This window comes from Labrus mixtus, chromosome 6 (assembly GCF_963584025.1).
Source record: "Labrus mixtus chromosome 6, fLabMix1.1, whole genome shotgun sequence".
NCBI classification, from domain to species: domain Eukaryota; kingdom Metazoa; phylum Chordata; class Actinopteri; order Labriformes; family Labridae; genus Labrus; species Labrus mixtus.
In genome coordinates this window covers 22,060,436-22,192,138 of record NC_083617.1, presented here as the reverse complement: position 1 = coordinate 22,192,138, position 131,703 = coordinate 22,060,436, and the positions used below count along the sequence as shown (strand labels likewise).

Sequence of the window (131,703 nt, the reverse complement as noted above, 5' to 3'; positions counted from 1 at the left end):
TATAAAGATTGATACATATTACTCATTGTCATTGAGATTGCTTCTAGCTAATAAATGTGACGATTTAGTTTCAGAACATTTTTTATGTTTAAGTGTCACAAAAGAACTCAAGTTTAGCATTCATGTAAAAAAAAGTCTGTTTTATATCACACTAAAATTACATTTTTTGCTGATTCCAATGCATCACATAAAAAAACAAGAAAAAGTTGTTTTTTTTATAACAACTTGTGTTTATACACTGATTCTTTCATGAATACCTACTAACTTAATGATGATGGTCTCAATATTAATGATGATGATGATGGTTGTGACGATTGTTTTTGTTTGATAACGATGACTTATAAGATGGTTTCTATACTGATTACAGCTCTCAAGAACTGCCGTCAATGTTGTGCTTTGCCTCTGGTCACTTCCTGTCAGCACCTGTGTGTCCAATCGGACTCAAAGCTGATCGTTTGCTCTTACTGACATTGTTCCCTTTTTTTCTAGATCCTTGCTTGTGTTGTACTTACTCTCTGATGTACGTCGCTTTGGATAAAAGCATCTGCTAAGTGAATTGTAGAATTGTAGACATTGTAGAATTGTAGTTTTGTCAATTATTTTGAATTTCACATCAATGTGGGCAGGACAGATAGCTGTAACATGTATATAAACACTACACTTTTTTCTTGTTACAGTGTTAAAGTTTGTTATAAAAGACTAATTCAGGTCATTTATGGATGGTTTAAACAAGAAGTGTTGCCCTGTGTTAGTCATAAGAATCATGTTTTTCTTCACTGCAGTGTCCACTAGATGGCAGTAGAGAGCAGGTAAATTAACAAGTGTTTCCCTTTTATCACCGCTCCATACTCTGTCAGACCTGAGAGTTTAATCCCTGCTAGACTTGATATATCTTTATTGACTGTGACCTGCTCTGTCAGTATGCATTATTATAATTTGCTTTCAAAACTGATACATCATATATTATATTCATGTCACACCCTTCACTCTAAAGAAGTGTATACCTTTAGGATTTTTAAAAGTGGTATTTTTTTAAGCCAAGTATCAATCCAGGAAAAACACTAAGTGTTGTTGTGTTTTGTTTTCATAACTGTCGCCTTGCCTTGGGAATTGCTTTTACATAAAATTAATACTGAACAGTAAATATGTTCAGCAACAAATGAAAAAGAACATTTCTGTTAATGAGCAAATGTGTTTAATACACATACTTGAAATGCTGCAAAAAATGTGATACTGACTATATCCGTAAAATGTTCAAAAATAACATTTTTATTTCATTTATTTTATTTGAAAAAAAAGATTTTTTGTTAGCATTTAACCAGAATTACAATCATAACCATATCAAGGAACTTAATAATTGGTTTTAATACAGCAATTGAAATTGTTTTAATAAACATTGATTTGGGTAATTGTGTAACTCTACATAGCTCAAATACGATACAAAATGTAAAAGAAATGGAACTTCCAAATTATATATTTTTTTTGTTAATCAGGTAATTTGTTCACTCCTCCTTCCATCACCTCTTCATAGAAACTCCTAAAGCACACTCTGACATTTAAAAATATCTAAAAATAAGCAATAAAAAAAGCGCTTACAATTAAAATTGCTCTATGATTTCTCTGGAACATTCTGGCATTAAAAAAAAACAACAACAACAACAGATCCAGTAAGTATTGAATCTCCCATGTTAAGCTGTGCATGTTTTAATTCAAAGAGTCTCCTGCAGGACAAAGAGCAATAATGTTGGTTAGTAAATCATTTTAAAAAAAATTAATTGTTGGTTCAGACCCGGAACACATGGGATTTTTTGTCAACAATAAATATAGACCATTGTGAGCGATGTAAAATGCATGTAATAAAGCTAAAGTGCCATCAGGTCAGATAGTCTCAAATATTGGCTGTATCACCTTTAAACCTCTGGCCTGCCAGAGGACCAGCAGCTCAGAAACACTGAGCTAAATCAGAGCCGTCAGATAGAGTAAACAGGGCCGACAGGGGCCAATCTGTGCCAGATGATGCTGTGAGAGTGTTGGGCTTTTCTCTGTGAAGTGTGTTGGGATTTGGACCTGGGTTAATCCCATGTGAAAACAGCCCAGGGTGCACTCTGCTCTCCTGGGCTCCTGGATAAATAGTGGCCAATTAGAGGTGTCTGGGAGAGGTTTTAGACAGGAGCGGAGCTACAGCCACTGGGAGCCTGAGAGTGCGGTCACGTTTGTGAAAAGTTTCTGTTCTCTTTGGTAAATACTGTTTTTCATAAATTTCATTCAACAACAACCTGCCTTGATGACTGCAAATCAATTTTTATTTCTAGAATACAAAGAACTAAAGACGTCATAAAGTAAAAAATTCAGTTTGCATTTGTGTCTCTTTTAGCTATCAATGTCAAAATGTTTCCATTCTGAATAAACTAACCTCATGCTTCACCTTTGTTCAGGTGTTACTACTGACTGAGGTTGTTGGGACGCATCCAACCAGAGGCATGCAACAAGGTTACTGTGACAATGAGTCTACTGAAGATCACCCTCACACCAATTTGTAATACAATCTGTCCATACACCCGTTGACAAATAAAGATGCACCTCTTGGCGCTTAAGTAACCCCTGGATAGGAGGAGCTGTATCTGTTTTAAATCTGCTTCTGAATATAGTTCCAAACAGATGCTTTTTTTCCCATCAGTTTGACATACAGTATATGTTTGCTAAGATTACAGTGGTAAGCTTTAGCTGAGCTTTTTTTAAACACTCAGACCATATCATTTTGGGGTATCTTTAAAATGAACATGTTCAGTGAGAGCATACAGGCTTAGAGCTTTTACCGACAAGGATGAGAGAAACTATGAAGAGACATTTGCCCCATTTTATGACACTTTTAAGACAAATAAAGTACTGTAACGCCAACACTCTAATTAATATTTAAATGATAAATAAAGATGTTTAAATGAGCCTTAAAGTTAGGCATTATTTATCCCATCAAATGGATTTTGGGGGGTTAATATTAGCACATTATGGTCTTCTGAACTGTGAGATGATAATATTGGAAAATAACATTTTCTCTGTGATTTAAAGGATTGGGTTTCCCAGATGTGAAAATAGAATCCATGCAGTCAGCACTGTGTGCGTCTGCCTGCGTACCTGCAGTATAACCCCGACTCACAGATAGAACTTCAATCCGTGTACGTGGCGTGCATGTTGGAGGACATTATTAGGATGGTGGGGGAGTTCTAAGGCAAACGGGAAATTACATGCAAGACAGCACAAGCTGGAGGGGCTGAGCAAGAGGACAGAAAAGCTCGAGAGGTTGGGTCTGCAGCTTACTGTAGGAATGTTAATCCTCCTAATGTATTACAGTTGGAGGAAGAGCAGGACCACAGGCTGAACTGGGCCTTCAGGGCACGAGCAGGGGGATGGGGGGAAAGATGAGAAGGTGAGAGGAGAGAAGAAAGATGGAGGAAAGAAAAAGACGGACACAATAGGAAGTGTGGTTAGTGATTGTAAGTGTTTGTGTATGTGTGTTTGTTGCTAAAAGCAGAAAGGAAAAAAGTTTTTCTAATTCACATTTTATCTAGCTAATTCAAATTGGAACAGCTAGCCTGTCCACAGTTAGCTAATGGCCTTCCTGATTCCGCCTACAGTCTGCCAAGCCAGGAAGCCAAACAAACCAAACAGACAGAGGGCAGGACGTCATAAATTCAACTGAGATCGTTTGAGAAAACTGTTCATGTTCATGCAATGTATCACAATCAGACTTTCGGAAGTTCGGAATTCATGTAAAAAAATCTTTTATTAAGTTTTGTCAAAATTTTAAATCCAATCAACTCCTCAAAACTACATCAATCACTGATCACCTCGGATATTTATCACAGGAGCTCCGATGCATGTTTCTGCAAGTCAAATGTTAATTTCAGTCTATTTTTTTTTTTTAAAGAAAAATGAAGAAAATAGAACTGGGAAAAAAAACCTTTGCAATTTCTTATTCAAAATTGAAATAAAGACAAAGGTATTCATAAAATATCTATAACACACTGCAATAGTGAGCCATTATTTAAAAAAAAAAGAAGAAAATAAAATGTAAAAGTGACTATCAGAAAGAAACTCATCACAATTAAAATCCTGAATCTTCTTTGAAAGTGACTGTAAGATAACCTTTTTTTATTCCTCTCAGTCGTGATATTTACAGGCCATGCTCTCAGCACATAACCAAATAGTATGATCAGCTCAAATGAACCTTGAAGTAAGACTTCAGGTTATCAATGTGCCAGAAAAGGTTAAGTAAGTTTAACTATATATTTTTAACGGTTTGTTTGAAATGGACATGAAGCAGGTAACACATGTAGGTGTGGAAAAAGACACAAGACTTGTGCTTAACAACAGAGCAAACTGAAAAAATAAAAGATCTCTTCCACCAGAGATCACGTAAATAAATAGATATTTGAATCACTATTCATGTAGTCAATACTTTACAGCTGTGACTTCAAGAGAGGTGGTCGTAGAAGGATCAGTAGCAATCGTTGATGTTGGTTTTAGTCGTGGCAGCAGCACTAATTTCTTTCACTTCTTAAGAAAATGAAATTAGACTAATTTTATGAAGTCAGGAATAAAACATTTACAAAACTGAGCTCAATAATATTTTAGAGGCTCTGCCCCCCAAAAAATCAGACAAATTCAGTTTACCACGTCATTTCTGTTATGTTCTTGATAAGAAAGCAGCTTTGTTCCTCTTCTGAAACCCCAAGCAAGGTGTGTTCCTTACATCCCAACAGGTGCTGCTCTACCTGTCAGCTGCAGAGAGAGGCCATTGTGTGCTGTTCACACCTGCTGAGAGGTGAAGAGGGTTGTGGGTAGAAAAGTCACACTGGTCTGTTTGTTGATACTGTATGTTGGGCCAATAAAGAGAAGCTTGTTGAATCGTACTCTGTGCTTCTTTATACTTGTAAAACATCATACTAATGGGGGAAATACAGCACTGTGTTCTCTGACAGCTATAGTTAGCCTACTGCTTTTGTCCAATAAAAAAGATACACAATACAACTTAACAAGAGTTTCCAATCCTTTTGGCATTGTCAAGTTTAAAACCAAGAAAAGTCTAATTAAATATGCCTGCCAAAAGCAAAACATTGATCATCTCACAGCCTTTGGACAGACCTAGTATGGGAACCCTTGGACTAAAGACCCTATTTGTTTGCTGTTTTTGAATTAACTAAACTAATAGGCCTACATATTTTAGTATAGTCAAATAATTGTGAATGACAAATCAGTCACAGCGGCCATCGTCTGAAGGTTGAGTGCTTTTACTCTTTATACTTTAAACCTATGATGAGAGTTTTAACTGGATCTTCATCTACATGACAAATAGAAACCAGACCGTTAGCACGAGTAGAGTGTTAGCTAGTTAAAGAAAGCAAGAGGACATTTTTTCCTCGGAGAATAATTCACATGGACAGTACAAGGATCAGTAAAGAGACAAAGATCCTAGACTTGCTAACAAACAGTTAAATCAAACAGTTAGCACAGGCAAAGACTGAGTCCATGTTGGTTGGTCAAATGGAGATTTTGAAGAACCAATAATCAACTCTGAAATCGTCCTATTCCTCCCTGATGGATACGATAAGTGAACACAGCAGTGGAAGTTAAACATCCATCCCAGTTGTCTATTTGTCTGCAGGAGTTTATGATCTGTTAGCACTAGCTTACTCTAAAAAGCCATTATTAAGCATCACATACATACTGTAAGTGACATCTTGGGGCATCTTGGCTTATGTTGCATGTGTAAGCTAACTACTTACTATGCTATCTGTAGCAGAGCACTTTGTTACTCATCATTCAGTCATCAGTTAGAATGAATGCTTACAGATGTTAGGATTGACTCTTCTTACCCAGAGTCTCACTCAGATGACTCAAACATGACTTTAGGAGCTGCACAGCATGGACATAGTTTTGTGTATGGAGCTCGGAGAGATGTCAAATTAAAAATCTTCCATACCCATATTCTTGAGAGCTACATTTGTCTAAAAAGGAAAAATGACTTTTACTTGAACTATGTTTAATAATTATGAATTTATTTTTGTTTAATTTGACTCTCAATATTGATATCACACGTCACATCACAAATTTCAAAGGGTCTTTAAATACATTCCGCTGATAAGCTGTATGTATTAGATGATTATTAGTGCACCACTCTGACTTGAAATTGAGTATTTCTACAAAATGTATTTTACTTCAGTAAAATACATATTTCTTCCACAGCTGAGGTTGATGTTAAATAGTGAACTTGTCACTTTGGCTAAATTGTGTTGAGTTCTGCAGGCTTCAGCCACACGGTAGAGAATGCAAATCTTTGCATAGAATTAGTCCCTCTGCTGTCCCACCAGTCTTTCATGTGCCCTGCTACTTACTGTACACCATCTCATTTAACATGAGGGGGGTTTTGACCAAAGCGGCATTAAAACACCTGCAATAGACATCATGTGGCAAAAGATTAATTTCTTCATTTTCTTTTCACATCTTTGAAACTTTTCTCCTAAATCACTGCCTCAATTAACTCCTGAGATCTGATCCCCCTTTAAATAGATTGAGCAAACAGCTCATAAAAAGTATCACCAAAAGTCATTTTGTTTCGTTAATAACTTTGAGAAGCTTGTATCAGCCAGTTCTAATTTTTTTCTAATCCTCTACCAGGAACAAACAGTTAAAAGAGTCTGCAGAACGACTCTGTCTCTCTCTGTTTCCTGCACCACAAATTACCATGAAGGTGTTTTCTGCTTCACTCTTAATTATAGATATATATATATATATCACAGTGCAATTACACTGTACTTCCTCAGATTAGAATGAGACACTCTTTTCATAAAGCAGATTTAAGATCAGCTAAAATCCAGTGACCCTAACAACTACTTTTAAAATACACACATCAACAGCATTTCTAAATCACATTTAATAAAGAACAATCCTGCATGATCACTTTTTGACATTAATCACTCTGACATCCATGTGAATATTTGACCTGTGTTTCAAACTGTGTGTTAACGAAGCTGCTTTGTCACTGTATAATGTTTTTTTAATGAAGCTTTATTTCAGTAGAAGAAGGGTCATCCTGCATGCATTTAAAACATTTTTTTCGAAGGCATTGTAAGTCTTGAGTAAAATGTTAGCAGCCTGATTGTTGTTGTATTAAATAACGTGAAACTGTTATAAAATATGATCCTTAATCTCCCCCCTTCATGTCAGCGGGGTGTATATCAGAGGCTTGAAACAGATGTGAACTGTCTGTCTATAAAAGTGATCCTCGTCCACAGGAAGCAGCAGTGACGGCTTGCAGACGGATCTAGTTGCACCGAAACGTGTCATTGTGAGTTTTGGCTTAGTGCAGCACTGACGTTGTCTGTATCGAGTTCTTACAGACAAATAAAAATTGTGGCATTTGTTCTCTTTTTTTTCTGTGACTTTGAAATGTGTCTGGAGTGAAATGTTCTGCAAGGGAAACGTCTGGACTGCTCTGGGACAGCGGGTGTCTCAGTAAAGCAGGCTTGACTTTAATTCTTGAATTTAACAACGTTTCTTTGATTTAGAGGGTCTGATGAAACACTTCTGCTGTTTATACTGAACTTCATACTATACATGTAAAAAATGGCATTTCATGAGTTGAGAATGGCTTATCATAGGATATACTGTTTTAAACTTTGGGGACTTTTCTATATCATAAAGTTTTGACGATTTAATTCCCTTTAATACATTTAAACCTCATCCACGTTTCAGTTTTTTACATAAAATAGATTTAGTGGAGCCTTGACGTGTCACTTTAATAGTGTTGTTACCCTCTATCTGTTTTTTTTTTTTTTTTAAATTCACAAATTCAATTCGTCAGTGAAAGCAACAATCTCAGGAAGTTATCTTTGCAAAGGTCAAAGTTGTAAGTCAGACTTTTTATTCCATGTAGAGATAGTTGTCTAACCTGCTACTGTAGACCACCAAGAGTCAGCTTTTCCACTTTCTCTAATGAAACAAAATGTTAAAATGTTAAAACGTAAATGCTACAAATCAGTCACCTGCTACTGAAAAAACTCAAAAGTGATTACGCTGTCTGTTCGTCTAGGGCCAATCAAAGTCCCCACCAACTTCACTATTTCCTCCTGTTAGAGTAACATTTGATAAAAACTACTACAAGAAACAACTGAGCTTTTTAAAGGGAAAAAATAATAGATATTTTTTTGAGTTGTTGCAGAGGAAGTCCAAACACTAAACAAAGGTAGGGAAGTTGATTTGGACTGCACTTTAGTGTTTCCTGAAACAGATATATAAAATGTACGACTAATTTCGATGAATTGTTATCCAACAATCTTTCATATATGGCATGTCATTTTTTTTAAGTTGAGAAAAGATAGACGTGCTGTTTATGCTGTTATACATTTGGGCTCAGGTTTACAACTAATTGAATCTTCAAGTGATCAGGAATGTCTGTTGTCAGCCCGTTTTATAGAATTTAATGTATAACTACATTGATTTTCATAGAAAGAGAAGAGGATGTTAGACATTTGAACTTTCAACTAGGGCTGTCAAACAATTACATTGTTTTACTGTGAATAATCACTACATTTCAATAGTTGATCCTGAGTAGTCACATTTGTAATTGCATGTTTGAATTTCTATTATATCGCATTATAAAATAAAAATAGATTTTTATTTTGAATTGTTCTTAAGCTGAGAGTACTTCACTTGCTGTTTGAATTCAACAATGCTTTTATTTTGAAATAAAGTAAGGACCTTCTGGTGGGTCGAAGGTTACAGTATTGACACAGAAAAAGGAACTTGTTAATGATCTAAATCTAAATGAAAACAGCTAAGGAACTGTGAAAAGTGAAATATTTGATGTCATAAGGTGGATATTAATTTTGACTCGTCAGCTGAGCCGTCTGAGAGGGAGCCATTGAAAGATGCATTTAAAGATGCAGCAGTGTCGTTCTTTTCCATCACTGAGACTACAGGGAGACACTAAGGAGGTTTATCCACGGTGCACCAAAAGGGACAAAATAGCATGCAATTAATTGCAAATAAAAAAATGTATGCCATGCCAGAGCTTCAAATGAAACTGAATTAACATTGGACTGTCAGTGTGTCGTCATTCTTGTTATTTGTTCTGTTTGCATTGATTTTCACTTCGGAGAGATTTATGTACTACTTCAGAGGTAACTCTGTGTTCTAAATATTCCATACAATTGAACTTTTTTGCATTCCTTCAGGGTGTTTCCAAATGTTTTTTTTGTTATAATGAATAATAAAGAAAAAACATCCAGGTGATTCATTCATCTTGTTCATTTCAAACCATTGTAACAGTAGCCCTGGTTTCCTGTCCGACCACGTTTTCCTTCTAAACATTCCACCTCTAGTTCCTCTTACTGATATTTTGTCTTCACTCTGCTTTATTCTCCGAGGTAATCGTTAGAACTTCCTCTGCCTCTGTATTTTTTTTTTCCACACCACGCTCTGTGCTCTCTCTTCTCTTGCCGTAGTTTGGGCCTGTGAGTAAACATCAGGGACCCTCTGCTGGAATATTGATTGTGGTGTGTGTTTTGTGGCGGTGAGGAGCACACACTGTGACCGCTTCACATCACTCCACAAAACAGGTTTGCTTCAGGGTCACCAGGAGAATACTGCTGCTGTCAGATCAGAGAGTTCATGTGGATCTTCTCTCTGCCGCTTTTCTCTCATAGAAGTCTGTTTTTAAACACACCCTGTTTTTAATGAAGCCATTCAATCTATCATTGTCAGTCTGAACACATTTGAAATTACACACATTGATATTAATGTCTCCAATTGATGATATATGAGGCAGAACTTTGGATTATTGATGTTTATTTTAAACTACAACTGTCCTAGATATGTGTGGATCCTTTAACTTCGTCCATTACTTTTTTTTTCTATCCAGACATTTTGATCAGACTCCAGACAAACATGAAATAATGTTTTTGTCAAAATAAAAAAATATATATGTTCAGAATGCCACATAAAACTCCTCCAGCTAATATTAAAGAATAATCAAAAAACAGTGTCCAATTGTGATGTTATATGTTATTGCATATACTCTGACAAGTCTGAATTTACAGAGATTAGACTTTACCTGATTTTTTTTTTTAGCATTAATCAGAGGGCTGGTTATGAAATCTCCCAGAGATAATCTAAAAATGCTTGAAAGTGTTGTGAGTTAATAATTCTGTCAATGTTCCACATGTGTCAACACACTAAAGACTCAGACCTGCTTTAATCTGATGTATATTGTTTGGATTTGGTGCACAGCAGCAGGTTTGATACAGGTATTCTTCAGGCCGCTCTGATTATTTGCGCTGGTCCGAGGTTACAGTCTTTCTGAGTTTGTATTTTTGCATGTTAACACGTCAGCTACCACTAATGACAGTTTATATTTACGATATGAAGTCGAGATTTACATCTCTTTTGGAAAACTTTGACGTTTTTTTCACTGAGTTGATTTGGAGAATTTAGTCTTTCTAATGTGGAGACGTCTTTGTAACCCTGCTCTTTCACATGCCTTTGAAAAATATATTATTGTCAACAAATTATAGAAAAATGTGAAATTATTAAATTTGTCTATTTGTTGTTCAAAAGACAAAAGCTTGTCAACAGACCTTTATGTATTTATTAAGATGTTATTTTTCATTCAGATGAAGGAGTTGAAACTTTCATCTCTACATTTTTACACTCTGTCAGAGGAAGATTCAAATCACAGACTCAAAAACATTTATTCCAACATAGTTATAATTTTTGGCAACGCAGTTTACTTATAGTTATTTTAGTAAGTGGACAGACATTGAGTCATAAGATTGTTTGTCAAACCACCAATTTTCCCTGATATGAAAAGTAATTTTGAAACAGTTTTTTTAATAAATTATTTTGTCGAATTATTCTCTCTTGTCTTTTCACTTCAGCTTTAAAACCGTTCCAGTCAGTTGTCTTCCACGAGAACACATTAACAAGGATTAATTTAAATATTTCATGTTGTTTCATTCATTCAGTTAAAGCTGTAATATCTGATGAAGAATATGTGTGGATTTATTGACTGCAGAATTGATGATTTATTAGATCCCCCCCCCCCCCCCCCCCCCCGCCCCTCATGAAAAAACAATTAAAAAAATGCTAAGTGACTAAAAATACGATTTTGTAGAAATCAGTGTAAAGAAAAAAACAACAACAGCGGAAATGTCGGAGCAATAAACAGTTGCAGGGGCTGATGGGGATTGATGGACTGCTAACCCCTCGTTTGGGCTCCGCTGGGACACCTCGCTCCTTGAAGGCTCTTATGTAATCCTGGCGCTGCCTCTGTGAATTCCTGCTGTGTTACTGGATAGCCTGCGGTTAGCGCTCGGAGTGTAGGTCAAACATATCAGAGAGCGGCATCGGGAACATCTATATCTCCCTCCAGCCCACTACTCTCTTTTATCATTGCGCAAGTGTTGCCATGGAAGTGAGTTGAGGTTTCCATGGTGCTGTGCTCATTGTTGTGAGGACATCATGTTTTGGCCTGTGGTACACCAGTGGCTATAGATATAGATAAGTGATACTGAAGGACATGTACCAATCTGCTCAATGTCAAAGGCAATTTGAAGTTCATATAAACGGTTCCTTTAATTGTTTCTTTAATGAGACAAAGCAGGCTACATCGGGAAAAAAAAGCTTGTTTCTTTTTTTTTGTTATGACAACTGCACTCTTACATACATTTTTTTTTTTTACAGTCATGGACTCCCTTTGTATAACAGCACACAAATCTATATAGTCAATGGCTTTTTAGTTTTACTTGAAAAAAAATCTTGCTGATATTCTGTTATATGACTAAATTGTTGTTTTTGTGTTTCACCACTTGAGGTTAATGTGTTCACTCTCCACCCTCCCCTCACCCAAGCAGACCTTTGACATATGACCTTCCATGGGGAGAAGAATTCACCAAAAAGTCTCAAGTTCCTAAAGGATGTGCTCATAGCACATCAACCTAGGGCCTTTTGCTTTTGAAGAACATGCTTTTCTCATCATTAAAGTACGTTTTCATATATTTTTTTGTCACATACAAAACAGAAAAAAGTCCATTATATACATCCTCCATTTCTCCCGCATTGCAACCACAGGTCCGTTTTCCTGCCATAGAAGCAAAGATCACATTTGGTATCATGGGCCAAGATGTTGACCACCAGTCCAGTTGAAGCATCCATGTTTTATTTACCCTTGATTTCTACGTTTACTCTAATCATGCAGTTCAAAAGAAGGAAAAAAAAAGTGGATTATAATCTTTAGAAATCCTTTGAAGCAGTTGGTCAGTTCAGCGACAAAGTCTCACAATCTGGAGAGAATTCCTTTGAAGCACGGTGGTCCATCTGGGCGTGTCTACTTGTTTGTTTGTCAGTTTTAAAGGTTATTCTGAGAGTACCATCAAAACACAATCCGCCAGCCTGCATCACATCTGGCAGTTTACAGATGGAACTGAGGAGATGTTAGCTTGGGTGATAGTGGACTTACAGCTGGTCGGTTGGGTCAGGGGTCCTCGTTGAAGCTGCTCCTTCATACCGGCCGGTCCACAGCATATTGGCAGGGGCTCAGGTTGGACACGGGGTTCTGCACTGCCGGATAAGCGAAGTTGGCGTGCTGCTTGGCCTTGAGCCGCAGACTGGCCAGGCTGGAGTTGCAGGTGTCTCTGTACATATAGGGACTAGCTGTGGTGGCGTAAGGGCATGTGGCCGCTGTAACTGCTACTGAGTTGAGTGCCGACGGGCTGTTGAGGTTGTTGAGGTTGCCCAGGTTGTTGAGCCCTGTAGTTGGAACACCAGCCACCGCTGAGGGCACCATGCTGGAGGCCATGTTCATGGAGGGGATGGAGCTGGGGGGTGAGAACATTGGCTGGGATGACAGGGGACTTACATTCATTGAGTTAAAGAACGGGAAGCTCTTGGCGGAGAGCGGGCTGCTTGCTAGGCTCTTGGTGGCCCAGTTGTTGTAGGAGTAGCCCGTGTACATGTCATCGTAGGGCTGCATGAGTCCGTTGAACTGGGCCCCAAAGCCGTTTTTGCATAACTCTGCCTGCTGGTTCCTCTCCCGCTTTCTCCACTTGGCACGCCGGTTCTTGAACCATACCTAGGAAAGCCAAAAAGAAAAAAAATATTTGAGTCAATAATTTCAAATGTTCTAACAAGCCTTGACTCAGATTACCTGGTCGACCACATATCTTGACTTTTAAATGTGGATACAGGTTATATATATATATATATTTGAACAAAAATGAACGTCCCAGCAATAGTGCAGTGGTGAGTAGTGTAACCATGCAGAGATGATATTGCTGGTATAAGTTGTATTATTTTGTGGAATTGGTGGCTCTTAAGTTGACATTTATTTGTCTTAGGAAAATGTATATACAGGAATATATAAATTCAACAATAACCCTAGCTGTGGTCATGTGGCCACTTCTCATTATTTATTCAATTTTACTGTAACTGTGAGCATCGTAGGGAAGATTGTCTGAGCGACAAAAGTTGTTGATACACATTCGTAACATTAGTTCTAAAGCCTAAGTCAAGATTTTTTTGTGCTTTGTTTTTTTTGTTGTTAAAGTAAATCTAGGAGTGCCCCTTCAAAGAAGACCTGTTTTTTCTAAGTGGTCAGCCATTCAATACACACCAATAACAGCTGATTGGATGCCATGATAGATAAGTCAGATTAGTTTCAAAGTTGACAAACAGCAGTCTGAGTCAGTAAGATATATGAAGCAAAATGTGAACACTTCCTGCTATAAGGGACCTGCATACAGCATGAATTATTTTTGCCCAATTGTCAATTAAAAGGCAAAGAGAGAACATTAAGTTTATTTATAATTCAGATGTCTTTTTTGCCAACAATTATAATATAGTTGCTGAGGCTGTTATTTACCTCTATACACCCCATAACACAAAGTGTCAGAAGTCAACACATTTCTAGTCTTCAACCACTGAGTCAGACTACCCTAACTTCTCTCAAATATTCTCAGTCTGATTGTGTGCAGATGCATCGAGAATTTTCCGAAAGACATACTGATCCCAGAAAGAAAGTTGAAGTGTCTCGTCAAACAGTCATTTTAGGAGAGGCTTATTAAAACTAATCAATGACTTATTTGAAGAGCGAGATCACAATGAAGGAAATGTCAGAGAAAGAAATTTTGCTCATTTGTCGTTCTTCGGTCCTATATTTGGAGGAAATTAATTGGATTAAAGCTTTAGTGGAAAAATCTTTCTAGAGGGTTTTAGAAATTAAAAACATTTCTAACAGTTTTATTTTTTTTACTTTTAAAGGAAGTCTTCTCCAGACGACTCCATGTCATCTGTTTACACTCATGTATTTATTTCACATTAAAACTAATTGGTATCAAATGTTTTTCTATCTATTTCACGCTGATGAATCTTATTGAAGTCCTGCGTTGATACTCAGCCGTCTCTCTGCTCCCTCGCCATGCATGCAGAGTATCATCCAGTCCTCGGTTATTATAGTAACAGAATGCTGTTGACCATTAATATGAGTATAAAGTACATGACTCTGAGTTTTCCATTCCAGTTACAGCAGGGGAAAGTCCACGGCAGACGACAGAAGCTACCCAATCTTTTTCATGACTCTACGGCAATGCTGTATGCAGGTTTGTGGTAAAGGCTAGGGATTATTCAGGTGCTCGTCTGCAGCTCTTTCTTTTTTTTATAAACCAGTAATAGGGTTCACTGATAGCACGAGAGTTTCATCAAATAATATCTTAAAAAGCTCCAACATTAACTGATGTCCGATTATATGAAGTAACCAAAGAGCTCTGATGATGTCTGCTTCAAAGCATGTTGGCCAACATGTGAGAGTAACAATCCTTATATTTTTGTACATTACAGAAAGTATGTGACTTAAAGCTCCAGAGGGGAGTTTTTAGCTGGTTATGAAAAAGACTGAAATTTAAACTGATGCCTGTATATGACCGACAATAAAACTAGACAGTCAGCAACAAGACTGTCCATGTTTTGATGAAGGGAGTGACAAAGGGAGCAGGCTGCTGATACAGCAACAATATATATACAATTTATATACTCCCAGGATGATTCGAATCCCCCCCCATTGCATTTATTTGGTCTTCCTATTGTAACATTAGCATCACACCTTGGTAGTGATATGTCTCTTTTAGTGCTAATAAACTAATGAGAGCATATGAGCAGGCTAAACTATCTGGCGATTGTGGTTAATATAACCTCTGCACTCTGGTAACCTGTAACATGCTAGCCATTTTTACGGCCTAATGGTAAAAGTGTTTCAGTCAAGTCGTGAACAAAATGTTATCAAAGTCGCAAGGAAACTTCACAATAGATCAATTCAATAGATCACACCAAGTGTCCCTATAGAGCCTCAGTGGAGTGTCATCAGTATATTCCATCAGACTATAACTTTGATGATTAACAACACCTCTGTGACAAATCCCATGAATCAATGTGACAGGTGAAGTATTTTGAGCATGAAGGAATCTGGGGTTGGAAAAGGCCACTGATAGACATTAAGTAGGAGACATTGTGCAGACTGTTGTCCTTTCAAAATAACAACCAAGAGTGTGAGCTATGTGACCTTTCAACCAGCCAACATTAATTTGATCCATTGCTTGTCGGGCAGGCCAGCGATTGTATTGTCGTCCATCAGAATGTGTGTCCTCCTGCTCCATATAGATACAATGACTAAACCACTGTGTGTGGGCAACCTCGGCTTCACCCCTGACTTTTACATTTAGTGTGTGAACTTCAGCTACAGTGAAATGGAATACGGCATCATACCTAATACAGAAAACACTGAATTTCTCAATTTTTTTAAAAACATTTCTCCCACATCTGATGGTAAGCTAATTGTGTCCTGTATTTTACTTGTGATTTTATAAAGTTAAAGCCAGTTTTAAAGGCTAGTAAAGACTGATCAGTTTGTTACAGCTACTAAAGGCTTTGATCAAACATGATGAAAAAGGTCAGCCTTAAAACAAAAAGGGTTTCTTATTCCTGCCGCCTCGTAAGTTTCAAAGCAGGGTTTAAAAGAATCAATTCTGATCATTTACAAACACATAGTTGCTTACTTTCATTTCCTTCTTTTTCTTTGAGTTAGCTGCTACTGTAACTGCTGGTGGGTCGCACACATCAACCATCTTCTAAAAAAACCACACCCCTGTCCTGTCACCCTCGCTTATGAAGGCTGTTCAAAAGGGGGTATAGTCTTCCTCAGAGGATGATGCTTCTGAGGCCTTAATCCAACAACATCGTACCTTCTAATGAGAAGATTTCATTAAGCCAAAAGACTGCTCTGCATTAAAAATGCACAGAGAGTTGTATTGATGTGTTTTAGTGAGAGTACTCCAGGGAGTCCAGATGGAGTAACAATTTAATGTGGTCAAAGCTGGATGAAAGATTTTCCAGCTGCGGAGTCAGAGTGATGGCTGTTTTGACTTGATCACAAAATTAAGTTAAGAGTTAAATTACAGGATCCACATGTATTTTTTTTTTTTTTTTTTTGCCTGCTCTGTAACTCTCCATTCTGAATACAATTTCACAACAAGAGAGTACAGGACTTCACGCCTGCAATCAGCTGCTGTAGTCAAAATGAAAACTGTCAGGTGCAGAGCTGTGTGTGTACCCACCCTGACGCGGGCCTCTGTGAGGTTGGTCCACACTGCGATCTCCTCTCTGGTGCTCATGTCGGGGTAGCGGTTTCTCTGGAAGGTGGCCTCCAGCTCCTGGAGCTGCTGGCTGGTGAAGTGAGTCCTCTGCCGCCGCTGCTTCTTCTTCAGAGAGCCGTCCTCAGCGCTCGACTCATCCAGCTGGTTCTGGTGCGATTTCTCTGTGTCTGCAGGCACGGAGGCAGGAAATGTTAGATTAGGGCAATGGGAGGGGCAGCTCAGAAAAACACTTTTTACATAAAACTTTATGACTATAGTATTAAATACTGACAACTCAGCAAACCTCAAACTGTGGATGAAGACAATATAATGTGTGTTAAAGCTCTGGAAAAACTATAATGAAGACCTCCAGTTCAAACCTCCCTCATCATTTCGTTTAAATAGGTCAGAGAATTTATTCAAGTAAACTGTGAATACAAATTGAGAGCAAACTATCGTTTCAATAATATCAAGGTTTATTATTATTTAATCATAAAAACAGTATCAATTTTTAGTATCATCAATGGATAATTTGAAGATGGTTTACTGACACATTGCATAATAATGCAAACATCGTAGGTGTGCTTTCACAATCACAATGCTGTGAATAAGAAGACAACAATAAAATGAACGAGAATGTGAAAAAAGGAAGAAATAAAATAGCAACTGAAGTTAATAAATTCTAGCTAGCGCGGTAATTGAAAATGAGCAAGAAGATTGTTATTGTTTTTTGTACTTGTCAACATTTTAAAGTCAGAGACATTTAGAGATAGTTGATGATGCCGTTACTAACTTGTCTGACATATTGCAGTACACTGAGGGGGCTGGATCAACCCATTATTAGGCAACACGCATGATAAGGACACATTTATGTAGTGTGTAACAGAGAATCACAGACTACACAATATTTCAAAAGACAACACTAGACCCCTCATCAAACCAGAAAAGTCATGTGTTGTGCCTAAGTGATACATACATGATTTTAAAAACGGATCTGCAATTAAGTTGATTGACAAAACGATCGTCACCCAGTAAACCCAGAGACTTCAGATCATAGTTTTGTCGGCCATGCCTCCCTCTCCCAGTGAGGCAGAGCTGTGATCATTGCATAATTAATCCCAAAGCCATTGACTTGTTTGTTAAAGGGAGTCAGCGGTTATTTATCTTCAAAAACAAAAAAATATCCTGATTAAATTAACAATTAGAAGTCCATATCGTCAAATCTGAAAGATAATCTGTATCATATAAGTAACATGTGAGTCAAGTATTTCAAGTAGAGGTGCTCATTATGACTTATTATCATCTTTCATGTCATTTCAATAATTCAGTATTTCAGTGCCTCTCTGGTTAAAGTGGACACATGTTGATAATGTTAGTTTCACGTTTACAAATCATTCCTGAGTTCATCATCACTGTGTTTGATACAGAAACCAATCATTCACAGGCTTACTCTAGTTAGTGTTTTTGTCAACATTTCACTCTGACATGTAGTGGTGTAAAGATAGTATACGATAGAAAATCTATTTTTTTTCTGAACTTCAAGCACAATTTGCCTCTGCATGAAGTCAAAACGTAAACATGTAAAGTTTGTTTTGGATGAACTGCTTAAAGCTTTACAATGACAAAGCAAAGGGGAATCCCTTTATTAACACAGATATCATAGTTAACATGAATAAATAATTCCTTAAACGTTTATTCCTTCAAATGTCTTAAATTTAGGCTCTATTATATATTTGGTTTCCACATGTCCTTCTGTGCTTTGACTATAAGACTGCCCAGGTAGGTTAAAATAAATGTTGTCGATTAAGAGTACATATAACAACTTAATATCATCAGTGTCTTTCCTATAGTCAGTCCCATATTTCATTATAAACGAGCTCCTTCATAGCATACAAAGAGACTTGTACAATTGTTACCGGAGTGTTCAATGGATATTAGGGGAAAACTTCACTCAAACCGAGTAAGGATGCACCTAAAAGCAAATCTGCTTATTTCCCTGTACAGTCTGAATGAATGAAAAGAACTATAAGCACATCCTTTATCAATAAGAAAGAAGTCCATTATTCTGACACTTTCACTCTGCCTCATTGCATCAGCACTATCCAAACTATGCTGAAAGCGATGGATGATAATGTCAGATCAAACACGATGTGAAATCCCTCCGCCCCACAGGACGGGTGTGACGTTGCCAGGAGAGAGCGATTCCAAACACTGCATTACGTTCAAAGATGTGCAGGAGCACTGAGTGATTGCATTTGGCCCCCAGCGCAGCCACTTTAAAGGACCACACATCCATGTTATGTCTGCCAGGGCTCCTCTCACTCCTGCAATTTAAGGACCTCACAGAAAGAAGTGAAATTAGTTGGCCAGCTAATCCTGCGGATCAGGCTTTTGTGACTCGGGCAAGTTGGGCTCTGTTTGGCGAGGGCTTAGCTCTCCGAGCAGCTCCAAATGATCAGCAGGGTTTAAAAAGAGGCTCCGCAGGGCCACCAGCAAAACCAATAAGGGCCAGAGCCAGGCTGTTATCTGGCAGTAAACTGACACTGGGTAAGCTGTCACTTAAGGCCAAAGTCTATCACAATACAGAGGAAAGGGCAGCAACGCGCTGAGCAACAATAGGAGCAATCTGACTGATAATGTGCCGACATGACAGAGCTGTTCCAGGTCAGCTTCTCAGAGGGATTTAACCTGGAAAACAACGGCGATGAGAGGCTTTTAACTAAATCACTTTTCAGCATCTAAAAAAACAACAAAATAATATATTCACAGAACAAGAGCTGCAGTTGTCTTGTACACGTCATTAAAAAGGAATAGTGAGGATGTATGACAAAAGGAGATTTATTTTTTGAGAACAAGCTGTTAAACCAGCTCTCAAGGGTTAAAATCAAAGTCAGCTTTTTACAGGCGCTCTGCCTTTTATTTCAGAGAGAACGCTTTTAATAAAGAGCCACATTGTGGATCATTCAGTGGTGGGTGTGAGGTTTTCCTTTGCCGGAGGCACGGGTGTCAGTCCGGTGTGGTAAGGTGTGGCAGCCAGAAAGTGCTTCAGTACTAATGAGATTCAAAGATGTGCTTTGTTTGTGTTATAAAGAGTGGAAAATGGCAACAATAAGCTGTCATAAAGTAGAGTATAAAAGCAATGATGATCTTGAAAGGGAAATCGCCCTGTGGATAAAAGTGTTCCCTCCATATTGTGTCCCTCTGCTTTTAAAGGGAAAACAGATTCACATAAAGCCTCGACCTCTTTGGAAAAGTCTATTTTTTTAATGCCACAAAGTGATGTCACAATGTGGCTATTTCCTGGAATCCTCTGCGTGTGAAAAAACGGATCAGAAACGTGCAAAGACTGAGCTCAGACATCTCAAAATGCAACCCTGTATGCAGCACTTTTTCAGAGTTTTGATTTCTTTTTTTCCAAGACTGCAGTGATTTCATTTAGGGAGAGAAATGTTAAAGCCTTCAAATACTTTTCAATGTATTGGCCTAAGTAAAATGTAAAAATACAAATCATCTGAAGTTTTATTGAACAAAACATTCAATACAAATCTAAATCATTGGGGATTTATTAATGTGAATCTACTGTATGGATTTGATTATTAAACATGTAAATCAGTTTTATAGTTAGAAATAAATCATAATAATAAGGGCACCATTTGAATGACTAGACATTATAACCAGAACTTCCTGATGTGGTATTCCTTAGATCATGGTTTTACGTTTTAAATCCATCCAATCCATCCAAAAAAATGTTACAGATATATCTGTCATTTATTTATGTTCAAACTGTCTCTGTTTGTTGCTCCTCTTCTGTTTAATCCATCTGACATTAAGACCCAATGAAAAGCAGCAGTACACCTGAAGAAGAGACATGGTTCATAGACAGCACATCATAAATTCTCTGAGACTATATGAGCTACTTGAGTCCCTCTTAAGAAGTCTGCAGCAGCAGGAGGAGGAACATGAAAGCATTTTTAGACCGAAATAGTTTGTGTTTGACAGTTTGTTACGACTGGATTTCTAACCACACACGCTTTAGCAATAAGATTAGGTTACACACACATAAACACACACACCACCAGATAGTCCTGCAGATTGACAGAGAGGTGGAGGGTGTGTTATATTTTATATTAACTAAATGTATATTAGATAATATAATAATCATCCATGAGATCATTATTTCACAGCTTTGCTCATATAGAACCTCAGTATGCGTGATGTAAACAGCATTTAGCCTACATCAGTGTGATTGAGCTGTCCACCAATCAACACTCAGCATTTATGAAGGCTAATTAGAAACGTGTACGTCCTCTTGTTATCACGTGACTTACGTTTCGATAACAGCACTGAATATGATAAAACAACTAAGAATATCCAAACCATGACGACGACAAGGATAAAAACAGTAAGTGGACGTTGAGTCATCACTTTGTTATAGGCCAATTTAAATAACTATTCCTTTTTATTATGTGTTTAGATTAGGTTATATATTGTTGATTAAACGTGGTCAAATTACGATTATCGAATCAATTTGATGGTTTTTTAAAATAATAATTTCTTCAAGAGTGCTGAATGAAGGCTAATAATGTGAGCTGACTCTGCTTGCAGCTCTCAGGAGAAATAAGTTTGTCTCGATTGGAATACATTTTCATATTCAAAGTCAGATGAATGATGTGGTATTAGAGGCCATCAGCTGCGCCTGAGGCAGAGAGGCTGCTGTGTAAAGACAGAAAATAAAGCTCCAATTAAACAGTCCACGTAGCAAAGACGTTTACGAGTGGAATCATGCACATCCCTTTTCAGTTTAAATAATGGAAATGAGCTTAAGCTAAAAAAAAACCGACTGATCGCAGTGTAGTAGGTTGTTTTTTCTTCTTCTTGATTCTAGATGAAACGCAATGCAGTAATACTGTATAAATATACCGACTGCAAAATCTAATATTAAAAGAAAAAATAATTAGTTTGCATATTCATAATTCATTAAAGCTATTGCAAAGAAATTCGCTGCTATTTCGGATTATTATTATTATTAGGGTATTATTATTATTATTATTATTATTATTATTATTATGTAGGCTTCTCGCCTTTATTATAATTATTATGTTTAGTTTAGAAGTTTGTGTTCGTTTACTCCAATGCTGCTCTGTTAATATTAGGCCTACGCAGGCCTAGATATGATGACTCGGGCCTAAAGTTTTCTTTAAAAAAAAAAAAAGTAAACAGTCTATATTATGCACAAAGCCCACGGTGAGGTGGGAACTGACCGCTGGTGTCCTGGCCTTTACATCCCGGCTCGTGCTGCGGGGTCCCGGAGTCAGAGAGCGACAGCGCCGGGCTGCGGGCTTCACTGTCAGTCAGCAGGTTAAAATCCATAACCAGGCTCTGCAAACACACATACATAAACACAACACGTTAGAGGACTCACGTGCTTTGTGGGCAACATCAACAATTACATACTCGCATCGTTATTTCCTGCTGTTTTGGGATCATTTAGGCTATTTGTTTGATCGCCAGTGATCGTGCCTTTAGAGACATTCAGAAAAGTATAAAGGCCTATACACGTTTCTGTTGAAAACCACAACGCTGCACACATGCACTATTGTCTTCTCACTCCGGATCACTCCGCGCCTTCACACACACAACGTGTCCCACAAGACGCTGTTCCTTAACTCACTAAAACCTCTAAACCCTCTAAACCCTCTCACTGTCCCGCTGCTTCAATGAAGACGAGGGTAAGGAAGGGATGACATCGTTGGTAATGCTTTCATTTCAGTCCGCAGAAAGCGTACAAACATGGACTGATGTTTTGTTGCACAGGGTTTGGCCTCTCAGACATCAAGTTAATATTCTGATTCTGTTTGTTGGAACTTTCTTTGCAGCCTCGCAGGAAAAATATGTTGACAATACTCAGGCCTTGGAAGAGTTCTGCAACCTCCAAACAAACAAAAACACAGATTTACTCTTAGGTTGTTGTGTGCTTAAACACAGACATAACACAGGCATATTGTTGAGGATGATGCTAATAACATCTATCAGAAAGTTAAGTGAGCAAAGTGATTCTTTATGGAGTTCTTTTATTTTACAGTTATTAACAGCGTTTCTTAACTTTGTGTTGGAATAAACACACCATTAACCGTTTCTCACTATTTGAATAATTGCTCTACATTTTTCCATGGTTTTGAGTAAAAGAATGCTGACCTTTTGTCCCCCACCAAAATAAGAACAGACCTTGTTTTCCTGCAGATAACTGATTTTTAGATGTAAGTTTCATTTATTGAAATGACGATGCCTTCGTTTGATGTGGCTCCGTGTGTGTATTTGTTTAACTTGGCAGCACATTCTGCTTCTATTTTCTCCTCCATCTTTCCATTCAGCCCAGGTTGTGGTTGTAATCCCGATCCCTTTATACGAGCCTGACATAAGCAGCTATAACAGGACCTGCCCTGAGTTGACTCTATTTTGGGCTACGTGGGGAGAGCAATTGAGTTATTGCTGTAAAATACATGATGACATTTTAGAGGCCAATTCCAGCCGCTGCGATAGAACTGTTGCTCAATGGAGGTCAAAAATAGCTGCTGGTTTATTTATCCGAGGGCAGTTCACACCTTGAATATATTGGGGCGTTCAAACACACACACCTAATACACTCCATCCAAGATGATGTAGTGTTGGGATGATGTATAGCTACTATGCTTTGGAAGTCAAAAAGAAGCGTATCATCTGTAAATATTTAATCAGAAATGCTATTAAATGATGTAGGAAGTAAAGGATGTAACTCCCTTTAAAAATGTATTTAAAAAAAAGTCAGACAAGTTTCAGTATCAAATGTAGGAAACATGTCGACATGGAAGAATAACAGAGTTTAAACAGGCGTTAAGTGAAGGCTCAGCCAACCTAAACTGTGCGTGCGGTTACTGTTTACCCTCCTTTTCTGTTTACCTTTGCTTTTCCCAGAACAGTGGCTGAGTAAAACCCAAAGTTTACAGGTTTAGAGGAGAGTCTTAAGGCAGCTGTGGGCTACAATGACTCCATGTCATCAAAGATTTAAAAAGGCGATAAACCTCATCCCTGAAAATCAAAGAGTGACTCGGAGTCGGGTATTAGGCTCCCTGGCTGCCTGTTTGGACGCAGTGTGCCGTCAGTGTTGTGGTTAGGTAGGGGGGTTGGTTATACTTGGATGCAGCAAACTTCGTTTTTTCAGGGGTAAGACACAATTGTCAACCCGCCCTAACACCCACCCACCAACTCTTTTTGCCTCTAGTGTATGCACCCCCCCCCCCCCCAACAGAGTTTCCCCGTGCCCTGCTTGCCACCATACCAGCCTTTGTGTGCCAGTCACATGTGACTTCTGCCGGGGTTAAATCTGAATCCTGGCAGGGGCGAAGGCAGGGTTCTGAGAATGGAATGGCATCAAACACCCCCCTCTCAATCCCACAGACACACACACACACACACACACACACACACACACACACACACACACACACACACAACACATTGTACAACCGGATTGAACTCTTGAACCAGACTCACTGTCGACATTTCACGTTGCTGAAATGACATTATTTCCCTCTGCGCTCTTTGGACATCAATTTATCCTTAAATTGAATTCTACTCAAATGTCTTTCAATAGCACATTTCATACAGACGTCCATTCAATGTGTTTAACAGAGAGCCCCGAAATTAATCTACCAAAAAACCTCATAGGCTGAAACCTTGAGCAGCACCGGGCTTATTGGTGGGCGTCTATCTGACTGGAATGGATGAGCATTTAAAGACCGTTTCAGCCACTCCAAATATGTTAGAGCTGACAATGGTAAATCCTCTCACTGAAAGTCTTAATGAAAGAAGAAGAGGATCTGTCTTCTTAGAAATAAAATAATTGCAGTTAATAAGTGACATGTTGGTATCCAATCACAGCAGATGAATGTCATCAAAAAATCTGGTTCTGCCTGTCAAAAGGAAAATGTGCCGTGCTCTGTTGCCAAGTGATAGCTCGTTAAAGTTAGCTTTTTCAAAAATATTTTACAAAGATTATAGTCCTGACCCGCTCAATTTGTAAAATATCATGACAGAATTTATTCAGTAAATTTGATCTAAATAGATTCAAAATGTATTGTTTGATTTAGTGACATATATTTGGTTGATTTGTTTCTAAGTGATGTTCTTATGCTAGATATTCAATAATGATCTATTTGTCTACTTTGTCCTCAGGGAGAGCACCAGCTCTGTTTCAGTCTCAAGTTACAGTACAAGTTTGACGTGAACAAATTCAATATAACATATAATCAGGTTAAATGAAGTGAATACATTTGAAGGTTCACTTTCCTGTTTGTGATTTCTTGTCTTTTGTTTTTTTGCTCTTAACTCAAATTCAAAAAGATATTTGTAAGCTTGATTAAAATCTTGTTTCACATCTTGAACACTAAATGAAACTGAAGGCCTCTCGTTGACAAAGTCATACAATGTATTAAAAATATTACATGCCACACAAATTTCTCATTGGAATTGGTCTGACGGAGTTTGTCCTTCTTCACTGTAAAACTTCTCGTAGAAAAAACAGACTTCCACTTTAGAGAAAGCTTCAAACATTAAAAACACAAGAGGATACAAGATGTACATTAACATCTTTCTTTCAGAAAATTAATGAAATTGTAAAACCATATATATCAATATATTAACACACACAAGCTAGAAACAATTCCAACCACTCCATATATTACAATATCCATCACAATATATCCTCTGATACTTGTGTGCAATAACATTCAAAACTTACTTTGTGCAATAACATGTTGAACTTTTATACACTGTGCGCATGACAGTTTATTTTTCTCTATAACTGTGAATGTTCAGACTCCATTTGTTACAACTGCAGCTCTGTTTCGGCTCCTCAAAGATTTAATAGTACATGAAATCTTGTGTACTGTGTGCTCTTTCTGTCTATCCTTGCTCTTTAGTGTAACACTGAACCCATGTCCGTTGTGGGAAAAATAAAGGTTTATCTCATCTTATCCTATTACTTATACCATCCACTTCATTTTTTTTACTTAAAAAAAAAAACAACATATGGAGGCAATTTACTAATTTGCTCTCGAAGCAGCTCCCACCGAGCTGCACTCCTCCTCTGTCAGTGACTACAATGATGTGAACTTGGCACACAAACACTGTAAGTTATTAAAGTTTTCCCTTAAACTCTCCCTGACCCCCACTTAACATTGTGTCAGTGGCTCCGACAAAGCATCATAATGCTGCACTAAAGCCAACCTGCATATTCTGATTAAAGGTTTAGCACCTTATTACCACTGACTCTCTGTGACATCTGAGAGGTGAGTCCACGTTTTCTTCCATCGAACACATCTGCAAACTTATTCCAGCCGCACAAACATCGCCTCAGCGGCCTCCAAAAAGAAAAAATGCTGTCCATTGCACATTTCAGATTTGTCACTGCTAACAAAAGTGCCTTTAGAGAAAGACACTTGCATCTGTTTTTTGTTGAGCATCCGTGAGAATGATCAGAGCTTTTCCCAAAGATTAGGAGACAGGAAAATGGGTATTCTTCTGTCGGCCAGAGGCTCTGGGAAGCAAAAAAAAAAGATGCGAGACAAGAAGGATCAGATCGACTCTCCCAGAAGAGAGATTACCTCAGTAAGCGCGCTCCCTCTGTGTTGGTGCGTCGGATTAATGAGCCTCTGATATGGATTTGTGGGTTAAAGTTGACTTGTGGGTCAGAAAGATCAGTTTTCCCTTCTTCACAGCCGCACAAATATTGTTGCATTTTTTTGCCTCTTTTTGTAGTTGAATGACTAAATAACAGCAAATGTTCTGTCTGTTATTGGATTTCAAAGGGTGCTTTGAAAATCTGACCTATTTATGTACATGTATTTGTTTTTAGTACTGATTTTAAAGCACAGTAAAACTGGAATCCTTGATCTGACGTTTATCACACTTTGTGTTTAAGCCTTTAAATCAACCCTGTACCCTGACAATTCAGCATTTATGATCTGATAGATCAAGATAAAATGCTACTCATCGGGCACACATCAGCAACGGACATATGACCTTTGCTGCTTGACATCTTTAAAGAAAGATTAAAAATGTGTTTTTGCATCATTTTGATTGAGGAAAAAACAGAAGTTTCTCTTATTTTACTAAAAAATGAAGCAGCAAGAAACAAATGACACACACCAGCAAACTGTTGAACTGTTTTGAAGAAGAGATCATAAAGTGTTGGTTAAAAGCAGCGTTACCTGTGTTGGATAAAGCTGTTTTTTTTTAGGGTTTTAAAAGAAAAGACCTCCACAAACAAGTCCCGTGGCTGCTGGATCAGGTCAGTCAGGGTAGTCGCCTGCCTGACAGAGCAACAGCTGTCCCTTTGTGAAGTCTAGTCGCAGCAAGGTTCAGTATTTTGGTCAGAAATATGAATGTGAGCCAGTCCGGGGGGACTTGATCCGCTGTGGCAGTGATGGATGGACATGCAGCCTGGTGTCAATGTGGTGCTGAGAGGCCGGCTGGCTTTGGCAGTGAGGGGCGTGTGGGTGATGCAAGCCAGTCATTTTGTCCAGAACAAGGTGTCAGTAACCCCCCTTCCCCCCACCCCCTCCCATTTTAAATACACATAGAGCAGGGGCGCCACATGATTATATTTCCAAAATCAAGAGCCCTTCTCCCCCCTCCCGGTGAGCTCAATATGACCAACAAGCTAACACCGAGCTAACAAGCATACTTAGAAGACAGGCACATTGATCACAGTAATAATGAAAGAATATCTGTGTTGTGTGCTCCGCAGTAAAGTTTATGAAAATCTAAATAAATAAATAAACTGAAGGGTTAACCCTCCTCTTCCTGTATGGCTCAGACTATTTCCTTGCGCACCTGTGCCACTATAGCAGTCACCTCTGCACCTCCACATCCACCTGACAGGCTGTTCCGCCGCCTCTGTACGCTGAAATAAAGCCTAAAACATCGTTTGGATGGTGTTGCGTGTTTACTTTTTCTGCTGCAGGCCTCCTGTTCAGAAATTGGACGCAAATCAACAGCAAGGCGTGAGTCTCCGGTTTGCATTAGCTGGAGCGCTTTGCATAAGCATGCGCCCGGTGACACGGATCTCATTAAAATATATATATCTGGTGATTATAATATAAAACATAATAATGGAGGCAAAAAAAAAAAAATCCTCTCATTTTTTCGAGAGATTGCGCGGGTCCATCTGGCGGTGCGCGCGGCAGCTTGCTTGCATTTCCACGGACTGCAGGCATTATCCCGGGAATTATTCATAAACGCGTCGAGAATTAATTCCCGGGATTAAGAGTTGATTAAGATGTGTGTCACTTTGCTGTCTGAGAACTTATTAAGGGCCTCCTCGAAGAGGCAGCAGATGGAATTTCAGTCCAATGTTTGTAGATGTTAATTTCTGCCCTCCTATAACAGCCATTTGCATATGATTGAAGAGAGAGGCCGCGCGCTCCTGCAGCACAGTGATTAACAGAGAGAGAGAGAGAGAGAGAGAGAGAGAGAAGTTATTACCACGGACCAAAAAAATACACTGCACTGATTTGACTCTGTCAGCGAAACGGAGGCCTTAATTATTGATAGGAAATTACAAGAATATAAAATAAACAGAACTAGAATCATTCGATCATAATATTTTAGGTTTGTCGATTGTAGGTTAACAATGAAGGGATGAAACACGGCTGAAGCTATGCGCTTTTATTGAGAATGTGAATTAAGTGTTTAAGTGTTTTTCCTTTTCCTTTTATTTATTTATTTATTTTGGCTAGCCTATTTATTTATTGATTTGATGAATGAATTGAACTGACTACTGCTTTAAAAAAATGCATACATTGGGCTGTAACTTCCGGGCTTTGTTAGCCCATATTGTGATTTCACAGGTTGGCTAGTTAAGATCAAATGCAGCTTCCCTTCAGATTCGTATTGAAGTGTATTTGTTTGTTATAAAAATCTAAATCAGATTGTTTTTGTATATTTATATAATAAAATAAAATAAAGTGATGGAACATTTTTCAAATGAAATAAATATTTACATGTGTTTATCTGACTAATAGAGACACTGTGATGCGTTAGTATTTGGCCTCGTAGGCCATGGCCTTCAGTCTCGCCTCTGTTACACTGGGTTTGATAGGCTAATAATTACCAAGAGAGAGATTTACATTGCACCCTGAGGCCAAACGAGAACTTCGATAATACAAATCTTATTTTCATACGTCCTGACCGACGGGACAGATGCAAAAGAGGCCAGCCTTCTTACTGAAGGCCTCCTGAAAAGGGATTTAACCAGGTGATTTGTCAAGAGTTACTCTGCCTTAATTGTTATTTTAAAAGAATAAATAATTAAAGATAGGCACATTGATAAAAACATATCTAAAATAAATTATTTAGTTAGAAAAAAAGCAGCACAGACCTTACAATGTTGAGTTTATTGGTGGTAAAAAAAAAAAAAATCAACCATAAAATGAATAATTACAATTCGCGTCTTGTGGGCCCCAATAGGGGTTTAAAACTCCATTTCTAATTGACAATAGGCTTATTTCTATGCACGTCTATATTTAATTGACAAAAGAAGGAAAATGGATGCTGGGTTAAACAATGAAATTAATTCAGTCTCACGCAAAAAAAAAAAAAACTAAAAAGAAAGAAACATTTAGGCTAAAGAAAATTCCATGGCGAGATTTGCTGTTCGAGGCTCCACAAATATTACATTTTAATTTATTATTTTCTTGTTTGCAAAATATTTATCTTAATATTATTGTCAAAGTCAAGACTGAACAACTGAATACAGGAACATTTGAAGTCCTAATGTTTGTAAAAATAAAAAATAAAAAAAGGGGACGAAAACAATAGCCTATATAGCACAAAGATTAAAGTCATGGATGTGCGATTGCTGAGTGTGTATTTGTGCGTGTCTGTGACCGTGTGTATGGGAGGTTGGAGTTCGGGAAGGGGGGGAGGGGGGGGGGGGTTACTGCTCTGTTTTTCTGTCCGTGGTCTCCTGTGGCCCCGGCAGCCACCTGCCACCTATCAATTTCACTAACATCCCCAAATATTTTGACCTCCCAAATATTTTCACAACGTCCGCCTCTGCAAAGTCTTACAATTCTGGGGGAAACAAACGAACGAACATGCCATTGAGGTCCTTAAACTACAAGAGGAAAACTGATTTTTTTTCTAGGCCTGGAAGCGCAGCTTAACCAAGTTCCTAAATTACTTTTTCCTACCTATATAGCCTAGGCTATATGGTCCCAAATACGGACGCATGGATGATTTATTGATACAGGACGGCTTTGATAACTGATGGTTACCAAATCACGGCATTGTGTTAGGCTACTAAAAAAAAAAAAAGAAACTTAAAAATAAGCAAAGCCAAAATAACACTGCAGAGTCTTTGCTTGAAATATTTTGTTTTTCGATTAAGCAGATGTGTCTTTAAAATGAGTTAAAATAGTCCCATAAAATTGTACTAATGTAATATATATTGTTCTTGAATCGGAGACACCAATTTTGACACACACACACACACACACACACACACACACACACACACACACACACACACACACACACACACACACACACACATTCATAACGTGTCGCATTCAGCATCATGCGTGCTCCATGGACGCACACCCAAAAACAAACTGCTGCTTTTACTTTTTTTTCTGTTTCGAGTCACATCCAGAGCACTTCAATGCTAACAGCTGTACTCCAATTAGTACATAAATAACATGGCGCTGATGGCATAACGAAAAGCTTCTTATTAAACATTAGATTAGCTTTTACACACAATTAAAAGCGCACTGGATGCGCACCCAGACGCACACAAACAAAACAAGAGGAAAGAAAAGAAACAGTGTGGTTATTGGCACTTACATCGAATCCCGGTCTGGTTATATTAATCCGTAGAAAAGGCAAAGAGCTTCACTGCAGGCTGATGGGTAAGTTGGCCTCAGGTTTGCTGGTGACATGGACAAAAAGTTCCCCGGTGTTTCAAAAAGTCAGAAAAAAAGCTTCAGTCAGTTTCCTTTTTTCTCCTCTTCTTCTTCCCTCTGTGCTGTCAGACATGAAGGCTGTCGAGGAGTGAGGCTTGATCCCCACACATAGTATAGGGTTGGAGAGGGGAGGTGCGGGGAGGAGGGGGGGGGGGGGGGGGGGGGGTTGACTTCATGCTAAATATTGTGTGTGACAGGTCCACTGTAGAAAGGACGTCCCCCTATCTCTTTCTCTCTCTCTCTCTCTCTCCCTCTTTTTTTTGCGCGCACATGGGGCACATACCCACGTAGGCTACACACTACTGCAAACACACACTTCCCCAAGTCCCTCCCCCTCCCTCACCTATTGGCTCTCTGTCTACAAATACACTCTCCATCTCTTTCTCCTTGCAGCCTCCTGGACAATTTTTATTTACAAACTCTTGTCGTTAAGCAGGGAAAGGTGGGGACTTTATATTGATAATTCAATCTAAAAATGTATTTTATTTTTGTTTTAGCCTTTTTTATCATTCTTTGATGTTCATGCAAAACCTTAGCCACAATCCAATTGTACAGCCATGGGGTAGATCACTTCCTTTGTTATCAACTGGACCACTTTTGACAGAGCGTTCCAATCGAAGCAACATCAAAAATTTGATAAGGAATCAAAGGGATCCAGAAAAGATACAATTAAAAATATATAGCCTAGCTGTATCTTAGATAACTGAGATTTGAAAGTGGAAGGCTAAATACTATTTAAGGAAGAAAAGGAAACTGTGGGCACTGAATGTAGGCTATCATTTGATTCAGTCAAACTTCAAACTTAAAAAAAACAACACATTTTTTCAAATTGTCACTGGTCTAGATTATGTTTGCATTTCAAATGTAGTTCACGTTTGTGAAGTCTAGCAAAAAAAAACTCCTCGAGTTGCTGTCAGGTCTTTAAAAAAAATCCTAATGGTACCAGCTGGCTGTGTGAAGCCCGGAGCCAGAGATGCTGCTTGTCAACAGGCAAGGAAGGCAAATGCTTGGGGCCTCACACCAGTAGGGCTCGTTGCCTGTTAAGGCCCTGACACGCCATCGTCAGCCGTCGGTCCTAGTTGGACCGCCGGCTAGTGATCGTCGCCGTAATTTTTGCGGTGTGTCCGGCTCCGTCGCTACCCCTCGTCGGCCTTTTTGCGGGCGATTCGACATGTTGAATCGGCGTTGGCCGGCGCGGTTTGGGGTATGAATCACTCTGATTGGCTGCTCAGCTAAACGAAACAGGAGAGCCAGTGCACAAGAAGAAAAACAGAAGCGCCTCCTCTGTGCTTGTTCCACTAATAAAAGACCCAAGGCTGAAAATGCAAATGCCATTTTCAACTTTTATCAGACATTCATCTCGATTAGAAGTACCTATATTATGAGTGGCGAGTGACAGCGGTGAGAAAATTGTCTTCTCATTTCATAACAACGGTTTATTTAAATCGCCATTCTTCCTTGTCCTCTTCCGGTTTTCCCTTTTGGAATGACTATAGAGACAGAGGCAGTATACAGACTACTTCCGCCTGCTGGCATGGAGAGTTATTGCCTCTCACGCATGCGCAGAATTTACGTGGTGATTGGCCGTCGCCTTTAGTCTTTGCGGTGTGTTCTAGTGAAACAAATGGCAAGAAGTGACAAGAGAGGCGACGTGAGGCAACGCCACAGGCAGCCTTCGTCGTGACTAGTTCTTTGCCGTCTGCTTGGTGTGTCAGGGCCATCAGGCGCCAAGAGACTCTAGAATCGCCACTGCCTGGAGCCAAAAATATGAAATTTTGGAAATATTGTTGGTGGTGGGCTGTTTAGTTAGTGAAAGAAACCAAATTTGATGACGTATTCTTCTCCTCATATGAACACAACTTCCGAACTATCCATGCAATCTATCCAGATTGCTTCCACGCAACTCAAAATCGTTATGAAATGTTTTATTCAGTTAAAAAAGGTCTGTGAGCATAATCCAGACACTGTAAATATCTCTACCCAAAACTACAACAGAGATAACTAATTACTACTGTTCTCTCAAGCAGAAGGTCGGGGGTTTGATCCCCAGATCCTACAGCCACATGTCCGATGTGTCCTTGGGCAAGACACTTAACCCCTGAGTTGCTCCTTCTGCTTTGTCGGCGGCGTATGAGTGTGTATGAATGGGATTAGTTATTTCTGATGGTCACTGTACATAGCATCTGCCATCAGTGTGTGAATGGGTTACATGTGTGACATGAAATTTAAAAGTGCTTGGAGTAGTAGTTTCTAGAAGACTAGAAAAGCGCTATACAAGTCCATTTACTATTTACCATCTACTTATATGACTTTCAGAGCAGATTTTCAGATACACCTCCTTCATTCCTCTTCCCTCACTTGGTGGCCCGGCTAATGATTTTAGAGGGAGGCGTTTACTCAGTAAACAACATGTATGAAACATGTTTGAGCCTCTGAGTAAAACAGAGTGTTCCTTCATGTGAACACAATGCCAAAAACAACAAATCCAAAAGGAGTTTGACTTAACGCTCTTTTCAGGGAGTCATTACTCCACAATGTATTTACATACTAGGGTATATTAGATTTTTGCTATCTCTGGTTTCAGAATATCACATGCCTTTAAGGTGTTATTTATATGTATTTGATGATTAACTTCCTGGTGTTCAAGATAAAACATGCAAACTGTCACATTTAAGGGGAAATGTGCACATACCTGTACATTACAAATCTTGCTAGCCTATTTCAAACATTAATTTAAAATTTTCAATCAAGTCAAATTTTTAGCTTTAAAATATTTAGATTTTTTCCCCCTTCCTTTACATGGGAAGATGCCTTTAAAATGTAAAAGATGATGAAGTTCCTTATTATTACCTCCCCAAAGAGGAAGTCTTCTTTTGTAAGGGCATGTTGAGGTGTATGGGGGCAGTTATCGTCCTGCAGGGTCCTGATTCAAAGATAGCTATGAATCACAGTTATTTAAACAGTGTTAACACATTCTTAACACAGCTGTGAGCTTTGAGATATGAAGCCGGTGCATACAGTGTTCATGCTAACGTTTGTCATCTTTCAGTAACCTTTCATGCTAATGTTGGAACTCTGAGGTTTACACAATCAACAGTGGGAGCAGGTTAAGTATGAAAATGACCAAATCTTGCATGCAGGTGTATTTGCTTTTCTGTAACACCTGGTGTGTGAAAGGAGCCCACGCTGCATGCCAGCACTGATAAACTGCTTTTCCAGCATTCTGCAGGTCAGCCCATACTGGATGGTATAGCAATAGGGACAGTGATCTAAAGAATGGGGGGTGAGGACCTATTAGAATTTTATGTTTTAAGGTCTGCACTTAGTGTTTAATAATGTTTTTGATATAAATGCAATGCTGTATCTGTGGGAACTTATTCTATCTATCTATCTAGCAGAAGACCTGTCAGTAATGATAAAGTGGGGACTTAGCATTATTGGACTTGACCTTTGGGTTCCTTAAATGTTGGTTACAGCCTCAGTCAGATTTCAAAGTAAGAGGACTTAATTCAAGGCACTCATTGTTCAAGAAGAAAAGATCCAATGGAACTTTTCCACAGTCAATATTAAAGCAACATTATGTAACTACTTCACCTTTAATAACAGCTTTAAACATATGGTGATATTACCATGACTTGCAACAGGGAGAATGGTTCCTTTTTTACTATTCCAAACCTTGAACGCTTGGTGAGTATGCACATGAACAGGAGACCAGACAAGAATAAAGCCTCATCATGAGCTCATTCTCAAGTTGTCAAATTGTGACGCTTTGTCATGAAACCTCAGTATCTCATACTAGGTGCCCTCGACTTTGTCCCCTTTACCCTAATCCACATCATAATGTTTAAGATACTTCCAACCATGACGTTTTGGATCATTTTAACTCAATTACCTAAAAAAGTAAGACTTTTGTATGTTAACGAGCAAGAAAACACAAGGTACCTTGTGTGTCTATGTAAGACAATGAGAGCCTGACAAAGCATCATTATGTAATGACCTGTGAATATGATGAAATCTCTGTGAATAACACCTGAAAACTTCAGACCCAAATTACAAAACATCAACAAGCAATTCTTGCAAAGTCTTTCAACTGCAGTTTACGGTTATGGTACGGGGGGATTAGCCAGTTTTTCCTACTAACTACTCTCTATGGTACCTTACTGTTTTTAAGTTATTTTATGCATTATGCACTCAGGCCTCAAACACTGCTCTACAATGTCTCAAAGGAATAGATACATTGGATGGACAAGCCTATTCATAACTACTACATATACCAACCAAAAACATATTTGCCAAACATTTGCCACAAAACATATTTTTTTGCTACATGTTATCAATGTGCGTCTTGGAATGTGGAAAATGAGTTTCAGGTACAGTCTGCGCTGACCCTGCTGCCTCAAATCTCATGCAGGATGATCTGTCATTGTCTCTTTTTTAAAAACATTTTTAAAGTAGATTGAAGGTGAAAAAATAACTGTTTCTGCCCTGTGACTCAAGAGTAGTTGATCTGTAATTTCTCTGTGGTTAATGTGTATAACTGTCTCGGCCAGGACACTCTTGTAAAATAGATTCTTAATCTCATTGAGTTCTTCTTTGTTAAATAAATTATACATGAAAAAAAAAAACATTTAGCAATACAAATCATATTGCATTGTGTGAATTAGATTTGTATACGTCTGAAATCCAGAACACTGATCCTCTGTTGTCTTTCAAACAACAGGTCTTATTTGAAACTTACAAGGCAAAGAGGAAAAACAGTATGACTTAGGCATCAATGAAACATAGTACATTCATCTTGAGCCTGACCAAAGGTTCATACTGTTTTTATACTTAAAGGTTTTGTTTAATTTATAATAATTTCCCTGTTCTTTTTCTACTGGTGTTATTGCTCTTGAACACCCTCAAATTCAAGCTTGCATAAAACTTGTCAGTTTAGATGAAATACATGTTTTCATGAGAGATCCAGCTGTTTAATATACAGGAAAACAGAAAAAGGACCTGATATGGATTAAAAAGGATGATTTTGTTTAGAGACATATTCGGTTTCCATAACATCTTCCAATTCCTCTACAAATCAACTGGTGATGATAGATTTGTTTTACGCATGTTATTAGATTGTATGGGATGTTGCAAATGTACAGTACATGAAAGAACTTAGGCAAATGAAAAACAGGGCTGTTATTGCTGCAGTGGTGCAGACATGTGGTATCTGCTACTGTGGAAAATGACATGCGTGTGTTTGCAGATGAAATGTTGCAATTACAAATCTAACAGGTGATCAAACACTTTGCAAAAAGCAAATAAAGGTCTGACACAAGTCAATTCCACAGGCTTTAAACACAGAGAAATACTGTGTAGGTGTAAATCACACAGCCACTTCTGAGTGCACAGAAAGATAAGAGATTGGAAGAGACAGCAAAGCAATGTCAGCTGGATACGATATTTGTTTTGATAAGATTTGATTATAATGGGGCATTCTCTACTTTCAGCCGGGGAGTTCCTTTTTCACCCACTTTTTTCTTTTCACCCAACAAAACAAACATATCCCAAAACAAAACAGGAGAAGCATTATACATTATATTAATGAACATGTAGTGTCGCATACAGCCACAACAGCATTAAACACATGTTAAAAGTAATATCACATACCAAAAATAGCTTTAACAGTCCTTCTTCAAGGACTGATCATCTTTAACGTCAGGGGCTCAATGGACTCCATACTGAAACAAAACACAAGACAAGTGGTTTCTCTAATTTAATTGGATAATGTCTAAAATCCAAAGTAATCTCCAATACTACACTGATAATGTTTATGGGTCTAAATAAAAGCCAACTAAAAATATTAAAAGGGTTTTCCTTACTTTCCCGTTAGGGGTCGTGGGGAGCTGGAGCTGATCCCAGCTGTCATTGCGCAAGAGGCGGGGTACACTCTGGACTGTACGCCAGTCAATCACAGACATATAGAGACAGACAACCAGCCACATTCACATTCACACCTACGGGCCAATTTAGAGTCACCAGATATTAACCTAATGAGCATGTCTTTGGACTTTGGGAGGAGGCTGGAGTACCCGGAGAGAACCCACGCATGCACGGAGAGAACATGCAAACTCCGCACAGAGAGGCCCTGTCTGATGGGAATTCTAACCAGGAACCTCCTCGCTGCAACAGTGCTAACCACAGCACCACCGTGCAGCCCCAGAAAACATGATACCAAGCAATTTATGCTCTGAACAAGCCAAGCAGCTGACACCAAAAAGTTGCTTGTTTTGGATCAATTCCTTTAATATCACAAAATGTGTCTGTTTTGAAGACAAGAATGTTATGATGAGTGACATGGCCACATGAAATAAAAATAATTGCCATCTTGTTTTTGTTTTTTAATAGATCTGGCATTAATATGACCTTATTTGGTCAATAATAATTAATCTGATAAGCTATTACTGTTGCATTTAACTAAAGAACTGAAAGATTAAACTTTGTTCAAAGTCATAAAGATGAAAATGTGGTTGCCATATATTTTCCATATTGTTGTTCTTTTTATTCATTCGTGTTGATGGCTCAAAGTTCAATTTTGACCTTGGGAAAAGTAATTTAATCAAAAAATGTGAACAAGGCAGAACCTCGAGGAAAAGCAGACTGATGTTGAACAGCTGATCTGCTGAAACTGTGCTGGGGTTGAAAAGTGGGACAGAAGGAGATACAAAAAGAAGAATACAGACAAACAGAGTAACAACAACAACAATGAATACAATGTCAGTAATAATGGTAAAAGTGTCTGTAGTATTAGCAGTAACAGCAAAGTGTGATAATAGACATATCAGTCTAATATCAATGTGAGCAACTGTAATGATGATGAAACAGGGAGGAATGATATTATAGAGGTTGAAGTTGAGCAGCTCTAAGATTCACTTTAATATCTTTATTACTGATAATATATATAAGGCTGATATTAATAATTGTAGCTCTTAGATTCACTTAAATACTAAACTTATAATAAGAAATATTATATAAAGCTCATATTTTCCAGAGTTTTAAACCACATCTCAGTTGTAGGCCTACTGAGTGTTTGGGAACATTAGGGCTATATCAGTTTAACATCAAGAACCCTTCACTAAGGACAAGATAAACTCAGAAACAGTCAGGACATTTACAGAAGAGTCTTGATCACAACCTAAACAAGATGACAACCGAGTTATCTCCATGCATTTCCCTCCACTGATAAAGAATCTGTCTGAATCATTATACTGTAGGTGTCAAGATATTGATCTCCACGTGGAATAGGCTATGTCTCTTTATCGCAAGCCATTTTGGATTTAACACTGCTTTCCTCTCAAAGCACCATATTATCAAGTATAAGGACATGTAAAAATAATGTATGGAATGATTTGTTTTAATGATTTATTTTAACTGAGGATTTTTCAGCCCATTTTTGGCTTTATTTCTTCCATTTATTAGAAAAGGAACTTTAAAGAAATGTACATGCGCTATAGTTGAACAGTACGTTTTCACCAGCAGTTTTCACCAGCTAGTTTTTGTTAGAAAAACAAATTGATAAAATTGATAATCGCCTAGCTCTGTATCTTGGATTAGCCTACATATGATTAAAAAGGACTGACCATGATTATTGTGAGTAAGCTACAATAATAGCCTCATACTTTTATTCAACCATTTAAAAAGAACCACTCTAATAAATGATTTTTCAGACAAACACTGATATTAAACCGGTTAAACCCAGTCATAGATTGCTCTTCTCATTGGTGATGCTGGCCGAGCTGCTGTCGTCATCAACACAATGCAACCAACCCTTACTGCACCACTGCTACCTTTGTCCCGCCCCTATTTCTGTGTTACATATGCAATAGTCCTTTATTTAATAAAAAAGTTGCTATTTATTATATAATAAACATAGTGCATATGCTTATAAAGTGGGAACTCTAATAGTTTCATATTTACATGAATTGTAAGACGCCATATCACTATCAAAACGACCCGTTTACCGGCCTGTCAATCAATACTCATGCTCGGTTGAGACTGCAGAGCTTTTCCACGTCAGTGTGTTTACCAAGACCAGACTGACAGCTACAGGAAGGTGTTTCATTTATCCACGTATGGAGCACTTTTTGACGGGTGAATGAACAAGGGGTGTTTGGGTATACAACGTGATCACGCAGTGTAATGTTTGAGGTTATAAGAGTGCCATTTCGACGTGGTGAACTAAACTTTGCTCCTCTTCATTCACTGTTTGGCCGGCTAGCTTGCTAGCTTGCCGAGCGAGGCTAGCATTAGCAACAGCAAGACTCCATCTTTGAAGTGACAGACAAACACACAGGTAAAATACTTTATTTCTACAAACGCTCAAAACTAATTGTATATTATCTTCACTGGGGTCTTACTTTATTATTTCAGGAAACTAAAGCACTAGTTTATTCAGAGAATGGACGCTGACAAGTCGTGTACTAATAGTTAGTTGACACGCTAGCAAGTTGAGCTAGGTAGTTAGCTGTCAGGTTTCTGGGCTTGTAATTGATCTTGTTTATACTACAAACATGTTACCTATTCAGAAAATGTAAAGATAATAACGAATGTATTGGTCCTGCAATATTTAATTGTATTATTATTCGACTAGGGTGACTGTCAGCAGTCAGTAAACACCTCAGTGTGGTGGAGAGTTAGCTTGCTAGCTCTCCTCAGAGTAGTACAAGTTAATCTAATTAGCCAGCTAGCACCTTCACCGACAACCATCTCACTGGCCTTAGCTGTTTGACTGTATTATGTTGAAGTATGGAGGGCTTCACTCCAACAATGCAAGATTCACATTAGACATCTCCAGATTCTTGTCTTTAGTGGGATGTTTTTATATTTCCGGCATACTACTTTATCTTAAAGAAACATCAGTATCAGCTGTCACTCACACCTTAGACACCTTAGAGCAGGGATGGGTCACAGCAAGGGCCACATTCATTTAATTCTCACTGCCAGGGGGCCAAATTGTAGAATACAAAAAATGTTTACAGTCAATGTCTCAAATTTAACTCAACATATACCAGTGATCATATATTATTATGGACATATTTCTGGTTTTCATGATTTCATGGCTGATTTTGTCATGTTTTCTTCATGTTTCCAATTAATTGATGTGTAAAAATTAACCTGAGGGCCACATTGAGAGTTGATGGGGGGCCGCCAGTTGCCCACCCCTGCCTTAGAGCAAAAGAGGAAGCCTTGGATTTTCTCATCAACATCTGGTGAATTGTATCTCTGAAATGGCTATCATTATCACTAGAAATGGATTACAATTCAAAGGCTGTCGTTCAAAAATGTAACCCCCAAAAAGACAGTTTCCTTTAACATTTTTAATGGCTATGAACTTTTCCAAACAGCAGGGAGTCCTTTTGCCCCTGAACACATCTTGAAATGTAGCATAAGATACTGGCACAGAGGGGGGGACAGGTAAATGTTAACAGTTCTACAGTATGATTGATAGAGAGTATTAAGTAGAACAAGTCAGATTGATTAAAATGTATTTGTGGTTGAAGACAATGCTAAGAATGTAAACCATCTAAAGTGAACTTCAGATTTCTACGTTTTCAAAGAATTAAGATGTGTAAACTTCATGTGTATCAAAGAGTTATTTATGTTCCATAGCATTGGTTTTAATGAAGCTTCTGTTTGCTTCTGAGCTTAAGATCTTTGTCGTGACTATTGCAAGTTCACTTTAACTGTCCCTTTTGGTGTCTTTAGGTAACACAGATTTACTTACTGTAAATAGGACTTCCGCTTTCTTCATCTAAAAAAATGCTCTGTGGCTGGAAAGGAGAAATTATAAGCATCCAAAAACTGCAGACTGACTGGCTGTTGTGTTTAATTACATCTGAGATAGACTATTTAATCAATCAATAACAAATAAGAACTGCCTGACATTTATGATATTTATTGACACACAAACTTTATCTACAACCCCTAAGCATTACAGTTACAATATGTTTACATTCACCCTTCTGTTAGGGCTGGACGATACGACCTCAAATCAATATCACGATTAATTGAACATTTTATCAATAATTTCGTTTAGTTTTTTGCCCTCATAGTTCACTGACATGATATTTACTGTAAATATGCTCAACTATTGAAGCTGGGATATTTTTTCTAATGAAAGAGTGCCTATCTGATTAATTATTTTGTGTTCATTAATTGAATATTTCGAACTGAAATCAAAGCATTGCTTGAAATAAAAACAACACATTTTAGTTTTAAAGTACAAATTAACTTCTCTAAAACAGTAAAAAATAAATAACTTGCATTTCTTGCAGTTTATAAGCACATGAACTTTGTTTCTTATATAATAAATGTAGTTTCTCTACAGTTTTTCCACAGTGTTTACATTTGACTTATTTTTGTTCAGTGTCGTCTTCCCTAAAGACAAAATGACAGACTTTGCTTCCATGTCGCGGATTGGACGTGTCGTCAAGTTTCTCTGCCCTGAAAAAAATCGAAATCAACGTGGGCAAGATAACGTCGGTTAGAGGTTCTGAATGTCGGTTTCGATTAATTTTCGATTAATTGCCCAGCACTACCTTTTGTAACACATGGCAATATTTATATGATTGAAAACTTTTACATTTCAGTGTCAAACATAATAAGCAATATATTTTCCAAACAGATATCATCAGTGTTAAAGTCAATGACTGACTAATCAATGACTAATCGCTTAGCCCAATAAGGCACTCTGTTATTTTGTTATAAAAAATATAGGGACAGACGTAAAAGTAAGTTGTGATACTTTTACTCAAGCAAGAGCTATTCAGTTGTCAAATGTGTACCCTCAACTTACCTGCTTTTTCTAAGTCTGCTTTTCCTGCTCTGTGCACAGTGCAGCTGTATTATGTTGGAAGTAATATAATATTGGATTACGGCTCAACATCTTTGATTCAGGTAGTGGTTTAAAAACGTAATCTGTGCATTACTTGTGGAAACCTCCATCCGCTACAAGCTTATTACTCTGTTCATACATCCTAGCGGCTACCTGCCAAACCTTCATCCTTTTATCATTTGGAAAAGTCTGCTTACCATGAATTAAAGAAGTGGACTCAGCCACCCTGTTTCCACACTCAGAAACCTTCTCTTAAGTAAGAGTCTTATCTGGCATGGCTTTGAAGACCCAACGAAAAAGGTTAATCTGACCATTTGGAGGTATACTGCTGGTCAAATATGAACAGCATGTCATTTGGATTCTGTTTGGTTTTCCATATTGACTCTTGGCATTGTCAATGTACACATGGAATTTGATGTTTGGTTCAAACATTTTGTGTTCACTTTAGGTTAGAATCAGTACTTTACACCTTCTGATTTTTTCGTCACATCTTTTGCAGTATTTGAATTTTTTAGAATTTATATATTAGGATATTTTACATAAAAAAGAACGGGTGATTAATTATAGAAAACATTTGCCCTGTCTGGCAGTTGAAGTGACTGCTCAGAAGCCAGTAGTACCTCATTTATAGAGCTAGTATATGGTGATTTATTTTATCTAAATACTGTAGTTTTGGTTCTATGTTTCATTAAGTGTTTTTTGTTTGATCACACTTTCACCTGTTCATGCACCTATTTTTTTTATTTTTATTTTTTAAGATTTATTTTTGGGCTTTTTATGCCTTTAATGGAGAGATAGGACAGTGAATAGAGGTGGAAATCAGGGAGAGCGAGAGGGGATTGACATGCGGGAAAGGAGCCACAGGCTGGATTCGAACCTGGGCCACCGGCGTTGAGGACTACAGCCTCCATACATTGGCCGCGCGCACTAACCACTGCCCCACTGCGCCACCAGCGCCCCATGCACCTATTTTTTAAATTCAAGTCAAACAGTGATTTTTTTTAATATTCAAAGCTCTGTGCTAAAGATCCAGAAGCAACATTTACGGAGGTAATTTTCTTCCTTTTGAGTCTGGTGGTGTGTAGTGTTGTTTTACCTGAACTTCACACTATGAGATATCAAAGGCGTGTGAATGCTTCTGGAGCATCATGCCATTTCATCCAAACCGACTGTGACCTCTGTTAGAGTGTCAGTGTCATCAGAAGCAGCTGTCCTGTCAGCACGAACTGACGAGGAGCTGAAAAGACAGCAGAAGGACAAAATGTCTTCACCAGTCTGACTGATATCGGAATTTACTTTTAGACACAGTTAGCATACAGGGTTTCATGTTTACGTGCAACTGTTGCTTGAGAGACAGGAAGAAGAAGAGGGACATAAAATGAAAACATAAAAAGAAAAACAAATATTATCTTAAAAACTTTTCAAACAGTATGCTTTTTAGTTATGCTTTGACTGCTTTTAATTAAATATTTCCTTTTTAAGATCATTCTACAATGACAATGATATTTTGATTGAAGAACTTTGTAACAATGCATGAATACAAAGGGACTATAAATGACAACACTCGTGTTACAAGGGCTTGGATTGACTTTCTCTTTTCAAATATGAACTATTTTGTTTTCCTTTCAGAGCAGCAGCATGGTGGACAAAAATATCTACATCGTCCAGGGTGAAATAGGTACGGTTGTTGGAGCCATCAAGAGGAACTCCAGATGGAATTCCCACACACCACTGGTAAGTTACACACAACTAGAATGCTTAACCATTTTAATCGAGTTTGGGTTACAGTAGTTTTACTAAAGATGTTAAAACTGACTTAACATATCATTTTAATGAACATGTTCCCTGTCAGATCCAGATGTTATAAACCATACAGTGAGTGATAATAATAAAAAAAGAAACTTCTGTAGAGCACTTGCATATTGAATGCTGGTGTAGGAGGAAGAACATGTATTAGGTTGCATCTTGATGAATTCATTATATTTGTTGAGACAATGTTTACTTCATCGTTTTCTTTCTTTAACTTACTATCCTGCATGCAGTCCTGGTTCAGAAAAAAATACTGAGCATACACTAACACAACTGATGTAATGTCAAGGGTGCAATATAAGAAGGGCCTACATGAAAATGATGTTGTGAACAATGTCAAAAATCCCTCTCTGTCATCCCGTATGACTCACTAGAGATTTGTGATGGTGTAAGTACCTAAAAAGACCTGGCCTTCTACTTTGTAATTTTCCTATCAAGGCAAAGCTGTTAATGCTTTTCTCTATTCATGTTTTTAATCATTGATTTAAAGGGTTTACTAATGACAAACAAAAGAGCAACTACACCACAAAGAAACTGAGGATTACACTGTTTAAAATAAGATGATTATACAGAGAGAAAATTTCAAACTCACTTTGAGTCTGTGGCCTCAATGAGGACTGTAACCTCACATGGGGCGCCTGCTTTACTGACTGAGATAAACCAGTGTCCCAATATATTTAAGAAATTTCAGATTTTATTATTTTGTTCATTCAATCTCATCCTGAAACTGAGAAGTTAGTTATTAAATTAGTTTCTACTTCTCTGAAAGGCAAATGGTGTCCAAGATGTTCGCCAACACTGCCATCGTGTTCTCTTCTCATGTTTTATTTCTCTGCACAGGACGAAGAACAGGACCCATTACTTAACAGCTTTGGCCACCTCAAGGAAATACTCAACAACATTAAAGGTATGTGGGGTCTGTGGTAATGTAGGTAATGTGTAAATTGATGGGATCAACTCTGATGACCGTACCACACAGACAAATTCACTTTTTTTCCAATTGTTTTAACACATACATTTAATAAACCTTTGTGAAGAGATCCAGTCTGCACCATAGCTTCATGGGTTGCATATGTCACATGTTATATGTAGCCTCAAATAAATCTAAAACTGCACAAATTGGCAACATTTTGACCAGAGAGTTTCACCCAAAGGCAGATCACGCAACATGTACACTGCAACAAGGTGAAGTCAAAAGGGTAACTTTTTCATGTATTGGTTCAGTCGCATGTTATGGTTATCTCAGAGATTTTCCATTTTTAAAGAAGCCCTACCAATATCTTTAAAAATTATCTGCAACTGATCATCTACCAGTCCAATTTCTTCCCAAACAAAAGTGCTTAACTTTTAACTTGACTAAAATATAATTTTGGACACTCTTTGGGTCTAAGTCTGAAGATTGGACCAAATTCATGGCAGGCTGTTTGCTGGTGTGTTGATCATTTCGGAAGGCAATATATTTGGTACCTCGGTCTGATCTACTTATGCATAACTGGACTAGGTTTCAGCCTCGTGCTATGAGTGTTAGTGAGGTGAATACATCCAAAGGAAAGAAATTGGATACATTGACTGCTATGCCCTGCTTTTCCATCATCGTTTATCTGAATCCATTAGTACATTTTCAAATTAAGAGACATGACTACAAATGTAAAACTGCATTGCTTAATGCTGTTGGCATTAAAGCTGTTGGCAAGTATTAATCTGTACTTGATGCTTCAACTGGAAAATGACCTCCAAATCAGGGCCTCTTTAACTAAAAGGCCAAAGGTTAAGGATAAACATGGACTTTGTCCAGTCTAATCACACAATCACTTAGTGTGGTGATTGATCATTTGTAAGTCTAAGTGTTTGTAAATGCAGTGGTTCCTTTCTGACAGTGCCCCCCCTTTTTCTTCTGAGAGAAGCCCAAGCTGGCTCTGAGGACAATCCTGCATGTTGTCATGCCTTTGCAATGAAAGTCCTGGCAGCTTTTACAGCGTTACAGCTCCTCTTGTAGAAGTCATAAGCAATGGGAAAGATGCAACACATGGAGCTCCACAGCCTGAGCCCCCACTGCTGCTGCCTTCCTCCAGGGAATGCCTCTGCCACAGTGAGATGGACAGGCGCTGCTGGCTGTGGAGGAATCCACCACACTGGTTAACCCCCCTCTTTGTCTTTTCCTCTCCCTATAACCCCTTTCCCTTCAGCTCTCATATCAACGAAGGCTGTGTTCTCTGCCCCACATAAACCACTTCAATGTATTTGATCATAGTAGAATTGAAACGTTGAATTTAAATAATTTTAGGACATTTGCATAAATCCATGTCCAGGATGTTTAAGAGGCATGTTGTACCCTTAAGCCCAAATCCCCTGTGCACCTAGCCTCTCAAATGGTACATCCATGCCCTGATGAGAGACAAAATGAAGATCAAATAACCACAGTAGCTGAATTCTATGCTTGACAGACTGATCAATTTGTTTTGTTTTGAAAGCAGAGTAACTACCCTAATAGATCTCTAGCTGTGTCTCTCATACAGAAACGCAGCAATATTTTGGTAGGAGATCTTGTGGGTGGGCTCTGTTACTGCTGCTTGGAGCCTTTGCAGCGGCCCAGCTGTCTGCTTAATGAAAGCCCAGTAATTCCATTGACTCTGGTGTGTATCTCCGCTCACTCTAACAACAAAAGCCAACCAGCAGAGGAGATATGAATTGGGTTTCCCAGCCCTCTCTCTCTGGTCTCCCATTTTCTTTTCAGCGTTGTCTGTTGCCCTCACTCTTTGGCTGAGGGTTTCACTGCTCCGGGGGTTCAGTTCTGTTGTTTGTGATTGACAGGACCATGTGCCGTAGAGCTGGGGAGTAATGCAGCTGGAAGTATATCATCTGCAATTTTAGTTGGGTAAATATAGCAGGGAGTCTTGTCAAGCAGGGAGAAAAATTGCTCTGGGAAAGGAAGTGTTGTCTTTTCTATGAAATCAGGAAAAAAAAACGTCTTCAACTCCTGGAAAATGTGGTGCTCTCTCGATGCTTGAACAATGAGAGTACAGTTAGAGAAGCTCGGCCAACGATGGACCATATGTTGTGATGCAGCAGCTCCACCTTGCCCAGTCAGACAGGCCAATCTGCCACAGGAAGCAGGAGACTGTCCTCTGATTTAAGCGAGATGGTTTGGAATCAGCCTGATACCTAATGCTCCATCCCTAACCTCATTAGACCCATATAATTGAGTGCTTTCCACAGCTTTTGGACCAGCATCTGTTTATAATGTATACTGGTTTGCAAAGAAGTATTGTGTTTTATGTCCTACAAAATTTACTTTGTAGAACACATTGGTATTATGTCTATAATTAAAGAAGTTCTGCATTTAAGATTGTGCAGTTCTCAGAAGAATTATGGGAGCATCATTGAGCAATGAGATATTTCAAGTCATTTAAGCCAATATGAGAACACACACACTCCTGAGATTTTGTGGCTCAACCATCAGTTAAGTGTGTAGAGTAAGCTTAAAGATTCATGTCAGGCCCTCAAACCATTTGGAGCAGGATCTTCAGCTTATGCAAGTTTAAGTTCTTGTCATAATTGTTCGGTGCATCTGGCATATTCAACTAGACAAATAGTAGACAAAAAATATGAAAATAAATGTAGAATGTGGTGAGGGGCAGGATGTTAGAATTGGAGGTGTGTCATTTCCATTTTTGTCTATTTATAGTATTGATAAAACACACTTCAGAGGGCCTTGGTTGATAACAGGAAAATGTTCTGTGTTTAAAGCAAAAGAGGTGGGTGCTTTATTTTTCAAAATACAGACTTAAAACCTATGGGTCAGCTTAGCTTCAGCTTTTATCCCTCTGCATAAACAGATATCTGCCTATTTGTGCAATCAACAAATCTGTTAAGATTTGCACACCTCAAACTCTGGAAAGCCTGGTCCAAATATTCATTATCTATCGTGTAACTATCTTCTGGCTACACTAGAAGCACTTAAATATTGGCTGTTGATCGTTTTCAGAGATGGCTGACATATTAACATTTGTTAATTTATTTTAAATGTCTGTACGGCAATGTTTGAGTCCATCAGTTGACGGTAAGAATTCTGGCAAAAGAGCATATTTGTATTGTTTATAGTTAACAAAATAAGACACTTAAATGGGTTGCATTAAAATATAGGACCCTAATTTGAGCTACCAAACCTTGGACACCCATACAATCTTTTATTTTTTTATATACAGGTGCCTTGTTTCTTAAACCAAAATGTTGAGGTTACATATTGTTCAAAAATATGTGTTTGTGTCATAATTGATATTTTGAAATTTTCTTGACATTTTGAGCCTTTATTAATGATTGCTGTGGTAGGATATTACTTAATCAGTGATAGTTGGTGAACAGTCAGAACAGAGAAGTAGCCTTTATGGTGACAATAGCCATGTGGGCAGTGTTGTGTCTAAACTGGGTGCTATACGATGCTGACAAATTGACTCTGAAATTTGATTATTTGCTGGAGGCGTGTTGTGTCGTTATCAACCACAAAAGTATAAGAATACACTAATAGTATTATTGTCTTTGGTGCTATAACATCTCAAGCATTGTTCTGAGCCTTGGATTGAGTTTTGTCTCTTACTGACATTGACAAGGGGTCTCTTCCATATAAGATTGCCATCACACGGACAAATCTGTCTCAATCTCTTGTTGAATAATTCTGTGGATTTATTTTATTCCTACTATACCCTAGAGAGTACAAGAGCACAGAGAGCAGCCTTTTATTCTGACATACATTTTATTTTCTCTCCTTCTGCCCACCTATCTTTTTTTTATGTAGCACCTTTTTTATGCAAAAGTCACTGAGCCTCAGTTTCTCAAATCTTCAATTCTTTCCATCCACCCTTCCTCTCACATCAACCCCCTCTGCTGCAGCGAAGGTCAGATTTTTGACAAGTCTGCAGAAGAAACAGTCTGCTCCTAAATCCCTTCATTTTTATTCATACAAATACAGGTTTAGAGCTCCTTGCAGCCCCCCAGATACAAAGCCAGAGTGGCCTTTTGACTGACAGCTTTCTCCTTTTCTTTCAAACACTAACGAAATTCACAAGCACACCTCTAATTGACTCGAATCACCAACACAGCACCAGAGGAAGATATCAGGGGGCATGGCAGTGGATTTGCAGAGTGAACATTGTGGAGGATGATTTGATTACTCTCCAGCTGACCTTTATTATAATTATGCTGGTTTCCCCAAAGCAGGGAAAATGCAGAGCTAATTTGCCTTGGAATAGTGGTATTATTTCAAAACTGATGTGTTTGTAATCAGTGATCTTGAGGCCCAAACATGTTACATTAATTTTGTGCATACACTAATTCGTTCCGTCTGTTTGCAATAAAATCAAGTACTCATTTGCACCAGTTTACTTTTTTCTTCTCAATTTCACACTGCCTAATCCATGCGTTACTGACGATCTTACTAATTCATCACATTTTGCTGTCATGTCAGTCAGCAAGAGAGAATGCACACATGCCGCCCCTCTCAGTCTTATTTCAAGGTCAAGCCCGAGTGTATGTCGTCTTGGTCCCCAGCTGTGGTCAGGCTGGCACTGTGGGGCCTCCCAGGGGTCATAGCCCAAAAACTTGGGAACAAGTTGGGGCCTTTTAACCCCCCCTCCCCCCTCCTCCATACACACACACTTCCCTGCCACCTGATCTTCTCACATATATCACTCCAAATTGAATCGGAAGAAAGCAGCTGGGCGAGGAAGAGGAACCATAATTCATGTCGCTCAGCCACTTATGCAAATATGTTTACTCATGAAGGCATTCTGAGCAAGAAGAATCTGCCTCATGGCAATTCTTTACATGTCAGACACGTGGCCCCTGGTGTCCTGTAGCTTTAAGCATGGGATCACAGGTTAGACTACCAGTCCTACTGTCAGTCTTATTTTTCTTATATGGTCAACAGACAATAAACTGAGTGACCATAGTTTTATCTGACATGGCACCGAGTCAGATTTATTTTGATGTGGCTGGATAGATTACTTCCTTGATATTTGTGCACGCATAGGAAAATAATACAGCGCTCAAATATTTTTTAAATTGTTGGATAATCTATTATTTTTTATTCAAAATAACATATAAGAAAAGTATAAAAAAGACCATCACACTTTCTCAGTAAATGTCTAAAAAGGCTTGGTTGAGTCCAAAAAATAGTATATGATTTAAAGATTGAGTTTCCTATCATAGAAGATGAAAGTGTTGATATTTCATCTTCAAGACTAACTTGAATGGTGATAAGTTACAGGAATTGTCTGTTTCTTTTCTGTAAGCTGTCAAATGGCCCTTAGTTTCAACTAGAAGACTAGTGATGACTATTGAGCAATTAGGTCATCATTTTTTAACTGCTCTGTGAATCTTAAGCATGTTGACTAACTGTTTGGTATATTGAGACTGAATACAAAAGAAGGCAACAAAGCCTCGACTTGAAGCTGAACTGGAAAATGTTTGGTGCATTTTCCGGATTCTGAAACGTTTCCTCATTCAAATATTTGAATCGTCTTTTTAGTAATTCTGTTTAATGAATTATTGACTTGGCTAAATGTTACAGCTATAATGAAATGAAAATAAAACATTTTAAGACCTTCTCTTAATCCAAGCTTAGGTGTTAACATGAGATGTGATCCTCCATTTTTAGTAGTTGACTGATTCAGGTCTGTGTTACTGTTAAATGATCCAAACTACACAACATAACACCACAGAAAAAAAAATCCTTGCTGCATCTGTGTCTAGTTGTAATTCACGGTTTATAGGAGGCGACTCTATGGATTATACAGGTGTTATACATGGACAAGCCTTTGGCCTACAGGTTGTAAATGTCCCCATCAAAAGAGTGATGATTAATTGGTGGGCCCCCCCTCTCCAGACAGGCTGCCATCTAGTGCTAGTTAGTACTGTAGCTGTAAATCTGGCCAGTTAACAGTGCCCTAACCGGGGACTGACAGGCAGGGCTTAGGCCCAGTGTGAAGAGGGGATGCAACTGTTGTCCTGTCTCAGAGCCTCTCAACAATGTGCTGAGTGGATAGAGAGTCCCAGCAGAGGGCTATTAATCATGCTGGCCGGGGATGTCTGTTAGGTGTGAGGGGGGGTCGGGCTCAGGCATGGACGCAGTTGAGGGTGCCGTGGAGGATCTGGAAGTGCTGACAGGAACAGTGGGCAAGATTGGGGCAAAATAAACTAGCCCCCTTGAGCTCCAAAAGACAGAGGAGGAGATCGAGGGCCGAGTGTCTACAAAAAAAATAGGCTTTGCATTCATACTGAAGCCTCCAACAGACATTGAAGGGTTTCTGCACAAATATGAACTTATTTCAACCAGATTTATACAAAAATCCCCAGTGCTTCATGTTATCTTCTAAACAAAGTCACAGAAAAAAAAGATGATTGCATCGACACAATTTATAACTGCAGGAATGTGATTTTATATACATATACGTATATATGATAAATGATTTAAAAAAAACAATAATAATAATATAGAAATAAAATAAAAGGGGAGAAACAAGAAAAAAAAACAAGAACACATTTTTATAAATTAAAATAAAACCAAAGTTTTAAGTAACCTTAGTGTTCCTTAATAAACGAGGATAAGCACAATTGTTGGATAAAATCATTGCTGGTCAGTTGACCATGTCCACCAGAGCGGCCTATGTGGTGCTGGTTATTTGTTTTCCGGGCCTGTCCCACAGAGTCTAGACTGGATCAGTCAGGGTCTGGACCTTCTCTGAGTTGTCAGCTGAGACTGGATGGTGAGGATTTAGTGTTTTACTCCCTGCAGCCTGGATTGTGTTTAGATGTTCTGTTAAGCAGATTCTTATGAGGTGGTAATTGGGGTTCAGGATACCCCAACAGACACCCATCTTGTTTTAGTGTACCTCTGAGCTAATGGGCTTTGAGTTCAGTGCTGCTTTAATTACTCCTCACTGAGCTCCGAGCATCAATAAAACCGGTGGTATTAAGGTGGGTTTGGGATGTTTCAACACCTCTGAATGTAATGCTGACTCTCCACCGGAGGTCTACTCTAAAAAAAGACTTGGGTCTGCACGTGGTGACATGTTGATTGGCTAAACAGCATTTTTTTAGTTGGACTGAACAAGCTGGTATTGACAATATCTGAAGGTGTCAAGTGTAGGTTTTCAATGTGTAAATAAGTGTGTCTCCAAGTTTAGCCCCTGCGTAAGGCCGAGTTAGTGGGCATTTGAATTTTGTTGATATTTTTGGTGCATTATAGTCAACAGGCTGTCGTCTAATTGTGTCTGAAATAAGCAAAGTGCAACCAGTCATCCCAATCTGCTGCATACCACGATTTTTATTTTCATATAAGAGTAATGCATATTTTTAGCAGCTTGCATCATCAGAAAAAAAAATAGTTTAAGTTATTTTCAATTGTTTCTAGTCCCCTGTTGTTGTTTTTTTTTTCTTTTTTCAGCATGGCATGAGTTGAATTCTTTGAGCATACAGTATATGTACGCTTATGTGATTATGAGTTATAAGATATTACTTTACAAGAACTTAAAAAAAACACAACACCAAATAATGTGTATCCACTTAACAAGTTTGAGTTACCATTATTTTGTCTTTTACTGTCATTATTTTATTCAAGTGTCACTTTGTGTTGAAAAACTTGTCCCATAGCCAACACAGCCTGTTGTAAAATTATTATTTCTTTGGTTTGCTGGATGACCAAGTTAGCGATAGGAATGAGTAGTAGAGGAATAAATTGGAACTCTAAAGTACTGGTAATACATTTTAAGTCGTAAACATTCTCTCTTAGAAAACAAATGCAAATATGAATCAGCTTTAAGGTAAGTAAAATAGAATTTTGTTTTACTGTAATATTTTTGAAACAAGCTGTGGAAAAAATAAAAAAGCTAGCTTGGGCTACCAGATTCAAACCACATCAGATGAAAGGTTTATTGTGCTTTAAACTGAATCTCATCTAACCGTTTCACATTATTTTGTCAATGTTTGTTAAAGATTGCTGGCTTCTTTTGTAATCATCTGTCTTGAACTGCTTTGTCCTGACACTCTGTGGCACGGTGCAGAGATGTCGGCTTACAGCTTATTGATGAAAAACGACCCCGACATAAATAAGACTAAGTATGCTAATGTCACAGAGTGTAGTTTGACTTGTCTGGGACTTGTATTATGTGGAGAATGCATAAGTCATAACTAGTTAATGGTGTCGCCACCATTCTGACGTCTGCTATGTTGCCATGCTTTCAGTTGTAAAATGTGTTTGTGAGAGCACAGACTAAAATAGGCGCTTCAAATCCTCTGTACCTTTGACAGAGGCCTATAACTCCATATTGATAGTTATATAGGGTAAAGTCCTGTAAAGTGGGCTTCACACTGCCCTGTTTATTATCATGAACAAACAATGTTCTGCAGGGTGAATCACAATGGAAAGTCTGGGGTAAAGAATTGAGGCTGTTGTTGATAATCTTCTCAGACGGACAGCAAAGCTGGTCAAATCAAAGCACACAGTCCACTCGCTGTGGAAGCAGCAATGGAACGGAGGTGTTGGCTGTGGAGGGGGATGGAGGAGGGTGAGGGGTTGTTGTGGTAGAAAATAAGGGGCCCATATTAGTATTTTGGTGAGGCACTGTCTTGCTGTCTTGCTTGTGTGGCGCTCACATCCTTAAGCCTTTGGTGTCTCAGTGTGAATCCCACACTGCCTTGATGGACTGGGTTAATAAACCTCTCAGCAACCATCCCTCCCACACACACAGAGAAAGACAAACCGAACACACACACACACACACACACACACACACACACACACACACACACACACACACACACATGTGAAGTCTCTTAACACACACAGCTGCTTGTTATTTCATGCCCCATAAGGGTGCTGTGACCACGGACATTGTAATACACATATCCAATTAGCTAAGCATTGAATCACACATCGGTCTCAAGCTGGGATTCTCACAGATACATACATGCTCACTTTGAGAAGACATGGAATCTATTTTCTTATTTGCCTCTCATCACAAACGAGTGCTTTTTGTAACAAACACGACTGCACTCACATTGGATCATTTATTTTAGCAGAGGGACTCTCTCTTTTTTTTGTGTTCACTTCATATTGTTTATAAGGCTAAACACAGTTTTCACTGGTTAACAGAGCAGGTTGGTGTATACGGTGAGAAAAGACAACATCAGATAAGTAAAACCACCGACTGAAAAACGTATTTAGTCCATAGTTAAAAGAGACATTAATTTGCAGGATCTTGTTTTATCAGTTAAGAGCATACTATGAGTTCCTTAACAGATACTAGTCATTGAAGAAGACTTGATGCTAAAACAGTCATTAGTACATTGGTCTCTTAAATGTTTGTTATTCAGTTGTTTTTCATTGAATGAATGTGTAATACATATATATCCTCTGCATGTTCATAAAAAACCTTTATTCAAGTTTTCATTATGGAAAAAGTTGATCCAATACTTTTTATCAAACCAAATTCTTTTGACATGACTAGTGAGAGTCTGAATACTTATCCTAGTGAGAGTCTGAATACTTATCCAGTGAATATGGAAAGACTGATCCTTGGTTTCATTTGAATGAAATCACTCTACAAACTCTGCACAACATCCATACGGTTGTCATCCCCCTCATCCCCCTCCTGCTTGGAACAGGACACTAGCACAAGGCACTCGCCTTTGAGTGGACACCCAGAATTAAAAAAAGCTGTCCTATTTCTGGGCTGCAGCTGGGGGTTTGAAAGGAGTGTGTGCTGTAAAGGTGACATGGGTCAAAAGTTTCTTGTCAAATGATGGTGGGAGGAGGAGAACAGGCGTGCATGTTCTAAGGGGGTTGGGGGGGGGGGGATTAAACAACTGGCCACATTTCGTAGCACAAATATTGAATCAAAAAGAGGTGACACATGCAGCAGGAGTGCTTTAAACCTGTTGACTCACCCCTTCTTAAATAGAGTGGGATCAGCACCGCTGATAACAAATTTTAACAAAAGCTGCCTGCTGACAAGGGAGGGAGCCGAGCAGGCCGGTGTGGAACAGTGCAGCTGACGACGAGACATGCTAACAACCTGGGACAACAAGGAGGTGTTGATTGCTCTGAAAGCAAAATAGACCTGCCGATATGTACAACCACGTTCCCTCCCTGCTGTCTGGTCCACTGTTTTTTCATTTCTTTGGACTGCTCACAGAGATGAGCTTCAAACAGGGAAGACTTCTTGTTGAAATATATGAATATAGTCTGCTTTGTGGGTTATCTAAAGAAGATTAGTGATCTGCACAAATTCAGATTAGGGATAAACTAATGCATTGGTTTAACATCGGTATCAGCTCATATTGGGCCTGTTGACATACATTGGCCCATTTACAAATAATGTGGAATAAACCAATCTGAGTAGCCGATGTTAGTCTGTTGTGTCAAGTTAATCCTGACATCTAGTACTCCTAATTACTGATTCAGAGAAGAGGATTTTTATTGGGCAGAAGAAGTTTCTGTATATATGTATCAAACGTGAGGCAATGTTTTGGCATTGTAGGAGTCTTGCTTAAAAATAATTTTTGGAAAAAACATTGGTGTGGGCTAAATTGTTGTTTAAAGCATCGATGTCGGTATTGGCCCTGATTTTCACAATGTGTGTATCTCCAATTCAGATTGTTCATATGTGCAGGGAATGAAGATGTTTTAAGGACAGATATTTTTTGTTTTATCAGCCTAAATTGAAACGTTTCAGTAAGGCAGAAATGGCCACTGCATCCTTGATAATTTTCTTGGGTCCACGGCTCGGAAGATGTACAGTATAAACAGACAACTACTCATCACATGGTTAAGGTGTTCTTCTGCAGAAGTTGTAGAGCTCTATGTGCAGAGAAATCTGCCTCTCACACCTCTTAACCATCAGTATAATGCAACATACTTTGGGAAGATTGGTGACTCTGAGCATGGTATTAGCAGTTAGTGTTGTTTTATGAAGGAAACAAATGAAACAACAAATGACACAAATACACTTGAACTTCAAAAAACTAAATACTTAAACCTTTGTGAAGTTCTTTCTGTAATTCACATAAGCAATCAGTAAACAAGAAAACAACAAGTTAGACTACAAACAGAAACATTTATTTTTCCTTAAAAATAAAAGACAAGATAATGTTTAAGTGAGGTACAAGAGAGATAGTAGGCATACATGTCAAGAGATTCACATGTTTTTTCTGCAACACACTGTATTATCATCCCAGTTTGATGAGCGCCCGTGTCCACAGGGCAGCCAGTATCCATCCCAGTAATGCAGAAATGTCTATGTTGATTTTAAACTGTAAAAATTCCTGTAAAACTGGCAGGAGCTAAGGAGGGTGTGAGTGGTGAAATGTTACTAAATTTACGACTTGTGGTGTGCGGTTGCGGGTGTCTTCTGTAGGGGGTTGGTTGACAGAGTAGACTTGGGGTGGGGTTGATGTTGTGGGGTGGTAGGGGGTCAGACACAGAGGTCAAGGAAAAACGAACTTGTGAACTAGAAGGGATGAGTGTTACTGTTGAAGTCAAGTGTAGGTCGAACTAATCCAGAGCTCACAGCACAGATTCCACTTAACTCAACACTACAGATGTATTGGTCTGGGCTTTCAACTGTGTGCTCTGAGAAAATTTCGTATGCTGTGAAACTTTTAAGTCTTTTTAAATAGAAACTAAAAAAATTTGAGTAGAGCTAGACTGGTTTATATTTAAGTAATCATGATTTAAGAAGGGGAAAAAAATATATTTATAGAAACATTACTGTTAATACTAAGAATCAAAACCAAACTTAGTGTTTCATTTTCTTACAAGTCAATATGGCAAGGAATCATCTACAAACATTTTAACTTCCATCAAAATAAACGTAACTTGACATTGCTGCCACTTTAAAGAGAACATTTATAGAAAATATGTTTTAAGGAACCAGAGATTTCATCAGCCGAACTTCAAATGATAGTTTATTTACATGCACCAAAATATCTCTCTCAGTTTTTCTAACCTGAATTCATCAGGTAACATGATTCAAACTGAAAAAACAAACAAACATATATATTAGCATCATGAGCAACCACAGGTCCTCAAGACGGGTCTCAAGCTAAGGTGACAATTCCAAAATAAGTACAGTTTTAATGGGCAGAAATTCCTACATTTGTATTAATCCTGATGTTTCTCCTTTCCAAAGCCAGCGGACCCAGTTATTATTACTGATAAAATATGAAACAGAAGTCATTGGTCACAAATCAGAATACTTTGGTAAGGCCTCATGCTTCTACCTGAGCTGCTGCTGACATTAGACCAGTTTTTTTTTTATCTCTGTACCTCCAGATGTCAAGCGACTAATATTCTTTTGATTCTTTTGATAAAGTAAAACAGCCTCCATCTAAAATGTGACAATGATCCATCCATGATGCCAGGCCGTTTTTGTAAACAAGAATCTGTTCTTAATGACCTGCCTGGTTAAATAAAGGTAAAATAAAAAAATAAAAATCTTGCAGAATCACAAAGTAGTTTGTTGGAAATGCAGGTGTGCAGCTAAGCTTAAAAACTTTTATAATCATTATTGACATAAATGTCCTGACTAAGCAGATCAATGTTTATCCCAGCCCTGCAGCACAGTGTGCTAACTGCTAATATTTCCTTTTTCTGTTTGGTATCGTCAGTCAATGAGGTGTCGTGACTATTCCCAATGCTTCACTACCTGAGAACCCCTGACACAGCAGTCTCTAAGTAAAGTTATGTGACCAGTGTATGATTTATTTGATATCTTTTATCACACTATGAGTAGAAATGTTGTGTCTTGCTGGTCTTTTCAGACTGCTCCAGAGGATTATAAAGGTGTGGATATAATTTTATCCAACATCTCTCTGCTTTTGTTTACATAGAAGTTGTGTGTTTAGCCACACAGAGGACATTGTCACTTGCACCCACAGACACACTACCCATGCCATTTTCTTTAAAGGTGACAAAAGGGATAACCAATTGTTTTTCTGTTTATCAGAGGTGACATGACCAGTGGCGCAAGGGGGCGAGGAGGCCCTGTGTTGCCATAGCTAAATATACATCCCTGACAGCTCCATAATAGGTTCCAGGAAGTTCAGTCGAAAATAAAAACAAAGCAACATTTCTAGCTGATTGGCTTTGAAAGGCCGTTTTTCCTTGCTGAATGGGAAAAATGTGGACTTCAGCATTCCATGGCCGTGATGCCAGTCGGATTGGATAGGCGCAGCCTTGCGTGTGCAGAACGAGCTTGGTGTGAGGGAGACACATTGCACTGCAGAAACCAACTTTATGGGAAAGAATTTGTCTACATGTTTGAAAGACCCAACAGCAAACACAAATAACAGGAATGTTTTGAGATGTGCACATCTGTCAGTTGTGCTTTTAGAGTTTTGCGAGTGGCATTTCTATGTCAATATAGGGTATTTGTCTGACATGTATTTGTTGACACTGGAACCTTTTCACTTTGTTTTTTGTAGTGTAGAACAGAAGAGTGTGAGCCCAACATTTTGTGGTTTGGAGCTAATCCTTGTAAAGCCTTTAGTGCAAGCCAAAGTAACTGGAAACCTTATACTACGATTTTACAAAGATTATCTGAGCTTTTTTCACTTTAAAGTTTTTTTATGTAATAGCTATGATTTTGCATTTCCAGATGTTGCAGTGTAATGCCTTTTTGAAAGGGTATCCTGACACCTGCATGAAACTAGCTTTTTTTTTTTTTTTTATCTCAAGTGATGCAGAAGTTAAATGAAACAATTACTGACATCTTGAAGCCTCCTGCTTTATGATGAACATTTAAACTCTTCAACGTTTTTAAACTTGTTACGTTATGTTTACAAACGCCCAGGCCTCCATCACTTTCTGTACATTTTTTTTGTATTTATAAAGATAATGCAGTCCCTGGATCCCATCCCATTTGCTCAGCTGTCTGACATTACCGCACAGTATCTTTTGAGAAGGCACTTACTGCTGCATGGTTTAGAATTACTGAACTCCTGGCAAGCAGCTCCAGTATTAGACTCCAACACCCCTTCAGTAAAATTGTTTGTTTTCCATTTTTCCCCCCTTTTTTTAGCCTCTCGTGTTTGGTCAAATTATGTGCTGAGAGATGTTTTATGACAAACAGCAAGCCCTGGGGAAGTGCACTTTATACTTCAGTGGAAGTAAGCTGCCATGTGAATAGCATTGAAGTGGCTCATTTTTTTCTCCTCTTCAGCCACTCAGCTCCTCCTTCAGATGACACACAAAGAAAAATGACAAAACTTGACTCTAATGGATGCAGAAAAGAAATCTGTAATGTTGTAAAGTTTAATTTAAATAAATGTGAGTGTTATTAGAATTATTTAATTATTGAGATGAGGATTTTATTTACACTTAGGTCAATAAATTAACCCATCCCCTCTCCAGAAAATCCAAACGGAAAGGTTTTGCAACAGTTTGACTGTTATGGTGGTGCGCTCTGATATCCAGCCCTTTTGCTGCTGCGTTTCCCTAAAGTATGGCAGTCATGCAGGCCCACAGGGGAGTAATTTATGACAGTTGTCGCCTTGGTCTGCTAAGCCAGGCTAGGGCATCTCCAACCACTCTGTGCGGGGCAATTCAGTGCCCCAGTGGGGATAAACCCGATAGGCTTTAATGTTTCCCCACCACGGAGCCTGTGTGGCATCAGCGGTTAGAAATGTCTCCTGTATGCCCCTGTTGTCCAATAGTCACGGCATGTTGCCATGGAGAGGGCAACCTGTTGCATGTAGAGAGCTTACATGCCAGTTGTGTCTTTTGTAAAACAGTCATCTGAAATGCAAGAAACATTAAATCACCTCCCGTCACCCATGTGAATGTCGAGTTTTGCTGTCCTTTAAATTTCTATATTGGTATCCACTAGTTGTATAATGTTAAACAACTTGAACATATTTCCGAGGTCATAATGGAGTCAGGTTTTTTGGGCTTCACCCATGTTGTTAAAGAAGGCAATAAAAGGTGAACAATTTAAACCGTTCAGCTAAGTTTTAATATTTGGGTATTAGGGCCTAATTTTAATCGCATTTTCATCATCAACCTAACATTTAAGTGTGCAACAATTTGAAAAAAACATATTGTAGGGTATGCAAGATTAAGTTGCCTGCACTTTTTATTTCAATGTGCCAGACACACTGTCATCAACATTCTTTATCTTCTGCTGCTCTGGAAGTATAAGAACTGGATTCTACTTGGACTGGGTTTTTTCATTTTTTGCTTTGTTTGGTAATTATAGGATGAAATTGAATGTAGCTCTTCATGTGTCAGAGAGGAAGTGATCCTTGTATCCATGCAGATAGAGCACCATCTGATGCTGATGCTGGCCATCTCTTGAAACAGCCTCTGAAAAAGTTAGAACAAAGGAATTAGACTGGTTTTAAAAGTGAATCTCACATTTTTCACTGAATCATACTTAAGAATTATAATAATTTGAAGATTTAATTCAACGCAACAGTGACACAATCACTGTCTCTCTCAAGCTCCACCCCTTCCTGTCGTCTCACCTATTTACATAGCTTAATGTTGGAACAACAACTCTTCATTCCTCCTTTTTACTAGTTGTGCTGGTGACCTTATAACCTACATAGTTGAAGTCATATCACATTTTTCATTGATTTCTTTCAAAACATCACTTTCAATATATTTCACTCTCACTGTTGCTCTACTGTCTCTCAGTTCAACTCTTCGGCACTCTCTTCGCTACGAGGTCAGACAGCACTAAGCAGTTGAAAGTTGCCCTTTACTCAGACATACTGTATATGCGTCATGCTGGCAGACTATCTGTTACTGCTACACATTTGGCTGTTGATTTTTTCTTCGTGTAGAAATGTCCAAACATTATTATGGGCTTACATTTTTCCTTACACCCAATCAATCTTGTTTTATTGTCCTGTGTAACAGTAGTTAATAACAGCTTAGATTGTTTATGACAAGTTCTATTTGTTTTCTGCATGAAGCTCAAGGTGAGGTGCAATGTGTAGGGGAACCTTTTCATTCATGTGTTAGCTCTGAAATCATTAAACAGCATGTAGCCCTGGAGATGGATCATCAGCAAGGCTTTTACTTTGGCAGTGATCAGCATGCAAAACCAACTCAGTAAAGTATTTTTTCTGTGTTTGGGAACTGGCTGACTAGCTGCTGGCCAGAGGAACACACACTGCTCTGTTGTCTTCTCAAACCACCCACCCCTTCAGCCCTGGGTAAACTGAAACAGCCAAGATTAGTATTAATCCCTCTTAATGCTGGGGCTCATAATATAGTCATTAGGTGACTTGAGACTAAGCCATCCCACCTAACTGCTGCGATTTATTAAACACACACAGAGGATTTGCTGTCAATGCTGGCTGGGTATAAAGCGAGCATCACGTCTAAATACAGTGGTATCAGCCTATTAATACTGATGAGATGTGCTGTGAATGGCTACATTCAAATGAAGGCTTCGAACACTGTGGCAGGGATGAAATGGGATGCCTGGGCTCTCCACTGAATCCTGCTTTCCTGCATGTAGTTTGAAATTCCTTAACATATTCTACATGCACCTCACTTATTGGTAAAGAAGAGACTCTGTCAGGATGGTTTGCCTATCAATTTTAATGTAAGTAAGGCCGTTTGAATTTGATTTGAATATTTTACAGATTCTGTTTAAATGTTAAATGTGTTATCAGATTTCTTTATTTTACGATGTAATCACATCAGTGTAATCACGTGATGAATGAATGCAATCTTTGATTCCTTATAGTTATTCACAGACGCACCGATTGTATTATCTTTGGCTGATTCCAATTTTTGATTATTACCTGGTCTGACCTGCTGACACCATCTTTGGCTGATACTGATTTTCCTTCTGTAAAGCACTGTAATTAAAAGCAAAAATGACATCTGGAACTTTTCTGTGATAAGAAATAATGTAATGTGCATAATAAAACAGTGACTGTTAAGTTGTTGTGTTTGTGGCCGTTCCGTTAGTGTTTGTGTCGCTGGGTGCACGGCATGAAACGGCTCGTGTGATGGAGTCTGAGATCGTCTATATTTGTGATGAACGGCAGGTCACAGCAGCGGGCTGAAAATGGTCAGATTCCGGTTATCAGCCGATCTATCCGTGCACCTTTAGTTTTTCTCATTGTAGGAATGAGAGGGCCCTGTACATGACCATTTAAATATAAAGTTTGAAAGAAGTGCTATGGCTTGTTCATGGTAGATTATTCACTATGTCTTTACTCATAAATCAGAAATACAGCTTAACATATTTCTTAGACCTTGATGGTTTCTTGATTTACATCACACAGGAAACATTTTATAACTTCACGGCTTCTGTGTTGATTTAATGGCTTAAAGTCATCCTCACCAAGGATATAGAATAATTAAAGCATCACCAGTGATGGTTCAGCTAGCTGTGATGCATTGTTAAGAAAATCACCCATAGCCCTGAGATAGTTCAGTAGGAGTTCTTAAGGGATTTAACGCTGGATGAGTGCCAGAGTTGGGGAATCTTGAATTGATGTTCACTGCTTCATGCTATCATGAAACAGTGTCATGTATTGACTCCTTAACCTTGAACCATTATGTGACACTGTACTTCATTTTACTTCATTTAATTAATAAGAATCTGAAGCAGCTTTGTCTACATAGCCAGTTAATTTAATGTTTTGTGAACAGTGTTGGATTCCTGTGAAGTGTCCTTATCCACTCAACAGTAGTTTTTCAAACACTACAACAATTTGTTCGTACTGGCCATGTGTACTTTCCAACACTCTGTAGTTGCAATGCAAGCCTTTGTTGCAGTGGTGTAATGTGTCTCATGTGAACACAGCAGAGTCGGCCTGTACAGTGCGTGGTTTCTGGAATCTCTCCTACCCCATGGGAAAGCCATTAGTGGGGAGCTGAAGGAGTGCAGCAGGTGAAACAAATAAGGACAGTAACTCCCCACTTCTCTACTCACACACATAACGTTTGGTCCTGGGTCACAGTTTGGTATGTTTGGTTACAGCAGGGAAAACCAAAAAATGGAATAAAACCTTTGGACTTTTTATATAAAATGTTTTAGACATTTAGCAGTACTCTTTATTTAGTTATATTCTTAGTTTTTTAAATATATATATTTTTAAGTTAGGGGGGGATTACCTTCCCTTAATTGTTCAAATAGGCAAGATTTTTAAACTTGTCTTCTATTAATCTATTAGTGCAGGATGCAGAGCATGTACAATGTTAAGCAGCATATACACGAAAAATACAGAGGAAAAGGAGGTTATTGTCTAGTTTATGGATCGTGACTATCTCATGCGGATTAAGAAAAAGAAAAGCTCAAATCGTTGGCAACTTTACTTAAAGGACTGTAATCACACCTGGGTGGGCTGCTGAGTTATAGTCTGTGTTGGCAGACATTCTACTTCGTGATTCACTGCACACCTGCCTGAATGCATGTGTGTATTTATGCACGTGAGCGCAGGTGATCCAGACTAATGTCGCTCACTCTGTTCAGTCTGTCCTGAAGTCAAATGTTCGCTGTGTAATAAACGGAGGGATTGTAAGGCTGACATCATTCTAAATTTATGCATTATGAGAGCCAGACTTGTAGGAATGTCATATTTTTTCTGTTCCTGCAATCCCGCACTGAAACTCAGGCCCTGAAATCAATATTAAGTGTGACTTTTTTGTTAATTTAATTTGTTCACAATGACAGGGATTTGTGGCACAGCAATCAGGTAATTTTTTGTTCTCCCCTCTCCAGATTTCAGTAAATAATATAGGTGTGCTCGCCTGCATGGAGTCTCTTTCTGTCTATCTGGGGCTGTAACATAGGCTATGTGCTGGAATAGATTTGCATCAGGTCTACCTGAAAATGTGTATCAACAGAGAACTCCTCTGTCTTGAGTCTGAGATGATAAAAAGAAGCAGGCTGTTGCTTTTCACAGTGTTAATGAAAATCTCTCTTATTGTAGCTCCGTTAAAGCCAAGTTAATTTAATGATTAACACATTTGAAAAATCCTTCAAAATAATAGTCCCCACTTATTATGTTGTAGATATGTTTTTATTATGAAAGAGCCACAACAGGAAATGTGTTTACAGCTGCAGATTTACCCACCTCTGCAGGAGAGAGAAGGAAATGAATAAACAATTTGCGTGATATGAATCTGAGGTCACCACAACTTTTGAATAGTCATAAACTTGTCATGAAGTGTACATCTGTAGTTGATATGTCTACTTAATTCCATCTGATCTCTTTGCTAAATCTGTTGGTCACATTAGCCATATTCAACCCTGTTTCTTGCATTTGTTTGAGTTATTCCCACTTCTATCTCTAGTTTTCGTTGGCAACTTCTGCTATCCTGTTGCTTTTTCTTTCTCAACCTTCTTCTTTGTCCCTCCATCCTTCATTCACGGCTTGCACTTGGGGATGGCGGCACTCATAAGAGGGGTGTAAAATCCAGTCCGAGCCAGAGCATGTGTGCTGGTTTATCCAGCCGAATGGATGCCATCTGCAGCTTAACCCTTCACTCCACCCAACCTCCAGCCCTCCAAACCTCATTACACCAACTGTACTCCCTCTCCCCACCTCCCTCTCTCCTGATCCTTTCCTCATCCCCTTTCTTCTTTCCCCGCCCAACATCTTCACCAAGACACACACTGACATTGGCAAGGGTACATGGTTAAAGGATGTGATGGAAATTGTGCGTCTTGCTCTCCAATGTTTGTTTTTCTGGAAATAGAGGTGATAATGCGAGCCTGCCTCATCTGAAGGGCACCTCAGTGGGACACTACAAGCAAACACTTCTGCTTAAAAAATGAAATGGGATAGTTTGGATTAGATGGCAGCATTTAAGCACGAGGCAGCTTATGAAGAAATGTGTAAAGTTTATTTTTTTATCAGCTTCAGTTACATAAAAATATATATTTTTGAAATATTTTATTCAACAACCATAACATTCTGACAAACTACTTCTTTGAGCTCACAGTGATACAAACTATTTCCCACACAAACACAAATTAATAGAGAAGTGTTTGTGTGGGTGAATTTAGCAGGATAAAACATCCGTTATTTATAAGCACACTAAGCGTAAAGTATGTCCATCCATCACAAAAGGGACAGCAGGCTGTGAAACACATTAAGTGGACGTTGGGGCCGGGCCAGCTCCCCGCCGGAATAATGTGGCCTCTGTGCAAACTATGCAGCATAGAAAATACATTTTATGTACAGGATAACAGGTGCAAAATCCTGCAGTGGCTGACAGGCTCCAGCCAAGGCAAGGTTCAGTAATGAAGTCATGCTGTTTAAAATCACCTTCTTCTTTATTTTTTACAACATGAAAACAGCATTTAGCTTAAAAGATTTGACTAAAGAACCTTTCTATCAAAAGTCTTTTAAGAGATTTAAACAAAAAGACAAAGCGTTATTGCTTTTCCTCTGTCTGACACTTTAATGCATTACCCAATAACGGAGCATATCACCTTTGACTCTTACTCTAATCCTGCAAGGCACATCTTTCCTTTTTTAGGCTGTTAGAAAATAAGCATAGCAAGTGAGATTTGTTTATCTAATGCAAATCTTTAAAAGAGAAAACAAAGAGCTAGAATAATGTTTTACATGGAGGACCTCTTTAGCTTTCTTTTATTGTCTGTTTGAATAAATCAACCAGTGCACAACATAAAACAAGTAAACCCATCATTAATTAAAAGTTGAATCTCCGACTGTTACTTCTGAGCCAGTTACATCCAGCAGAGCCCTGCCTGAGGAACTAAAACTGTTCTGCTGCGGCTCACGGGAGCAAGAATCCAGCATTGTCAGGAGATAAATCATGACGTGCAGAAAGGTGGCCAGTGAAATCTTAAAATGTATTCTAAATCTGACTGCCGACCTGTTCGGAGCGGCTAAAACAAGGCTGATGACCACTATGACCTAGTGTTTGTTAAAAGCATTGCTGCTCCATCTTCTAAAAGCTAAAGCTCTGAGACAGTTTTCTTCCTAATCCAGAATTAAATGAATCCAATCTTCAAATCAAAGTGAAATACAAGTATTGATCATCTTCTTCAGATCAGTCAGAGAGATTTATTTTTAAATGCTCCTCAAATGATAAAAACACGACTTTTGTTGCTTGTCTTTGTATTCAAACAAAATTTAGATTATTTAACAATACCCCAGCTGCAATCATCATATTTAAATAAGGATTAGCAGCTTGTTCATCCAAAAGCTGTACCTCGAAGGCTTCTGTTATAACTTGGGTGAAAAGCTTGATACTCCTCCATAGAAGTAATGTGAAGACATGTTTTTGATTGACTCAGTAGTGGATTATGCTGTAGGAGCTTATACATACTTGTAAGTCTGTTGGTTCTCTGTTTCTTGAACAATTCGATTGAGCGTTCTTGTAAATACAAATGCAAACTATATTCCATGTACCCCTTCAGGAAATGCTCTCTGGCAGTAGCCATTACAGCCGTCCTCCCAAGCATTTTTTGAAAACTTTTAATTTCTCCGGGGCTTTCAAATTGCCTGTTTAGGTTCTGCAGAGGCATTGTTCCAGGCATCTATAAAATACCTCTGTGGCTCAATGAAATGACCATATGTAGCTCCATAGCACTGTTCCAACCTAATTGCCCCCTTTCACAAGTGTCAATTTCATTCAGGAGAACACAGGGATGGAGGGCAGGAGAGAGGAGTGAAACAAAAGTAGGGGGGGGGCGGAGGGCTAAGGAAAGCTGACATTCATCAAACTTCTCCCGAAAGATGTATAAGAATACTGTCGTGCGGGACTTTGTTCGGCAGATGAACAGCAGCGTTCTCTCTGGATTTCATTTAGCCTTGCTCTTCTTGTTAAAGCGTTGCCTCTCTCCTCAGCACGAGGAGCCTCTGCATCGCAGCCAAGGACCATGACTCTTAATTTTAGCAGCTGAAGAGGTCCAGATCAATAACCATCAGTGTTTGGTTTTGGGCCGCTGCGTCGGTCAAAGTGGGGGATACAGCCCTCCCTTAACCCTCCCTGCCTCTGTTGCACCTTATAGAAGGTGTCATTCTGTTTTTGCCCATTATCACAACACACGTGAACTGTTTGTTAGTGGGCTTTTGTGTGTATGAGCTGTGCACACAGGTTTTTACTGCTATGACTTCTAAGATATGCGACAGCTTGCTGCAAGGTAATTCAGCTATTCCTGAGGCAAGACATAACTTGAAAAAACTACATGCAAGTTCAGACGATGCAAAATTGACCGCTGTACGTTGTTATAATGTGAATATTTGCCTATATAGATGCTATGTGTAGTTTGACAGAATCAAAGTATCAACAAAAGAGAATCACAGTAACTGAAAGAGTATCATAGGGTGTGTTGTAAGAATGCGTCTCTAGGATTAGCAAGTCTGTTTTAAGAACACAAACAACCAGAACATTTGTAGTTGCAGATTAATGTTAAAGTCATGTTTAAAAATGATCTTTGGTTGATTACAGACAGTGGATTTAATGTTTAATTATGATCTTTTGTCAAGTTGGCCACTCAACTACCTCCAATCATCGTGCGATAATCTTTTCTTCTGGTGTTTTCATTTTAAGAAGAAAAGCTGTTGTTCATCATAGCTCCCTATGAGAGAGACAGACTTATTTGTGTATTTCTGCAACCTTTTTCAGAGCTCACAGAGGTGCAAAATGTATCTCTAACACTAAATGTAACATCACATGAAGCGTTTCTGCTTTGCAACATTTTTGTTCCATTTGGATAATATCCTCTGTACTCTTTGTTAAATTTGCTTTACAAGAGCAATTCCAGTACGGTACAAATGTAAATCTTTCTTTATTTTCCTGTACCAGCACTTGAAAGCACTAGAAACGTTGCCTCTGTTGATCATCTCTTATATGCTGTGATTCCGTGGAAGACTGGCCTGTTTGCCTAACGCCTGGCTCTGTTTAGAGAGCTTTGGAAAGATCTTTGGAGCCTTCACATTGAGTATTTTCTGTGTTTTTTTTTCTATAGAGATGGTTTGGTTGGATATATATATATTGTTTATGTTTTATATCTAGATGTTCTCTGAGCAGATGTTTTCTCCTGTTTTCCTGACAATAAGGTGCATCTGCAGCACTGATTTGTCTCCTGCTGTTGCTCCCTGAGTTCTAAGCCTTTTCTGCTCCAGTGCCAATACATGTGCATGTTTTAAAGATGGCCTCTATTTTGCGGTGAGCCGGCCTCATCCCGAGGTGCTCTCCTGGGGGGCAAAGGTTCACCCCTGCTTTCCCTCTCTCTTTGCTGGGGTCATTTGGAGAGGTAATCCACACATGGCTGGATACTCTCCCTACAGCTCCAAACAGAAAGATGGAGCTCCTGCATGGTAACGAAAGATAGGATTAGGTTCATGCTGAATCGTAATGGGCTCATTTCACAAACCTCTTTTTTTTTTTTACCAATTAAGCTGTACTCGAGTTGGACTTGTACACATTCTTAAATCAGGACTTGTACCCAGCAAACCCAGCCCTTAGATGGCAACATGCACGCCTGGTTGAGCTGCTTTAATCCTGCGTTTTCTTTTTTATTTTGGTCAATGTCAGCCAGAGGTTAACCTGGTTATAGAATGATTGCCTCACCACAGCTGTAGCCGTCGTTATTTATTTCACTCTACTCCACAAGCCCCGGAGATTGAGTTGAAGTACAGAGCCTGTATTTAGACTTTATATAAGAAGATTGGTGGTGGCCACTGACAGACCGCTCCAGTCAGCCCTGTGTTCACCGATGGCCAGTCGGATCAATACAACACAATTGAGTTTTCCAATCTGTGGTCTTTGGGAACGCAGCCACAGCACTTACAGGGTGATCGCATCTGATGAAGTCTTCATCAGGGTCTATTGACAGATTCATTTGAGCACCTTTCTTCCCCCCCTTACTACACTGTAAAGTAATGGGACACAAAAACCCTCTTTAAAAAGTTTTCTTGCAGCTGATGGATGGATCAAACCAACAGAGCTATCTCTCTCTTTGAAATTAACTCCTTTTTTAAGTTTTATTTTTTGAGTTATATTAAGACTTTGCTTAAGTCATGTGTTTGTTATATCTTTTATGATTTGGATGATTTGTTTTTTGTAGTTCTAGTAGCTAAATTTACACTCAGTTACCCTTCATCCATTGAGCCAAAACTGCTAAGCTTTCAGATTTTTACAATAACTAAAATAAAACACCAGATGAAAAAATATTCAGAAAAGAAGCGAGCACGATTTGCTTTTGAAAGCGAGGCCCAAAAGTGACCTGGCGGCTGATAAAGGGACTGTGTAAATTTCCAAATTATTTCATATTTGATATCCAAACAAGCCGCAGGGGTATTGGATATCACACGCTAATGCAAGGCGGTCACATGTGCACTTGGGAAATTGGTTGGACCCTCTCCCCGGCGCTTTTGATGTCCAAGTTGTTTTTTCTCGTCTGGAGTGGAGCTGCTCTTAAGAAAGCCATAATCCTCACAGTATTGCTGTGGCAAGCATTCCTCTGGCACAACATTTCACAACGGCCTGCGTGACTCCACTAATTTTCTGTTGTTTTTTTTACCTGTTTTGTATTTTTGTCCCCCCCCCCCTCCTTGACCCGTCCTCTCTGAATTCTCCAAAAAAAAGAGGGACTATTGAAGTCAGGGTGCATTGACTAAAGGTGGTTTCCCACAGTGCATTGCCCAGCGAAGCTCCTTTGTCCATGAAGAGGGAGATCTGCTGCATCTTAGACTGCAGAAGGACTGGATTCGATAAATTAAAGGAATCAGTTTTTATTTTGGTCTCTTAGATAATATTTTATTAATAATCAATTGATGTTTTTTTCCCCAAATTTATTTATTGGTATTTCTTCTTTTTCACAAACAATAACAAATGGCTCAGAAAAAAATTGGTCTGAACACCATCATCAACCATAGTTTCTTGTTTTTGTTTTTTCCAAAAGAGAGCTGCGTCCATAGTTAGTCAAGCAAAATGCTTGCAAGTGTCGAAGCCACAGTAGAGTTTGAGAAACGGAGGTGTAGGGTACATATTTGCATGAATCGTCCTTTCGTAGAGTGAATTTAACAGGTCAAATATTCAAGAGGAAAACACTCCATGATAATCTTATGCCAGTTTGCCTTTGAGGGTGATTTTTCTTGCTTATCTATGGCAGAAAGATATTCTTCCTCACAGCACAAGTGAGGATATCATACAGTCTGCTAGAGCGAGTACAAACAATAGCATCTTGACACGGATGACCCAGGAGTTAAGAAACAGGATTCATACTCAAAGTCACACCCAGAATGTTTTCCCCATTAACGTTTTTAATTTCAGAAGGCATAACCTTTTTATCTTTGCAATGTTTTTGGTAAATCATTGCTTATGACGTCTGTAGAACACATTAGGGCTGATTTTTTTATGGTCTTGCTTATATCACTTCTTCGCTGTCGCTTTGAAACAAGACAGTACTTTTGCCATCGCAGATCTTTGCTCACGTCCACCATGTCTGTACACCTCTGTTCTTCAGCTAGTGATATCAAACAAGGAAAGCCAAAAGCAGATAGCGCCCTCCTCTGGTTAAAAAAATTGTATTGCAATATATTTTTTGTCTCATAGATTGAAATGATGCTATCTTGAGGTAGCAAAATGAGTGATCATTGTCCTAAACAGTTGAATTATTTATTTCAGTGTCTCGTAGCTGTTCTCTCCCTCTTCCCATCTCTACCGCCTTCATAGTTCCCTTCTTTTTTTCTCTTCCCTCTCTCTCTGCATCCTGTGACGTTAATTCCTCAGTTATCGGGCCCCCTCGGGCAACGGTGCTGTTTACACAGACCCTTATACACAGTGCAGGGAAAAGTACATTAAACTCCACAAAGCACTGTTGTCCACTCTGGGTCTGCCTTGTTGTGTGAGCAGCAATTTCTGAGGTCAGCGTCTTCACAGGGGAACCCCACGAGGTGTAAAATTGCCCAGTTTTAGTGTTCAAGCTGAAAAGAAGGGAGTTGCTTTCTCTTTTTGAGTATGTGGTGCTTGGTGTTAAAATAGTATAATTTTTAGGTATTGATTACCTATTGGAATGCAATTAAATATCTAATAAACTGATGGGGCTGAAGTTAACTACTAGTAAGAAAGTGATCTGATATTGTGCTCATAATGCTTACTGTTGTATGTGTTTTGTTTCCTCCTCAGAATTATCAGATGTTGAACCCAATATTTTCCTGAGGCCCTTCCTAGAAGTGGTCCGCTCTGAAGACACAACTGGACCAATAACAGGCCTTGCCCTTACCTCCGTCAACAAGTTCCTCTCCTATGGCCTTATAGGTGAGAAATCGTCATGTGTTTTTTTTTTTTTCTATTCTGTAATATTTAAGTTGACCATGAACGTGTACGTACTGTTGTATGTGGTAAAAACCAGCACATGAAACTGATGACAATGAATGACTAAGATTCAGTCTTTTTTTTTGTTTACTTTATATTTCAGTCATCTGTCATGGGTTTAATGTCTTTGCAGCACAGAAAAAGGGTGTTGTAAACTATAAACAACGTTAACTAAATAATTCAGATCAGAAATGAGCTTATAACGCATCACAGCGTGGCATCACACTAAGGGGTTTTATCATATAGCACAACCACACAGTTCTGCCTTTATATCACTGTGAAGGTTAACTGGATTTATTCACAGTAATTAATGGTAAATGGACTTGAGCTTGAGTTTGTCGCATTCTGACAAACAGAAGACTATGAAGTAGCTTCAATACATGCATGAAGATCCCACAGGTTTCTCACCAGTGACAGTGAATTTTCCTGAATATCACTTGCTGTGTTAACACATTACTCAACCTGAGAATATTTTACTTGAATGCTGTCAGAAAAAAGTCAGAATGAAATTGGTTTGAAAAAATGTGGCAGTTGGGCTGCATTCACACAATCTATTCTAGTTGGAAAATGTCAGGACAGTTTCAGGAGTGCAGTGCATGTGTAAAAGGTGCTTTGGTCAAATGAAAGTGACGTTTATTCAGGCCAATCAAAAATGCAAAGCCCCTTTTTTTCTGCCGTGAAAAAAAACAAAAAACAGAGCCCACACAGCAGCTTCATTATGAAAGACTCAGGACATTGTGATGTGTTAAAATACAGTCATGTCACGGGTATTCAAACTCTGTGAGTACTAACTAATTTTACTTTTAGCTTTACTTTTTTCAGCAAGGCTTCCGAATTTCAGCCATAAGCGATATGAAGTATTTTTTGGTCTTTTGTCCTTACCTTGCCTTTGTGTATATTGATGTCAAAATAGTACAGATGAAATCTGGATAACAAATATGTTATTGCAAAATACAAATATTAGGCCTGGACTGGTGTATAATGTGTTATATCCACATATTTTATCCAGATACTGATCACATGTTAGTTTTTGTTAAAAATGGGGCACTCTCTTCCGATAGCATATGGCTCATCTTTTCTAACGGCATGCTAAATGTTAGCCACTGCTGCGGCTGATGGTCATGCAAGTTCAGCATTCTGATAAGTGATGCAGAAGCTGACTTGTGTTGACGTATGCACAGGACTGCCTGTCTTCATCAGCCTCATCATGGAAATATGACAGTGTGTCTGCCAGTGTTGTTAAGTCACCAGATGTTGGTCTAAGTAGCAGGAGTTGAGTCAACATAACATTGCTGTCAAAACAGCTGCAGTCATCGCTAAACAACTACAGGAACATTGTAGCCCACTATTAAAAAGTACTGGGTATGTGTTCTTGTTCCCCACCGGGGAGCCTCTGTGGTAAATACTATCTGTTCAACGATCACCAACTAAATCAGCCCCTGACTCCCAGAGCCTCTGTCTGTCACCCTAGACCCAGCACTAGCTCCCTTAATCCCACCACCCTCCCACCCCACACCCCTGACGCCATCTCAACACGACTAGTATCTCATCAACACTCTTCTAAGGGGAGCACCACCGAGGTGATGCAGCTCAGTTGCTCTCACTCTGCGCTGACTGTAAAGATGTATAAATCTGACAAAAGTTGGACATCTTTATAAACCCTCCTTTATCGCAGTTTGCCTTTTGTTCCTCAAACAGCGTAAAGTCTCTGCAGCCGGCTTTCACTATCTCCTTCTCTTGTTTTACTAAGCCATGCATCCATTTCTGGTTCTGTGGGTGGGGGTGGGGTCAGGCTGTGAGAATGCAATATTGAATGTGAGTTCAAAGAGTATTGAAACTTGATCTTGGAGAATGTGTCTCCCTGAGGAGACTCAAGACATTTTTCCATGAAGGTGTACAGTGACTGTAAGATTTAGATTTTCAAGTTGAGGTGTACTCTCCCCTGCAGTAATTGCATCAGTCGTCAAGTCAATTGTAAAACTACAGAATATAGATTTCCATGAGTTATTAAGAAGATAACAATTTTGACATGTCCTGTGACTTTTAATTGAAGAGACAACAGTGGTTTAAAATTGTATCCTTGCTGAATATCAAACACTTGACCGGCTTTTTTTTATGAATAAATCTAAAGGTGAGGCAGACATCATGCTATATGAAGGGTGTCACTGCAACTCAGCCTGCAACTCAAAATGAGAAAAACCTTTCTTTTATGTATTCATCAGGATCAGGATTTGTTAGGGAACCATGAAGGAAACTGTGGATATATTTGGGGATAATTGATGGCTCAGTGCTAGTAATATTGTGAAAACCAACTAGATTGTGTAACTCCAACTAAGGCCAACCATGTGATGACATCGTCCATGCATAAGGACAATTGTTGCTGTCAAAAAACACTAGTTAGATTTGTATGAGCTCACATAAGTTTACTTCAAACCAAGTCACACAAATCATAAACCAATATTTTAACAATAACGTTCATTATTTATTCATAAAAATAAAAATTCTCAAAAATCCAGAGGGATGTCTTTAAGTCTGTACTGACTATTAATAATTCATGCCCAAAATACTTATTTCATATGAGCTAGAATCATCAACTGACCTTTGGATGTATATTACTGAAGAGACAGAAAGCACTTTAATGCTGGTATTGTCGAGTACTGCCATCTACTGGCTTGGAAGAAATACAAAATCGACCTTTTGTGGCCATTATGATCACAATATTTCTCATCTCTTTTGGATTCAGATTTTCTTCAACTATGTTTCAGTTTTTTTTTTTTTTTTTTTTTTTTTATGTGATAAGGTAAAAAAAATCTGTTTGTTTTAGTTTAGTAACCTGCAGTGAGACATACACTGCTGAAGAGCTTCTGTATGTGGACATAATGTTGCTATTGTATTGTGATAGTTGCTGAATTAATTGTGTTAAAGTTGTAAGCCATCAGCAAAGGATGTGTGTGTTGACATTTACGATCAGTTTAGGTAGGAACAGAACACATTACACTATGATCCCTCTCTAACTTTACAGTCAGAAAACCCACAGGCAGTTACACTCCTACAAATGCTGTCTGTTAAATCTCATCCTCCACTACAGTGGTTAACGCCAAACATTTCCCCCTACTCCTAAAACATGTCCACCACCTTCCTCTAATTTTTGTTTTGTTTTTTTAAGCATGTACAAGGTCCAAGAGAAAGCAAAAGGAAATCATCTCCTCCTTACACCCACTCATTGCACTCAACCATTTCATTTAGTGGGAGATAATTCCTCTCAATCTGTGGCCGGAGGTCTACTGGCATGAAGGGAGCAGTAAACTAAGCCTAGCTGCTGACAGATATCCAGATCCCTTCTCTCTCCTGTCTTTTCCCCATGCTCGTCTCTCCTCCCCCGTTCCATCTTCGTTCTCCCTCTTTTCCTCCTGCCCCGCACAGTCAGCAAAGCCCCTCACAGTGCTGCTAGCAGCCATGTGGTCACTAGCCCCCACAGGGCTCAGAGCGAGGCTCAGCTGAGGCTTAACCTGCAGCCACTGCTAGAGTATATAAGCTTAGTGTACAGCTGTAGTCTGCCATGATTTAAGGGTTCCATACATTGTTATTCTTAAATAAAATCACTGTTACAAGGAAAAGAAAGAAGCACATGGAATGCGAAATGATTTTACATGTAGGGGAACAAAGAAAAGAGAAACAGCCTCCTACTCAACTCAAAACCAAATCCATTTATAAATAAATTCTGGTTAAAACAGAAACAAATCACCACATGTTTGCAGTAGTTTGGTGAAATTTAGTTTTTAATAATGGACTGATAAAACTGCTGTGTCATGAAGAGGAGCCTTCAGAAAGCTGGTATAATTAACAAAAAAAAGACACATCATGCACTTCAGAAGAAAACAGTTTAAACAGTGTGAAGATGCATCTAAACTAAATAAAACTGAAAGAGACAAAGACAGCGATAGCTTAGGAAATACAGAAAAATAGAACATTACTTACAAAAAGTAAGGAAAATGGGGCCCAATATATTTAATTTTCAAAACAATGTCTGTAGTGCAGTGTGTTTTCATCTGATTGTTGTTTTTCATTTGTTTACTTATTAAATGAAAATGAACTACACAGAAACACGTCAATTACTAAGGGTTGTTTCGTTTACATTTGTTGACTCATTACAAATGGATACATAAACACCAACACTTAATTGCCATAGAACACCCAAACAAAATCCTAGTACTTAATGTATTCTATGCATTAACTCCTGTGTTCAGCCACCATGTTGCTAATGCCGGGAGCGGCTGCAGCCTGGCTGAAAGGTGATCTTGTGCCATTCAGAAAATGAACAGGTGAACAAACTAATTTTCTTCTCTGACCATGGAAAAAAAGGGCAGCAGTCCCTTTGTTTGGTTTCTAAAGATGTATTGGCCCTCATGCAGCATGTAGCTAGAGAGCTTTTTGTGTGCTGCACTCTTAAAAACCAGCCACTCTGCGCTCTCTGCTCATGCTCTCTCACGACAGTCTTTGATTTCTGTGACCAGAGTTTGATATCACTTTAACTGCTTTATGTGGCAGCTGGTTCAACCCCCCATTGACTTTGCCCACATACCCTCAGGCACACACTCACTCACACATACACACACTTACTGAGCCTCTCTTTTCCTCAGTGATATTTTAACAATGCCCCCTCCACCCCTCCTCTGGACACGGCGTGTATAGACTGTGTGCCAAGAGAAGGATTAGTGTTTTATATCACTTCTGACATTCTGTTGGATCCCCCTGTGGCTCCAGTTTCTGTGTCTAGATGTTGGATGTTTTCAGCACAACTTCCACGCTTGTTGCTGCCCTCGCCCTCTGGAGGGATGTTAGCATTGCTCTGTGGAAATTGCCTCTACAACACGTAAACCTGATCTCAGCCATTAACTTCTTACTGCTAAGCTCTCTGCACTGCAGCTCTGTCCAACAGCCTCCAACGACTAAAACATCCCAAACATTTGCCGGTGGTATTTATCTATTTATTAAAGTTATGTCATTTACCAATTATTAATTGCACATGAGTAATGATATGCTCACTAAGCAAGGTGCAGTGTCACTTTAAACCCTGAGCTCCCAATCTCCTCACAAATTCTCATCTGCACCTCCCTTTCTCTGTCTCCCTCCCTCCCTCCCTTCCTCCCTCCCTCCCTCACTCTGTCCTTCCGCTCCCCTCTCTTTCCCCCCTGTGCTTATTAGTTAATGAATTGCTGCTCCTGAGGGCGATGGGAAAGGAAAACAGGCTGGCTCCAGGCAGATAGCTGGTCAGCCGCTCGGGTTTCAAAAACACTGGCTCCTGTTGCTCTGACAGCCAATTTGTCCCAGCCTACCTCCAACAAAAGGCCACATCTGGTCATTAGATTCAAGGGTTGGAAGGACAATGTGGACAGGCTGTACTAGATTTGTCTAGTTGTGTTTAGTGTGAAGCTGTTGGAGATGTGTTATTGGTTGCTTAGTTCGCTAACAATCATCACCCCTACTACATAGATGTAATGGCTGATTAATCATACATCTCGGTTACCGCTGGAAAGGTTATGCATTCAGATTAGATTTTTGTTGTATTAGACACCACATTGATTTCAAAGTCCGGCCGAAATATGAAATGAAAAAGGAAATTCTAAATGTTTTAAACCTGTGCCCTTTTTTAATGACCTATTTGGGTGTCGAAATGACTCGTAGATAATTTTTTTTTTAGAGATTTCTTCAACGGATCACTTCAGTCAGTGGCAATGACCCAATCAAAATACTTTGATTAAAATTGCACATTCAATGTACTTTTCAATACAATGTATTGAAGTTCAACACGACCACATGACATGTGAAACAATATCAATAATCATGAATTAAAACCTCTCTGACATCATCCCCAAATCCTGAACATGCAAAGTTTATTAAAGACAAAATCATGGCAGAGCTCTTTAGTAGGAATGTTGAGCGGATAGTAGATGTAAGTGGCCAGTGAATGTATTCCATGATTATGTTTAGCTGGCTTTGATCTACATTTAAGAGTCTAAACTCAAAGACTCGTTCCTCCCTCGGTAACATTGCTTCTCTTCAGTTTCCTCGCCCATTGAAAACTCTCATGATCTCTCTTGTCTGTTTGCAGATGCTAACCATGAAGCGGCAGCAGAGGCCATTGAGAACATGGCAGATGCAGTCACACATGCTCGATTTGTGGGAACAGACCCTGCCAGCGATGAAGTCGTGCTTATGAAAATTCTACAGGTACAAAGTCTTGCACTTGTCTTTTTTTCAGTGATTTTGTGGCCTTTATTTGATAGGACAGGAAATGTTGGAAGGAGAGAGTAGGGGATGACATGAAGCAAAGCAAAGATTGGAATCGAACCCACAGCCGCTGCGATGAGGCTCTAGAGTAACAAGCCAGGCAGCACTAGTTGTGGTTGTTATACTCTGCAGCACAAGGCTTCACCAACTTGTGTTTTCCTGTACATAATAATAAACAAAGAATAAAATAAATACCTATAAAATACATTATTCAAGGAATTTTCTGTCAAAAAAGAAATGAATATCTGAAATATTGACTAAATCACTTAATGCTTGTTAAAGGAACATGGTGCATGAAGCAGGTAGTCAGGTTAAAGGATGTTTTGATTCACGAGAGAATTCTATTTTCTATGTATTTTCCGTTAACTTGTCTGATTTATTTTTTGGATTAATTTAAGGGTTGTAGATTGGTTTTTCAAAACAGTCTTCTTGTACTATGTTCAGGTCCTAAGGACTCTACTGCTGACACCAGTCGGAGCCCATCTGACCAACGAATCTGTTTGTGAGATCATGCAGTCCTGCTTTAGGATCTGTTTTGAGATGCGCCTTAGTGGTAAGTCACAACAATCACTCATCAAACCCAGATTTTTGACAAGATTGTGATTGGCCCTATACTGACCAGGAGAAAAGACTATTGACTTATCAAATCTTTCAGATTAGATATTGATGGATGTAGCCGTATTCTCACTATTTGTGTGTCATGTTTCTCGATCTCTCTCAACTTGAAGTCATGAAGACTCTACTTTATATTGTCTCTTTGTCATGCAGCCTCTAACTCTGACTAAACTCTCTGCCTCTCTGTTTGGGTCTAATCTCTGACTTCTCTTCTGTGCTTGCAGAGCTCCTCAGGAAATCTGCTGAACATACACTTGTTGACATGGTGCAGCTACTGTTCTCCAGGTAAATAAATGGGACAGTGGTGAATGGAATATGGGGCAGCTTATAGCAGACATTTAGGCTTTTTAAGGACCTGTTTCTACCAAAACATCTTTTTTAATATGCAATCCTTATCGCTTGCCAAATAGTTTGTCCTGTGCCACTGTACACTGCATAAAGAGAGGATACACAAGGCAAAAGTGTATATTCTCGCTGAGCATTACCATTTGTTTTTTTTATCTAGTGAAAAATGTCACAGTGACTTTTTCTCAGTTTTCAAATTCCACTAGAGGAGGGCTGAGATAAAAACCTCTATTGTCAAATCCTGGATGTACAAGTATTTAAAAAAAAAAAACTGCAGTGGGAGAGAAATGAGTGCACGCCCCTCGTTTGTCCACTTCTACATGTGTCAGTACTCCCACTCAACCAGTCAAACATTTGCTGAACGCTTTCTGTGCAAAACATTTATACTTTTGCTTATATTCCATATTATTTTAACCCAGGTTATCACGGTACCAAAATCTTAGACTTCAATGCAATATCAGTAAAAATCAATAATTCATAAATATTGGGTGCTTTCTTGTTTTTAATCACCATATTTTTGCAGGCAGACTCCTCAGCACTCAACACTGTCTAAAATGCACAAATAAATGGGAACAAATAGGTAATCAGACATTGCTAATGTACTTGTGCAATTTAGACAGCGTCACATCCTCTGATCTCTGTGTGTTTATAAGAAATACAATATCACTTCTGCATCTTTATGAAATGACAAGACATCTATTTTTTTCTTTCTGTACTCTTTGATACTATAGGTCATTAAAATAACAGGGATTGTATCGTTTTAAAAGATGCAATATCAAAAAGTAACCAAGTATCGGAAATTATGACAACCTTCACTGTACCTAGACACAGGTGAAGCTTTCAAGTATTTCTGAACTCCCAACTTGAGCAATATCCAAAGTGCCAGGTAATGTATTGGTACATGTTATAACATAATGTTAATGAACACTTTATTCAAGTCAAACATTTAGTCCAACACTTGTAGGATAGTATGGAAGCTGCTTTAAAGTGAATTTTCCAACACAAAAATCTCAGGTCGTCTACCTGCAGATGAAGAGCAGAACAGACTGCCCCTGCACTCCTCCATTACCTCTGGATTAGAGATTTGTGGTTATCTGCATATATCGGTCTCTCAGGCCTCATTATTCACATCGAAGCTCATGAATTTCATTTGGTACTGTGCAAAGGGTCAATGGGCCACTGATTCACTAATGCCATAACATGATTTCCCCTTTGGCATTTAGCATAAGAGCCTCTCTCTACCCATCACCCCATACACACGCATATGTATGTACGCACATACACACACGCAAACCAACCTGTGCAGATGCATCAGAGTGCCAGTCACATTCAGTCACAGACAAGCGGATGAGCCAATTGAGCTTCACACCGCGTGATCTGCATATAGATGAAGCTGGTCTCTTCTCCAACGGCAAAGCTGCCAGCCCCATAAATACTAAGAAGCATACCCACACACACACACACACACACGTGCACACACACGCTTTGCCAGCAATCCCAGACAGAAGCAATCAAGAAAATCAGCCACAAAAAAAGAGCTCTCAGCTCATCTGCATGTAAAGGAGCTCACCTGCAGAACAAACAGAGCTTAAATACAGTTGTGTTTTTTTCCACCTCCCCTCTGAAGGCGTGTGTGTCTCCACTGAGACGATTTGATGCAGGATTGATCACAAAGTGAGGGTTATTGTCCCTCCAGATATGTCCAGTGTTGGTTTTTGCCAAGCTTGTCGCCATTCACTGATGCTCCCTCCAATCATTCTTGGCCTGTTTTTGTTTACTGGCAGGACTCTTACATGGCACCTTGTTATCATATCCTTTAACAAGAAAAGCGCGGCAGCCACAGTCGTAAACAGAGACATTCCTGCACATGAACATGAGATACAAATTTATTGAGGGCATTTTACTACTTCCTTCTGATACCGCTCACACTCTTACACACACACCACACATCACACATCTCATTTTGCTCCAGTTCAACCCCAGCCCCCCACTTGTCCACAGACTCAGGATAATAGAGATGTGAAAGGGTCTGGGCTGCACGCCCCCCCCTCCACCATCCACCAGAGAATAATGAGCAGCAGCTCTCCTCAGCTCCTCAGAAGGAGTCTTAGATTGCCTGCTGAAAGTATTAGGCATGTTAATCTGTTGGACCCACAGATCATCCAATAATCAGGCTCACAAGACAACACTCTATTAACGCTGATTTAATGTCAGGAGGGGGGCTGCAGGCTCCTTTTTTTTTTTGTTTGTCTGTGTGTATGTGTGCATGACTGCTGGTGACATCTCATTTTCCAGCCAAGCCTAAGAGTCCACATCAGCATACACACCAACACACACACTAACGTACTCTTTGTGTACTGCCTTGAGAACAGCAGCCAGCATTGCTCATTAAACGCTTAAAAAGTTCATTGGCTCAGGTTTTAAAAGTTCAATTTCCTCCCCCTGATATTGCCTCTCAAGCAGCTTAAGACACATTCTAAATTCCTTTTTTTAATAATTTGTAATCCCTGTATTTCAAATAGCTAATCAAACTTTCAGCGAGTAGGGAGACAGACAATAAACAGGTTTGAAAGTCAATCCAAAGATGCAAATAACTAGAAATAGTTTAATTAAGAACTAAAACAACCGTCAAATTATTAAATCAGTAAATCTTCAACAACCAGTTTGATGGTTGTTGGTCAATAGCTTTTGATAGTTAATTGAATGTCTTCGGCTATTGGACTGTTAAACAGCTGAACATTGGACTCATGAAAAGTTGTCAACAACTCAGGTTTATTGGAGGGATACAAGCTTTGTATCATTAGAAACCTGGTAGTATTTTTGAATGGTCGTGCATCCCGCCCTCATTTTACCCTGAGACGGGAAATCTTTGTATTTCTTGTCTGCAAAAGGAGCCTCCGATGACACAGAAATCGTAATTTTGCGCCATCGGCGGCTGCTGTGGCTAGCGGGGGTGAAACTACATCGCTAGTTCCTCATATTTTGATGTTTTGTCATTTGATGCTGATTGTCTAAACACAACACTAGGTCATTCTATACTCAGGTAAGTGTTGCTGTAAACAAAGGCTCATAGGTTGTCTACTTCAAGAGGAAAATGTGTCATTTATAAAAAGAAGATCTCAACACTGACAGAGCAGACTATATTACATGATGCATGCAGCATAAGGATTAACTGGGTTTAACATCACAGCCATATGAAGAGGTGTGGCAGGCAGATGGAAGTAGAAGAGTGGCACCATGTTTTACTCAGATAGAAACCAATGAGAGAGATGGTTTGTGCCTTGCGATGGTTTGTGATAAAATCACTTAAAAAAAAAGTGAATAACAGATTGAGTGTGCACCTTTTCTGGAAGGTTTAATTTAAATATAATAACCCCAGTTAGGTGTTGGCAAGAACCTGTGGACTACCTCTGCTTTTTGTCTTGCTAGTTTGTGTACATTGCACACAAATCTGAATTTCTCCTCTAACAGGGGAAATTGTCATTGAAAGTGTTGTGTTGAATGGTGCTGGTGGCGCAGTGGTTAGTGCGCACGGTACGGAAGCAGTCCTCAAATGCGGGCGGCCCGGGTTCAAATCTGACCTGTGGCTCCTTTCCCGCATGTCACATCATACTCTCTCTCTCGCCTTGATTTCTGGCTCTATCAACTGTCTTGTCTCTCTTATAAAGGCACAAAAAGACGAAAAGAAATCTTTAAAAAAAAAAAAAAAAAGGTGTCATGTTGCCAACATTGTTTGGACAGTTGTTAAAACTTGGCACTACTTTATACCTTTTTTTTAGTTACATGTATACAGTTCCCACTGTTCCTATGAGTATGATGCCTCTGCAATGAACAACTGAGGGTTCTGTTTATGTCAGAAAATATATTTTTAAAGCCTCATTAATACATATAACTGTGTTTTTTCTTCTTCCAGACTACCACAGTTCAAAGAGGAGGCCAAGAGTTATGTGGGTGCCAACATGAAGAAGGTAACAGAAGTGACATGTTGAATGTGTATTTGATCGGCTCACTTTTTGTCCATTCTCACAGTCTTGTTTATTTTCTCATCGTCATTGTGCTGTTTTTTTTTTGTTTCTCTCTGAATGTTCTATTGATAGCTCTGAATCACAGTAAATGACAAAACATAACTTAACCTTCTTAGAAGTGCCATCACAGCCACATTATCCCTCCATATTGTGATCAGTACAACTTGATTTACTTTACAGCACTTTAGGAAAAACTACCTTGACTTATTAAGCTGTGTAATAAAAGGATTTAAAGTCTGAATCAACCTTTAACACACATATTTATGCTTTCCCTGCTGCTGTCACATGTTCAAATTATGAAGCTCCCTTATATCTCATCTCTGCCCTTTAATTTAGTTTAACTTTATCAAACTTTTAGATTTCAGTTGGAGTTGCCCATCTTTCTGTGTCTGCCTGTTTTGCTTCCCACAGACCTCATCCTGCATCCTGGACACTCAGGATCTTATTTTTGCAGAGCAGCGTAGAAACACAAGTCAGAGTGGCCTAGAGAGGGTACTTAACTGTGTGTGTGGTTTGCCTTCTGGCATAGTGCACTGACATAGGCAGGTTAAACATGGCTTATTGCTGGGAGTGCATGAGGTTGCATTGGGTTGCTATTGAACGTTGGTGATTTTCAAATCTTTCATGCATTTTTAAGTTATTAACAATCATCACTGAATTCATTCATTCAGAGAACAGTTACGTGTTGTTTCACAGTTTTTTTGTTGTTGCAAATACTAATATAAAGGACTTTAGTGTCAGCAGCAGCTTCCAGGATATTGTAAGCATGAAATGCTGCCATTTAAATGCATCTTAAGGGCAACTCATGTTAACATTTCTTGGAGCACTTTGATGACCCTTAGCAAATTTAAATGACTTTAACTTACTATAGCACACTTCAAACTTCCATAATGTGGGTTGAAAGACTTCAAAGATAATTGTCTGGTAAGTTTTAAATATCTGTCCAACAGAAGGCTGTTTAATGTGGATACAGAATGCGACTGATGTTGGACAATCTAACATTAAAGAGTTAGCCTTTAGACACATTAATGGTCTGGAACTAAACAGGAGCTGATAGTTGAAGCTTCCTGTTGATCAGCCTGTTTCGATTTCTCGAACTGACACAAATCTGACTTGGGTATGGACTTAAACTTAAAATTTCATGATAACTACATGTGTGTAGTTATAAATGCGTCTGTAAATATATTTGCTGATGCAGGAGTGGACACATCAGATTGAGTGTGTATGTGTGAAGTGGCTGTATTCTCTACATCAGTGGAGGAAAGTTAATGTGTTTCTGCCAAACCAACTTTTAAACCTACTGGTTAAAAACTGCTGTAATAAAGCATCACTCTTGTAGCATAGTTGTAGCTGTTGTCGCTGTTTGCATGCTCTGTCTGCCTGATCACTCACACATTAGCTCTCTGCTGGTTAGAGCCTGTAGTGGCTGTGTCTGTCCCCAAACCCTATGCTCTGTTTGGATCCCGTCTCCCCCTCCCATCATGCATCAATGTGTATACTCGAGTGTGTCTTGTGTTGGTCCCACTGCTGACATGTTACCCATCACTAATCACGGGCACATGCCCGCTCCCCTTCTCTTTGAGGCTTACAATATCTTGTGGAAAAACAAACGAGTGCAGGTAAGGAAGATAACTTTCAGTATTTAGGCTGGAGAACCTCTCTCCCTAACCCCTTGTCCCCCTGTCCATTTTCTAAGACCTCATTAACCTCCCACTTCTTTAGTCTGTGAATTTAACTAGAAGAGGAACTTAACTTGTGCTGTAATGAAGAAGTGAAATTCATGTATTAAAGATCAAACATCTGGTAGATGTTTCTTGACCTACGTTAAACCTAGTTCAGTATAACATGTCTGTGCTTGTGATTTCTCATATTGCATTTGAACGACTGTTTTTATGGGTTAATCCATTCATGCATACGTCTCATCTATCATGCCACCCATATGCTTTCTGAGCCGTTAGAGCATAGAGCATGTTTTTATGTATTCTTTTAAAGAAATGTTAGAGAAGATCACTATACAGGTAGACATTAGAAGAATGCCTGATACTAGAAAACAATATAAACAAGCCAAAAAAAGTGATCATGAGAGAGGGCCTTATAGAACCGTATAAAACAACGGGACACATCAAAGCAGAATAAGAGGAAGATTAATCTATAGTATTTGTAAGCATGTTCACACTGTGCTGTTGTTTTTCTTTTGTGCAATTATCTTTGGAATTCTCTGCTGGTTGATTCACAGCACAAGCTGTGTTCATTGGCTGTGATCAAATAGGATGTTATTTGTTGTAGCTCACTCTTTATCTCAGTTGTCTTTTTTATGTTCCTAATCCCCTTCTGGGTCTGATATGTTATACAAGATGACAATTGACGTTTCTTTCAATATATAAAAGCTTTATTTAAATACCTGCATTGTTGTTGCTTTAGTATGTTATTACAGTGTAATAAACTAGTCTTCAACCCTGATGATGTGATGTGGAGACACATCAGGCTTACAGTTCGGTCTTTGCTGTCGAGAAAAACCTTCACTAATGCTTCTTAGCATGGAGTGTCAAAGCCTCTCACCCTAGTGCTTACAAATTCTATCAGCTACATTTCTTATCTTCTGAGGACAACATTTGAATGTTTCTTTCCTAGCATAGCATCCTATCTGATCATGGCTTTTATCAATAAGTGATGATCCAGCAGTGAGGTTCTTTTCGAGTGTTACTCATTGATTCAATCTGTTTCCTCTAGTTGAAGATGCGTGCTGGTGGGATGAGTGAGTCATCCAAATGGAAAAAGCAGAAACGCTCACCAAGGCCACCTCGCCACATGGTCAGAAGTTCTTCCGGTCAGATGGACCCAGCGCAGTCCAGCACCCTCAGTAACAACAACATTTCAGGTAAAAGACACAAACTTCTAATAACCACACAGGCACCAATCATCCTCCCTCAGCTTTCAGGACTTTCTTAAACCTGTGATCACAACAAATACTGCAGTTGACTTTATTTGTCACATTATTGTCTGCAGGGTAAAAGGTAGAGGATTTATTAATTTGCAAATAGAAAAACCAGAAATCTGCAAGTTTGTACATTTGTGTCTGGCGAAGGGGCGGCTGTGGCTCAGTTGGTAGAGTCGGCCATCTTTCACCCGGAAGGTCGGGGGTTTGATTCCCAGCTCCTGCAGCCACATGTCCGATGTGTTGAGTTTGTATGAATGGATTAGTTAATACTGATGGACACTTAACGTGGCAACCTCTGCCATCAGTGTGTGAATGGGTAGGTGTGAAAGCGCTTTGAGTATTCAGAAGACTAGATAATAGCTATACAAGCTCCTGTCCGTTTACCATTTACCATCATGCATGTTACACCATTGTATGACCTGCTCTGTCCCCTTAAGGTGGCGTCCCCTTTATTGAGCCAGGCTTGTCCGCCTCTAGCCTGCCAGCTTCGGACAGTGCTGCTTCGTCCATTTCCAGCCCTACAACCACAGACAGCGGCCTGGACACCTGTTCCAAGGCCACCTCCAGAGAAGACTTGTCTGACTTAGAAAACTGTAGCTCAACTGTGACCACGCCTAGCGCTGCTTCTACACTAGCTGGAGTAGAGCTGGGCTCTCCAGATGCACAGGTATGACTGTTTCGAACGCCATCAAGCTGTCCAACAATATCCTGTTTAGCCATTATCAGTTATTACACCCACATACATTGTATGACTTGTGTCTACAGCTTTTTCATCCTTTAGCTGCCATAGTGTATTTTATTCTTGTTTATTCAAGCAGAATGATAATCTCTCTTTAGTGGACTAATGTGCGGCTTCAGCTTTCACAATTTCTGGTGATTAGTTTCATGTTTCAATTTGTGTCCAGTCTGAAGGCAGGCCGGTTGAGACAGCTCACTCAGCCTCAGTGGAGTCCATCCCAGAGGTTCTGGAGGACAAAGACTCCATCACAGAGCAGTCAGACAGCGCGTCTGTCCACGACATGGACTACGTCAACCCCAGAGGTGTCCGATTCACACAGTCCACACAAAGAGACGGTGAGGATGATGAGGGTTTTAAACCTTGTGCTAGTACATTGGCTTTCACTCTTTATACAAAGTAAAAGACTAACACTTCCCTTTGAGTATCAAGAATATGTAAATTAAAGTTGAGATTGAGTCTTTTATCTACACACTGTGGAAATCTTCTGTACTTGTCATATAAAGTCAGATCTGCAAATGAATAAAGTTTTTCCTTCACCTCCACCTCTCTCTAGGAGCTTCCATCGTTCCTTATGGCCTGCCATGTCTAAGGGAACTTTTTCGCTTCCTGATCTCCCTGACCAGCCCCCATGACCGCCACAACACTGACGCCATGATGCACATGGGCCTGCAGCTGCTGACCGTAGCACTTGAATCAGGACACCTTGCTAATTACCAGTCTTTACTGGGACTGGTGAAAGATGAGCTCTGCAGACATCTCTTCCAGGTAAAGAAGAATGTTGAAATGTATACTCATATTTCTGTGTTTGTCATTGAATTCATATTGGTGTGATTGGATTTGACCATGAAAGTGACAAATCATTTGGTCGGTGTAATGTCCAGGGAGGATGAGAAATCTCTCCTACTTTGAAGCTCGCTTTATTTTCTTTAGTAAGAGATATGTTGACGCTGAATCTTTCCTGAATCATTTCTTATAGCACAACACAGTAGCAGTGTTTTTACCATCACTCTTACCTTCAAAATGAAAGTAGTAAACACATTTAACTACAGTAAAATGTGAGCTTGCATGAAGAAAACAAAAAGGACAGTGTTGATTTTCTGTATTGATAATTTAGTGTTTATTTTCTGATTCTTTTTTTTTAAGTTGCTGAGTGTGGACCGTATGAACCTGTATGCTGCCTCCATACGAGTTTGCTTCTTGCTTTTTGAAAGTATGAGATTACATCTAAAGTTTCAGCTCGAGGTGAGAATATAACCAGTGTATCCTTTTACCTGTTTGATAAGCATCAAATGATCTTTAGGTTCTATCAAATGACCATGAGCCTAAAGCAGAGTCTAAAGTGACACATTTGAAATCCAGCTATTTGGTGAAACTAAAGTGGACTTGTAATCATAACCCTGGCAGATGTACCTGAAGAAACTGATGGACATCATCACCTCAGAGAACATTAAGATGCCCTATGAGATGAAGGAGATGGCTCTGGAGGCTCTGGTCCAGCTGTGGAGGATCCCCAGCTTCGTCACTGAGCTCTACATCAACTATGACTGTGACTTTTACTGCTCCAATATGTTTGAGGATCTCACCAAGCTGCTGTCCAAGGTAAGGAGCCCCCTTAAAAGATCACTATAAGCTTAACGATGAAGATTGTATTTAAAAAATCTATATATGAATTATTTTTTGTGCAAATGCAGTGGAATGTTCATTAATAATCATTATTATACTTAAAGTAATTAACGGTTTCCATCACAATTGAGAAGGATAAAATCACATTTTTGATTATGAGTGGATTCACATTTTTACTTTCTACATTATCTATTGTCTACTGAAGGTTCTGCTCTTTATCACTGATTTGATAAATCATGAATCAGTCCCGAGATATCTTCCTTCTATGGTCTAGTAGTTATGACGCGCGGCCCATGTACACAGGCTATAGTCCTTGTGGGTTTTAATTCATTTCAATCTGATAATGGCAAAAATACCCCAAAATAATAACCAAACTCTTCTTCTTCTACACTTATAGTATACTCACAAATCAGGAAGTGTATTGGCAATGTAAGGTGATTTCAAGATTCACAATAGCATCAATAAAATTCATCTAATTGTATTTTTTTGATTTCTTTGATCAATATGACCTTGATACAGATACTGAATCTGTGTGATGATAGACACAGCAGAAATCCTTTCTGTGTTTTTTTATAATCTGGGATACGCCTCTAAAGATGTTTTTATATCAAACAACAAATCCAGTATTTTGTAAAACGGTTTCCCTCTCTCCTTACAGAATGCTTTTCCAGTGTCAGGACAGCTCTACACCACACACCTCCTTTCACTGGAGGCTCTGCTCACCGTCATTGACAGCACTGAAGCCCACTGCCAGGCCAAGGTTGTCAACAACACAGCTCAACAGGACCAGTCAGAAAGCATGCTGGCAGAAGGAGAAGGTTCAACCAAAAACGGAACAGACACTTCAAATGGTAAAAGCATCCACCGACACAAACACTGACTTTAAGGAATGTTTTGACTACACTCTAAAGCACCTCCTTATTATTTATTCATGTAAGTATTTTATTTATTTGATTTTAACCCCGACCCGGTTTCTCTCGTCTCTGCAGATCTTAATAGAGTGAGCAGCACCAATGGTCTTCCACCATCTAAGACTGCAGCAGTGTGTCCACCAACCAGTGGACATCTGATGGCAGAGAAGATGAGACTGGGAAGACAGGATCAAGGAGACAATGAAACTGGTGAGCCTTCTAGCTTCGGCTTTGAAGTTTTACTTTACATCAAAGCATTATGATGGAGACAGTCAGCTGAAAAATACATTTTTTGTTTTCATCCAGCTGAGAAGAGAGCCCCGAAAAAGCCTCATCGTTTTTCATCATGCTCACCCGATTCCCAGGAATTGCTGGACATTAGAACAAAGAAAAAGGTGAGAGGTGTTTGTTGCTTTTATGTTTATTTTAAAAGTAAACATCAACAACTAATGCTAAAAGAATGTGCAACCACAACTCACTTTCTCCATGTGTTCAGCTGCTGATCACAGGCACAGAGCAGTTTAACCAGAAGCCAAAGAAGGGGATCCAGTTCCTGCAGGAGAAAGGCCTCCTCAATGACCCTCTTGACAACAACCAGGTGGCCCAATGGCTCAGAGAAAACCCCCGACTGGACAAAAAGATGATCGGGGAGTACGTCAGCGATCGCAAGAACATGGAGCTCCTGGACAGCTTTGTAAAGTATGATGAAATTCCAGCCCATAATTGTTGACCATTGAAATGTTTTTTTTGTTTCATTTCATTTTTTAGTACCTGGATTTTAAGCTTACTGGAAAGATGAAGATGTGGCTATAATGTGAATCTGTTATTTGCAGCACATTCACCTTCCAGGGGCTTCGTATTGATGAGGCCCTGCGGCTCTACCTGGAGGCCTTCAGACTCCCTGGAGAGGCTCCTGTCATCCAGAGACTCCTGGAAACCTTCACTGACAACTGGCATGTAAGGCACTTCTCCTTCACTTCTGAAAAATCAAGACACAATTGTGTGTATCACCAGCAGTGAGGCTGTCAGATGAATACATAGTTCTGATCTGTGTGCCTCACTATTATACTTTGGACTGAAGTCTAACTTAGATAACATATTAAGATAACTTACAACTGGACTCTAAAGTGTTAACTTTTCAGATTCATCTTTGGACTAAAAAGTTGTGAAACTGAATACTATGGATGTAAACTGACTACTTAGAATCTTACCAGCAGCATGAGCAGAATAACCCGTACCCAATCAGGATAAAGAGATTATTTTTTAACAAGAGATAAACCATCTGCAAATGCCATTTTATATTCCAGATTTAAACCCTGCTTTTACTTCTAGATCAATTACTGCAGACCTCACTTCGACTTTTCATATGAAATGACCAAACCTAATATTGTGCCAATATTCTCATGTTTTTATGGCATAAGATTTACTTTCACTCATTTAATTTCAGCAGCCTCATGTATTAACTATTGATGATATGAGGATTATGGCTTTATGGCTGACGCTAACATCTAAGATCTGGGCACTCTTCAGCAGAGTTTGCCAACTTGAAACCAACGTCTCCTCAAATCCATGTCTGACCTGTTTCCATCACTGATGGTTGGTAGGCATGAAAGAAAGCCTGACTTTGTAACTCTGCCTTATTCAGTTTTTTACTTGTTAAAGACTCAAAAACACAAAGAGCTGTATGTGACTCATGTTGGCTTGAAAACTGACTTGTCTTTTTACTTACCTTACTTTAACATCACATACTTTGACTGACTAGTGGCTTACAAAACACCTTCTTTGTTCCACATCTGTAAATGTATGATTTACTTTCTGCTGTCTGCTCTACACACCATATCACCCATCTCCAAACAGCAAATCAAATCTAAAACACTGTTGCATGATTGCCCCTCAAGATTATTGTAGTAGGATGACATAAGTGTTAAAACAGACACACGCATGGATCCACAACGATGGACAAAGGACAAACTAGAGCGAGGGGACATTTGACTCCTCAAAATAGCAGGAGGAGCCATGTGGAAACTATTCCTAGTAATGTCCTTTTCTTAGACTGCGCTCATACATAGAAATAGAGGCCTTGAAAGAGCTGATGAGTAATTTTAGTCAGTGACACTGTAAATGAGTTTTCCACTCTATGGGAGCCACTGGAATATCAGCCGAACATGCAAGGTCAGATTGAGCTCTGATTCAAACAAGGATAGGCTGTTCTTATGTAATACAGAGTAATACAGTTCCCTGGTTTTGTGTTTGTTGGTTTGAAGCCTCAGATTATTCACTACTACTGAATGTAACATTTTGTGTACTGTATGTGTGTTTGCAGAAAGTGAACGGCTCTCCTTTCATGACCAACGATGCAGGATTTGCCTTGGCCTACGCTGTGATAATGCTGAACACTGACCAGCACAACCACAATGTTCGCAAGCAGAACATACCCATGACCATAGAGGTTAGTGGTGTCTCTGTTCATTTCTATTAAACTTTGTCATTGCATAAACCAGAATGAAGGCACAAAGATGTGTGGTATTGATCAGGCCTGGAGGGCCAGTGAAAATACACCACAAACATGCTTACTTAAGACCAATTCTCATCTTTGCTCTCTAAAAAATGTCATAGCCGAGTTTATCTAACCATAGAACACATACAAACTCACAGAACTCGTAGTTGTGGCAAGAAGTACCGGTAAACCCTAAATGTGTGAAACCTGATAAACTAAGTCATTTTGTGGAATTAAATAAAATCTCAAACTTCAAAAGAACCGGAAAAATACTTTTTTCTTCCTCACACAACCTTCATCACCCATCTTAGCATCCATGGCAGCCACTGTGGGAATCACTGCTTGTTGGCAATAGCCATCAGTCGTTGGTAGCCCATAAGGAATCTTATTATCGATGAAATATGTGTCAGCATGATGACCAGTTGATACATTGTATATATGGCTCTTGTTGATGGTATGCATCATGACGCTTTTGAGGTGGAGAGGTGCTAAACGGATTATTAGTCATGAATATGGATTGTAAAATGTGAAAGCAGTCATGGGTTATTGTTTGGCCTCGCTCCTTTCTTTGCTTTTTTCGCAGCTTAAATGTTAGAAAGAGTTTTAAATCATTTAATTTTTTAATTAAATTAAAACGTCACAAGAACTTATGTCACAAAATATCTCAGACAAAACATATAGGATCATGTATTTATGTTATTTTGGCCGAAATCACAAAGTAGATGAAACATCAAATGAACACAACTATAGGCTTTAAGAAATGTGTTTTAATAATCTAATAATAACTTTCTCTGGCTTGAGATAGAGGCAGGACCTAACTCATCTTTATCATCTGTTTACTGAAATAGTGCATCTTTGTGCAGCAGTACTGTTTTTTTTCTTTTTCTAAAATAGCTGCCTCAGATTAAACTATTGAATGATCAACTGATAAAAGAAATCTAAGTGTTCAGATTTTATTCTGAAAGGACAAAAAGAACCGATGAGTATTGAAGCATCTTGGATATGCCACCATTTGTGTCTGTCTGAATGTACTACATTCCTCTGATAGTGTTAGCATTTGCACTGGTGAGGCTTGGCGGCTCAGAAAACCCACAGCCAACAGCTGTAGCCAGTGGTGGTCCGTCTGAGAGGTGAACTCATCCTAAACAGGCGGCGAGGGTGTGTGTGTGTGTGTGCCTGTGTGTGTGTGTGTGTGTCTGCAGTCTTTGTCTCTGTTTTTTTTCTGCCATTGATTGACAGCTGATGAAGACTAAACAGGGTCTCTGGGGCAGCTTGTGGGTGGGCCACTCTCACTGACAACAATAGCAAGCTCTTGCTTTCGTTCTTTCTTTTTTTTCTCTCTCACTGTATTTTATGTACTCATAAATTGTAGAACAGATCGAGCATGCCGCATCATACAGCTGCTGTTTTATGTTGTTTTAAATATCCCTATACATTCTCCAAAGGTCACTTGCGGTGTAGTGAAGAAAGCTCGTTGACCTCAGGGCTCAGACAACAGGCAGAAGCTTCAACACAATAGTGCAGAGAGGACTAATAAAAGTGGCGCCTAGCACTTCAGTTACTTAGCAGCTTGCAATTTGTAGTATTCACCACAGCATGTGTTGGCAGTGTGGTTATTTTTGAAATGAGACAACTATGCCTAGTATCACAGTGTGTAAATGAGATCCTACTCTCAAGGATCTGACAACGACATGTATGTTTTCAGGGAGGTGCAGGTGAGGTCAGTGGGATTATGTCCATAAAACAAAGCAAGCTGTTGATTTGGAAGCTTGTTGTTGCCAGCTACTGCTCCCTCAGCCACTCTGTGATGCCAAGCAATAAACTATATTTATGTGTGAGCGTAAGAATGTGTAAGTCAAATAGATGTCTGATCCTGTACCCTCATGCTTTCTCGGGCTCTCTTGCTGCCGGTGTTTATTTTCTGTGTGTCCCTGCAGAGAAGCTCCTGTTTCCCCTCTTCGAACCTGCTAGTAGAACAAACCCTGCCACAAGACCAAGCCTTGAGGCTGTCAGTCATCGCAGTGTGGCTCTGTTTATTTACAGGAGGCTCTGGGCTCTAATCCCTGCTTTCTCTAATGCTGCAATTTAAGCATATTAAGTAACACATAACGAGTGTGTTTTAATTATTGGTCGGATGCTCGGTTAATGAAGTTGGTGTGTAAAGCTAAGCTACTGACTGGCATGTTAATGGTGTTCAAATAAAGTTTCTATGAGGAAACCAAATAGTTAAATTGTTCACAACTGATTGCACCTTTTTGTTTTTTCTTTAAACAGCAATTCAAGAAAAATCTGAAGGGAGTGAATGGAAACAAAGACTTTGACCAGGACATGTTGGAGGACATCTACGTTGCTATCAAGTAAGCTGTATACTGTAGGATTGACCTCATCCTCATTAACAACATCAACATCAGTATCTCTCACTCAACTAAAGAAAAATAACCTTTAAAATCGTAAACGAATATCTGACAGCCCTGCTTATTATTTTATAAGTTATTTGTCTATTCTATCAAAAAAAAGCTCTTTAACTGTTTCTCACCTGTTGGATAATTTTGTTTTTTCTATCCAACTGTCTAACAAACCCAAAGCTTTATTCTGGAGAAGCAGGAGCTGGAGAATGACAGGAAGACAAATCAATTTTCATTACTTTAAGATATATGTTGTTGATTTTTTTTTTTTTAATTGAATGAAATAGACATTTTCAATGATGAAGTGTACTCAGAAGACTTCCATTTGTGTAAATAATTGTTAAAAAATGTTCAACACTTTTCTAAAATGTGAACAGCATGGCTGCTCCTCGGTAGATCTCTGCCTCCTATACTACAGATAGTGCTGATGGTGGTGTAGACTGCAGAGTTAGGGCACGCTCTGCTGGACAATTAAATGATCACACTATTTCTAAACTGCTCAGTGTGTCCTGATGATTTTAAAGTTTTCATTTCTCTGCAAACAGATTATTTTTATCTTCATCTATTCATCCAATAGATTTTTCCAAACTCAAACTTCAGCAGATTTGACACCCTATCACTTATCCAATTTTTAAGTCTGCTTTTATTAAGGCATTTCAAGTTTGAGGATTTTCCCTTTTTTATTAATAAGATAAATGTCTTCAAGAAGTCGTGAAAAAAAGTTAATTTATTTTTACAGGTAACACTTAGGCATCATATCGTTAGTAATCCTTTCATAAGATTCCACAAAGGTTACCCTCTAGCCCTTTTCACTGCCTTCATTTCAAAGGTGACATGAGCGGTGGTGACACTGATGTTACAGCTGATCTGTTCTGTTTTTTTTTTTATCTGTAGGGGTGATGAGATTGTGATGCCAGATGAGCAGAGTGGGTTGGTGAAGGAGAACTACGTGTGGAGTGTGTTGCTACACCGTGGAGCCACATCTGAGGGTGTTTTCCTTCGCCAGCCACCTGGCAGCTATGACCATGACCTGTTCACCATGACCTGGGGTCCCACCATAGCTGCCCTCTCTTATGTCTTTGATAAGAGTATGGATGACACCATCCTCCAGAAGGCAATCACTGGCTTCAGGTACACAGTTTCAAGTACTCACCAGCTAAGGTGGTGGTAAAGGCGGATGCTTTGAATTAGTACATAAATGTACAGCAAAACAACAGACATCCAATATCTCTCAAATAAAGGCATAAAAGCTTAAAATCTTAAAAAAGAGTTTGCTGATTGGTCACTGAACAGGGCCTCAGAGTCTACAACAGTAGACACAAAGTTCATTACTAAAATCTTTAAGAATGCAATCTCTTACACGCTGAGATGTTTCAAGATATATACACTACATTCATTTATGTTTTCTTTTCTTTGCAGGAAATGTGCAATGATAGCAGCTCACTATGGCTTCAGTGATGTTTTTGACAATTTGATCATCTCCCTCTGCAAGTTTACCACTCTGAGCAGTGAGGTATGTGGTTACATTATAAATACAGATGAATGAATTTGTTCCATGTTATCTTTAGGATAACCACTTTTACTTAGAAGTCCCATGATACATCAGTTTGTTTGTTTCCATTGCAATTAAAAGTGTGAGACACACAGAGTTATTTATGGTATTTACAAAGAAGATGAAGAAGGAAAGGGTTAAAGTAACACAGCGGTACATAGTTGTTCAAAAGCAGCATGACTTCTATAAGGAGGATCTGTTGAATAAACTATAAATATGTTTTTAAATGGCAGGAAAACCCTTTTAAATTGAACTTAATTGATCACTAAGTCAATATTTTATCAAGTATTTCTCATAATTTAGGACGCTGGATAGCCTAGCGGTTATGATGCGCACCTCATGTGCAGAGGCAGAAGTCCTCGTCGCATCAGCCGTGGGTTCAAACCGGCCTTTCCTGTCATTCCTATCTAATAAGGCAAAATAACAAACAAGAAATCTAACTTTAAGCAAAAGTATTGCTCTTAATTTATTTTATTTAACAGCTTCATGATTTTTTTATTCAGTGGGTTATTAATAAAACACACTTACACCTTCTGTACATGAATGACAATAAGGTTATGTTGTATGTATACTGAATCATATCCTGCAAGTTAAACATACATAATCACAGATGTGGTTCTAAGAACAGTCAGAATCATATCAGTGATTATGTATGAGAACAGTCAGAATCATATCAGTGATTATGTATGAGAACAGTCAGAATCATATCAGTGATTATGTATGAGAAACTGTCAGAATGTCCGTTAACTTTTGGTGTGTCCCCTCTCCCTGCAGTCCGTAGAAAACCTCCCTACAGTATTTGGCAGCAACGGTAAGGCACAGACAGCAGCCAAGACCGTGTTTGACCTCGCCCATCGGCACGGAAACATCCTGAGGGAGGGCTGGAAGAACATCATGGACTCAATGCTGCAACTGTTTAGAGCCGAGCTGCTCCCCAAAGCCATGGTCGAGGTCAGGACTTGTTTTCTACTCTCCAAACATTCTTTTACATTCTGTCACTGAATGATTCATGTCTGCTTTTGAAAAAAGACTGCAGATACATTCTGTCTTTCACATACTTTGCTGCCACCTGCTGTCCATTGCTAAAACAATGTGCTTGTTTTCACAGGTGGAGGACTTTGTGGAACCAAATGGAAAAATTTCACTTCAAAGAGAGGAAACACCTTCAAATCGGTACGCATAGATCCCACCTGCTCTATAAGTCTTTATTCCTAGAGGAAGGGACCATCTCTCTGATGATGATGAGATTAGAGCTCACTGAAACAATCTGACCAAAAGCCGAGAGAAAATAAATACATTTTCATACTCTGTTGCATGACAGCGGCGAGTCAGCCGTGCTGAGTTTTGTCAACTGGTTGACGTTGAGTGGAGCCGAGCAGTCAGGACTCAGAGGACCGTCCACAGAAAACCAGGAGGCCAAGCAGGCTGCCATCCTTTGTATAAAGGTAAAAAAAAAAAAACAAGTTTATGATACTTTAAAAGTATTTCAAAGCATAACTATTTTTGAAATAGGTTTGTAGTACAGCCAATAAACGTTTTGCTCTATAAAATACAAATTAAAAAAAAAAGTCCTTCCCTAATCAATTCTTGGACTTCCTAAACATTTTTAAATCTTCTGGCTAAAAACCATAAAACCATCATCTAAGGGTTATTAATACATCGTTTACGTAATCCTTATCGTACTGCAAATGATGTACACATTATCACTTTTCTATAACACGGAAATAAGAAGTTTTTTTGAAAATTATTATTCTGGAATTTACAGACTGTTCAATTTAAAGTATCCTTATCTGGTTGTTTTTCTGTTCTTCATGCACATAGAACATGTATTCTGCATTTTGTATTAATGACAAAATTTCTAAGACACATCAGTTTTAGGTAGTTTCTGAAGTTGTTTAAATATTTACAGAATGACTTCAATATATCAGATCAAGTACTCTGTATGTTCTCTGGTAAACCGATACAATCCTTGTGGTTTCCCACGTTCAGACAGTTTTCACTGTAATAATGTATAAATCATCATTTGTAAATGTTGTTTTCTCTCTTTTAAGCAATGTGACCCAGAAAAGCTGATCACAGAGAGTAAATTCCTGCAGCTGGAGTCTCTTCAGGAGTTAATGAAGGTAATGGTTATTTCTTACAAACATTTCTTGGCATCTTTTACATAAAATATCTCATAGTTGTCTTGTCCTGTATTGACTTTATCTGCTTTGGTAGATGTATTTTCTCATGTGTTTGGGACCTAGTTTGGATAATGGCGGTGTTGTCTAACATATATACTTGGTTTCTCCTCCTTAGGCTCTGATATCAGTCACCCCAGATGAAGAGACGTATGATGAAGAGGATGCTGCCTTCTGCTTGGAGATGTTGCTGCGTATCGTTCTAGAGAATCGGTAATTATGGGAATTGTGTCGATGATAGCTAAACAGCACTGACTGTTTTTTTTATGATGTCTTGGTCATTTTCAACACATCAAACATGTCCTTCTCTGTTTGTGTGTGCAGAGACCGTGTGTCATGTGTGTGGCAGACGGTACGCGACCGTCTCTGTCACCTCTGTGTTCACGCACATGAGAGCTGCTTCCTGGTAGAGAGGGCTGTGGTAGGGCTTCTACGACTCGCAATCCGTCTGTTGAGACGGGAGGACATAAGCTCTCAGGTACACACACACACACACACACACACACACACACACACACACACAAATCTTGACATACTTGGACACAAACACTGCAGCAGAGTCTGTGTGATATTACGGGCGGAAATAATAATTTCAAGTCAGCAGACTGTCCCAGAAGTTTGAAACTTCAGCAATGTGACTTGTACTTTTTGTTTTTGTACATTTAAAATCTGTATCTTTGATTCACAACAAATGCAGTGAATTAAGACTGCTTATTATTTCCCAAGAACATTTATTTTGGCATGTTGCTGAATAAAAGCTTCTCTTACAATCCCACTGCCCCGCCCTCCTGAGCATACATTTGTATTGATTGGTGCACACTTCCAACTCTTCTCTGGGCCAACATAACCTCTTCGTCATCGCCTACTCATCAGCAAGCTAGACTTTGATATTCTATCACCAGTGCATGATGCTCTCTGGTTTCCTATGAGTAGGTATCTGCTGACTAATCAAGTCATATGTATTTCTAAATCACATTCACAACTTCATGAGATGACCTTAGGGCATTAATGTTAAATCTGCCCCGTCACTCAGTTTGTTCCTCAGACTGGGGCTCGCAACTTAGAAAAAATCCTGTCACTTTTGAGCTTCCACTGATCCAGAGAGACAGAAAATAGTGACACCTCAGAGGACCTGAGGGATCTTAGTTTTTAGGAATTAAGAGGGAGCCAATCCATAGAGTTAGAAAAATGTTATACATTCTCTTCCAAACACTGTCCTTTATCCCAAATGCACACAGGAGAGAGAACAAATAATTCAGATGTTTATGCTTTTGTTTGTTGAGATTTGTGACATGTTAAGCACCTTTCACCAGGGTCACTTAGCTAATCCTGCAGTCAGTCTTTTAGTCTTGAAGAGCCACTGACACTAGAGGAGGGGGGACCTTACTTTGATGACCTCGCAGTCAGTTTGATGTTTTAAACCTTCCACAGGTCATACTCACGGCACTATCATGGATGTTAGAGGTGTTGATGTTTCACGTCCATGCGACTTTTCTAATTGGAACGCTTAATGTAATAAAAACTCCTTCGTTGTGTTTAAACAAAGACTATGTGAGTCGTGTGCTGACAATCGGGTCATTACACATTGACCTGACCTCATGTTAGAAGACATCTTCAAGCCATGAGCCATCTAATGCAGACATAACTGCCTCACATCTCAACATTTTGTAAAACAACATGTAAAAGAAACAATTAGGGCTCATCACTTCATAATAAAAATTTAGTTAACAGAATGGTTGTGATCAAACTTTCCTCTTCTGTCTTTGCATTTTCTTCTGCTCTTTCTTGATCAGGTGACGGTTATTAAAGTTAGCTTAAAATAAGTGGAGTTAGAGTCAAAGGATGAGCATTATAAATCCATATTGATAACAGCAGGATTACCATACTTAGATTTCAGCCCTAATCTCCTCCCTCTCTGCATGCACCAACAGGTTCTCCTCTCTTTGCGGCACCTGCTGATGATGAAGCCTCACGTCTTGTCCCGGGTCACCAGGGAGGTGGCGTTCGGCCTCCACGAGCTGCTGAAAACGAACGCAGCCAACATCCACTGTACAGACGACTGGTACACGCTCTTCTCTCTGCTGGAGTGCATCGGAGCGGGAGTGAAACCTCACGCCTCTTTTCAGCTCGCCTCCACCACCACGGACAACGATACAGGTTCAGTATTCCTCTCAGCATCTTGACTTTGTTTCTGAGGGTAGAACAATTTAACAGTGATGAGAACATATTCACTAAACTTCCAGTAAACTTGCTGTTCTGCAGTGATGAATAATGAGCCCTTGTTATACAGAACAGTCAAAGAATTTAAATTATTTTTTTCTTTCTTTTTGCTCCGTGCCTCTTTAGGCGCTCAGTCAGATAGCGAGCTGCAGTCTCATCATCCAAGTGAAGCAGGTTTAGACCGTGGCTACACTTCTGACTCCGAGGTCTACACCGATCACAGCAAGGCCAGGATCCCTCGCTCCATTACGGACGTGGATGTAGCCAGCAGTGGATGGCTCGTGGTCAGTACAAACACACGCACCCACATCTTCACACATGTACAGAAAACAGCGAGCACCGAGATGTGCTGTCTTTTTCTTTTTCATTTTCAAAAATCAGTCATGTGTTCAGTGTCTCACATTATTGATTTCAGTACTTTGAAAAAAGTCAGAGTGAGAGGTTACAACACTTTAAATGTCAAGATGGAACCTTCAATGTCTTATTTATTGATTTGATATACAATGAAAGATTCGATGGATGCTTGATGTGTGGTTTTCTGTTCTAATTCTGCTTCTTCACCAGGTTGGCAAAGATGACCTGGAAACCAGTAAGATCCCAACAGTGGGCTCTAAAGCTCAGCTGAACCACCCACTGGTAAACCAATACAGTCTGACTCTAGGTCAGGACCTGGGCCAGCACGACACCAAGTCTCTCATCAAGTGTGTGGAAACACTCTCTTTCATCGTCCGTGATGCCGCCCACGTCACGCCTGACAACTTTGAGCTGTGTGTTCGAGCCATACGAGTGTTTGTGGAGGCCAGCCTCAACGGAGGTGAGACGATGAGATGCTTTTAAATATCAGTAGAGTTTTTCAAAGGACTACATTTCCTAGATACTGAAAGCACCGATGGTGCAATGGATCACAAATGGAACGATTCAGATTGGATCAAAGATTTCTGTCACGTGGGATCGTTTCCCTTTTCCATTCATCTCTCCTTGTTTTCTCATATTTGCCAGTTTCAAAAATTCTCCATTACTTTGATGTTTCTTTATCTATCTCTATAAAAAAAATTCTTAAGATTATATAATCTGTATTGTTCTGATTACCATCTAAAGACCCAGCTTTATAACTAAAGATTATTTAAGAAGCTTTGATTTGAAACTTCAAACATGTTTATCGCTTTACTGTAGTGTATTATATCACTCCTGTATGAGTGTACTTGTCCATGATAGTTGATTTAACTTCCATAAGACCACAGAACAAATGTATTAGGGGGAAAAAAATGACATTACAGAAATGAGTCAATCTCGTTCATTGTTTTTTTCAACATTTCCAGCTGTTTGCTCTTATTATTCCAGGGCAGAGATTTATTTCAGAATGACTTTTAGAAAAAACTAAAAGTGTTGTGTAGCAGTTTGTAAAAACGTTTAGTTTGAAACACAATGCTTTGTCATCTTCTTTACCTTTATGTCCCACCCTGTGGCTGCCTTCAGTTTGGTTTTGTTTTTGTCCTCCTTCATGTTTTCACCTCAATCTGTCCTGCCCTACATTCTTCCCCCTCTTCCTCTTCCTCTCTATTCTCTTTATCCTTCTCCTCATCTGCCCCCCTAACCTACTCTTCTCCCTTTTCCATTCATCTCTCCTTGATGCGTTTGTGATCTACAGACGAGGATTAGGGTTGCAAATGGTAGTGATGCACTTGTGTTTTGGCACTAATGATGGCCTATTCATTTGATCCTGTTGCTGCAGGCTATTGGATACAATCTGTCAACAGAGCTTTACACAAACGGAACAAAAGAGATGGGTCGATCAAAGTAATGGGCTGAGGATGGCGCTCATCTGTATGAGATACTAAATCTTTTAATACACTGTTAGGCCTCTGTGGTCTGACTTCATATGCCATTGTCAGAGGTGTTTGAAAGATAAAAAAAGAAGTCTTTTGCATGATAATGGCACATAGCACCTAGCTTAGGGGCACGGGCAACGGCTGCATGCTGGTATATGGGACATAGTCAATTCTAATTGTTAGATGTAGTGTTGTAGTTCTTGGTTTTGGTTTTAAGGCTGGTCTCGAGACCACTTTTTTAAGGTCACGTCATGAAATGGAAAGCATTTTTACTCGGCCTTGTCTCAGTCTGGGAAGACTCCAGATTTTAAGTTAAGACCATGACTAACTTTTTCCACATCCAGTGAGTGACACACCCCTTCACACAAGTCGATGATTTTTCATTGAAATTAATGGTCTTGGTCTTGACTCGGTCTCGATCCCTAAATGTCTTGGTCTTGTCTCGGAGCACTTAGGTCTTGGGTTTGTCTTGGTTAGTGTGGACTTGACTACAGCACTCGTTTGATTTTTATTATAAGCCATGACTCATTATTTTTGGATTGTTTATATTTTGACCTGCTTCACAAAAAGGTTTGAGAAGTAATCCTGTCGTGAGTGAATGTTGGTAAGGTGTAAGACAATGGCACAGCAGCACTGTAGGCTGGCCAATCAGTCACAGTGTGCAAAACGTAGTGTTTCATATGTAGCTGGGGGAGTAGAGGGTTCAGGTTCCTACAGAAAACATTTCACAATGACTATTTAAAGCTTTGTGGAAGAGAGTTCAGCAGCCAGCAATAAAAAAGGTCTATAGTTTTTCTGAGGCTATTCCAAAGTCCAATAAAAACCACAGTGCCAATAGAACTGTTTCTCTTGAATCCACAGACATCCGTCGCCATCCTAATAGCCTCTCAGTAATGTCTTTTGGCAGTACTCAGAAAATTGTGGATTTGCTAATTCTGCCAAATTTTGAGCAAGGCAGTATGATCGATGAAACAATCAGTTATCATATCTGGTCAGTCAAAACCCCTCAAGTTGACAAAGATAAATGAACAGGGTCATTTTTGGATGCTGTGCTTCCTCAGGTTATCGCAACCACGACAAGAAAAAGAGCCACAAATACGACTCCTCCAAGTCCCGGATGAGGAGGAAGGCAGGGGGAAGGGAGAAAGAGGGTGCAGGCGGCACCAGACGAGGTGGCGGCCGGGTATCCAGCCAGCGTCCATCACGCTCCCACAGCGACGATGAAGAGGACGAGGGTGTCCCTGCCAGCTACCACACGGTGTCATTACAGGTTAGTCAGGATGTAAGTACAACGGCACTCTTTACCCTTCTCTCTTCTGTTGATTCGAGCACAGCCATCCTAAAAACATCTTGTTTCTCCCACATTTATTTTTTCATTCAGTGTAACTGAGTTTAATCCATAAAGCACTAAAATAGTTCATATAAAATCACGTACCCCTAAACAGTGATTTGAAACGAGGTGATTGTGGCATCGAGATGTTTCTAGGAAACCATGGCTTTGGCTCTCAAAGGGACACTAAGGACGGGTGTAACTTCCTAGCATGACTACGATGAAAATGTTTCAGCAAACCTCCACTTACATCTGTCATGTCTGTCAGATTACATCCCACCTCACTGTATCCTAATGGTCCTGTGTGGCGTTGGCTGGGGTGGGGATGAAAGGTTAAAGAATAATACCAGTGTATATTTATCTTATAGGAATAGACTGTGTGTGATATAAACAGACATGAGGTCTGAAAGTCAATGTGCCAAAGTCCCTCAAAGCTCTATCTTTTTAATGACCATCTGAGGGCGACTCATCTGATTGCAAACACAAATATAAAGAAGTCTATGAGAAATTACTCTAGTTCCCTTTTCAGAATTATTAGAAAAAAAAATGTAATGTGTTAATGTTCTTGACTTTTAGTTACTTCCAGTCTTCTTTAAAGGTTTCATATTATAGACATTTTTAAACGATTTTAAATAAGTCTCAGAGCTCCTCAAAACATGTCTGTGAAGTTTCTTTATATACATTCACTCTGATCCTGTATTTCATCATGCCTATAAACCCCTCTATTTCAGCCCTGTTCAGATCAGGCTGTTTCTGTGTCTGTAGCTTTAAATACATATCTGCTGTGTCTGACCACGCCCCCTCTCTGGAAGGGCTTAGGTTGGCTCGGGCTTTCTTGCTTCATGCCCATTTGTTTACAGTGAAAAGTCAGACTCAGTGGGCAGAGCAAACACCTAGCTGTGGAAGTGTCACCAACCTGGAGGAGGGGTTACTGCCCTTTGTGATGTCATGAAGGGAAAATCTCTAATCAGCATGTTTGAGTACACATTTTCTGAAAAGACGGAGAAGATTGACTTTTCTTATAATTGGGGGGTTTGTGGACAGGCTAGGAACACATATTAGTGTAAGAAAAACATTGTAAAGTGTATTTTACATAATATGTGACCTTAAAATCAGCATGATGTTCATTGTGTACGTGCTCATTGAGTTGGATATGTTTTTAAATTGTAGCTACCTTGTGATTAATATTTACCAGAAGGACCTTCTAGGTTTCAATTCTGTCACCTCACTCTCTGTTAGAAGGCATGTTAGTTAATGTCCAATATGTTTTATCATGACCTTAGTGTTGGTGTCTTTGTTACTAATAGAAAGAACAAAACAATGGTAGAGGAGAGCAACACCCTGGTATTGACCTGTATTGGAAGGCATCAGGAAAAGATAATATTACACTGGTATAATCCTTTAATCTATGCTGTGAACCCTTTGTTTTCCCTTTCTCAACAATCATACAGACAAAGCTTCACTCGTTCTTATGGCTCCATCTGGTTGAGGGAGATTCTCAGGTCTACTGCGAGCATTAAATAAACTATCTGTGTCTCCGTGTGGTGAAAATGAGACTTCATTTCATTTTTGTCTCAACATTTTAAATAAATGTTATAAAATATTATTTTTAATGGCTGGTTAAAATAGATGAAAACTTACTTTTAAACACAATCAACTTTTTACCTGATACCTAATTTCACCTGATTACAGCTGTAAGATGTATAAAGCTACAGGGTTGTTGTCAACAGCTCATCAGCTGCTGTTAATGCCCACAGGATATAAAGCACATCATCTAATTGTTTGAAAGATTTAAGGAGACAAAAATATAAGGGACTGTGTGCTTGTTGCTAGTGGTAAATGAAACACGTTACAGTTTTATTCAGACACTCATTCCATTATAAACTTGCATTATGAACATGTGTGTTGGTGTTTGTGGCCATGCAGCTGTTAGACCTGATGCACACACTACACACCCGGGCTGCCAGCATCTACAGCTCTTGGGCAGAGGAGCAGCGCCATCTAGAGGCTGCAGGAAAGAAGATCGAGGCCGACTCCCAGACCCTGTGGACCAGCTGCTGGTGCCCGCTTCTGCAAGGTAGACTCCTTTACAATATCGAGGAGATACACAGTCTAATGCAGCCCAATGCAAGTTGCTTATAATGTTTTATTTCCCCCTGTTTTAAACCCCACTCTGACCTTATGTCTGTACAATATGCTTTCAGCTTTGTTGTCGGTTTCAGTCAGTTCACCAGGGGCCAGATTAATTAGGTCAGTATGAATCTCCACAGCAGGTCATGTTATTGATATCATTTTCCACTCCAGGCATTGCTTGGCTGTGCTGTGACGCCAGACGACAAGTTCGTATGCAGGCCCTAACCTACCTCCAGAGGGCGCTGCTGGTCCATGATCTGCAGACACTTGACGCAACCGAGTGGGAATCGTGCTTCAACAAGGTGAGAAAGACAGACAGCAAGAGATAGACACAGACCAGTGTGAAATGTGTGGATGTGGTCAGATATTCTGACCCAGATTGTTTAATCCTAAAAAAAATCTTTGTGCCCTCATATTTCATTTCTTCTGTTGGGACTCAGGTTACACCTGTGTTCATTTGAACACCTGTCTGGTTACGAGATAAACTTTGTGTGTGTGTGTGTGTGTTTGCAGGTGCTTTTCCCTCTGTTGACTAAGCTGCTAGACAACATCAGCCCAGCAGATGTGGGTGGTATGGAGGAGACCAGAATGAGAGCCTGCACACTCCTGTCAAAGGTTCAAAGCAGCACACACCAAAAACAGACATTAAATATGTAAAGAACATTAAGAGAACATCTCAAACCTTCAGACTATTTGGATTGATAGTTTTTCCATGTTGAATATAAACCCATGAAGCTTTTACATATCCTTTGTTGAATATGTTCATCCTGCAGCTCTGTGCTGGGAAATATTTTGTGTCACCTTTTTGTTATTAACTTGACATCATCATCTGACCAGGTTTTCCTCCAGCACCTCTCTCCTCTGCTGTCTCTACCCACCTTTGCTGCCCTCTGGCTTACCATTCTGGATTTCATGGACAAGTACATGCACGCAGGATCCAGTGACCTACTGGTGAGGATACTCATATAGCAGTTAACACACAGTATAATAACTGATTTGATGCATTAGTTAAATGCTGTGAGGATCCTGACTGCTGGAGCAGGAAATGAGGACATGAGCTGATCAAAGCCTGATTATACAGAGTGGCCTGAATGGTAAATTCCTACATTTATTTAGCTCCACATATGGTGAACAAACGTTTGCAGTAAAAATAACTGTGGTTAACTCCTTCCTTGTAACACATATTTTGTGGTCTATCAAATTGCAGCAATTACTGCCCAAAGCTTGAACTTTATGTTGTCAAAAGCCGGATCACATTTTCCTGTATTTTAAGGTCTGAACCTGGTATGGACTAACCGACCTTCTGACCTCCTCTTGTGCTTCCTTTGTGTTTGTGTGTGTAGTTGGAGGCAATCCCAGAGTCTCTGAAGAACATGCTGCTGGTGATGGACACTGCAGGGATCTTCCACAGCGCTGACTCCAGGACGGGATACTCAGACCTCTGGGAAATAACGTGGGAACGAATCGTCTGCTTCCTGCCTCACCTGAGGGAGGAGCTCTTCAAACAGACAGTCATACCAGGTAGATGATTAACGTGTAGGGGTGAAGGAATATTGATACTTCTATGTCTGCTTTGCTGACATTGTTCATTCTTAAGCTGCTCAGAGGAGGTGAATAGATTGATGTGATGATGTGGCTCCAATTTCATGTTATTTTGCTATTACGTTTCTAGAACCCAGTCCTCCAGCTGAGCCTGTACAGCCTACAACCCCAGCAGGCCGGCCTCCATCCCCTCAGGTGTCACAACCACCTGCACAGCCACCTTCTCCAGTCCCAGTAGCCCCTGCAGAGACAAAGACCCCCAGCAGGCCAGCATCCCCACAGGAGCCCCAATCAGCCAGTGCCAACGGTAAAACTCTAAGAACCTTTACATTATGTTGAAAAAGTTGATTTTGTTAGTCTGACTAAAACTAACTCTGATTTCATGAATTCAAACTAACTCACCCAGATCATGCGGTTCGGAGTCGATTTACTCTTGCATGTTTACACCTCAATGGGCCTCAAACTAGCCTAAGCATCTGTGCATGCTCCAAAGTCTCAGTGTTGGGCTTTGACCCGGAAGTCAAACAGCATAAATGTGTAGAAGAAAACTGGGAAGAAAAATAGACACAGTCATCATGTAAAATGCTAAAGCAAAAACCACAAATCTTTGGATGGACGAGGAGTCACTATTTGTTGTGTTTCAGCTGACAGAGTTAAACATATTGAAGTACATGGATAGAAGGAAAACAAGGAACGGGGATTGGATATCTGATGTAATAAGCCACCTGGAAGAAGGTCCAATAGTAACTAGCTGAAAGGGAGCATATTGCCCATTACCGTAGAGGAGTCAGACATACTTCTGTCAGTCAATCAATTCTCCCCCAAAGTTTGGGACAGTCGTCCATGGAGTTTTCGACTTCACAAATATGATCTTTGTCTGAGTGGAAATGCTTTTCACCAAGCAAATGTGAAATAATTTAAAGGGAAGTGAGCATTTCTGCTCTCCAAGGACAGGGGCAAATTCTGTTCACACTAGTCTGAGAGGAATGAATAAATAAGTATTCTGTATTTAGTAATATACTTCTTTATTTGAAAGATGTTACACTCTGGTGTATATTTAATAGATCGTGTATATGTTCTGTATGGTATTTTCTGTATGTGGTGTTTCATGAAAGAATTAGATTAAATCTTCAGTGTTGTTTTTCATCTCTGTTTTCCAGCATCAGACCGATCGTCTCCAGTCCCTCCCTCAGTGTCCCCCATGCCGGTGCCGTTAACAACGTCCCCTGCCCAAGTTTCTTCACCCCTGAGCCAGTCCCCCCTCATCCTGCAGCCACTCGCCTCTCCACTGCAGGTGGGAGTCCCGCCCATGTCCCTGCCAATCATTCTGAACCCCGCCCTCATTGAGGCCACGTCCCCTGTACCGCTTCTGTCAGGTCCCCGACCTACAAGCCCGTCTAATGAGGTCAAGTAAGAGAAATACCCCCAACCACCTCCACCACTCTGTTTTCTTGGCAGACCTTCACCCCTCTGAACAACTGGACCCATCAGACTTCAGCTTCACAAGCTGTTAGTGAAAACTGTGATTAATGAACGAGAAGATGATTAAGATGTGACACCTCAGTTATACCACATTTGAAGAAAAAATCCCACTTCACATTTGAGATTTGTAAAAAAGAAAAACAGGCAATCAGTGGTGCACCTTTTGGTTAATTTTATTTAATTTTACTGCAGACAGTGTGACACCATGTCCAGATATTAAGAAAATGCATAACAAAAACCCCACCAGGAAAAGTTCAACGTTATTACTGTAAGTAAAAAGTTCTATCTGCAGCCGGGGTTGTAACTCTTATGGGAGAAACGTAGTGTTGTGGCAGTCAGCAAAGAAATTATTTTGTGCATTGTGAACGTTTTACTTTCCAGTTTCAGTGTTTTTAGACTCATTACATTATATATATATATATATATATTTTAGACAACAACAAAAAAAGAAAATAACTTCAGATCAGTGAGCAGGGCTTTAGAGGATAAGACCAGTGTCAATTTGTTATTGTATTAAAATCTCATACTTAAGACTTCTGAACGTACCTTATAGAGAAGAGTGGGGTTGACCTGGATTTAGCACGGTCACTCCCGTGTTTCCTCATTCAGTCGTGAAGGATACACTTACCACCTGAATGGCAGCACAACCCCCCACCACCACCACCACCACCATCACCATCCTTTAGATTTCAACTTGATAAGCCCAGGCTGACCTCCTGAACTACTTCTCACTCCGGTGTTTTCATTTATGTGGAGATAACAGGCGGGGGCACAAAAGTTGGTTATGTGGATATAAGATACTGCATGTTATTGATTCAAAAGTCCGATGCCCCAGATGTTCTAAAACAGACCTGATAGAATCAACCATGACTAAGGAAACAGTGTAAGTCAAACTGTCAGAAAAACGTTAAACCCCCTCACCCGCAGATATATAAAGCTTTGATTTCAGACACCTTGTGGTTCCCCCTTCCACTAAAAGGCAAAAGGGATTTGTGTGCACATGAAGCCTGTTTCAAACACCCCACGGATACATCACGTCTACAACATTCCTACATGTAGATAATTGAGTGAGCCCGGCCCCCCTGTACAGAGAAGAGTTAGAGATCCAAATAGGGACGTTTATGCTTTATGATAACAAATATGTGATGTCATTTTATGTTTGTGCTGATCAGTGCGTACATCAGTCCACACGTGATTAATCCCCAGAGCCCGAGGCGCTCTCTATGTAACTGATAACTTCTAGCTCATCATATCGCAAGGAAACCTACGGAAGCTGCAGTGGGATTAAGAGAACACCTGACTGTTGATGTTAAATAATTAATAATTATGTCATGTTTGAATTGATCAATGAATTTATAGCATAATGCTTTTTTTTTTTTTTTTTTTTTCACTTTGAAACCATCCCTCTCTCCTCCTGTAGCATGAATACTTCAGCGTTTCATTTTAAACGGTGTGTTATTTCAGAACTTGTTTTAAATGCATCAATTTATCCCGCCGGACGTACAGAGAACAGCACGCACAAATCTCAGCAGAACAAATAAACTTGAATATTTGGGTCTCAATGGATACTCATGTACTGATGTACCAGATGTACATAAGGTCTGTAGGCAATGGAAAAGTGTTGGCATCAAAAGTGTTCTAGTTTTGTTTTTCGGCAAAATAACCAATCACGTTTGTAGCATTCAGAGAAAGCCTTCTGTGTGGAGAGCAACTGGGCAAAATGTTCAAACCAAAATACGATTCAAAGATAAAATGTGATGCATTATATTGATTAAACCACCCAACTCTGAGGTAACAATAGCTCCATCTGAACCTTTTGAAAACATCGCCTATCATCTGGCAGCAGTTTCACCTTTCTTGTTGATAGGAAGTAGCCTAAATGTTCTCTTGAACACTATAAAAACTAGCGTTGGCCTCAAGTCAGGCTGTGAACCATGGCAACACACACAAATAAAAGTCTTGCCTTCTTGTGTTTATAATCTGGAAACCCATCGCCTACACCACAAGCCTGGAAGTGTTAGAATGAACATCACTAAATTTGAAGGCGCATACATGAGAAAGAAGCTCAAATATTATAAAAGTTGATTTGGCACAACTTTAAAGACACATATATTCAGATGGTTTTAAAAAGAAATACGTCTTTGCTATGAATTCAGAGGTGTTTAGAATACTTAGTTACAGTTACATTTCACAGTCAGGTATTACGTTACTAGAGTTTGTTTCCATAGAAACCTGCTGACATTCTTGCATGCTGACTGTGCCTTGTGTACAACGACATGAACCTGACAAACTGATGAAGACTAATTCACCGTTTTAATGCCAAATATGTGACCTGGAGTGACGTGTACATGTGCACAGATGGCAAAGCATCCATTCAAAGTGGCCCTGAGATCATCTCAGTGATGTTTAATGTTATTTATTGAGTTTCAGAAAGCAGAGATGGATGATTCTGCCGCAGTCTAATATACATACTGTAGATACAGTGTGTGTGCGTGTGCGTGTGTGTGTGTGTGTGTGTGTGTGTCAGTCAGGTAACACTACAGCCTTATAGAGCCACCAACATGAGACAGTCAGTGAGCTGTGTGTTTTTTGTTGTATGGGACTCTTCCATATATATATCAGGAGTTGATTCTTGCTCGAACAGGAAATGACATGAATATAATGTGTATATATAAATGCAAGGTAAAGTACTTTTTACTATGTAATAAATATAATGTAAAGAACGGCTTATTCTGCTCTTTGTCGTGTTATTTGACCTTGAAAAGTATTTTTTAACTCAGGGAGTCCTCTGTGGCAAAAAATGTTTTAGTAAAGATTCTCTTAGAATATTTTTTAAAAGGTGAGTATTTTTCTGTTTCATGAATGCGCTTCCTCAAAAAGTGGAAAAGAGATCATCTCTCAGTTGGATGTCTATCAAGTTGCAGTTTTCCTCAGCACTCATTGTTTTTCAACCACAGGATCACAGTGAAACTGTGGCTGAAAGATGGACGTGTTTTAATGTTTAAAATATTCACTCAATCCGTAGAGGGCGGGCTTTATACAAGAGAACACCTCTCATTGGCTAAATCCTAATCTCCACACTCGAGACACACAGACTTCCAGGGAAGTGTGAGTGTTTAGTGATGTCCAACAGTCAAATCACTGGGTGCACGAGGACTCTGATGATGCATTTCGACACTTTCCTTTGAGACTTACCCAGAGTTCTTTGCAAACTTGGTTACATTGGGGACATGTTTGTCTAGCCATCGTTTTGATAGTTTTCTAATATTAACTCTGTAATGTAGTAATACAAATACACAATAGACAAACCTTTTTTTCTTATTGGTGGAGGGTGCATTTCAGTTCCAGTCCCTGATGTTGTCATGATAGTGTGTCCAAGCCCTCACACACTCACTCACTGCACACCTGATGTCATGAAAGCCTGTGAGGGTTCAGTGATTCGTCTTCAGGTTAGAGTGACATTAAGCCCGTCTCCTCCTCTCCTTCTGGACTTTTTTCTCTTGCATCAAAAAAAGAAACGACTATACCAAAGGTCATGAAATCCCCTCCAGGTGATACTGACTGATACTAGTTACCGTAATTCACATGAATTGGAGTGATTCAAGGTCACAAGGACCTTGACCTTGGACCTGTATTTCCCATTATTTAGTAAGTTCATCAAGTGACAGTTTGTGCCATGTTAGAATCTTTTCCCTCCAGGCGATTCTGTCATTGTGTGTGAACAAGAATAGGAAGTAGGAGTGATGGCAGAAAATACTTTTTCTAGGACATAATGAATTTGACCTGATGGTTTATATATAAAATTGTCATCACTTTAAGCTATAGCGAAACATTCATCAATACATATCATGAGGAACAAACTAAAATACAGACAGTTGAATATTGATCTGTGGCCCTCCACTACATCTGCATGTTAGTGCTGTTGTGTTTGTCCTTTAACCCATCCAGTGACGGCCATTAATTCAGTTTTAGCAATAGCTGGCGAGGATCATTTTTAATAATCACGTTACAAGATCAAACACACTGGAGTCTGAAAAGAACTTTTTGACGATGCATTATTTTGAAAAGCTGTTAAAGAGATTCACTAAGTTTATACAGCAGAGTTAAACTGAGCGCTGTCAAAGCTGTTTCATAACTGCTGTCATGTTGTGCAAACAGTCCCCTCGGTATATATGGCTACCTGCATTTAATAGCAGTTCATCGAATTTGTTTCGCTAATTATTCTCATCAACTTTTTGTTTTTACAGTGCTGTAGCATTTGAGATTGAAGTAGAATCAGATGTTACATTTTTTAACTTCTCAAAATAAGAAAAGAATAAGTGTTGGTGTAAAACATCCGAGTTTTTATTTCAAAGCAGAATGAGAACCACAGATCTTTAGTAAACTAACTGTATCAGAAACTACAGAGGCAGGAAAAAGAAAACTGTTAGAATTGTACATGGAATGTAAAAACATCAATGAAACGAGGACCCATAAACTTCAGATTTAAATTATCTAATCTAAAAAGAATTATAACATTTTGAAGGAACAATGAAACATAAATGTGAAGAGCACTCCACTCACAAATATCTTTTTTCCTCTTAAACCAAAGACAGATTCCACATGAAAAACCCCTACTGTCAAACCACCTATCTATACCAGCGGCGACAAACAACAGTTAGAAAAACAAACTCCTTCAGCAGGGTCCTCACTTGGTGTCCAGCTTGGCCATTTCCTGAAGGTAAATCCCAATGCTCTCACTGTCAAACAACACAAAGTAAATGTTCTTCAGAGAGGAGCTGGTGGACGACACAAAATGGTTGGAGATGGCCTTGAGGATGAGCTGGGCGGCTGTTTGCTTTGGGAAACCGTTCCTGTGAGAGTCGGCGGGATAGAAGTGAGAAGTGAGAAGTGAGCAGTACATTCTAGTGAAGAATTCCCATCATGAGCTGCAGCTAAAAGCAACATAGATCCAGGGTGCGATTCCCCCCCCCCTCTGGTCTATATATCCCTGCCTCTGCTGAATGTACACAGAATGTGTCCCCCCCCCCAAACACAAATCATTCCAACAACATCTTTCATTTGAAGTAAACTCCACACAGCCACCGTCACTCCGTCTCGTTCCACAGAGAACTACTCTCCGAGATTCTGCTCAGAGATGGAGAAATGTGGGCGGGTCTAATTTTACATTGGCTAATTTAGTCAACATGACATTAAGATTGACAGGTGGTTTGACCGATCACAAATGTCTATAGCATTTAATACACAAAACAGTATTTATCAAAGCACTTTTCTTATATTAAAGCTGACGTCTTACAGAGAACGCTACTTGATGAATTAAATGTTAAAAAATTGATTAAAATATTCTTCCAAATACAGTGGTTAAACTGAAGTTCTGAAATTGTTTTAATTAAGTTATTATTATATATATTATATACATAGAATAATTACTTAATTCAAACAATTTCAGAACAAGAATAATTATATAATTTAATTATTCTGAAAGAAATAGCCTAAAAGGCTTCAAAGTCTATTGGCCCATTGTTGTTCATAATTTTTTTCATGAATAAAAACATTTCAAAAACATCCCCCCCCCCTCTGTTTATTTTACAAATCGCACCCTGCATAGATCTAAACCATAAGGTGATACAGCAAGTGTCACTAAGGCCTGGCAGACACTAAAAGAAAATTTGAGATCCCACACATGACGACGAATCATGCCAGATTAACAGTTCAGTTCTTAAAGTGTGTGGTGTGCTCAGCACACTAACCGATTCATTCGCCAACCACCAGTCTCGACTATCAAAACGTGTAATCTCTCGCGGTCAAACGCTACTTAAGAGTTAACGCACAGGATGGTCAAGCTAACTGTGGCTAGCTGTTAGCTGGTACATCCATCACGGTTAACATTTGGGTCCAACTCCTCTAACTGTCAGTTGGATTGTGGTTTGCTTTACAGGACACGTTGTATAAACTGACGTAAGGTTGGTCCTGTGTTTATGACATCAATCTATCTTCATGCTTCGCCTTTGCTGTCGTCGCCATGGTAATATTTGTCGTGCTTGCTGCATCAGTCAGCTTGCTTCCTTGGTTGGCAATTGTTCTGTCCCACGTGACAATTCAGAGTCCGTGCTCGGCCGTCCTCGGTTTTCTCACCACACAACAGGACTTCTGATTTCAAATCAGGGCGGCTCTGATCGTCTTCCAAGCAGATCAGGGAGGTTAAAATCACACCTCACACCACAGGAGAATCAGGCAAGATAATCGGGACTATAGTGGGAAGGGTGGAAAACACAGACCAATCTCTTAAATAAATGTGCCTGAATAAAATCTACCAGAATGCAAGTGTTCACTACTGACAGGCTAAGATTGTGACTCCAAGTGTCTGACAACGTTAAAGAAAGGATCCCTCCTGAGATCGAACTCACTGTGAAGGTAAAGGGGTTGTTGGTCTTGTCCTGCTTCAATCGGTCAGTTTGATGTTTTATTGTATGACTTTGGTGTTTTAATGTTGGCTTGGTTCACACACATTAACACAAAGTGACACTAATACTACCTTAACAAAAGGGATAGTTTTGTAGTGATGCTTTCCATAATGTTATTAGGTCATTTCTATGAGACCTTGTGGTAAAAAACAACACTTAGGTTTCTTAGGTTAGTCTTTAATAAGGTGCATTCACGCTAAGAGATTACACTGAGGCCACAGCAGCTTGAATCTAGACTACAAGCTGAAGCAATCAAAAAACACTATTGTATGTATGTGTCATTTAGACATCAAAATATGTAAAACATACAGACTATGTTTAAAAATTCCAACCGTATAAAGCTCTTAAACGACATTCAAAATGTGAAGTTGGTGCCTTATTCTACCATGTTATGACTTCTCATCTTACACACCAGGGTAAAGAGAATGCTTTTGTATGTTCACCGAATTACATAAATGTTGCTAGGGCTCAATAATCAATCTTTGTTTCCCAGCAGAGTAATCTATCTATTACGACCAGCCGACACTGTCGTCTTCATTCATGCACGGCCTGCTCCGACCTCCACCTCAGCTGCAAGGAAGTGTGGACAACAGGAACGCGAGGAATACAAAGAGTCTGGTCTTTCACCTGCTCTTTTTTAAAGCGTCTCGAGTTGAGAACACTTGTTGTGAATTGGCACTATACAAATAAGGATTGACTGATTAAGTATAATGCTCAGGTGTTTGAAAAAGAACTGACACTCCTGTTATTGACAAAGAGTCAAGAGTCTCCGTCAAGCAGCCATTTCTTTAAACTTCATGTCAGAAGAACCGCATGTCATCCCTTAGTGAGCTGCACGTCAAACCTAAATGGACAGTAAGCAGTACCGGCTGACACCAAAACACCTTCGCTTCTGTGTTGTGAGTGAAGAGTGGAGCTCACCGTCCAGCAGGAAGTGAAGGGAAAGCCACGGACTTGAGCTTCTTCTCCTCTGCTGCAGAGAGGCAGTTCTCCACCGTCTTCTCCAGCTGGTCCTCGCACTTCTCTGAACCCCACTGAGGGACGTTACAGTGGATGACGAAGCGAGCTGCCATCCCACTGGCCTGACTTACGGCCACTGCAGGGTGCGAAGACAGAAGTATGACAAACTTTACACACATGGCTCAGGTCTCTGGATGTGTCGAGGTTATGTTGTGTTGTTTGGAAAACACTTTAAAATATCAGATTATACAGTTGCAAGAAAAAGTATGTGAACCCTTTGGAATTTCCTAGTTTTCTGATTAAATTGGTCATAAAATGTGTTCTGATCTTCATCTAAGTCTCAACAATAGACAAACACAGTCTGCTTAAACTAATACCACACAAACAATTACATGTTTTCATGTTTTTGTTGAACACAACATGTAAACATTCACAGTGCAGGGTCGAAAAAGTATGTAAACTCTTGGATTTAATAACTGGTTGACCCTCCTTTGGCAGCAGTAACCTCAACCAAATGTTTCCTGTAGTTGCAGATCAGACCTGCACAACGGTTGGACCATTCCTTTTTACAAAACTTTTTCAGTTCAGCAATATTCTCGGGATGTCTGGTGTGAATCGCTCTCTTGAGGTCATACCACAGCATCTCTATCGGGTTGAGGTCAGGACTCTGACTGGGCCACTCCAGAAGGCGTATTTTCTTCTGTTGAATCCATTCTGTTGTTGTGCTTTGGGTTCGTTGTCCTGTTGCATCACCCATCTTCTGTTGAGCTTCAATTGGTGGACAGATGGCCTTAAGATTTCCTGCAAAATGTCTTGATAAACTTGGGAATTCATTTTTCCGTCGATGATAGCAATCTGTCCAGACCCTGATGCAGCAAAGCAGCCCCAAACCATGACGCCCCCCCCCCACCATACTTCACAGTTGGGATGAGGTTTTGATGTTGGTGTGCTGTGCCTTCTTTTCTCCACACATAGTGTTGTGTGTTCCTTCCAAACAACTCAACTTTGGTTTCATCTGTCCACAGGATGTTTTGCCAGTAGAGCCGTGGAACATCCAAGTCCTCTTTTGCAAACTTCAGATGTGCAGCAATGTTTTTTTTAGACAGCAGTGGCTTTCTCTGTAGTGTCCTCACCATGAACTCCATTCTTGTTTAGTGTTTTGCATATCGTAGATTCGTCAACAGAGATGTTAGCGTGTGCCAGAGATTTGTGTAACTCTTTAGCTGACACTCTAGGATTCTTCTTCACCTCATTGAGCATTCTGCGCTGTGCTCTTGCAGTCATCTTTACAGGACGGCCACTTCTAGGGAGAGTAGCAACAGTGCTGAACTTTCTCCATTTATAGACAATTTGTCTTACCGTGGACTGATGAACATCAAGAGATTCTTTTGTAACCCTTTCCAGCTTTATGCAAGTCAACAATTCTTAATCGTAGGTCTTCTGAGAGCTCTTTTGTGCGAGGCATGGTTCACATCAGGCAATGCTTCTTGAGAATATCAAACTCAAAACTGAAGTGTGTTTTTTATAGGGCAGGGCAGCTTTAACCAACACCTCCAATCTCGTCTCATTGATTGGACTGCAGGTTGGCTGAGTCCTGACTCCAATTAGCTCTGTGAGAAGTCATTAGCCTAGGGGTTCACATACTTTTTCCACCCTGCACTGTGAATGTTTACATGTTGTGTTCAATAAAAACATGAAAACATATAATTGTTTGTGTGGTATTAGTTTAAGCAGACTGTGTTTGTCTATTGTTGAGACTTAGATGAAGATCAGAACACATTTTATGACCAATTTATGCAGAAAACTAAGAAATTCCAAAGGGATCACATACTTTTTCTTGCAACTGTATAATCTGAGTAGTAGTGCAACAGATCACACATCTGTCACAAGACATTCTGTACCTGATGCCACCTCCAAAGGTCCTTGTGCTTTTCGTAGCTCCTTGACTGTATCCTGGAACTCTCGGCCTCCTACTTTCTCCAAGGCGTTGCCTAAAAGAGAGCAGAGCAGAAGGTGAGAACACAACTCAAAGCTTTGAAGGAAGTGGTTCATAAAAAATAAAACAAGTCCTTCTCACCCACTCCGTCTTTGAGGTCCATTTCTGCATTTGTTGGGTTAATTATCCCCTCTACCTTGATCGTTCCAATTTTGCCGATTTCACTCTCCGTTAGTGAAAGCTGTGGATTCATACAGTCATCAGCTAAGTGCAAGGAAACACACTTCTCAAATTGAAACATACGGGAGTGTTACCTTCTGTCCAAGGAAGAGGCTCTTTGCTGACAGGATGGTGAATCCTTCTCCTGGACCGTCTTCTACTGTGGAGTTTGGTACAGACTCGCTCTCTGCGTTCTGTGCCGGACAGAAAGAAAGACTCAGTTAAACCAAACTTCAATAATCACAGAAACAAACACATAGCAAGGTTTCCCACCTCACTACTTGATGGGTACAGATATCCAATAGAGTATCCAACTCTCCCACAGACTCTTGGGTTTGTGACATGTTCTTTGATTAAGTGAGTCTGAGCTCTTCTAGCTTTAACAAAATATACTTTGTTTTCTTTATTTAGTAGAGACCCATCGAGCAGATTGACAATTTATTGGAACTATACTGATGGATATCAACCAATCAATCCATCTTGTAGTTGTACAGTTCAAAATCATTATTAAAAGTTATTTCAGGAAACTCAGAGCTGGGCTCCTGAACCATTAATTATCGCCTTTGAAATTGGAAGATCATTTGAAAAATAATTATTAATATTATTTTTTAACTTCTGGTAAATTTGGTTTCCAATAACGTCATTTTGTTTCACTTGAATTCACTACTGCCAACTTGAGTCAGCTGACCTCATTTGCTGCTGACCCTGTTGTTATCCCTCTTATCAACTGACACATCTGTTCCATGAAAAATGCCGGCCGTGGAGGCGGGCAGATTTCTGTGAAAGACGTTAATACTTCTGGCAACTTTGTGGTGCCAGTGCGCAGCACACTGACTTGCCCGTTTCTACTCAGGCTCTCATTGGCTGTAGTAGTCACGAAGCACTAAGGTCCTAATAGTTCAAATGAGGTGTGATTCGAAAGGTCGGAGTTCATGAATTAGTGCAGAGAATAAAAGTGAAAACTGGGAACTGTGGTGTAAATTTTGAAGCAATACGTGGCTCTTTATTAATGTCATTTGTTTGTATTAAGTCTTTTACTGGACTAGTAGACACTCTATAAGAGGAGCAGGTCTAGACAGAACTCTTTATTATTTATAGAGACCTGACAAATAGCGTTGACACAAGTGTTGTTGTTATTGTTTTAATCTTTTTTTTGGGGTGCTAATAACTAGTATTGGAGAAGTGAATTGACAGACTTAAACCCATAGGGCATAATCAGTCAGGCTCTAATGTTAGGGCTGTAAGTAAATTCTTGACCTTAAGGTCGGATCTTGAAAGAATGTCCTTTGCATCATATGGGGGCTTTTTTAATGGTCTCCCCCCTCCCATCATATAAAGTTATATTCTGTCCATGTCGATGGGTTGACTGACCTTTGGCTTTCGCCCTCTTTTTCCTTTAACCTTTTTGAAGACTTTGACGGGTTTCTTGCTCTTTGAGCGTTCCTCTTTCTCTGGGACGGATGCCTGGCTGTCCACTTTCACCCGGCTCCCCCTCTTCTTGGACAGCAGCTCTGGGTGGATCCGAGGCAGAACCCCACCATTCGATATGGTGACCCCACGCAGGAGCTAAAGGGAACACATTTCAGAAACAAAATATTTCAAATCCGTGGACACATTTCCAACCTAAATGTAATCCCGAGGAGGCTGTTCTCTTTAAGTGACATGCTCCGTGCAAGCAGATGTGAAATAAGAGTGGATGTTCCCAGTAGAGATCAGCCACGGTGTTGGGATACTTCACACCCTCTGAAATATTAGCTGCTACACACACCATCTGCTGTGAGACCAAAACCTTAACGATCAACCACACAGGCCTCACACACAGGGAAAAGACTTCACTCACATCATATCAAGGACATAACTTCTAACTAATAAAACAAGAATAAATACCTAAAAATGAGTGAACACAGCCAAAACACTATTTATGTCGGCTGCTACGCCACTGCTTTCTCTGGAAACTGTAAATCTGTGTTATATTTGAATGTTTTCAGAGACTTAACGATGCTCAGTCTGGTATCATGAGTGTGTCATGTTGGAGCTTCAGGTGTGTCTGACAGAGCAGAGGAGGTTAAAGGAGCACCATGCAACCTGATCCACCAGCGGCTGATGGTAGAGAGAGATACGTGTGAATGTCGTCAACACTTTATGTCTAATTTCCATCATAATATTTTTGTAAACAAAATGTATTGTTGTGAATGTTTCCTCTGTGCATTTACAGGTCTCAATATTTGAAGTGTCAACTAAGCTTCCCCTCACTTTTCCTCTTCACTCTCTTGTAATGATATCACCCTCTGAACTGTCTCTGATGTCAGAGGTCTACACCTAACTATTAATCAGACACTTTTAAGCGCCTTGTTACCTGGTTGAGCTCCTCGTCATTGGCCACAGCTAGCTTGATGTGCCTGGGAGTTATTCTGCCTTTCTTGTTGTCCCGTGCAGCGTTTCCTGCCAACTCCAAGATCTCAGCTGAAAAAAGAAAAAAAACACTGTATATCAAACATGCAGGGCCCTATCGTACGCCCCGCACAAAGCACCTTGCCGTGCAGTGCAGGTGTCTTTCCTTTTTTTTTTTTTAATGCCCAGTGCTCACGTTGTTCAAACAGCAAATGAACTTGCGCTCCAATTTGTGTAAGGTTTGTTTTAAAATGAGGTGTGTTCAGTCAAAAAGCTGGCGCTCTCCTATCTCGAGGACGCAGAAAATGAGTGCTCCTTCAACCACCTAAAACCTGCTCGAAGTGTAAAGTCTGTGTCCCAGTGTGTTCCAGATATTAAGAGGACGCATTAAAAAGAAGAGCAAACTAGTTCACAATACTCCTCAACTGAGCTTAATCCACACACGGGATGCACAACAGTGCACCTACTGCACAGTTTAATATCAGTGTAAGTGCTGACACATTCAAATTGGTTTTTTTTAATAGAGTAGAGGGCTGGGAGAGGAAAAGTTTTTGTTTCTGTTTGTTTCCCAGCCCTCCTACGAGCACATGTTCTGTCTAAGACACACAGAAACACATGAAGAAGCACACACACTCCCATGCTACAGAGAGTTGGATTTACAATACATCTTATATATAACTATCAGTGCCACTGACAATATAGCCCACAGATATAAGACTGTCCTGTATCCATTATGCAGAATTAGAGAATGTAGCCAAGGAAAGAATGATTAGCTATGTGTTGTCTATTTACAATCTGTAATTTAGATATAATTAAATACTTAAACAAATAATATAATAAAGCATTAAAAATCAACTAACAACAGCATTTTAATATTTGTTTGCATTAAATTCAATTTATAATAATTTCTATTTGATTGCCATTAATCAACAACCACCACAAGTTTTGTTTTTTTGCTCAACTTGTTGACAGCTAATGAAATCATTATCACTGAAACTGTAATGAAGCTTGAACTTTACCTGCCAGGTACTCTATGACTGCTGCCATGTAGACAGGAGCCCCCATACCGATGCGGTATTTGTGCGTGCCAATGCGCAGGTATCTCATCATCCTCCCAACGGGGAAGATGACACCCGCCCTGGCTGAGCGAGACAGCTTGGTGGCCTTCTTCTTTCCTCCTCTGGCTGACATCCTGCTATCTGATACAAAGCACAACCACACAGAGTGGGTTAAAACAACTTACGGTAATGCTTTACATTTGAATTCATAATATTACAGAAAAAAAAAACCATCCATATATTGTCAAAGATTTTTTTTTCATTGTGGAAAAGCAACGATATTTCTGGTGTTATTTGTCAAGATGAGATGTATGGATTTCAATTTTTATTCTGATGTATTTCCAGTTGAAGGAAAAGTCGTTTAAACCTGTTCAAATAAACCAAAACAGACACATTTCAATTTTATAATTTATAGTTAAATATTTTGTTTATATCTGACAAGTGATGGACTTTGACTGTCAAAAACAAATTGGATGAGAACGACAACATAACAGCAAAACAGCCTTGAGTTTTGTCTAGGAGAAAAAGAAGTATATATACGTCACAACCACAACGGAGCTGCCTTAACAAAGTCGGTCGTTTTCTCCTTTTACTTCAAACCATACATATTGACAGCGTATGGTACGGAAAGGTTACCGCCCCCCTCCCCCCTCCCCCGAGGTCTCCATGTAAACAAGTTCCAGCAATGAGCGCTCTGATAGGCTGCGGCCTGCACTCTGGATGTATGCACTACAAGCGCACGAAAAGGTGGAAGGATATGGCGTGTGTGTATGTGAGTGAGGTGTTCGGCGCATGAGCCGAATGTAAAAAAGACGGGAATGTGACCGGTGCCATGAAGCCTCTCGTTACTGTACCGTACCTAGCCTTTACAGTCAAACAAGTCAAAGCTCTTCGACGTCGCTACGCAGACGTAAAAACTGGATTTTTTTCTATCACTGTTACTGTCACAGCGACACAAGCTGACACATAGAGGTGATTTTATTTATCAGCTCAAATGTAGCAGGGACACGCATACAGTTAAGGGTTAATGTTAGCTAGGTTAAACCAGGTCGACATGTTTTAGCTAGTAAAAACCATTCACTCCTTCTATTGCGTGTAACCCCTACAATAGAGAGATTAACCACAACGACCCATTTCTCTTAATAAACCCCGCCCGCCCCCTTCCTTTTCCATGTAGCCTCCAATCCTCTGCATGTGTGTAATTACAACAGACATGGAAAGTAAAGCGCCCCCGTCTATCCGGATATGCGCCCAGGCATGAAAAATGAAAATCCCTCCAAGTTTATACCTGTTTTGCACTCCTTTCACGCGAATCGGTGCGTGCCAGAGGTTCTCCTTCACGAAACACGGAATCCCCCACGGTGAAAGACGTCGCGCTTTGTTTTGGTTCTGTTTATTTGCTGTCCTTGTGCGTAATCTTGCTTCCTAACCTTAGGGAAAAAAAAAACACACACAGCAAGCAGGAACAGCGTAGTCTGGTCGGAGGCTGGCTCAGTGCTACTGATGCTGCTGAGGGGAAAAATTCAGTAGAGGGAATATTCATTGCAAACGCCCCCCTAACATGGCTTCAAGAGGGAACATGTTGGTGGAAAGAAACGCGATGTGATAGAGAAGGTGTGATGTCAAATAAAAATAAACAGTGTTAATAAAAAAATAAATGCTTTTGTAGATTCAGTGGTACAATAAACTGACCTCTAATAAGGCCTTATAATATGTGGGCTCTATTTTAAATCTAATTTCCCTGCCTCCCAGGCTGTTTTCCCTGCACGTTTCCAAGTTAACAGGTAGCCTGCCGAAACAGTAATTGAACATGCAGACTGGGAAGTGAATCAGACAGATAATCCTGGCAGCCTCTTTGATGCATCATAAAAGGGATCGCAGGGGGACAGAAAGAGTCTCAGCAGCCAATCAGATCACTTGACTCCGTCTTTGATATGCCAAATAGATCTGTGAAGGGGAATGCTAGCCAGATCCACTTCCTTTAATGCATTCCACAATGTTGTCAGACACTTAAAATAACAATCTGAGACTTCAAGTGGAAAACAAGCAGTTTTATTGATTTTGATGTGGTGCATTTCCCCCCAAGGATTAGGCCATAGCCATTGGAACCAGATCAGTTTAGACAATCCAATGAAGCAACTCTATTTTTTTTTTCTCTTCTGGTGATTAATCAAGATCCTCATAAAAGACAAAATGTTAAACTTAAAATAAAATAAGAATTAGCCTACACTTAAAACAAGTGCTGAGCACACCACATAAAAACAACCAGAAACAGAACATTTTCTTCATGATTAAGTACAGCCATGAAAAAATGCTAATTCTAATTCGAGCCTATATTTATTTTAGTGTAACACACTATACACTATATTATCGCTTCATCGCCATGAGTTATAAGGCTACCGTCTTAATGTGAGCAAATAAAACCACCTCTGTGCAGCCGAGAGTCACTTTGTATCCAGCATTTATTAAATAAAATGTGCACAGTTTAGAACACAGCCGTGTAAGTGAAGTGTAGATTTGCTTTTGCATTACTGTATTTATATTTTATTTGTGCAGCTCATCTGTTTGAGCTTGCTTGATTTAGCTTGTTGACTTTGTTTATCTGTTTGTCTGCTTTTATATCCTCTATAGAACTCTCTAGGCCAGAGTGTTGCTTGTATGTGTCAACATAGGACCTACTTGGTAAACAAGTTGAGTTTTAGATTTAGGAAAACACTTTGCTTCTAAATTTGTTTGGCCATTTCTTCAACATGATTGGGTGTGATCATGGATGATAAGTTAACGTGGAAATCACATATAGCTCATGTTTAAAAAAAAAAGTGTCCAAGAATATCTTTGTTTTAAACAAAGCAAAGTTTCTCTTGGATTGTAAGGTACTGCGGATTTTGTATAGTTCACTTATTTTGCCTTATTTTAGTTATTGCGTTGAAGTGTGGGGTAACACTTACGTCACTAACATTAATCCGTTATTGATTTTACAGAAAAGAGCGGTAAGAATCATTCATAAAGTCCACTATAGAGAGCACGCCAACGGGCTGTTTTTAAGATCAGGTTTATTGAAACTGAAAGATTTAGTTGAGTTACAGACACTTGTGGTTATGTTCAGAGCAAAGAGTAAAGTATTACCAGATAGTTTACAAAAGATGTTTGTTTTTAGAAGCTCAGAAGATGAAGAGCATAGAAGAAAATTTCATTTTAAGCATCAGTTTGCAAGAACAACTTTAAAACAGAAATGTATTTCTGTCATTGGAATTAAATTGTGGAATTCTTTAAATAATGATTTGAAGGGTTGTGTTCAGATATTTCAGTTTTAAGAAAATGTATAAGAACAAAGACTGTATTGTATTGTATGTATTTTTGAGTAAGGGGGCAGGCAAAACAAGAATTATTCTTCTCCCTGCTCCTTTCCGTACATGGGATAAAGTGTGAATTGTTTTTTTTTTTCTTTTTCCTTTTCTGTTGTGTGTTTTGACATGTACGGAACAAATTAAAAAATGAATGAATGAAAAAAAATGAACATGAATGCCATTTTGAATGCAGCCAGCAGCATAGGGCCATATCCGTTTTGGGATAAACTGGTTTTGTAGGTCAATAAGATAGCCTTCTATCCTGCTTAATCCACACAAAGAAGACTTTATCACAAGAAGAAGAAGAAGAACACTTTCATCCTCCATATCAACACTACTGCTATTTAGGCCACCGCGACCCCTACTTCATACATGGGATGGAAACTCAAAGGCCTCTATGTTGAGATGCTGTGTTCCGGATTTACAAGTTGTGTAAGCCTAAGGAATCTGACAATTTCATTAACTTTCAATTTCTAAGGCCAATGAAACTCCATCTGTTTACTGAGTCACATTTAAAGTAGCCTATTTAATGTTGCTAACTGCCGTCATCTACCTTAAGTTTCCCTTTTATTAAAGCCGATGTTATAGTTCAACATTTACAAGCTATAACACCAGTGTTTAATGGTGTTGCTAGACAGAATAGTGTATTTCTAGCAAATGTCCACCAGTACATCACGAGGCTTTGGAGTGGGTACTTCGTCATATGCCTCTCAGACAGAGATTAACTGTTGTTGTGTTTTTTAATCTCGTCTTAATTTTGTTAAATTTGGGTCAGTTTGTGGGCAGTTCTTCTATATCCAGAATCAAATACTAAATACTGCACCTCACTTATAAATCCCCCCCATGCCCTCAGTAGGCCTACCTCTCCGACCGCCTGCACCCACACAACACATCCTGCTGTCCATAACACACACCAGACCCCATACCTATGGAGACAGGGCCTTCAGTGTCACAGCCCCCACCCTCTGGAACGCTCTCCCCTCAGACATCTGCAATTCCCAAGCTTTGGACAAATTCAAAAGACTTCACATCTATTCTCCACAACCTCACTTAACTTTGCCTCTCCATCGGTCTCCCATTCTTTTGCTACCTGTCTCCTTTTTTCTCTCTCTCTCTTTGTTTGGTCCCTCCACCATGGAAAACGTCCTTGGGGCCTTTGAAACGAGCTATATAATTGAATCTATTATCATTATCATTCTAGAGCTGCCATAGGGTGGGGCACAACAGCCCTCTGGATTCTCAATATGAACGTTCAGTTGCCTGAAACAGAGCAGATACATCATCATAGCTTCCCACTCTGAGTGTTAATGGGTCTGAGTTAAACAGTCCCTTTGTTAATAAGGTGGACTATCTGATGTGATTCTTCAAGTAGAAGAACATTGATCAAACAATTTGATCCCGATCCTGCTCTTTATTGTTGATTCAGGCTGTCATTTAATTTAAGACCCACTTGGTAAAATTAAAAAAACCCCACTACAGCAGAACCTGCTGACTGTGATGTCTCTTAAAGCCCACCGTATGTTGTGCCTGTGCTGAAGCCTCTGTAGTGTGAAATGATTCTGTTGAAACAGTAACCTCTAATCACCATAAAACCAGCATCATAGGCTTTGTATTTTTCATAGTGGAGACCATCTGGGACAAGCTTTACTATTTTGTTTATGTGCTCATTAAAGTCTTACTACGTGAGTGTAAAACAGTGGCGTTGAGTTAGAATAGTTAAAAGTGTATTGAAGAATGAAGTTTAGTGGTTTGATGCTTATAATTTACAGCGTTTTCTACTCTATAATTTTCCATTTATACTTCTATTTTGTTTCATATGTTTTAATTATCGCATATGCAGTGTACTAGAGCAGTGTTTTTCAAAGTTGGGGTTCCAAGGGTTAATTTTAGGGACCACAAATAAACAAAAATAAGAATCAACTCACTAATATTATTACACATAACATTTTTGATATATGTCTTTTTAGATGATATTGATCACTGCATATCCAACTTTGTGTTCTTTGTCTATGAAAATCTTTCAATATAATTAAATAACACAAAACAAAGCTACATATTGGATGTAATGAATGATTAACAAGGAGAAATATGGTTTTAAAAAAGTGTACCTATTACTATGACTGTTGATTATTGTTGGGACAGAATTTATAAAAGACTGTTAACAATAACATGCATTGAAAAAAAAAGAAAAAAAATAAGATTTTTAATTGTTAATAAAATAAGGAAACATATTAAAAAAGCTGTTTATTATGGTATTTGCAATCATAACAAAAAAGGAAGTTGTAAAATTTGCTAGAGGATGCTATATGCTCATTGTCATGGCAACGTTTGGAACCATCAGATGGTTCCCAAACGTTGCCATGACAATTCTGTGCTAGAGTACCTGGAAGCTGATGCAGAAGACAATGAAGTTTTCCACATTGCTTTAAAATAATGAGACCACATGAACAAGTAAAAGTTAAAGCTCATTAATTTTTTTTTTTTTTAACACTTAATGGAGTCAAGTGAGGAATGTACAGGCAACTACTACAAGCTACAGAGCATTTTGGAAGTTAGAATAGTGGTTCATGTTGAATATAATGTTTGCATCACACCACTTAAAGCAGAAAAAATAACAGGAAATGTTGTCATGGTAATGCCATAGTGATTTTAGATAGAGGTGCATAAATGCCACGTTAGATTTGAAATACTAGCATGTCATTATTAGCACACTACACAGTAATTATTTAACATGGCAGTTTCTTAACAAAAATGAAAAGTTACAGCATTTAAGTACTCAAATTATGAAAGTAATGACTGAATTTGTATGATGATTGTTGGAACGCACCAATCTGTTTTACTTACAATCAAATTAAAGGGCATGTGTTTCTTACCTCACAGATATGTAGAGGGTCTGAGTGGATTAGATTACATTTAAAGTATAATCTAAAATAATTAACAGTATGACAAGATATGATTGTGAAAATCAAGTTACAGTGGACAGCATGGCTTCCTTCAATCCTGTTGTACATCACTCCCACCACTAGAGGGCAGTACAGGACTGCCTGGAGTTAAGAACAAATATGCAACCCTGCTGAAAACATCCAAAAATGTTTTGTTTTTTTCAGTTTATCTGATCTGATTTTGGACAGTGTGCTCATTTTAAACAAGTAAATTAATTCTTATCATCTGATAGGAGATACTTTAAGGTAAAGCTGAAAATAAAAAGAACTAGATGAGTGTATAGGGGAATTGTTAACAATAGCAAAAAAAAAAGATGATTGTTTTCAGAATAAATAGCAATCCAAAAGTCCACATCCACTGTGTAACTTGCATTTCTGGTTCTATTTTTTTTACAGCCTCTAACGCTCTTAATAATCTGTACAATAAATAATTTCAGTTTTCATGTTAAGCTTTTCAACACAGGCTTTCTCTCCATAAAGAGATTCTGATCTCAATAAGACTCACTTTTTAAATAAAGAATTATCTTTCAATAAAATATTAACACTGAAGCAACAAAGGGTTCAGAAGCTTCAAGAGTCCTGACTGTTTCCCATCTAAAGGAAGAGGTCCGGTGGTCTTAGAGGTAAAAAAGTTCACACACCAGGTAGGAGGTCAAGGTGGATGGATAAGAGACTCTTGTTTATTTCCTTTAAAGTTGTTCATTTCCTGTCTCCTTAAGAGAATAAAAGCTGCTTTCCTATCCAATATGTGCAACCTTTCTCCAACTGTAACCAAGTGATCATTTTTGTAAATGACTGACTTCGATTTCACTGATTTTAAATAAAACTAACCTGTGTAGTGGTGAGATGTGAGGACTGTTTTCATTACATTTCTTTCCCCATTCTGATTCTTGTCTGTCAGTTGCACATGTTTGGGGAGGACAATTTACAATTTCTGTATCACTCAAATGATTTCAAGTGGGTCTAGTGGTACAACCAAGCATAAATCCTCCCAACCTCAGAAGTTGATCATTGAAAAAATCTTTAAACTTGTCGCAGTGCAAGGTACAAAATGCTATCATAAAGGAAAACAAAGTAACATAAGTTATGCCTCCTTGCAAAATAATACAATTTTCACAGAGAATGGAATAGAATTAATTTAAAGGTAATGCTGAAGCATTAAATACAACAAAACCCCATTGAGAATGACCTGTAAAAGTGAAAATAACCAGTTTAATGATACATCCCCTTATGGTCATCAGTCTTTACATTCATTTTTAAGTAAAGTAACAAACTAATTTAGTTAAATGACCTCATGTCATTTTAAATACATAGAGCAGGTCTAAGCCGTGTAAACATGTTGTTACTCTTCTTTTTTCCTCTTGCTGTCAGAGGGGTGCTAATCTGGATCTCCGTGATATGGCTTGTGATTGGCCTCTCAAAGACAATGACAATGGTCATCCTTCAATTAGATGTCTTTGTTGGTTCTCGGTCGTCCAGGTCATGGTAAATCGAAGCTTGATCCAAAGGCAAGTTCAACCAAGTCCAGTTGCTTTTGTATCAAGCTTAGATTCACGTCAACAATATCCTAAAATATCTCAGTGAAGATTACCAAACAGATACATTTTTATTATTTATTTTATTTTATTCTATATACTTTATTAATCCCCACGGGGAAACTCTGTTATTGACAGACATGCTTCTCACACACATAGGCCCGTATCCCACACATGCACAAACAGGACCTGTGGACATGCATTAGTGGAGAGATGTCAGAGTGGAGCTGCTACACACTGAGCGCACCAGAGCAGATGGGGATTCGGTGTCTTGCTCAAGGGCGCCTCAGCAGTACTCGTGAAGTGCCCTGGCACCTCTCCAGCTACCAGACCAACTTCCATATTATGGTCCGCATCGGGACTTGAAACGGCGACCCTCTGGTTCCCAACCCAAGTCCCTACGGATTAATCTAATACCACCCAAAATATGGTGGGATCGATTGGTACAGCTGTGATAAGTTGTATAAAGTCTATGTTCTAGTTAACCCCTCTCCAGATGTTCCTGTATCCAATTGGGCAGGGCCTTCTGTTTATTGTGTGTATTAATGTGCAGGTTCTGTCACTGTGTGGGGCTCTGCAGGATCCTCTTTCCACCTTTGGGATGTGATCAGAGGGGTCAGGCAGACTGCTGGACTTCCTCGTGCAGCATCCAGTGGGGATCCTGAGCCTCTTGGATTAAAAAGGGCGCATGGACACTCTGAGTCAGCATGCACTGTGGTGATGTAGAAAACAGCTGGATACAGTCTAAACAAAGCTTGTGTCTAATGTAGTGAAAAAACTGGACCTGGATCTTGTGACTCTGCTGCAGGAGGAAGAATTGATGCATGTGTTGTGCAGTGTATGTTTTCCAATAAACATGATACAGTGAGTCTGGATTGACAGAAGCTGGACATTAAAGTCTTTATTTACAGGATATGATGCGTGATCTTCCTGCCATAGTCTTGAGAAGGGCCAAAGACAACAAATCTTTTCTCATGAAAAACAACCAGGGCTGCAGAGACCACTCTAAATCAGATCAGACTAAAGTATAGTGGAAAATATAGACAGTAGTTTACTGAGAAAAGTATTTGAAGACCCCTGTCCTCCTACTTGTGTGGACTTTTGATCCCTGACTGTTTAGTTTGGGCTCAAATAACCAGTTAAAGTAAATATTTCTGATGACTTATAATTCTAATTTATGAAAAATTATAACAAAATCAACTCTCCCCGTATCCTATCTCTATTCCCAAACAACCCAAACATTAAAAAAAAAACACCAGGTGTCAAACAAAAAGATGTTGATAGAATAAAAACAGTAGGCCATAACTGTATCAATTATCCAGCTATCTTCATGAGGATAATTTCCTGAGAGAACAGTTGAGAACTTGTGTTCATAAACAGCAGCTCACTCAATGTTTTAGATTTGGACTGCAATACCCTCATTAAACAATACATGTCAGAGTTACATATTGCTCCTTTAAGACTGACAATTGTATTCATATTTAGGCAAACGTAAGGTCTGTCCCCAAACTTAAATACATACATTTGGTCTCTAGCCCTTCAGAGGTGTATTCACATGAGAAAATAAAAATCTGTTCTGTTTTTCTGAATTAATGAGATAAATATAACACAATTAATAGTGACCTGATCATGAAAGAAAGAAAAAACTGCTCAGTTTTTCTGAATTAATGAAACAATTATCTTGGAATTATGAGTTAAGAGGTGCATGCACTCGCCTCAGTTGTGTGCTCCACAGGTATCCAGTCTAGTGAAACAAGAAGATTGGAGGCTGCTAGCAGCAGTTAATGTCCGTAGTATCAGAATGATAGGATTAGGTTCAACAATCACATCTAGCTGTACAGTTCAGGTGTAAACATATCCTTGCTTTGCCATCCACCTACTCTTGACCTTGAAAAAATGTAAAAAGAATACTCAGACTTATTGTCATGGAGCCGGCTGTCTCCCCGCTGAGCTGTCGATCTTTTTAAAAAATATTTATGTTTAGGCAAAGAAGGTGCACATTCCTCTAGCTCACAAGTCAATATTTATATAAAAATATGTGTGGATAATTTAGTTTAGTCACTTTAGTAAATATGTGTTTAACATGAAAATAACATAAACTTATGTTGCGTTTTAAAGTATAATAAAAGGGAATGTTTATATTATATTATGTCTATGATAGTATGCTTTGTGGGAAACTTGAATTAGAATTTATTTTGTTCAATCATGCTTGAGTCTCATCCACCCCAGGGGGAGGTGAGATTGATTACACCTGAAGTCAGTGTGGCACTGATTACAGAGCTCCTCTCTGATTGGCACAACAGTGTATGTAAGGTATGTGAGACCAGCAGATTGGTTGATTTGATTTCTTTTAGGAGTAGGCTGAGGAGAGAGTTGTTTTCTGTTTGACGGCCTTCTCCTGTGTTTTGTCTGCTGTTTTGACCTCCTGATTAATTACGAACCATCCAGACCGCTCAGGTCGTCTGGGACAGGTCTGCTCTCTGTCCCCAGAGTCAGAACCAAACACGGAGAACCAGCGTTCAGTTTCTATGCTCCTTATATTTGGAACAAACTCCCAGAAAACTGCAGGTCTGCTGAAACTCTCAGCTCTTTTAAATCCAGGTTGAAGACACACCTGTTTACAGCTGCCTTTCATTAAACAGCTTTAATAAGATTTTAAACTTTTACTCTGCACTGTAATTATTATTATTGTCTTTAACTCTTTTAATTTCTTTACTTTTATTTTTTATTTAAATTAATTTCATTTTAATTATTTTATTTTAACATATTTTCAGATTCAATAATTTCAGTGATTTTTTAAATGTTCTATTTTAATGTTTCTTTTCTTTCCTCTGTCATGGTGCTTTTGTCTTGTGTGAAGCACTTTGAATTGCCTTGTTGAAATGTGCTCTATAAATAAACTTTCCTTGCCTGGCGTGTGAAGTCAGCCTGAATAAACTTCAGACTCAACTAAGAAATCTGCAACCTGGTTGTTCATCCTTATCCACTCACTCTTCCTGCTATCTGGAAGTACAACACAACATTTTAAAATAGATCAGGATGGGGGTCATCTTTAGGTGAAACCAGATTAAACCATTAATTATTATCATTATCGTTTGAAATGAAAATAAAAAGAACTTTAAAATGAAAGTTTGCACATGACAGCAACGATGTATCTGCTGTTCTTTACACTTGAAGAAGAGCACGTGTGTGTCTTTAAAGTCAACACTCAGCACTTAAGTCTATTCATGGAAATGACTTCTGCTTCTAGCATTACTTACATTAAATAGCAATATTAAATATTTGTATGGCTTTAGGCCGTTTCATTCCTTTGCATTGTTCTTTTGGTTCCAGAGTTTGGATTAGCTTATCAGTGTGTGCCTGTGTGCTACGTTATATGCCTTAAACATCTCCAGGAACAGTGGGGGTCCCAAGTCTCTGGCATCCTTATTTTCGGGGTCGTGAGATGAAAAGTTTGGGAACCCCTAGCACAGAAATTGTGTACTTCTCAAACACCTGTGAGCTGCAGGTC

General features: G+C 39.2%; 3 protein-coding genes across 6 annotated transcripts; 1 reads left to right on the top strand and 2 right to left on the bottom strand.

Moving 5' to 3' along the window:
- Positions 1-11,625: 11,625 nt before the first annotated feature.
- On the bottom strand, positions 11,626-30,785 carry pitx3 (paired-like homeodomain 3). Of its 2 annotated transcripts, none has more exons than XM_061040501.1 (4): positions 30,561-30,785; positions 21,938-22,055; positions 16,659-16,864; positions 11,626-13,126 (listed from the first exon to the last, which is right to left on the bottom strand). In XM_061040501.1, the coding sequence occupies exons 2-4, from the start codon at positions 22,044-22,046 to the stop codon at positions 12,557-12,559; spliced, it is 885 nt and encodes a 294-aa protein (XP_060896484.1). In that variant the 5' UTR covers positions 22,047-22,055; positions 30,561-30,785; the 3' UTR covers positions 11,626-12,556. The 2 variants fall into 2 exon arrangements, with proteins under 2 accessions (XP_060896484.1, XP_060896485.1); XM_061040502.1 differs by lacking the exon at positions 30,561-30,785 and adding an exon at positions 26,924-27,070.
- A 7,950-nt stretch (positions 30,786-38,735) lies between these two features.
- On the top strand, positions 38,736-110,063 carry gbf1 (golgi brefeldin A resistant guanine nucleotide exchange factor 1). 3 transcript variants are annotated; one of them, XM_061040507.1, is made up of 40 exons: positions 38,736-39,011; positions 43,187-43,286; positions 44,202-44,268; positions 70,495-70,626; positions 76,796-76,914; positions 77,419-77,527; positions 77,814-77,874; positions 81,848-81,902; positions 84,690-84,837; positions 85,335-85,564; positions 85,803-85,971; positions 86,190-86,401; positions 86,780-86,878; positions 87,041-87,235; positions 87,918-88,110; positions 88,249-88,380; positions 88,477-88,565; positions 88,667-88,869; positions 89,004-89,127; positions 90,494-90,619; positions 92,942-93,024; positions 93,967-94,203; positions 94,492-94,585; positions 95,399-95,575; positions 95,733-95,797; positions 95,946-96,069; positions 96,676-96,747; positions 96,923-97,017; positions 97,129-97,282; positions 98,736-98,961; positions 99,151-99,308; positions 99,589-99,838; positions 101,915-102,135; positions 104,110-104,260; positions 104,488-104,618; positions 104,830-104,931; positions 105,154-105,267; positions 105,660-105,837; positions 105,989-106,165; positions 107,019-110,063. In XM_061040507.1, exons 2-40 carry the CDS (start codon positions 43,191-43,193, stop codon positions 107,270-107,272), a joined length of 5,622 nt encoding a protein of 1,873 aa, XP_060896490.1. In that variant the 5' UTR covers positions 38,736-39,011; positions 43,187-43,190; the 3' UTR covers positions 107,273-110,063. The 3 variants fall into 3 exon arrangements, with proteins under 3 accessions (XP_060896490.1, XP_060896491.1, XP_060896489.1); XM_061040508.1 differs by having other exon boundaries at positions 43,182-43,286; positions 101,915-102,123; XM_061040506.1 differs by having other exon boundaries at positions 43,182-43,286.
- Positions 110,064-111,662: 1,599 nt separating this feature from the next.
- LOC132975747 (core histone macro-H2A.2) lies at positions 111,663-121,865 on the bottom strand. The gene is made up of 9 exons (XM_061040519.1): positions 121,657-121,865; positions 120,330-120,509; positions 119,276-119,382; positions 118,291-118,485; positions 117,015-117,113; positions 116,842-116,941; positions 116,666-116,755; positions 114,726-114,900; positions 111,663-112,193 (listed from the first exon to the last, which is right to left on the bottom strand). Exons 2-9 carry the CDS (start codon positions 120,499-120,501, stop codon positions 112,028-112,030), a joined length of 1,104 nt encoding a protein of 367 aa, XP_060896502.1. The 5' UTR covers positions 120,502-120,509; positions 121,657-121,865; the 3' UTR covers positions 111,663-112,027.
- Between the last annotated feature and the right edge of the window lie 9,838 nt (positions 121,866-131,703).

Coding starts and splice junctions, on each gene's coding strand:
- gbf1 (XM_061040507.1), top strand. CDS start 43,191: ATGGTGGACAAAAATATCTACATCGTCCAGGGTGAAATAGGTACGGTT. Junction 77,875..81,847: donor GTGCAGCTACTGTTCTCCAG/GTAAATAAATGG, acceptor TTCTTCTTCCAG/ACTACCACAGTTCAAAGAGG. Junction 81,903..84,689: donor TGGGTGCCAACATGAAGAAG/GTAACAGAAGTG, acceptor TGTTTCCTCTAG/TTGAAGATGCGTGCTGGTGG.
- pitx3 (XM_061040501.1), bottom strand. CDS start 22,046: ATGGATTTTAACCTGCTGACTGACAGTGAAGCCCGCAGCCCGGCGCTG. Junction 16,865..21,937: donor TAAAGGCCAGGACACCAGCG/GTCAGTTCCCAC, acceptor CCGTGCCTGCAG/ACACAGAGAAATCGCACCAG. Junction 13,127..16,658: donor TCACAGAGGCCCGCGTCAGG/GTGGGTACACAC, acceptor TGGCTTTCCTAG/GTATGGTTCAAGAACCGGCG.
- LOC132975747 (XM_061040519.1), bottom strand. CDS start 120,501: ATGTCAGCCAGAGGAGGAAAGAAGAAGGCCACCAAGCTGTCTCGCTCA. Junction 118,486..119,275: donor ATGACGAGGAGCTCAACCAG/GTAACAAGGCGC, acceptor TGTTCCCTTTAG/CTCCTGCGTGGGGTCACCAT. Junction 116,756..116,841: donor GGACCTCAAAGACGGAGTGG/GTGAGAAGGACT, acceptor GCTCTCTTTTAG/GCAACGCCTTGGAGAAAGTA.